Consider the following 141,571-nt stretch of genomic DNA (forward strand, 5'->3'; position numbering starts at 1 on the left):
CAGAAAGGGAGACAGAACATAAAGACTGCTAACTCTGGGAAAGGAACTAGGGGTGATGGAAGGGGAGGAGGGTGGGGGTGGGGGTGAATGGGTGACGGGCACTGAGGGGGGCACTTGACGGGATGAGCACTGGGTGTTATTCTGTATGTTGGTAAATTGAACACCAATAAAAAACAAATTTATTTTTAAAAAAAGTTCCTACATCCAGCAGAAGAAGAGAGTCAATAATTGTCCTCTCTATAGAATCTTGTTTGAAGATGCAAATCCTTTTTTGTAAGTGTTTTAGTGGAAGTCTCTATGTAAGTATATAGGATTCCATATCTATCATCTAGTTACCTATCTCTATCTCTTTATCATCTATCCATATTCACCCTTTTATCTGTCATGTCTATCTCTAACTATCTGTCTATCTATCTACCCCCCTATCATCTTTGTATGTATCTAGTAAGACAAATATCTGGGGAGCTTGAGGCATTCCAGGCCCAGCTGTTTGAATCTATCCAACTGAGACTTGTGAAGAGAGCCTTCAGGATGACCTCAGCCCTAGTCTTTCTGCAAACACCTGAGACTCCAAGTAAGGGCTGCCCCACTGAGTCCAGTCAACCCCAGATTCGTAAGTAAAATAAAAGAGTATCCAATCCTTTGGGTGGTTATTATGCCACATTAAATCACTGGAATAGCCCTCCTTCATTTCAGTGCAGCCAGATGTATAGGACCCAGAAGAGAGTTGCCAACTGTGGGAAACTGGAAGTTATCACCTTTTATTTCCTGTAAGTCATGGGGGTAGCAGTGGGGTTGTGGGTGAGGTCAGAGAAAGGAGTGTTGGTGTCTAAGCAGGGGTGGCCCTTAAAGTCTCATGGATCAGGTCAAAAGGAAGAAGGGAGAGGGCCGACTTTACTGGGCACCTGTTAAGTGCAGGGCCTCCTTCATATCAAGGCTTTGTGCCCCCAGCTTACCTCTCAGTAGAGCAACATTGTGGTTGTAGGCGTAGCCAGCTTTGAAGAGCATGCCAGTGTCTCTTTCCTCATGGTGTATATTCTCCACCCCATGAACAGGGCTGGCCTGGTAATCGGGGGGATACTGTGGACATATCAGAGTGTGACTGTGGCTAATTCATAAGGGACAAAGATGCTTCCACCTTGCCCTATTTGGTCACTTGCTCTGGAAAGCCAGCTGCCATGTTGTGAGGATAGTCACAACCACATACCGTGCACTGGAGATATCCTGCCATGGTTGGTGCTGACCTGCCAGGCCCATAAGTGAGTTACCCTTGAAGTGGGTTCCAGCTCGGTCCAGCATGCAGATTATGGCTTTAAAGACTCTGGTCAGAACTACTCAACCAAGTCACTTCTGAATTCTTCACCAAAAGATTCTGAGATAAAATCATTGATTTATTCCACTCATTTATTTTTTAAATTAATTTATTTTTTTTGTATATTTTTTATTGGAGTTCAATTTGCCAACATATAGTATAACATCCAGTGCTCATCCCATCCAGTGACCTCCTCAGTGTCTGTCACCCAGTTACCCCATCCCCCCGCCCACCCCCCTTCCACCCCTTGTTCATTTTCCAGAGTTAGGAGTCTCTCATGTTCTGTCATCCTCCCTGATTTTTCCCACTCATTTTCTCTCCTTTCCCCTATAATCCTTTTCATTATTTTTTATACTCCCTATATCAGTGAAACCATATGTTTGTCCTTTTCCTATTGACCTACTTCACTCAGCATAATACTCTCCAGTTCCATCCACGTTGAAGCAAATGGCAGGTTATTCGTCCTTTCTAATGGCTGGGTAATATTCCATTGTGTGTGTGTGTGTGTGTGTGTGTATACAATTTATATTTATTTAATATATATTTATATATATTTATTCTGGATTTATATTTATTCTGCTTTCAACATCATTGAAGTCAGCAAGATCATTGTGAATATATTCTGAGCTGTCATTGCACTCATTATACACACACACACACACACACACACACACACCACATGTTTGTTTCAGCGTAATGACTGATACAGAAACAGAGGAATTGGGAACTCTTGGATGCCACAGCAAAGAACTCTGCAGACTGTCCAGGGTTGACTGTCAATTGGGCTTGCTGGGCAGGGACAGAAGTGGTGGTGGTGGTTTGTATGTGTGTGTGTCCAGGTGAGTGTATATGTACAGGTGTGTGTGTGTGTGTATAGGTTTGTGTATCTGTCTACAGGATTGTGTGCATTTGTATGTACAAGATGTGTGTGTACAGGGGAGTGTGTTGTGTGTATGGGTGTGTTTGTGTGTGTGTATATATATGGGGTTTTTGTATATACACATAAAGGGTTAAGGTTAAAGCAGCTATTCTCTTGGGAGGATGAAGATTCCCGCCACCAGTAGACTCTGCTGGTTGAGGGGCAGACTCTTCTTGGATTCATTAGCCAGTTCTGCCAAAAAGAGCTGGAGGATCTAGTTATTCCACCTGGGGAGCCTCAGTTTCCCTATCTGTGATGCAGAGATGATAATAACACCTATTGGGGGAACTTGTGAGGACTGAAGGTATTAATGCAGATGATGCTCTGATGGGATTCCAGGCATGAGGCAAGCTACTAACACTGCTGTCCGTTGTCCCTGAGATTCACATTTCCTGAGCAGGCTCTTGTGAGTTACAGAAGCAAATGAAGTCACCCAGTTTATTTTTTATTTTTATTTTTAAAATTTTATTTATGTATTCATGAGAGACACAGAGAGAAAGAGAGGCAGAGACACAGGCAGAGGGAGACGCAGGCCCCATGCAGGGAGCCCGACGTGGGACTCGATCCTGGGTCTCCAGGATCATGCCCTGGGCTGAAGGCAGCGCTAAACTGCTGAGCTACCTGGGCTGCCCTGAAGTCACCCAGTTTAGCACGGATCAACATTTGCTGAATGACTCAGTCACTGGATTCCTGAGGATAGTTTCTGGTATTTCAGTTCTTCCCCCACCTCTTACCTCTGTGATATGAAGAAGGATATTTCTGTAAACGCACTTTACTATTTTAAATCAGGGCTTATATCCTGCCCTGACACCTAACTAACCCCTGCATTGTCCTTTCTTGGCCCACTCCGCTGCCCCCATTCTGTGGGCATAATTAGTGCTTTGGCAGGCTTTTCCAAAAGGCCACTTTAGTGTTTTCTCCATTTCTGTGGAGTTATGCCTCTATCTCTAACAGAAAAATGAGAGTGATAGAGTATGCTAGATCTTAATGTCTTTCAGTTTCGGTGAATTGGCTCATCTTGAATTAAGAGCCAGAGGGAAGTACTGGCTTGAAGTCATCAACTCTAGGTATCAATGTTGTCAAGGCTGTGGCCACATGGGCCAAAGCTTGACCTTCCCTATTCCAGTGACTTGCAAGGGGATAACATCTTTAAGCCTCATGACCCTTTCTGTTATGCAACCAGAACTGGTACTGATGGTTAATTAGTGGGTCTGTTTACAGAGTATGTGACTTCTGTACTCTCCATTTTACTGATATTTGAAGGTGATTGTGCAAAAAAAGATTATTCCATCTTTTGCCTTTGAAATTACCATGGCAGTTACAGCACTCTTAGGCCCCAAGAATATAGAAATGAGGAAGTTGTGATTCCTACACAGGAGGATCTCATAAATTAATTCGAGAGACTGAAACATAATTACTGTACAACCAGTGAGCCTCATGCCCCCTGCTCTAGCCCACGAGAGAAGAATGGATCAGTTTTAGTTTGTTGGCCTATTGTAAAAAGTACCACCAACTGGGGAGCTCCAAAAATGGAAATTTATTCTGTCACATTTCTGGAGGCTGAAAGTCCAAGATTATGGGTTCAGCAAGTTTGGCTCCTTCCAAAGCCTCTCTCCATGGCTTGCAGATGGCCATCCTCTTCCTGTGTCTTCACATGGTCTGCCCTCTGTGGATGTCTGTGTTCTTATCTCTTCATGTTGGATTAGGGCCCATGCTAGAGATCTCATTTAACTTTGATTTCCTTCTTAAAGGCCACATCTCCAACTGCAGTCACATTTTGAATTGCTGGGAGTTAGACATCAACATACAGATTGGGAGGGGACACAATTCAGCTTACACCAGGATCTATGGGGAGAGTCTGTGAGCCGGTACATGACCACCACAGGAGGACAAAGAGACCTACAGCAGTGATCCTGCACTCTCATCAAAGCTGGGTGGAGGGTGGGGCTGGATCCTGGGTGCCAGTGAGAAGGGCCCAGGTCAGCGGGGGCAACTCCCAGGACTGATAGAACCACGGATATAGTCACAGATCATAAGGACCTTTGTAGAACCAGAGCAGGAAGCAAGTGTCACTGTAAGGCCCAGGGCAGAGAGAGGTTCTGAGGCCCACCTTCCCAGCCAGGAACATCCTGAGCTCATTCTGGGAGGAGCAGGGAAAGGGCAGTGGGGGATAAGATCAGAAAGACTGAACTTGGAAAATCTCATTACCTAAGTGAGACCAAGAAGTTGTTTTATGGGAACAAGAAATCTCCCTCCCCACTGTCACCACAGGAAACATCTCATGGGGACAATAATGTCAAAGATGAAAAGTTAAAAGGTTACATTTTCTTTCAGTATCTGTTTGTTTTCAGAAGCAGTGTGTCTCTCATTTCTGCAGTTGGAACCATAACACACTTGATTGATTAACAAAGATGAAAGAATCAGAGAGCTGGAAAGACTCTCACTATTTGAGTCCAAGGCCTTAATTTTACAGATTTATTATTTAATCCTCCTAACAACCCTCTGAAAAACCTGAGGCATGGAGAAGTTAATGACATGCTCAAGGTAAGAGAATGGGAATGATGGAGCCGTCTGACCTGTGGCCTCACTCACTAGGTTGAGCTGCTTTCAGACAAGCTCATTAGTTCCAATGCTGGGATGGAGCCCGTAGGCCCCCAAAGGATAGGGATGGCTTTGTGACTAATGTTGACCCCACAACTATCCTCGAGGAGACTACACACTGCTGAACTCATAGTTGGCCTTCAGTAAAACATTGTGACTGTTTGTGAAACATATATTGGAAACAGCACATGGACTTCACCAAGTAGCTCTATCATTTTGTCACTTGGGCATTTCCCAATACCGGCTATCTAAAGTTCATCTGAACCTCAAACATGCCTTAGAGGTCACCAGGAAGGTTCTTGCTCCGGCTTTTGTTTAGATCCACAAACATTTTTTACTTAGTGCTCCAGATCAGGTCCAAATGGGCCCTGTTGGTGGGGAAAATTCAGACCCAGGAATAGACAGTTTCAGTATGGTGGAAGGTCAGGCATGATGCTTTGAGAGTACAGAGAAGGAACACTTGTCACCAAAGAGGGTTGAGAGGAGCTGATACCTGGACTGAGGCTAAAAATTTATTTTTAAAAATCAAATGTATAGATGTACATGCTTTAGAGAGTTGTACAGTACTAACTACAGTGGTTATAAAAAAAACTAGTGGTGCCTCACTCTTTCTGATCTCTTTCTGATGTTCTCCCTCATTTTGGCAGAGACTTCCTGTTGTTTTCAGAAGAATGATGCAGAGAAGTAAATTTTTCCTAAGTATGTGCATGTCTGAATATATCTCTGCTCTACTCACTTACTTGATGGATGATTTGAGTATAGACTTTTAGGTGGGCTGGAATTTTCTCTGTGAACTTGAAGACATAGAGACTTGTATCTAGTATCACTGTTGAGAAGATCAGTGCCCTTCTGGTTTCTGATTCTTTGCATGGGACCTGTGTCTTGCTCTCCTCACTCTCTCTGCAAACATTTGGAATCTTCTTTTTGTCCTTGGTGTTCTGAAAGTTCATGAGGTGTGCCTTCGTGTTTCTCCTGTCATGCATTATTCTAGGCAGAGCTATCAAAGAGTTTTTTTTTAATTAATACATTTTTTTTTCAGAGAGAGAAAGAGAGTGAGAAAGAGAATCCCAAGCAAACTCCCTGCTGAGTGCCAGGCTTGACTGAGGGCTCAGTTCCACGACCCTGAGATGGCAACTGAGCCAAAACCAAGAGTCAGAAACTGAATTGACTGAGCCACCCAGGGGCCCACAAGAGGCCTTTCTGCAATGATGCAATGTTCTCTATGTGTCTTATCCAATATGGTTGCCTCCAGCTGCATGAGGCTATGGCACACTTGAAATGTGGCCAGTGTGGTGGAGGAACTGCATTTCTGATTTTATATAGTTTTAACAAATTTATATCTAAATGTAATTTGCCCCATGTGTCCTGGAGCTGTATATTGGACAACGCTGTATATTGACCTTTTTTTCTGGAGACTGTTGCTTGAGTCCAGAGATATTTTCTTGTCTCCTACTTTTAATTTTTGTGTTTTTCTTTCTTTTCTTTCTTTCTTTCTTTCTTTCTTTCTTTCTTTCTTTCGTTCGTTCTTTCTTTCTTTTGTTCGTTCTTTCTTTCCCTTTCTTCTTCTTCTTCTTCTTCTTCTTCTTCTTCTTCTTTCTTTCTTTCTTTCTTTCTTTCTTTCTTTCTCTTCCTTCCTTCTTTTCTTTTCTTTCTTTCTTTCTTTCTTTCTTTCTTTCTTTCTTTCTTTCTTCTTTCCTTTCCTTCCTTCCTCTCTTCTTCTTCTTCTTCTTTCTTTCTTTCTTTCTTTCTTTCTTCTTCCTCTTCATTCCCTTCTTTCTTTCTTTCTTTCTTTCTTTCTTTCTTTCTTTCTTTCTTTCTTTCTTTCTTTCTCTTTTTGAGAGAGAAAGATAGAACATGCATGCAAGCGGTAAGGGGAGGGGCAGAGGGAGGCTGAGAGATAATCCCAAGCAGGGTCCATGCCATCGGGGAGCCAGACATGGGGCTTGATCTCACAACACTGAGATCATGACCTGAGCCAAAATCAAGTCGGACACTAACAGTCAGAGTCACTTAGGCGTCCCGTGTTCTCATTGTTTCTATTCTTTGTCTGGAAACTGCTATTGGTCACTAACTCCTATTGGTGGAACTCCTGGAATTATTCCCTAGGTTTCTCCCTCTCGTTGTTTTTTTGTACTGAAATACTCACATTAAGTTCACCTAGTAAACATGTCTTTATTTAAAATGTTGGTATTTTAACCCTTATTGATTTAATATTGACTTTAAAAATATTGTATTCAAATCAAGTGTATCATATATATGATTAGTTAGATTTTGGCAATTTGGCCCTCAAGTGGAATGCTTCACTCTCCTCTCTTGTCCTGATTCTACCTGGAAGTCCCAACTAAATTTTATAAACACATTGTATTTGTAAGGAAGATATGAGCTCTCCTTACTGCTGCTGTTTGTTTTTTTAGGGTTTTAGCTTTTATTGAACTATAACGCACTCTACTCTACTTAGGGAACCATTTAGAGACAAATTCTTCCCGCCAGAAGGAGGACAAGTGAGTTCTCATCCTATGGTGTTATATCCCATGAGGGTAGAGAGAAGTGAGGTGTGATGGTCCTGTTCCTCTCCCTGTTTACACAGCTGGATAAACACTGCAGGCTCCAATTAGAATCCATGATGAAGTCTCTAAACATATACAACCTCAATACCTCTCATAGACAAGAGGTAAGAACCATTTAAGCACAACCACTAAGAAGGAAAAGAGTAAGCAGTCCACATCCAGCAAACTCTAAACCTTTTATTATGTTTGAACTAAAACTTGAACTCATGTCACCTCTTCCTGCTGAAACAGACTACATTGCATAATTTAGGGTTACTCTATAACCCTTGTCCTCTGTCAGCCATGTGTTGAACTGTTTATGAGTTCATACTGAATGAACATTTCTAAAGGGCCAGTGAGGGTCAGGTATTTGGCTGGACAAAGTCACCAATATAACAAATACCATTACTTTTTTTTTTAAAGATTTTATTTATTTATTCTTGAGAGACAAAGAGAGACAGAGAGAGAGAGAGAGAGAGAGGCAGAGACACAGGCAGAAGGAGAAGCAGGCTCCCTGCAGGGAGCCCAATGTGGGACTTGATCCTGGGTGTCCAGGATCACGCCCCAGGCCGAAGGTGGTGCTAAACTGCTGAGCCACCTGGGCTGCCCACAAATACCATTACTTTATAGCAGGTTTTGATTTATAGCTCAGTAGTTGTGTGGTTATTTGTTTAGTGTCTCTCATCCCTTTAGAGTGTTGGGTTTATTAGACAAGAATTTTGACTTTTTAACATTTAGTGCTGGGCCCATGGATTTACTGCAGCAGATGTAGAGCCCAATCAACATCTAATGACAATGGAGCCCACCTCCTCCAATGCTGGGACTGTCCACAGATCACCACTTCCACACCAAAGTACAGGACCCAGCCACCAAAACTCAGATACCACCTAGGTATCGAAAATTGACAAAGTCAAGTTTGGCCTTACTGGGAAGAATGGGAGCTTGACAGCTTAGGAACAGACACAGAATCTTTCTTTTTTGCACATTTTGCACACTCAAGATTATGATCTGTGCAATTTGAATTTAATGCACAAATCATTCCAGAGCAACACTGGCTCCTGTGCTGTGAGCAGTTCTCTTTTGGTCAGTAGAAATCAGGTCCAGATTCTGAGAAGAGGTGCCGCATGGGCTCAAGATATAAAGGGATGGGAATATTAGATGGCCAGGGCCCTAAGATTTCTCTGAGTGGTATTTGAGATTCAGTTTTGTCCAGTACCTAGGGAAACTGAGAAAGCAGATAAATCCTTCACTGTTAAGGAGGGAGGATAGTTATTTTTCCTTGGCTGTACTATAATTATGTTAGATTCTTCTAATTTCAACCTGAATGATGTCTGGGTCTTAGTTATATGTTTACCCATGAATTTATTATGTTATTTTTTAGAAGATTTTATTAATTTATTCATGAGAGACATAGAGTGAGAGACAGAGCCATAGGCAGAGGGAGATGCAGGCTCCCTGCGAGGAGCCTGATGGGGGACTCGATCTCAAGACCCCGGGATCATGACCTGAGCCAAAGGCAGGTGCTCAACCACTGAGCCACGCAGGTACCCCCTACCCCATGAATTTAGAGCAGAGTATGGAAAGTACATGATGAGAGTATTAGTATAGGAAGGAGTAGATGACAGCCACGGGGTGCGTGGGGTATTCTTCCAACACACAGTGTCTTCCTTCACACATTCTGCAGGGCTCTGAGAATGCAAATATCATCATGTCAGGTGTCCCCTTCTGGAGAAGAATGGGACACAAAGTTCATGCTTCTATTATTTCCCCGTGTAGACAAGGGCATATGCATTGGTTCAGTGCCAGCTGAATTTTAGTCCCCAGCTATGACGAGCATATCACTGCAGGGACAGGTTCCAAGCAGCTAGATCAGAACCAGAGGTAAATAGGGCAGGTGGATGCTCATATTAGGCTTAGTTACAAATCATCATAGTGGAGCATGGGTTTTGGAGCATATTAGTTTCCGCAGAGGTTTGGTTTCCAAGTAAAATAAGAAAGGCTTTGTGCTTATGTGAAGGAATTAAGTTGTCCAGATTATCAGATGACAGGAATCTTCCCTTGTTTGCATGTATTCTGTGTACTCTGCTGGGGAACATAGGGAGGCAGATCCCACCCAACAATACCCTTACTACCATCTTGACTAGCATCTGTCTTTCCTGCTGATGTGAGGCGGAGTCCTTTGTCCTGGAAGACCCACAAGATAGCTGCTGTTCAGGTCACCGTGGAGGTAGGAACAAAAATTTAACCACTTTGCTGTTGCAGCCTGGATCTCACTATTTATGTAGTGACCCTTACCAGGGAAGGGCAAGCATTGAATACTGATGTTTCAGAGCCCAGGAGACTTTCCAGTCTCTCTTCATGTTTGCTTATTTACAATTTGTTCTTGTGATCAATGGGTTGTTGGAAAGCTCATTGCAGTCACTGAGTCTCAGTTGCCACATCTATAAACAGGGAATATCATGACCCTATTGAATGGTGCCCAGTGAAGGCACCAAAAGGGGCAGAAATATTTCAGAATTCCTGGGACTTTCTCTCCTACTTTTCCTGGGTCCCATTGTTACTATTCAAGCTTGCAGCCACTTCTTTCTTAATTATCTATTTGTAGGGCTGTGTTGTCCCAGGGATTCCAGAGTCATGCCACATAATCCACAGTTTCTCAGGCCATGCAGACACAGAACATGGGTCAGAGTGATGATAATGAGCAGGTGCAATTTCCAGATGCTATGTTCTCAGATCTCTCCCATCAGGAATGTGGCCTGGTCACCAATGATCCACATGGAAAGGACACAGGGAACCTAGCAGTTTCACCTCTACCAACTCAACTCTACCAACTTTTCTGGGTAACTTCTGAGCATACAGCACTTTGCAGGTGACTAGGGACATAATGTCGATGAACACCCAGACTGCACCCTTGAGAAGCTCTCTATCTGTAAGGCAAGTAGGTGTGAGACCATAATGGGGCTCAAAGGTAGAAAGGGTAGCAATAGAACTGGGGTTGGGGTAATAGGAATTTCCCAGAGAAGGAAGTGCTTATGTCTGTTCAAGTAAGTTGGTGACGAAGGACTCTAACAGAGGGGATTCCATTGGAACCGGGTGGGAGGATGAGTAGGATCCTTGTAGGGGGCACAGGAGCATTTGTAGGCAGAGGAAAGTACATGGGTAAAGATGTGTAGACCTAGCTTGTTTGAAGGATTTCAAATATTTAGGGGTGCAGGGAACCATGGTGACAAGGACAGGTTAGAGGGTTAAGGACAGTGATTTTTTTTTTTTTTTTTTTTTTAAGGACAGTGATTTTAATGAGTTTCTGTAACCTTTGAGATTACTGATGACACTGAGTTGTTTATTGATTTCCACAGAGTATGAACTCATGGGAGATCAAAATGGAATTGTTTACCTTACTTTGCCAATGCTCATGGCTGGGGGGTTGCCAGCTGGTGGAGCACATGTCACCCTTCTGGTGGCTGTAGCTCCAGCCCTGCCCCCTTTCTGTATATATATATTCCAGTCTCACTGAATCCCCACAAGTGGGAATGAAGCTCTGCACAAAAGGCCAGCAAAGACTAGCACACACCGCTGAGTGAAAGTACAGAGAATTCACAGAGGACGAGTGGTCATGGACTTGATCCCAAGCTTTTCCACAGAAACCTGGCTTCTTCTGGCTATCAGCCTGGTGCTCCTCTATCTGTGAGTAACTTTCCAGGCTCATTGCCTCTGTATCCTTGATTTGGGTTGCTAACTAGCCTCTACCCTGTTTTCCTTTTCTGTTTTGAAGATCAAAAGTGTTAACAAAGGGGATGTAGCTTGTGTTGAATGCTTCATACATACTAGGAACACGTAAGAGGTTGTTATTGGCCTTACCAAATCTGCTGAAAAAGTGCTCCCCACACTGGACTCCAACTTCTGTAACTAGAAGGTAGAGTGATATTTCCTCCTAGGGATGATCTTCTGATTGCCTATATATTGGGACCTGGTTTAATTAAGTAGAATTTGGCTGAGGCACGGTAAAATCAACAGGTCCCTGTGCTCTGGGGTCCTCATCCCTTTTCCAAGCTGTGACGATTCTGGAGGTAGAGGGAGTGACTTAGGTCTTTGTCTTACTATCTTCACCTTCTCCTTTCTGTCTGTTATAAGAGACATTATAGAAGAATTGGGCTTGTGTCACTCATGTGGCTCCTGCTCCCCTCACTCCACCACCAGGCATCATATACACAAGGCACCTGGTGCAACCAGTCTTTGGGGGAGGAGGGCTGAGGATGTCTCATCTTCTTCTTCCCAAAGGTCTCTTCCCTCTTTTCTGCGCTTCTACTTACCATTCCCCACCCCTACCCCCCATAATATACAGTACTCCTTACCCCTAAATGAGCATCTTTACAGCTGAGGAGACTTGGCAGATTTCTTAAAATGTTATTCATTTCAACTTTTCCTTCTAGTCTCTGGGAGGGTTAACATCAGTATAGAGATTTCTTTACCCCCAATATGAAATCTGCCAGTAGCCACAAGAAAGAGCCCTGAAAGCCAATTTGGATTTTAAATATGTTTTTGCCTTTATATTACAATACTGGAGGAGGAATCCAAACATCTAGCATATGAATTCCTTTCAGTGGTGGGATTACCAGCATCATGGAGCAGTTTGGGAAAGACTGAGTTTCACAGTGTGGGTAGGGACGGACCGTCCATGTCACGTTTCACCTCTGTTTCAATTTCACTTTCTTTAACAATAGGAAATCATGAGGACAAGAACATAGAACATGAAAACCTCATTTTCATTTCCTGAGAGAAAGGTTAGGATTCCCTGGTGCTATGGCAACACATTTTTTGTGTGATGACGTTTAAGATTAATTCATGTGGTTTATTTTTTTTAAAAGATTCTATCTATTTATTCATGAGAGACAGACAGACAGACACACACACACACACACACACACACACACACACACAGAGGCTGAGACACAGGCAGGGGGAGAAGCAGGCTCCATGCAGGGGGCCCGATGTGGGACTTGATCCTGGGTCTCCAGGATCAGGCTCTGGGCCGAAAGCGGTGCTAAACTGCTAAGCCACCCGTGCTGCCCAATTCATGTGGTTTAATCTCATTCTATTTAATTATAGATTTTTTCTGACATAAGACGCTTTCCAGCATGTTCTTTCTGAAAGATACAAGAGGGCTATTGGTTCAGCCTTTACTACAAAGGAGTGTAAATAACCTACATCTTCTAGAGTGATGTTGAGGATATGAAATTAGTGTACACACACGTAGTTCTGCGATATAGGTCATATATATTTTTAAATACATGTGACCGGGAGGTTATTTTATTTTATTTTTTTTTAATATTTTTTTAATTTTATTTATTTATGATAGTCACATAGAGAGAGAGAGAGAGAGAGAGAGGCAGAGACACAGGCAGAGGGAGAGGCAGGCTCCATGCACCAGGAGCCCGACGTGGGATTCGATCCCGGGTCTCCAGGATCGCGCCCTGGGCCAAAGGCAGGCGCCAAACCGCTGCGCCACCCAGGGATCCCCGGGAGGTTATTTTAACCTCTCAGCACAGGGGAGTAGCGAGACTGAGCCAGTACTGATGTGAGAGGCATCCAGGTAGGACTGGGGATGGAGCGGGAGAATATTCTTTCCTCAGAGCAGATCTCCCAGAGATTCTTTTTGATCCTGGTCCCACAGGATCGTTGATGTGGTCATCAATGGACCACAGGGTTAGCATCTCATCTGCTTGCAGCCAGTTGTCAGGGTTACCATGTAAGTCATAAGTCACAGTGTGTGTGGTCTGTCTGGCAGTGGGGCTGTCACTGGATACTGTCATCACCAGGTAAACAACACTGTAGACTTAGAAGACACTGGTGTAGCCAAGATTCAGTAGCTGTAGACAGTGCCCTCTGCATGCAATGCAACGTAAAGGCAATAAAAATGAGTGGCTTTATTTTAACCCTTTCATTTGTACCAAAAGCCATATTAATCTACCGAGAAGAGGGAAGCTGGAAAGAATCAGAAAAATTTTCCTGGCCTATCCTCCATGACATATGGTGCCATGTGGGTCTAGACACTAGACAAGATCTTTCCTTGGGACACATCACTCACTAGTTTTGCCTCAATTGGGAGCTCATGTAGGAAACAAAACAGGAACCGATTTGTTGTGGTGGTGATGGCAAGGAAGGAATGGAGGTGAGACTGAGGCTACCCCGTCTCCTGGCAGTTGGTGCTCCTGTGTCCAACTGTTCTGGAGGAAGGATCCAAACACCCAGCTGGGCCCAGCTGAGGTGCCTCTGCTGATCCCTTAATGCAGTTTTGGAGTTTTATTTGATTATATAAGAGTTGCTGGATTTGTACAGAATATCTGGAATTTCTACTGCCTTAAAGGCTAACCTCCAGAAAAGAGAGAAGGTCTTCATTACAATTAAAAATAACATTTTATTAATAGTGAAAGGGAATGAAACTAGACCACTCTCTTTTACCATACACAAAGATAAACTCAAAATGGATGAAAGATCTAAATGTGAGACAAGATTCCATCAAAATCCTAGAGGAGAACACAGGCAACACCCTTTTTGAACTCAGCCACAGTAACTTCTTGCAAGATACATCCACGAAGGCAAAAGAAACAAAAGCAAAAATGCACTATTGGGACTTCATCAAGATAAGAAGCTTTTGCACAGCAAAGGATACAGTCAACAAAACTAAAAGACAACCTACAGAATGGGAGAAGATATTTGCAAAAGACGTATCAGATAAAGGGCTAGTTTCCAAGATCGATAAAGAACTCCTTAAACTCAACACCAAAGAAACAAACAATCCAATCATGAAATGGGCAAAAGACATGAAGAGAAATCTCACAGAGGAAGACATAGACATGGCCAACACGCACATGAGAAAATGCTCCGCATCACTGGCCATCAATCAGGGAAATACAAATCAAAACCACAATGAGATACCACCTCACACCAGTGAGAATGGGGAAAATTAACAAGGCAGGAAACCACAAATGTTGGAGAGGATGCGGAGAAAAGGGAACCCTCTTACACTGTTGGTGGGAATGTGAACTGGTGCAGCCACTCTGGAAAACTGTGTGAAGGTTCCTCAAAGAGTTAAAATTAGACCTGCCCTACAACCCAGCAATTGCACTGTTGGGGATTTACCCCAAAGATTCAGATGCAATGAAACGCCGGGACACCTGCACCCTGATGTTTCTAGCAGCAATGTCCACAATAGCCAAACTGTGGAAGGGGCCTCGGTGTCCATCGAAAGATGAATGGGTAAAGAAGATGTGGTTTATGTATACAATGGAATATTCCTCAGCCATTAGAAATGACAAATACCCACCATTTGTTTCAACGAGGATGGAACTGGAGGGTATTATGCTGAGTGAAGTAAGTCAATCGGAGAAGGACAAACAGTGTATGTTCTCATTCATTTGGGGAATATAAATAATAGTGAAAGGGAATATAAGGGAAGGGAGAAGAAATGTGTGGGAAATATCAGAAAGGGAGACAGAACATAAAGACTCGTAACTCTGGGAAAGGAACTAGGGGTGGTGGAAGGGGAGGAGGGCAGGGGGTGGGGGTGAATGGGTGACGGGCACTGAGAGGGGCACTTGACGGGATGATTCTGTATGTTGGTAAATTGAACACCAATAAAAATAAATTTATTATTAAAAAAATAGTGATAGGGAATAGAAAGGAAGGGAGAAGAAATGTGTGGGAAATATCAGAATGGGAGACAGAACATAAAGACTCCTAACTCTGGGAAATGAACTAGGGGTGGTGGAAGGGGAGGAGGGCGGGGGGTGGGGGTGAATGGGTGACGGGCACTGAGGGGGGCACTTGACGGGATGAGTACTGGGTGTTATTCTATATGTTGGCAAATTGAACACCAATAAAAAATAAATTTATTATAAAAAATGAATAAATAAAATCTTTAAAAAAATAACATTTGTCATTACTAATTTTTGTTGTATAGCATGTATTCTGCTGTCCACTGGAGGTATCAGGACTTTGGAAAACCCTCTTGTAGCTGAAATCACATATAGGCTTGTTGAACCATTTCTACTCCTCATCCTTTCCCACCATACTTTCTTAATTTGCCTTATGGGGTTAGTCTTGTAGGCCTAGCAGGTTAATGGGTAAAATGGTTTCTGGCAATGTCTTCCCTCAGCCTCTCTTCTTCTTCCATGCTGTCATTTCTCAGCAACACCTAATCACATGAAAGATGATTGTAGGCAAACCTGCCATAGGAAGCACCATCCATAATGGGTTTCTGAGATAGTTGACACGCAGATTCAGTAAACTAACTGCTATGTGAGTAACCATCTTGAAAAGAAAATGAGTGTACCTGGGAGTGTGCTGAGCAGGTGAGTATCACAGATTGAAGGACCTGATGCCACGATGGGAAGAATGGTTTGGAAGTGGATTGTTTCCTTACCGATTCTTTTATATGGAATCATTTAGGGCACATATTTGTCAGTCCCCCTTCTCTGTAGCTCAAGAGAACCAGAGTGCCTGACAACAGATACTTGGGTAGAGCTAAAAGTATCTCACTTTTCTATGAGGTCAGTGGAGCCTTGGACACAGTTTTCATTGTATAGAAATGACAAGAGTGTCATTGCTCAAAGTGTCTCAGTGAAGAGATAATTAAGAAGGACCAGATCTCACACAGTGATAGGTCCTACAAGGAAGGAAAATCACAGAAGTCTTTGAGCAAGCTGTATCAACATTTTCACAGTAGGCTCTTATGAACATTCTATCACTGAGTGAATATAATTAAGCAAAATATCATCTTTGGAGCAGAAAGAATTTTTTTCTCTTCCACTCTAGAGAAAGTTATGGAAGAATCATTTATTAAATAAGCATGAGTGAAATTCCTGGAAGAAGTTGGCATAAACCTTTTAGGAACCTTTTCCACACTCAACTGTTGAAACACTTATTAAATCTTCACTTTAGGATTGTGACTATGAAGCTTTCAGCTGCTCTTAGCTAATTATCCTGTTCCATGAGTCTTATAGTGAAGGTGGCAAAGGAGATGATGAATAAGTGTGTTACTGTCATTGAAATTGCTATCATTATTTCTTGCCTGCGTGTTACCTCCCTCCCTTGCCTGTCCCAGTTCTCTGTCAATGACTGGCTAGCTCCAGCATCTATTCCACCATCCCTGTGACCTGGCTTTCTTTTCACTTTGTAGGTATGGGACCTACACACATGGGATTTTTAGGAAGCTGGGAATTCCTGGGCCAACACCTCTGCCTTTTGTGGGAACTGCTCTGGGCTACCGTAATGTAAGTGTTTGATCTCCCTCTTTTTCTTCTTGTGGTTGCAAATCACAGCTTAGTTTCATAATAAAAATGCTCCTCCTCATGAGGAAGTGCTTAGGTTTCAGACTTCCCATAAATGGTGTCAGTGGCTGCACACAGTACATGGCTAGTTCTACCCCAGGGCATTATTGTTTGTTGTTCTGAGCCTCAGGTTTTGCCACAGTGGGCAGCCCAGTTCTCTGGCTAATTCAACACGGAACTTGACATTCGAGCTTGTTAGCATTGTGAAGAGGCTTTTTGTTTCTGGCAGGTACAGATTCCTAGGAGAGCATAATCATACTGTATGAGAAGAAAAGCATCAAGGGGGTCCATGCTAGTGGTCCACTAAGCTGTAGGCCAGAGTGAGACCTTTATGTTCACCGTACAAGCTCTGGGTAGCCTTTTGTTTTCCTGGATAGCTCTGGAACTTCGGATTATTGGGAAGCCCAAGATTCACCTTTGGGGAATTTGCACATCGTTGAATTTTCACAAGAATTGCCAAGCCTCTGCAGTTATTTCCAAGCCCTAACTCTCCTTTTGCTAATGGTGACATCTCTTGGGATTTGAGAGGTTGAACCAGAGATCTCTGCTTTACTTCTCTACCTTCATTGTAGGTAACTTCTGGGTGAGTTGAGGAGGGAGGGAGATTTGGTAAGGGCAGATGGTACTTGTCTTGACCTTGACCCAAAGAATTTAACCTTTGAATGAGTTGTGTGTATATATGTTGTTTTTCATACAAAGGTAGAACCACTTATACAAAATCACCAGAAAAGAAATGCTTTGACAAATTTATTAAGAAGTTAATATACTGAATGGAGTGTACTAGAAGACACACAGACTGATGTTCATAGAGCTGTTGTGGCTAATCCAGCTTTGGTGCCTCATCCAAGGTTCAGGCCCTGCATAGAAGGTTAGGAGCTCACGTCCAGAAGGCCAGCAGGCAGAGTCTCATCTGCAGGCTGCTTTCTGGTGTGGAGTTCTTTTCCCACAGATGTGAGGCTTGTTTCCCAGATCTCAGTTCTCCCTGCTGAGACCCTCGTTGCCCAATTACTGTCTCAGAACTTCCTGGGCTTTTTCTTTCCAAAAAAGCAATAATTTCTTTTCCACTTGCCCTAGATCAATTCCTTAGTACCTATATCCCAAGAGCCACATTTATGGGACCCTGTTTTCATGGTTAAAACATCAAAATCACAGTTGAAACTTAGGGACAGGAAGTGTCTTGTTTTGTTTTAAGTGATAGAAGTGAAAAGTCATATCAAGGGTTTTAGTTTGTTTTGCCCTTTGTTGAGTGGTGGCATTATCCCCTCTTTCCATGTTGAGATGGTGGACCGGAACGGGATTCCACCTTGTCATTCATTCATTCATCTCTCATTTGTTCAGTCAACAATAGTGTTAGAATTTGTACAACTGCTAGATTAAAAGAGGCTGCTGGTGTCTTAATACCCTAAATCCACTGACATCTCATAGGGCTCATATTGATCAATGAACAGAGTGGTAACTGGGTGTTCAGCATGTGGAGGCCATGCTCACTTTCCTCAGCTCCCATTTTCCCATGTGGCTCCGAGGTAGTATTTCAGAGGGTTCTGAGATTTAGAGAAAAGACACACACAAGCCAAACACATCAGACAGACAGGGGTTACACAGTCCTCAGAGACAGGGTAAGATGTCCAGTATCTACAATACTCATAGAGAATTCAAGAGGGACTTGAAATTCTCTCTTCCAGGATCTCTTCTGTTTTCTTTCCTTTCCTGTAAGATGCCTATAAATCAGAGCTTCCCTCTGCCAGTGGGAGGTAGTAAGCCTTATTTCATGCAATCTAAGTCATATTGGTCCCTGTTACACATAGGGCTTAAACATTTAGGTGAGTAATATGTTTTGTTTCTTCTTGCAGGGTTTTTATGTTTTTGACATGAAATGTTTTAGTAAGTATGGAAGAATGTGGGGGTGAGTATTCTGGAACTTTCTATTGGATAGGCTTGTTGTGATGAGGCCCCCGTGGTGTAGATAGTTTGTTGAGAGCCACTAGGAATGAAGCCTGCTGTGGTAAAGCTTCTGAGTCTCCCTTCCTGAAATCCCATGTGTTACCAGGTGTGCGGGTCTAAGTATGAACCAGACCTAGGGAGTATAGTGTGGTGATGTGATGATCACAGCCAGTGTTGTATCACTCTGCACCTCTTTATCTTCTCTGATCACATCCTTAGAAATCGAATGTCTCTGAGTGGCATGGCCCATAGCAACATGATGGAGCTGAAAGAAGATAGATCTCTGAATCACCCTGGTTCAGCTCCACTGCCCCTTCCTATATTCAGTACTTATCAGATCTGGATGGATCCAGTCTTACATCTGTAGCCCCAGTTCTGTCCTTAGTACTTGGTTCTCATCTTGGCTGTGGATAAGACCTCCTAGGAGAGCTTGTTAAAAATGCTCTTGTTTTTTTTACAAGAGTAAAAAAGGATTGTTGAGTCATATTCCATTGCATATATGTACCACATCTTCTTTATCCATACATCTGTCAAAGTACATCGTGACTCTTTCCACAGTTTGGCTATTTTTGACATTGCTGCTATGAACATCAGGGTGCAGGTGTCCCAATGTTTCAGAGACAAATACCCACCATTTGCTTCAATGGATGCTTCCAGTGGATGGAACTGGAGGGTATTGTGCTGAGTGAAATAAGCCAATCGGAGAAGGACAATCATCATATAGTTTTTCTCATACATGGAATATAAGAAATAGTGAAAGGATTATAAGGGAAAGGAGGGAAACTGAGTGGGAAAAATTAGAGAGGGAGACAAACCATGAGAGACTCCTAACTCTGGGAAACAAGTAAAGGGTTGAGGAAGAGGAGGTGGAGGGGGGATGGTGATAGGCAATGAGGAGAGCACTTGTTGGGATGAGTACTGGGTGTTATACTATATGTTGGCAAATTGAATTTAAATTAAAGATTAGAAAATGTAAAAATAAAGATTAAAAAATGTAAAAATAAAGATTAAAAAATGTATAAAGAAATGCAGATTCGTTTCCATCCCCAGGAATGCCAAATCTGAAGGATGTGGGCTGGGTCCCAAGAATCTGAATTTAACTGGTAGTGGAAACAATATTAGGGATGAATATAAAGAGTAACACAAAACCACTGTTCCTTGTCCATCCACATGTTTTGAACGAACATGATGAGACAAGGGGAATCATCCAAGACTTATGATCAGGCTGCTGGAAGAGCTGACATAAGTGCCCCCTCAGTAATTTCTATCACTGCATCAACACTAAATGTTGTCTTCACCCCTGAAACCTTCTGAATTTTAGAATGCCATTTGAGATAGTAGCATTTAGTGTAGCGATCTCATCCATTTTAGATGTGATCACAAAACCATTTGAGATTCCTCTGTGATGTCAAAGAAATAACAGGAGACTTGTGGAAAATCTTTCACTATGTTTCAATAAATGCAAATGATTTAAGTGGAAACAAAAGAAATTTTATTTATGGTGTAACTAAGCTTATAATAACCTCATGCTGGTGACAGATTCCTATTAACAGGTAGATCATACTGACAGACAGGAAGTCAGACAGGATTTGGACAGATCACATACAGTCAGCTTTGTGTGAGACATATCCAAAAGTTGGCTTGCCCTAATGCTATGGGTTGTCACCTACATGAAGCCCAAGGAACTTCCACTTGGAACCCACATATATGAAAAAATATAAGCAATAAAAAAGAAATATATCTAAAATGAGTTATATGTGTTTTTCTGTGTTTTTAAATTCTATTTTTGTATCAAATTTTTCTGATTTAATGCTCTCAAGGACCTCTCTTAAGATTTAAAATAATATTTCCTTTCAAATGTAACTAGGAAGCATATTTTAGAAAATAGGGCAAGGATATAATTTATAATATTGCCATCGCTTTTTGAGCATTCTAAGTCTTTTCATTTGTAGACACATCTTCCATATGTGTGATTAGTGTGTGCACAATCTTCATCTAATATTCTATCACATGCCTTTCATGTGTTTGATATATCTTCAACATTACAATTTTTAGTGACTGGGTAGGTGGATTCTCCTTTTTTTTTTTTTTTTCTGTTCCTAGATGATTTACTTGCCTTCAGTTATTTACCAACCTAACTTCCTCTTTAATAATATTTGATAAATTATTTGAAATGCTTGACATAATTCTAAAATATTTGAGATATTTTAAACATAGAAAAAACCGTGGAGAATGGTCCAGGAACTATCCACGTACGCATGTATACTCAATAAATGTTCTAATGTTATTTCTAACCCTAATCTCAGAGAATGGATTAGGTACCATGAGGATAAAAGTCTGGACTGCTAGGCATGGCTGCAGCTGCAAAAACTAACATGTTACGTATAATCACATCTGTTTTCCCAACACAGGTTTTATGATGGGCGACAGCCTGTGCTGGCTATCACAGATCCGGACATGATCAAAACAGTACTAGTGAAAGAATGTTATTCTGTCTTCACAAACCGGCGGGTAGGCATGGGTTTATTTTAAATTTACATAGTTATTCATAAAACTTTTATTTTGAAATAAGAATAGATTCACAAGAAGTTGTCACAGGATGTCCCATGTAACCTTCAAGCTGTTTCCTCTAAGGTAAGATCCTGCATAACTATAGTACAAGGTCCAAGTCAAAATTGACATTGGTTCCAGCCACAGAGCTTACTCAGTTGTCAACAGTTTTATATGTACTCATTTGTGTATGTGTGTGTGTGTGTGTGTGTGTGTGTGTGTGTGTGTGTGCTGCTCTCTGAACATTTATCTTACATGTAGACTTTTGAATCCACCACTCCAAGGATGTTACAGAGCTGTTCCACCCCTGGAACTCTCCTTCTTCCTATTCTTTAATAGGCATGGTGTGTAACTTGTCTTTTCATTGACTCAGAGTCTTCAGCAGAGCAAACACTTCTTAAATTATTTTGATAAGGCTACTTTATCCTTTCTTTTCCTTTTATGGATTGTGACTTAAGCATCAAGTTTGAAAAATCTTCACCTAGCCATAAGTCTCAAGGATTTTCTCCAAGCAAATGTGTTACATTTAAGTATATAGTTTTACGTTTTATATTTATAGTGTAAACTCATATCTTCTTATGTTTCACATTTAACATTTTGTGTCAATTTTTAGTGTTAATGAGAGATGTGAAGTTTAGGTCAAAGATCTTTGGTTTTGGCCTATGGATGTCTAAGTGCTCCAGCACCATTTGTGAAAAGGCTGTACTTCCTCCATTGAATTGTTTTTCTACCAGTATCAAAACTGAGTTGGGCCTATGTGTGTGTGTACCTATTTTTCATTCTCTTCTGTTCATTGATCTCTGTATCTATCCTTCTACTGGTGCCACCGTCTCTTGATTACCATAGCTATATAGTAAGTCTCAACGTCATGAACAGTGATTCCTCCCATTTTATTTTTGTTGGAATTGTTTTAGGTATTCTAGCTCCTTTGCCTTTCCAAATTTAGAATTAGCCTATCTGTGTTTATATAATATTTGCCAGGATTTTGTAAGACATGATTTAGACCTACCAATCATTTGTGCAAAATCTATGTCTTTACTATGTCATGTCTTTCAATGCACAAACACAATATGTGTTTATTTAGGTTTTCTTTGATTCTTTTCACCAACATTTAGTTCTCAGCACAGGAAAACCATATATATCTTGTTAAATACACATCTCAAGTTCTTTTTCATATTCCTCAAGATTTTCTACATTGACAATTAGGTCACCTGAAATAGGAACACTCCAATTTTTATCTTTCTAATCTGTATGCCTTTTATTTCTTTGTTTTGTCTTATTGCATTAGCTAGGATTCTAGTATGATGTTAAAAATAGGAGTGGTGGAAAAAAAAAATAGGAGTGGTGGGAGTGGACTTTTTTTTTGTTCTGAAACCATTTAAACATTTTAATACGTATTTTTATAATGGAAACTGTATATATTTAAGCATGATGTTTTTATTTATGTATACATTGTAAAGTGATTATGACAAATGAATTAATAGATCAATCACCACTCAGATTTACTTTGTATATGTGTGTCTTGTGTGTGGTAAGAACATGTAAGATCTACTTTTATTTTATTTTTTAAAAACATTTTATTCATTTATTCATGAGAGACACAGAGAGAGACAGAGGCATAGCCAGAGAGAGAAGCAGGCTCCCCATGGGAAACCTGATGTGGGACTCAATCCCAGGACCCTGGGATCATGCCTGAGCCAAAGGCAGACTCTCAACCACTGAGCCACCCTTGTGCCCCTAAGATCTGCTTTTAAAGCAAATTCAAGTATACAGCACATTATTAGTGATTAATATCACCATGCAATATATTCAGTTTCCAGAACTTATCATCTTATAACTAAAAGTTTGTACTGCTTGATTTCTATCTGTCCTTTGCCCTCCTCCCAGTCTGTGATAATTACCATTCTACCCCCTGGTACTGAGCTTGACTTTATTTTTCTAGATTCCACTTATAAGTGAGATCACGGAATACCTGTCCTTCTGTGTCTGGTTTAGTGCTCCTACCCTGTTGTCCATGTTATTCAGGTTCATCCATGTTTGGAAATGGCAAGATTTCCTTCCTTTTTAAGCCTGAGTAATATTTCATTTTCTTTATCCACTCATCTGTCCACTTACATTTAAAGTAGTTATTGGCGAACTAGGGGTGGTAGAAGGGGAGGAGGGCGGGGGGTGGGAGTGAATGGGTGACGGGCACTGGGTGTTATTCTGTATGTTAGTAAATTGAACACCAATAAAAAAAAAAAATAAAGTAGTTATTGGTAGGTAAGTATTTACTATTGTCATTTCATTAATCCAGGTGTTTCATAGATCAATTGTCTCTTCTTTCTATCTTCTCTTGTAATTTCATGGTTTTTTAAAAATAATGACATGCTTTGATTGTTTTCTCTTTATCCTTTCCATATCTACTCTAGATTTTTTGCTTTGCAGTTACCAGGAGGCTTACATAAAACATCTTACATATAACCATCTATTTAAGCTAATAAGAACTTAGCTTTGATTACATTCAAATCTCAATGCTTTTACTCCTTCACCACCAGTTTTATATTTTTGTTGTCATAATTTACATATTTTTATATTGTGCACAAATTATTTTAGCTAGAGTTTTCAAAATTATTTGTCTTTTAACTTTGCACTAGTCATAAGTGATTTGCATATCTTAATACAATATCACTGTGTTCTGAATTTGACTATATATTTACATTTACTAGTGAGATTTATACTTTAATGTGATTTCATGTTACTAGCAAGTGTCCTTTTTTTTTTTTTTTTGCTTGAAGAATTCCCTTTAGTATTTCTCGTAAGGCAGATTTAGTCATGATGAATTATTTTTTTATTTATATATTTTTAAAATATTTTATTTATTTATTCATGGGGGAGAGAGAGAGAGAGAGAGAGAGAGAGAGAACGGCAGAGACGCAGGCACAGGGAGAAGCAGGCTCCATGCAGGGACCCGATGTGGGACTCAATCCCGGGACACCAGGATCATGCCCTGGGTGAAAGGCAGTCACTGAACTGCTGAGCCATCCAGGCATCCCTATGATGAGTTCTTTCTACATTTGTTTGTCTGGAAATATCTCTCAGTTCTGAAAGCTCTGTTTTTCTGGGTAAGGTATTCCTTTTTAAAATTTTTTGTTTAAAGGTAATGTATTCTTGATTGATATTTTTTAAAGTACTTTGAATAAATCACTCACTCTCTTCTGGCTTTCAAGATTTCTGTTGAGGAATCCACGGATAGCCTCCTGGTGTTACCTCGTAGGTGATGAGCTCCTTTCCTCATACTGCTTTCACGATTTTTTCTTAGTCTTTAATTTTTTATTTTAGTTTTATTACAATGTCTTGATGAAGTATTTTTGGGATTAAATCTGATAGGGAACTCTAACCTTCATATCCCAAGATTTCCATATATTTCCCTAGATTTGAGAAGCTTTCAGCCATTGTTCCTTTAAGTCAGCATTCTGCCCACTTCTTTCTTCTATTAGGGTTCCCATAATGTGAATATTGTTTCACTTTATGGTGTCCTATAAGTCCTGTAGGCTTTTCCCCCAAGTTCTTTCCTTCCCTCCACCCCCCCTCTTGGACTGGATAATTTGAAATAATCCAAGAGGTCATGGTTGGTTCAGGATTTGGGGGGGCCATAATATCAGCAACTGCATGATCCTTAACAGCAAGTACAGTGGAGGGTTCTTAGTAGCTGCAGGGCCTTCAGCAACACCACCAGATCCAGGGCCATGGGACCAGGGAAGGAGAAGAGTGGCAAGAGTTGGTGCAATAAGGCAGCCCTGGTGGCTCAATGGTGTAGCGCCGCCCTCAGCCCTGGATGTGATCCTGGAGACCTGGGATCAAGTCCCACGTCGGGCTCCCTGCATGGAGCCTGCTTCTCCCTCTGCCTGTGTCTCTGCCTCTCTCTCTCTCTCCCTCCCTCCCTCTCTCTCCCTCCCTCCCTCTCTCTCTTTGTGTGTGTCTCTCATGAATAAATAAATAAAATCTCTTAAAAAAAGAGTTGATGCAATGCACACACTCAGCTGTGGGGCTGCAAGCAAGCACATACCCCAACAGGGCTGTGGTGAGCAGTGGGGACTGTGACCAACTGTGGGACCCAGGTAACTTTGCGTGCCTGGGCTTTCTGTGTGCACTCATGTTGCTTTATGGTTAGCCACTACTGTATGCTCAGCAGTGAGGGTTCATGACTGGAGTTTGGACTGGCAGTTTGTAGATATAAAATTCAGGGTTTAGCTGTGGTCTCATGCGCCAGTTCAGTGTAGTGACAGGTGTCAGGCATGGCCTCAGGTACCTGAAAGCTAATGGGCCTGGGATGATGTTGTACATATGCCAAGGCTCCCTTGGTGAGATTCTGAGGCTCAGGGTATAGGTGGTGGCACTGCTGAGGTGACTCAAGGGAGAGTAGATGGAACTAAGCAAGAGTCTGGGGCAGCTGGAGTCTGCAAATGTGAAAACCTGTGGGAATATCAGTAACAACATCTTAGAGGGTACACAGTGCTGGGCTGGCTGTTGGTTCTCAAGCAGTTAAGGCTGCTAGGGTCCTCTGCAGTAAAGGACTCAGAGAATCATGGTCACTCATGCCACATGGCTAATGCTGGTAGTCTTGGTCTTCTTTGATCCTAGCCATGTCTAGATGTGTCAACTCTGCCGATCTCTGGAGGTTTGAAACTAAAGCAGGTCATTTGTATCATGTCCTGAAGGGCTGAGTCTAATGTTCTCACCACCTGGTCCTCTGCTGTTCCCCAGGACTGGGAAGTATCTCAGGTCAAGGAGTATCCTCTTGATGCTGAGCAGTGCTGGCCTGGGTCATGGAGTGATGCAGGCAAAATGAAGCTATTTTCTCTACTTTTTTTGTAGTTATCTTCAGGATTTTTTGGTATACTTTTTTAATTGGAGTTCGATTTGTCAACATATTGCATAACACCCAGTGCTCATCCTGTCAAGTGCCCCCTCGGTGCTCATCACCCCATCCCCCTGCCCACCTCCCTTTTCACTACCCCTTGTTCACTTCCCAGAGTTAGGAGTCTCTCATGTTCTGTCACCCTCACTGATATTTCCCACTCATTTTCTCTCCTTTCCCCTTTATTCCCTTTCATTATTTTTTATATTCCCCAAATGAATGAGACCATATAATGTTTGTCCTTCTCCAATTTACTTACTTCACTCAGCGTAATACCCTCCAGTTCTATCCACGTTGAAGCAAGTGGTGGGTATTTGTCATTTCTAATGGCTGAGTAATATTCCATTGTATATATATATATATATATATATATATATATATATATATATACCACATCTTCTTTATCCATTCATCCATCTTTTGATGGACACCGAGGCTCCTTCCACAGTTTGGCTATTGTGGACATGCTGCTATATCTTCAGGATTTTGATCACTGTGCTGTTGAAACTTCTTAAATGGACTCATAGCTCTTAGGCCTATTTTTGCTTGTAGATAGCTGTCTAATTGTTGTTCTTTGTGGAGTGACAGAGGATGAGTGACCTGTCTCATAATCTTGATAATATCACGTCAGTCTTTCATCATTGAGGTGATTTCGTCATTAGGCATAAAATTTTATGATGCTCTTTATTAAGTTGAAGTGTTCCTCTGTTCTTAGTCTATGAGTTTTTATTGTGAAATGATTTTGGAAACATCTGAACCCTCTTGTACTCTTGGTGGGAATGTGAACTGGTATAGCCACTCTGGAAAACTGTGTGGAGATTCCTCAGAGTTAAAAAAAGAACTACCCTACGACTCCTACGACTCAGTAACTGCATTTCTGGGGATTTACCCCAAAGATACAGATGTAGTGAAAAACCGAGACACCCGCACCCCAGTGTTTATAGCAGCAATGTTCACAATAGCCAAACTGTGGAAGGAGCCTCGGTGTCCATCGAAAGATGAATGGATAAATAAAATGTGGTATATATAAATATATATATATATATATATATATATATATATGATGGAATATTACTCAGCCATTAGAAACACAAATACCCACCATTTGCTTCAACGTGGATAAAACTGGAGGGTAATGCTGAGTGAAGTAAGTCATTCGGAGGACAAGTATTATATAGTTTCATTCATTCAGGGAATATAAGAAATAGTGAAAGGGATTATAGGGGAAAGGAGAGAAAATGAGTGGGAAATATCAAAGAAGGTGACAGAACTTGAGAGACCCCTAACTCTGGGAAACAAACAAGGGGTAGTGGAAGGAGAATTGGGCATGGGGGGTTGGGGTGACTGGGTGACAAACACTGAGGGGGCCACTTGATGGGACAAGCACTGGGTGTTATACTATATGTTGGCAAATCGAACTCCAATAAAAAATGTACCAAAAAATTCAACCACTGGACAGATTCAGTTTAAATTAATTTTGTATTTCTCAGTCAAACATTTATTTCAGTAGTACATGACTTTTTCCAAACCATAAATGTCATGTGTCGAATTTGCAAGGTGTCTTACTGAATTTAATGCATCATTTTGTCTTCAAAGAGAAAAGAGTTGATGTTTTTTAAACATCAGAACAGCTTTGCAACTGATATTCTTTTATTATAATTATTTTTTAAAGATTTTATTTATTTACTCGAGAGAGAGAGAGACACAGCAGAGGGAGAAGTAGGCTCCATGCAGGGATCCCACATGCAGGTCGATGTGGGACTCGACCCTGGGTCTCCACGATCACGCCCTGGGCTGAAGGAGGTGCTAAACCACTGAGCCACCCTGGCTGCCCGCAACTGATATTCTAAAGAAATAAAATAGAGTGCTGGACCCAGAAAAAAAAATATGGTTTTGGAAGCTGGAGGAAAGTTTCCAGCTGGTTGGCTTTGTAGGCCAGTCCTAAGCTAAGAAATATAATTATATTTTTTCCTTCTGTCTCTTTGGGGACAATACAGGGGGGAAAGATTTCCATGTAATTGCATCATTTCTTCATAATAGCAAATGGATTCCTAATCTTTTTTAGTGTTAACTACATTTTTTTTCTATAAAACCCACCATATCAAGAAATCTGTTTTTTTGAGATACTCACGCTTTAGATACATGTAAAGACAGAACTGGTAGAAGCAACTTACAGTTGACAAGGCTATCTATCTTCCATCAATCCAATTCCATTCTGCACAGCTTAGGAGAATATAGTAGGTGTTAATCATGTGAATTCCCCTGAAGGAGTGGTTTCCCTACCAAATTTTCCCATACCACATTTACACCGAAAAGGAGATTGGAATATAAGGGCTGGAAATACTACAGGTAGCTAGATGCCGCCTTCAGCCTTGCAGGAAGCACTGCACTGGGAACAAATATGTATCGAGCATCTGGCAAAAGCCCTTCTACTAAGTCAATGGTCACTAAAGATTTGTTTAATAATTTCTTCCCATTTAACAAACTTTCCGCAACCTTTGAGACTTCTAAAACTTATTTAGGGCAAAATGTTTTGCTTTGACTCTAGACTCTTGGTCCAGTGGGATTTATGAAAAGTGCGATCTCTCTGTCTGAGGATGAAGAGTGGAAGAGAATACGAACTTTGCTGTCTCCAACCTTCACCACTGGAAAGCTCAAGGAAGTAAGAAAAGAAGAAGACTTTTAATTAGGAAGTAAAGGAATACACCTGGGAATAAATATAAAATGAGATCATAGTCCATCTGCTGCATTTGGGCTTCCTAAAAATAGTCTTTTATCTTCATCTCCTGGAAGAAATATGATAAAATTTGTTATTAAATGTCCCTTATAGCTACATGCTTGTGAAAGTCATGTCATTCTAGTACTCGGGTTTTGGATTTAACTTCAGGTGGTGTACTTTGTGTGTAGATGTTCCCCATCATTGGCCAGTATGGAGATGTGTTGGTGAACAACCTGAGGAAGGAGGCAGAGAAAGGCAAGGCCATCAACTTGAAAGAGTAAGTAGGAGTGCAGCTTCTGGGATTCCAACTCTGTCACGACACTTTCCAACTGCTGCCACAGAGCCCAATTCCCACTGTTTAGTTACCACAGCTGAAGTAGACGTGTGGCGTTACAACAATGGGTCAGCCAAGGAGAGGTAGGTCACCTAAAAAGGCAGAGCAGCCAGGAGGGAGAGGGTCTTCTTTTGTGCACATGAGGCAGGATTAATTTATCTGCTATAATGTTACCTTGAATACCCTGGAAGACAAAAATATATGCTTGAATAAAGGAAACATGATTGTACCAAATCTTTGAGTGTAGGAGGTATGGAATGGTGGGGGCGGGGGGTGGAGAGCACTTGGTACAGATTGTGGGCACTGGGTGGGGAAGTTTTCATGTGGAATTTGGAACAACTTAAACCCCTTCCTGATTTTGTTGCAGATATTAGCAAAATACTAAATATTAACTCTTAAGATCAATTTTGGTGTGAATTAGTATGTATTTTTAAAGTAATAACATTCCTAGTTCTTCTATTTTCCAGAAGTGAGTGAGTCCCCAGGGCAATCTCGGATCACTGCAGCTGAGACAAAGTGGGTCATTCAGGAGACTTAGCAGGAGTATAGAGAAGGGAGGTGATGTTCCTGGCAGCACAGAACAGGGTGTTGGTGTTCTGTAACATACTATTGAGGAATCAGCTCTGAACATAGAGACTGTGGTAAGAGAGGATCCAGATCAGTTTCAACTTTCTTGACTCCCTGAGGAAGGGTTAATTATTCCACTATTTGTCCTGCTCAGATACTGTGATTATTACCTTCTTTTGCCCATTCTCAAAACACATTACTGTAAATTATCCATCTTTGGATCTCTAGCCCTCCATGACTAGATCTCTAGCCCTCCATCTTTGGGTCTCTAGATCTCCATGGCTGAGATCAAGCTTCTTGATCTCAGAAGTCCGTCTAACTTGCCCTAGAGACCCCATCACCCCCAGGACAAGGTGAGCTGAATCACTGATAACTCGTGAACATCTCATGAATGAATGTGATGGGATATAGACTCTTCAGATGATCCAGCAGGTGGAAGTGTGGCTCTTGTCTTGCCTGGACATTAGAATCTACATGTACTTCTTGCTGCAAATGTTGGATAAGGATAGTAAAGAGGTACTGATTTTAATTATTCGCATCTTTATTTCTCTCACAGTGTCTTTGGAGCCTACAGCATGGATGTGATTACCAGCATATCGTTTGGAGTGAACATTGATTCCCTCAACCACCCACAAGATCCGTTTGTGGAAAATACCAAGAATCTCTTAAAATTTGATTTCCTTGACCCATTTTTCTTCTCCATATGTATGTACAGTATTATTTTTCTTTTTCTCCTCCCTTTCCTTTTTCTTCCCTTCCTTCCTCTCTCACTTCCTATCTTGCTACAACAATCTTATTGAGATATAACTTCATATAACCTATAAGTTCCCCTTTAAAACCTACAATTCAATTTTTATGGTGAGTGTTCACTGACCAAGAAATGGACAAAAAATGTATATACCATGAAATTTTATTCAGTCATAAAAATGGAAGGAAATCCTGTATTTGGACTGCATGGTTGGAATCTGAGGACATTACAATAAGTGAAGAGAGTCAGGCAGGGAAAGACAAATACTGTCTGACCTCAATTACGTGTGGACTGAGAAAAATAGCACAAGAACCAAAGTCATACAAAAAGGAGATCACATTTGTGGCTATCAAAAGCAGGGGTTGGGGGTGGTACTTGAATGAAGGTGACCAAAGTTACAAACTTGCAGTTATAAGATAGTAAATACTGGACAGTTAAAAGCAACATTATACCTATTGTTATTGCTGTTGTATGATGTATTTTGACATATTAAGTTCTAATTCATGATCATTGGATATTTTTCCATTTACATGGGTCTTCTTCATTTCAACAATATTTGTAGTTTTCACAGTATAAGCATTTCTTTTGTTAAAGCTATTCTTAATCATTCTCTTCTTCTTGATGTTATTGTAAAGGACTTATATTCCTAATTTCACTTTTGGATTTTTTTTGCAGTGTATGAAACAGAATTGATTTCATGTGTTGATTTTGTATCCTGAAACCCTGCTAAATATATTTATTAGTTCCAATAGACTTTTATTGCATTCCTTTGGATTTTCTATGTATAACATTATATTGCTGATAATAGAGATGCTTTTACTTCTTTACCTCCTTTATTAATAGCTCTTTCTTTCTTTCTTTCTTTCTTTCTTTCTTTCTTTCTTTCGTCTACTTTTCCTGGCTCAAATTTCTAATACGATGTTGAATAGAAGTGGCAATAGAGACTTCCTTGTTTTTGCTTAATCTGAGGGGAAAATATCCAGTCTATATCTGTTAAGTGCAGTGTTAAGTATGAGTTTTTTGTAGATGCCCTTTATCAGGTTGAGGATATTCCTTTCTGTTCCCAGTTTGTTGAGTGTTTGTATTGCTAAATGGTGTTGGATTTTTGTCAAATAGTTTTTCTTTTGCCTGTATTGAGATGACCGTGTGGTTTTTAAAAAAATTTATTGTTATATTGTATGTATAACCTGGCATTGCTGGGGTTAAACCTCTCTTGGTTGTGGCATATCCTTCTTTGGATATGTTGCTGGGTTCATTTGGCCAGTTATTGTGTTGAGGATTTTGTGATGTCATAAGATGACATGTCATAAGGTACATTGGTTGGTAGTTTTCTTCTTCCTCAATATCTTTGTCTGGTTTTAGTATTGAGTAACACTGGCCTCAAGATTGAGTTGGAAGTATTCCTACCTCTTCTGTTTTTTGGAAGAATTTGTGTAAAATTGGCATTGATTCTACTTTAAATATTTGCTGGAATTCATCTGTGAAACCATCTGGAGCTGAGCTTCTTTTTGTTGGTCCTTTCTTCACTATTAACTCAATCTTTTTTCTCATCTTTCAGATTGCCTATGTGGGTTTTTAAAAAAAATATTTTATTGTTATATATTTGAAAGAGAGAGAGAAAGAGAACATGGGGGGGCAGGGAGGGAGTGAGGGAAAAAGAGAAGCAGACTCTTGTTGAGCAGGGAACCTGACTGAGAGTCAATCTCAGAACCCCGGGATCATGACCTGAGCCAAAGACAGATGCTTAACCAACTGAGTGACTCCGGTGCCCCTGCCTGTGTGTTATTTTTTTAAATGTCATCTTCTACTTTGTGTTGTTCTAGCAATTCTTCCATTTCATCTCAGTTATGTAATTTATTAGCTTACAGTTTTTCATGGTATTCTGTATGTCCTTTTTATTTTTGTAATGTCAGCAGTAATCTCCTCTTTCACTTCTAATAATAATAATTTGAATCTCTTCTCCTTTTTTGCTTGGTCCGTCTATCTATCTAAAGTTCTTTTGAAAGATTCAGCTTTGCTTTCTTTTTTTTTAAATTTATTTTTTATTGGTGTTCAATTTACCAACATACAGAATAACCCCCAGTGCCCGTCACCCATTCACTCCCACCCCACGCCCTCCTCCCCTTCTACCAACCCTAGTTCGTTTCCCAGAGTTAGCAGTCTTTACGTTCTGTCTCCCTTTCTGATACTTCCCACACATTCCTTCTCCCTTCCCTTATATTCCCTTTCACTATTATTTATATTCTCCAAATGAATGAGAACATATAATGTTTGTCCTTCTCTGACTGACTTACTTCACTCAGCATAATACCCTCCAGTTCCATCCATGTTGAAGCAAATGGTGGGTATTTGTCATTTCTAATAGCTGAGTAATATTCCATTGTATACATAAACCACATCTTCTTTATCCATTCATCTTTCAGCTTTGCTTTCATTGAATTTTCTCTTGTTTTTTATTCTCTATTTGATAGGTTTCTGCTATTGTCTGTATTATGTGCTTCCTTCTGCTTGCTTTATTTAGTGTGTTCTTGGTTTCTCAGCATGTTTTTGACAGAGAGGAAGGTAGTTGATTTAAATATTGGTTCTTTTTAGAAGTAGGCATATATAACTATAAATTTCCTTATGGTCACTGCTTTTACTACATCTTGTGAGCTTTGGTATGTGATTTCTTCATTTTTGTAATCTCCAAGTGATTGATTCCTAAGTGGCCTTTCGATTTCTTCTTTGCCCAGTGGCTATATAGGAATGTATTGTGTAATTTCTACAGATTCATGGGTTTCCAAATGTTGTTTGTGTTCTCGATTTCTCATTTTATTCCTTTGTGGTTGAAGGGCATACTCTGTATTATTTACATCCTGGCAACAATTTCTTAAACAGCATGATTAGTTATAATAGCATATTATGGTCTGGTGTTTCCAAAGAGACTCTAGTCCAAAAATAAAAGCCTAAGGGATCAGGAAATTGTTCCTGGGTTCCTTTGGTCACTCCAAAGATGTTCCAGAAGGCACAGATCTGACCTCTCTAGTGGTGGCCTCTATGTGTGACTTGCTCTGGCTCAGCCATTGGCTTGAAAGTTTAAGTAAAAGTCCTAGAAGGACAGACTCCTGGTCTCTTTTATTTTTAAAATTATTTTTAAAAAAGATTTTTTTTAAGTATTCATGAGAGATACAGAGAGGGGCAGAGACATAGGCAGAGGGAGAATCTGGCTCTGCACAGGGAGCCTGGTATGGTACTTGAACCAGGATCCTGCGAGTCAAAGGCAGACGCCCAACTACTGAGTCACCCAAGTGCCTATCCTGGTGTCTTTTAATCTTCTGATTGGTAGACCAAATTATAATTGCTCCAGGTAAATTTTGCATTTTCATTATGCTTTCCATTGTTCTTTTTCCTTACAGTACTGTTTCCATTCCTTACTCCGGTTTTTGAAATATTAAATATCTGGCTATTTCCAAAGAAAGTTACTGATTTTTTCAGAAAATCTGTAGAGAGAATGAAGGAAAGTCGCCTAAAAGATAAACAAAAGGTAAATCTATTGGTGGTTATGTGTAGGTATTCACTTTAAAAACAAAGATTTTATTTAATTTAGAGAGAGTATGTGGATGAACAGGAAGACAGGTAGAGGGAGTGAGAGAGAGAGACTCTGGCAGACTCCACACCAAGTACGGAGTCCAACATGAGGCTTGATCTTACGACTCCAAGATCATGACCTGAGCGGAAATTAAAGTTGGGCACTCAACTGACTGTGCCACCCCGGTGTCCCCAGGTGTTCACTTTTGATAATTTATTGAGCTGCATATACCCAACATCTGCACTTCTATATGTTTTTATGGTAGGTAGAGAACTGTAGGGTTTAAAGCAGGAGACTTCTAACATTTTAGGGAGAATGAAGAAGGTGGAGGTCAGGGAAGGAAATAAGAAGATGAGTCAGACAGACTATGTTTAAAATTTATTATTTTTTTAATAATAAATTTATTTTTTATTGGTGTTCAATTTACCAACATACAGAATAACACCCAGTGCTCATCCCGTCAAGTGCCCCCCTCAGTGCCCGTCACCCATTCACCCCTCCTCCCCTTCCACCACCCCTAGTTCGTTTCCCAGAGTTAGGAGTCTTTATGTTCTGTCTCCCTTTCTGATATTTCCCACACATCTCTTCTCCCTTCCCTTATATTCCCTTTCACTATTATTTATATTCCCCAAATGAATGAGAACATACACTGTTTGTCCTACTCCGATTGACTTACTTCACTCAGCATAATACCCTCCAGTTCCATCCACGTTGAAGCAAATGGTGGGCATTTGTCAAACGACAAATACCCAACATTTGTTTAAAATTTATTAATAAACATGGCAAGTAGTATGTCACTGCATAAACTTCAGTGAGAAAAAACTACCGCTTTCTTTCAATAAATTGTCAAAATGTAAAAATTACTGTGTAAAATCATTTTCCTGGTAGTGTAATTTTGCCAGATCTTACATTGGCAAAGAATCCCTTCAATTCAAAGCCTCTTATCTTACACCTTCTCCAGGGGAAGGTCCTATTAGGCACCTGGTGGAGTATATAGTCTATGTTAAATTTGACCCTGCCATAGTCTGGAATGGGTAGAAATCTTCTCTGGGCACTGAAGCTGCAAGCTGGCTAAGCCAGCTTTGCCTTCATGAGGCCTGATGGCCAGCTGTAGGACATGTGTAGGACAAGGAGACAGGGCTGATATCACTGAATATTGTGCAGAGTTCTGGGAGGGTGAGACATTGGAAGATGCTGACACAGAAGCTGCTCATGGACTCTGCAGAGGTCAGGGATTGGTCTATGTGGCTATTCATTAAGAATTAAGGCTGGAAGAAAGGACTGAAGTCAGGGACTTTCTCCTTAGCTAGTAGATGTGACAGGAGAGGGATCAGGCAACTCTTGGGCCAGGAAGGTATGTTCAAAAGTCAGAGAAGCTGAGGATCAGACAGAGACAGAGCAAGATCCAAAAAGCAATGAGACATAATGGCTGGATTCCTGTCAGGGAAACATCCTGCTCTCCAAGATTTATAGCTGAGCACTTTTGTTCACCGAGGACTCTGGCAACACTACTCTAAATTCGGGATGTAAATGGGCTATAGTCTCAGGATACTTCACGTCTGATTTACTTCTGACTTCACAAGTGATTTTTTGCCATGGAAATTTCTCTTTTTGTTTCTAGCACCGAGTGGACTTTCTTCAGCTGATGATTAACTCCCAGAATTCCAAAGAAATGGACACTCATAAAGGTAAGCGAGAAGAGCTTCAGAGGGCCATTGATGAGGTGGCTCAGAAAGAGGGGGTGGTTCCAAGGTGTGGAGGAAGATTTTTAGCAGATGGAATTTTGGCAAATTGAAGAAAGAAATATGTTCAGATACAAAAGGTAGACAGAGCATTTTCCAGAAAAACCAAGCCATACTACCTGTTCAAAGCTTGAAGGGGAACCATAGACAAAACAATCTGTGGTCTGCCACAGGGGAACTTGTTTCCAATGTCAGTCCTGCAGCCTAATCCAGACCCACCGAATCTGCCTGGAAATTCACATCAAGTCTTCATCACATAAGGAGGTACATGGCCCCAGTGTTGATGACCGTAACTTGAAACACTTGTGGTTATATTTTATTCACTAGCTTAATCTACTTCAAGTGTTTTTTCCCTTTTTGTAATTAAGAAGTAACTGGTGCAGGTATGTGTACACATTGTATTTCTCTTTAAATCATCATCTATTACTTTTATCATCCATGGATGGTCTTTGACTAAAACTATTATTACTATGATGGTTACAAAATGATGACTCTTTACTTGTACCATTTCTTCTATATTTTGAATAATAGTCCATTGTTAGGGTGAGCTTTCTATACGTCATCATTATTGTATTTCTTTCTTTATATATGTCGGTATGATCTCTTATATTACTAAGTGTCTTATATCATTTTTTTCTTAGATCCTTGATTCTTTCAGATTTTTTGTCTGGAAGCCCTTTAAGTGGGCACCTGTGTTTTTGTTTTTCCTTTCTTCTTTTTTATGTTTTCAATAGATTTTGGTTTTTAAAAAGATTTTATTTATTTATTCATGAGACACACGGAGAGAGAGAGGGGGAGAGAGAGAGAGAGAGAGAGAGAGAGAGAGAGAGAGAGAGAGATGCAGAGACACAGGCAGAGGGAGAAGCAGGCTCCATGCAGGGAGCCTGATGTGGGACTCCATCCTGGGACGCCAGGATCACGTGCTAAGCTGAAGGCAGATGCTTAAGTGCTGAGCCACCCAGGTGCCCCAGACTTGATTTTTTATAGCAGTTTAGGTTCACTGCAAAATCGAGTGAAAGACATAGAGATTTATCTCATATTTCCCCTGCCCCACCTACATACAGCATCCCGAATCAAAATCCCTCATGATGTGGTAATTTTTAAATAATCAATATACCTACAACAACACATTATTACCACCCAAAATCCATAGTTTATATTATAGTTCATCCTTGTTGATGTATATGCTATGGGTTTCGACATATATATATAATGATGTATATCCACCATTAAAAAAATAGAGTATTCTGTATCCTTTTCCCATATTATTTTCTGGGCATTACCTTGCATCCTGATGTCAGACATCTCAGATTTCTCTTCTGTTTCTCCTGATGAGCCCTGAACCAGCCATTTCTCCAAGAAACTCTGATTCTTTTTAGTTAAAATGGTATTTAGAAACCAAATCTGGGATCTAGGAGTACTCATTGCTACTAGGGGTTATTTGCTTCTATTTCCTCTCAGTGAGCCAAGTTAACAACATCAAATATATCTACACAGCACTGATCAACACAAATATTTCTTTATCCATAACCCATGATGTAAGTATGCTCTCAGTATTTAAAAGAAAAAAAAAACAGGCTTAATTTATAGTTGTTTCTATGACAGAAATATTTCCATCATGGTTAATTTCAAGCCATCTGTGATTTGACAACAAGCTCACAAAATTGTTGAATATATAACAGTTGATTCTAGAGGAAAAGGATGGGCTTATTCTATCATACCATTTATCTATCTATCTATCTATCTATCTATCTATCTATCTATCATCTATCTATCTATCCATTTATCCATCTCTACCTACCAATCTATCTCTACTTCTATTCTATCTATCTGTCTATCTATCTATCTAGTTCTACTTTTTTCTCTGATGGAGGAAATATTTTATATTTGCTTGGTCCTGTACAGAAACACTGCACACATGTGATTTTTGAGCACTTACCATGTGGCTAGTGTCACTGAGCTCTGAATCTTATATTGTATTTAATATAACTAATTAAAATTTAAATATAAATAGCCGCATCTGCCTACCTTATTGGAGAGTACAGCCCTGAACTTTTATTATCATGGGGTTTGTGGTAATGGAGAGCAAGAATTTTTTTATATATATTTTTTATTGGGGTTCTATTTGCCAACATATAGTATAACACCCAGTGCTCATCCCGTCAAGTGCCAATGTTTATAGCAAAAATGTCCACAATAGCCAAACTGTGGAAGGAGCCTCGGTGTCCATTTAAAGATGAATGGAAAATGTGTATATATATATATATATATATATATATATATACACACATACACACACACACAATGGAATATTTCTCAGTCATTAGAAAGGACGAATATCCACCTTTTGCTTCAATGTGGGTGGAACTGGAGGGTATTATGCTGAGTGAAGTAAGTCACTTGAAAGACAAACATTATATGGTTTCACTACATGGGGAATATAAAAAATAGTGAAAGGGAATAAAGGGGAAAGGAGAGAAAATGAGTGGGAAAAATCAGAGAGGGTGACAGAACATGAGAGACTCCTAACTCTGGGAAATGAACAAGGGGTAGTGGAAGGGGAGGAGGGCGGGGGGATGGAGTGACTGGGTGAAAGGCAAGAATTTGATAGTTGAATTTACCCATAGCAGCTTCACGAAAAGTGTGACTAGGAAATCGGAACTTTGTAGACTTTTCTAGCACTTTTTGCATTGTTTTTAGCTGTGAATTATGGGTTTGTAGTGGGTAGGTGCTCTCAGTATCTAAAGGTCCTAACACAGGTTTTGTCAAATAGATTAGGACATGACCATGCTGAGTTTCTGCCAGGAGCAAATCAAAAGATATTCCAATTTATATTCAGAGTGGGGCCATTCACTAAGGAAGGTGAAATTCAGGCCATGATTGCTAATTCCATTCACTGGATTCAATTCGTCTATATTTCATGCTGGTCAGTACCTTGCCTTGACACATTTTTTTCTTCTGCTTCTTTGGTGGCATTAATTAAGCCAGCTCCATTACCGGTCTTTTTTTTTTTTTTGTATATTTCAGTTTGTATATGTACTATATACATATAGTATAACACCCAGTGCTCATCCCTTCAAGTGCCCTCCTCAGTGCCCATCACCCAGTCACTACATCCCCCCACCTGCATGAACAGATAAATGAATAAAGAAGATGTGGTATATATATACCACATCTGTGTTGTAGTTTCTGTACATATTGGAGATCATGCACTTGCGAAGTTGTGTGCCAGGTCTTCTACTAGCTGAGACCTCTGAAAGGTATAATCCATGCTTCTCAAGCTAGGTTGTTCACACAAATCACCACATCTCATGAAAGCTCAGACTTTGATTCGATAGTTCTAGGGTGAGGTTTGAGATTCTGCATTTCTAATAAACTCCCAGATGCTGCAGATGCTGATGGTCCATGGATCACTCTTTGAGCAACAAGAATTTATCAGTAGACAATATTGTTCTCTTCACTTTCCACAAATATGTTTGGATGAAAGATCATTCATTTTTTCCTGACAATTGAGTCTTAGTATCACAAACTCTCTAAATAAATTTAAGTTCTCTTTTAGCTAGAAGAATATAAATTTTCCTGGGGGAGAATGGTATCCCATGTTACTTACGACTGAAGTACTTTTAGGATCCTCCAAAGGTCATGCTGATAACACCATGTACGTTAGACAGAAATGCCATCTCCTGAAATTACCTATCTGTGTTGGTGCAGAGGGTGGCACTAGCAGGAGCAGATGGCCAAGAATAGTATAGACCATAGGAAGAACCAGATCAAGATAACTTCTGGCTTTTCTGGCTCTGTAAGATAGACATCAGAGTGCAAACCACTCTGAGTTTGATTCTGAATTGCTTTTACATTTTCCCCAAGGGAATTGGGAGTTTCAAATGGACTTCTCATTATCTAAAGTGTGGTTTTTTACATTCACCTGTTATAGCTAATATGTGTTTCTTCTCCTTTTAGCTCTATCTGATTTGGAGCTGGTGGCCCAATCTATTGTCTTTATTTTTGCTGGCTATGAGACCACTAGCAGTTGTCTTTCCTTTCGTATGTATGAATTGGCCACTCACCGTGATGTCCAGCAGAAACTGCAGGAGGAGATTGATGCGACTTTCCCCAATAAGGTGAGTGGGTCATACCTGAAGAAGGGAGTCAGTGTAGGCTTGGTTATGTCTCAGTAATAGATTAGCCCTCAAACCTAGGTAGGTTTTCATAAAAAGGCTTACTCCTATTTCCACATTTGCGTGTCAGATATGGGCCTTAGCAGAAGATGGGAGTGAGTCTCTGCTCCAGACAGTTATTGGTGATACCAGGTAAAGAGGCTCCATTTTCTTATACCTGCATTATCTAGAACCTGGGGACTTATTGTTTGCTGGGTAACAAGGAGCTATGTGTTGCTCACTTGATTTTCAAATGTTTGGCCCTGAACTGACATTTGTCTCATCAGTTCATACCCCATTTGCAAAATGGTTTCCTGTAAATTCATGTGAGCTAGGAAATACGGGGATCTGCATGGATCCTGGATGAGCAGTGAGTTTCTCTACCACATACCCTATGAAGTATCAACTGTATTATCTCCATTTAACAAGTCAGGAAACTGAGCTACAATCTGTAAAATGTTGGCTCTTAAATATAACACCAAGTGATAGACACATAATTTCCCTCATTGTTTTCAGATCTCTGCGCAACCTGGAGTTCCCTGTTTATGAAGACACCTGACCTCTGGGTCTGTAGTGACCTATATGACAAACAGTGAAACTCCAAAGTGACAACTAGGAGACTGTTCCAGCAACAGAGGGTGGGGTTGAGAGTAGGGTTCTGATCCCCTTATTACTTTTCCTAAAAAGAAAATTTATGTCCAGAATTGGTAGCATCCAATTGTAGCCTTCTCTTGCCCTATTTGGTTTGAGATGAACTAGTGTCTCCCCAAATTATACTTTTTCAATATAATGTTCCTCTCCAAATATTGTATATATAATTGAAAAGCTAGGAAGCAGAATATTTCATATGGAGTATTCTTTTTAAGATTATTTATTTATTTATTCATGAGATACACTGAGAGAGAGAGAAAGAGAGAGAGAAGCAGAGGGAGAAGTAGGCTCCATGCAGAGAGCCTGACTTGGGACTTGATCCCGGGTCTCCAGGATCACGCCCTGGGTCAAAGGCAGGTGCTAAACCGCTGAGCCACCCAGGCTGCCCCAACAGAATATTTCTACTAGAAGAGTTTATGTAGAAGAGGGGATATTTTGTGTTGCATGTTCGCCTTTCATGGTGCAGATATGTGGCCCCTGTTTTGAAAGGAATCAGTCACTTCAACATATTCCACTTAAATTAAGGGTCATAGGGAAAGTGAAATAAGACAAAAATAGAGAGGGAGACAAACCATAAGAGAGTCTTAAGTATAGGAAACAAACTGAGTGTTGCTAGAAGTGATGGGTTGAGGGGATGAAGTAACCAGGTGGTGGACATAAGGAGCACTAAATGTAATGAACACTGGGTATTATAAGCAACTGAGGAATCACTAAATTTTATCCCTGAAACTAATATACACTATATGTTAATTGAATGAATTTAAACAAAAAACTTTAAAAAGATCAAGCGTCACACTCTATTAGTCACTTTTGTTCATATGAGGAAGAAAAACCACTATCTGGAAATGGGAAGGGTTTCAGGCCCTGTGTAGGGGATTGTCACAGTGGTCTCCCCTAGTCATTACTATTGCTCACAGCTATTTCTCACAGCTATTGCTCACATGTCAGTGGGCCATTGAGTAGATCAAAGGACATGGTAGACATTCAAATGTCTATAAATACCCTCATCAAAATAAATGATTCTTAGGTGTTCCTAACACTTCAGTAGTAGTACACAGAGTGCTTTGAGCATTGATCCAAATCTCCATTTATCTAAATCTGTTTCTTCCTTCCAGGCAGCACCCACTTATGAGGCCCTTGTACAGATGGAGTATCTGGACATGGTATTGAATGAAACTCTCCGATTATACTCAGTCGCTGGTAGACTTGAGAGGGTCTGTAAGAAAGATGTGGAAATCAGTGGTGTGTTCATTCCCAAAGGGACAGTGGTGATGGTGCCAACCTTTATTCTTCATCGAGACCAGAATCTCTGGCCAGAGCCTGAGGAATTCCGACCTGAAAGGTACAGGGAACCCTGCAAAGGGGAACCCACCCTCATATTGGAGGATATTCTGTATTTTCTTAGTATAGATGACAATCGTGTGGTGGTACAATGATTTATTTGTACATTTTTTTAATTTTTAGAAGTATTTTTCTTGTTACAAAATGAACATTATTGTCCAAATTTTACAAACTCTAGTTGAGAATAAAGAAAATTAACATCATCACCAGTCACAATATATCAGGATTATTAATCTTGTGATGTATGTCCTTGTGGATATTTTTCTATGCATATATAGAAGCTTAAAAGTTAAGATGGCATTATATATTTTTGGTATTCTGTGTTTGTAACCCTGCGCCACTATGTCTGCTAGGTATAGTGTGAGGACAGAGGCTGTGGTGCTGAGAGTTCACATCCCTGGCAGGAGGAGCAGCAGCCTGAGGACAGAGTGTGCTGGAGACCTGATAGGTCCTGTGCTGTCTGTGGTTGCAGTTCTAAGCATCTCCTATCTCTCTAGTATCCGGGATTTATCCAAAGTGAGGTTATCTGTTCTCTAGCCATTTGGACATCCTCCTTGGAGGGGTCTTGAGCTTTCTCTTCTGGGAATTCAGAGCAGAGTCTGGCTTTGAGTAAGCCTGAATTCTGCAAAAGTCCATGTTTTCCTGTTTATTGTATTGGTGGGCAAAATTTGGATGAGTTTTTAGAGACCTAGATGTTTAGCCCTGACTCAAGTCCCCGTTGGCAGAGCCCTTGTCTGGTTGCATGGTGTCCCTAGTGCTAGCAATGCATCTACACATAGTACTTGCTGAAAGAACTTATAATTGACCAAGTCATCTGTTTTCTGGACCAGGAGACCTGATGACTCCCACAAGCTCAGCTGTTCAATCTTCTGTAGCTTCTTGAACAGAAACCAGAGAACACTCCTGGTACTTCTTCATGATTCATTCAGCCATGAGAGGAAGTACTTATTATCTATGTGTGTTAGGGACTGTGCCAGGCAGTGAATCCATGTATTAAAAATGCCAATTATGGATAAGTTTTTTAAAAATATTTTATTTATTTGAGAGAGAGAAGCAAATGAGCATGAGCAGGGTGAGGGGCTAAGGGAGCGGGAGAAGCAGACTCCCTTCTCAGCAGGGAGTCCAACATAAGACTTGATCTGAGGACTCTGAGATCACTATCTGAGCCAAAATCAGACTCTTAACCAACTGAGCCATCCAGTTGCCCCTATTATGGACAATTTTTTTTTCTGTGAAAATTTTTTATTTACTCCAGTCTCAACTCCTTGATGTGTGACAACTAAACAGACAGACAACACAGAACTTTATTACTTTCAATGCTTTACATTACTTGGAAAATAAGTCACCTACTGCTTTGACATTAGCAACGTGACATGATACTCAAACAGCAATAATTGCATGTAAGGCTAGCCTAAAGAAGGGAGGAATGGGACAAAAGTCAATTGACTGGTGTGTAGAATAGGATTTCATTTGTTTCAGGAGGATAGGGAAGCATTTATGGACAATTTTTGACACAGGTACAAATATATTCTATAGACACAAGTGTGTGAAATATTTTTAATGAATCTATATGTGCCCACCACCTGCCAAACAACCACTAACCCATATCAACTGCCCCATCCACACACCATTATAATACCTAGACTGTTTTCCATATTACTTTTTTTAAAAAGATTTTTTATTTATTTATTCATGAGAGACACACACAGAGAGAGACAGAGAGAGAGAGAGAGAGAGAGGCAGAGACACAGGCAGAGGGAGAAGTAGGCTCCATGCCGGGAGCCCGACATGGGACTTGATCCCGGGTCTCCAGGGTCACAGCCTGGGCTGAAGGCAGCACCAAACTTCTGAGCCACCCAGGCTGCCCTGATTTCCATATAACTCGAAGGCATATCATCTATAAACATTCCAGTATGTTCTTCATGATATAAGGAGTTTATTTTTTTATATAAGTAGTTTAAATAATACCTCACTAAATGCCATTATCATTTCCCCAAATTTACATATTTCCTTAATATAAGTATTAAAGAAAGAATTTTGAATAAACTGTAAGTCTAACCCTCAAGGAATTTATAGTCTCTTAGAACAGATAGACAAGCCTCAGTGGTTATAGTGAGTATACATGGACCTGAGTATGATTATAGTGCAGTAGCATCATGTGCCAAATTAACTCATCTGAAAATCTTTTCTGTGTAAGTGGTTGGGAGTGGTCCTAGCAAAGAGTGTAGGGATGTGAAGGGAAAAATAACAAGGTAAATCATAGGAGGCATTTCTCTACTTCCTTTTTCTATGACCATGTGACCAACGTAAATGAGAATGGAGGCTCAAACCTACCTTTCCTTCAGTAAGACTCATTTCCTGCTTGCCTTTCAAAGTGTGGACATCTCACCACCCTCAATATAATTCTAGTGTCTAAGATAAGTCTTTTCAGTGGCATTCATCTCATGTCCTCAGCAAGACTGAATGCTTCATAGAGCAAGGAGTATCCAATGACCTGTAGTTTACAATTGTCACAGCAGAATAAGCATAGCAGGATTAAAGGAACCAGCCTATCAAATTTCCAATATACTCCTGGTTGAGAACCCCAAACAGGTACCTCTTGTGGTTTTTATGATTAACCAACTTGTTTTCCACTTCCATTGTGGAACCAGGTTCAGTAGGAAGAACAAGGACAGCATAAATCCTTATACATACCTGCCTTTTGGAACTGGACCCCGAAACTGCATTGGAATGAGGTTTGCAATCATGAACGTGAAACTTGCCCTTGTCAGGGTCCTGCAGAACTTCTCCTTCAAATCTTGTAAAGAAACACAGGTCAGAGAGATAACTTTCTGCATAAACAGTGTTTTATTCTTGCTTTTTTTAAACTAAGAGATGTGGATAGATGTATGTATGTGTATATTTGGAAATGGGCTCATTTATCCCTAATAATTCCTTCTATCACCAGAGAATCTATTTAGAGTTATTGTGACTTTTAAGGGTCCTTCAGCTCTTGGGTGCCACATCTATGGTTTATGATCACCCAACTAAAAGGGTCATCTGTCAGCGCATTTTGCATGACATGATTATGTGCAGACCTTTGATCTTAAGCAATGTTTTAAATTTCTTTCAAGTCCGCTGAAAGAAAGGGAACATGTTATACATAATCATGATATGCAGTGATAACCATGACATGCCTTTTGAAAGATGCTCTTCTCCATCACAATTTACAGATGCTCTGGTGACTAAGGTTCTCAAATCCTTGCTGTACATTGAAATCAGTGGGTTCATTAAAATACTGATGCCCAGATCATCTCAGATATTCTAACATAATTCACCCAGAGTGTGGCTTTTTTTTTAATTGGAGTTCATTTGCCAACATATAGCATATCACCCAGGGCTCATCCCGTCAAGTGCCCCCCTGAGTGTGGCTTTAAATGTGCCCCCTTTGATTCTCACGTGCAAGCAAGGTTGAGAATCACTGGTGTGAAGCATGTCTGGCAGATATGAAGGAGGCCTGCAGTCCAGGCCATCCTGGCTACTTGGCTCCATCTTCTGTAGACTGGCTCCAGTCAGGCTGTGTTCCCTTTCCATCCCAGTCTGTCATCATGAATGGATGTTTCCATGGGAGAGAATACAGGATGGTTAGCGTTGTAGATGTCCAGACAATAAAATGTGTAATAAACACTCAGGATGACCTTGCAAGTTTCAACATATACAAAATAAACTGTCACTTTTCAAAATTGTTTGCCGTAATGGCTGAAAATCTCTTAAATTTTAAACACTTATCCTTTTTACTTAAAATTCAGATAAAAAAAGAACACAAACCATCAAGGGTCTCCAGCCTGGTACAGAGTAGGTGCTCAAAAGATATATTTGTTGAATGAGTGATGGATGAATGCTTATATGCTCCTGTCTTGACACCTTACAGAATAATTTCAACATATGAGAGATATATGAATCTAAAAGTAGTATTTATATATTTGTAATGCATTTTTGTCCTTCATATATCTTGCCTGCTTTGCTTCTGTTGTTAGCAGGATTTTCATTGATTGTTTCTCATATACTTGTTTAACTGTTGCAGATCTCCCTGAGAATAAATACTCGAGGGATTATTCAACCTGAAAAACCCGTTGTTCTCAAGGTTGAGCCAAGAGATGGGAGTGTAAGTGGAGCCTGACTTTCCTAAGGACTTCCCCTTTGTTCTTTAAGAAGCTGGATCCCAGAATACCAGAGACCTCAATTTTCTTTATGAGTAAAACCCAAAAATGAAGATGGGCTTCACGTACAGCCTGTGATGGATGACTGGGAATTCCATACATTCATTTAGCTTTCTCCGATGTCTATGTCAAGCATTATATATTGTGTAAAGAAGTGACTAATTAAGTGTCAGACATGTAGACTCAGCCTATCCGGTTCACACAGACTACCCCCTGTTTGTACCATCTACTCTCCTGAGAACTGATCAAGAATAAAAATTTCTCAACAATTTTGTCAACGAACTTTAATAGAAACAAGGATTATTATTATCATTATCTTAAAGATTTTATTTATTTATTCATGAGAGACACAGAAAGAGAGAGAGGCAGAGATACAGGCAGAGGGAGAAACAGGCTCCACGCAGGGAGCCCAACGTGGGACTCGATCCCAGGTCTCCAGGATCACACCCTGGGCTGAAGGTGGCGCTAAACCGCTGAGCCACCCAGGCTGCCCAGAAACAAGAATTATTGTGGTGACTGTAGTAATGATGTTTATATAAAATGTCTTATTTTGAACATTTTACATTAAATATCACTCTGAGTGAGTCAATCAACATCTCTTTACAAATGTATTAACTAGTGGCTTCATGCACATTAAGGGGGAATACACAGAACCGATGAGTGAGAGCCAGTGACTGAATATTTTGAACATCACAGTCACTGAGTGGATGGGGCTTGTTCAGAACTCCAACGTGATATGTTAGATAGATGAGTTAATCTACTGTGACTTTGCCCATTGCTCAGAAATTTTTCTTTTTAAAGAATTTATTTATTTATTTATTTATTTATTTATTCATGAGAGACACAGGAAAAGAGGCAGAGACATATGCAGAGGGAGGAGAAGCAGGCTCCATGCAAGGAGCCTGATGTGGGACTCGATCCCAGGAATCCAGGATCATGCCCTGAGTCGAAGGCAGATGCTCAACCACTGAGCCACCCAGATGTCCCCATTGTTCAGAAAGTTTATTCATAGTTTAATTCTACAGGTTTTGGAGCACATTGTTGTGCCCAAGATTATGTTCTGAGAAACCACCAAGGAGCTGACACCGATGCAAGTACACAAGGGTTTATTTACAAGCTCGAGCTTGGGTCCAAGTATACTCCACACAGCAGAGCAGGGGCTTGGACCCCGAAGTGGGTTACAGCTGGGTTTTTTATGGGCTGGTCTAGGGGATTTTCAGAAGGGGTGAAGGAATTTTTTCCATTCCAATATGGGGGACAGGGTGGGGGAGTTTCTTAAGATCTGATATGGGATTCTCTGCCAAGGGCATTTTGAGCTCTGTTGTCTTTCTGATATGGGATTTCCTGCCGAGGGCATTCTGCAGTTTTTCCTGTAAAGTTCAGCTCTTATTCACAGGGGCCTAAAATGGCTGTACTTGTGCTAATGCTAAACTTGAGGCGAAATGGCCTTAATTTACTCAGCCTCCACAACATGTTTTTTTATAATACTCAATTGAGGCACTTAGTATTATATTGTTAGTTTTGAGTTAACATTTTCATCTCTCTACCCTGTGTTCTGGTAGGTGGGAAACATGCTTTGTCTTTATATTCCAGCCTCAGCTGGGGAGGTGGGCGAGGCGGGGGTTTGGGGTGACTGGGTGACGGGTTCTGATGAGAGCACTTGGCGGGATGAGCACTGGGTATTATACTATATGTTGGAAAAATCAAACTCCAATTAAAAATCTACCAAAAAATAGATTCCAAAAAAGAAAAAATAAAGTTATATTAATGGTGAAAAAAACAAAACAAAAAGGAACAGGAGGATGTGGTGGCACATCACCCAACAGGATGTGATGAGAAGAACATTGCATCACCTCTGGGATATTCTTGCCAACAAGAGAAACCTGAAAGTGTGGAGGCTGAGAAAATTAAGGCCATTCCACCCTAAGTTCAGCATTAGCACAAGTATAGCCATCTCAGGCCCCCGTGAATAAGAGCTGAACTTTACCTTACTTCAGTTAAGCCCCATATTAGAATCAGAACAGAGCTCAAGCCAGTGGCAGAAAGTCTCATATCAGAATGAGAACAGAGCTTAATGCCCTTGAAACCCCCATATCAGAATGTAAACAGAACTTGAGAATGTAAACCACCCCTTCTGGAGGTCCCCTAGACCAGCCCATAAAACTAAGCTGGAACCCACCTCGGGGTCCAAGTCCCTGCTCCGCTGTGTCAGGTATACTTGGACCCAAGCTCGAGCTTGTAAATAAACCCTCTTGTGTTTGCATTGGTGTCGGCTCCTTGGTGGTTTCTCGGACACATAATCTTGGGCACAACAAAAGTAGTTCCCAAAAAGATCAGACAAACCCAAGCTGAGGAATATCTACTCCTAATCTGTAACTGGTGTGTAATCTTCTACAAAGTAAAGGTCCTGAAAGCAAAAAAAAGAAAAAAACAAGCCCGAACAGATTCACTTTCCCACCAACCCCACCTCATAGCAATCATAACTAATGACATTTTCACCTGTCCCAGGAAGGTGAACTTTTAAGAGTCCTCCTGAAACTTCCTGATGGGCAGTAGTCAGTCATCTATAGGATAGAAACCCTGTAGGTCCACCCCCCAGAAAGAAGGGATCCTGACCTTAATCCTTTCTTTTCCTTCTATACACTTCTTGCCCCACCCTCCTTCCTATAAAACCTTGCATTTTGTACACCTCCTGGGAGTATCTGTCTACTTGCCAGGTAGGATGTGCCAATTCATGAATCACTTGATAAGGCCGATTAGATCTTCAACTTGTCTTGCTGGATTTTTTTTAAACAAAAGCCAGAGATAGACTAAGGAAGTGTTCCAGATTGAAGTAAAGAGACAACAGAGGGGGACATGTACCTCAGTCTGTAAGCAGGGTTCTTCTGTAATAAGGACATTGTGGGACAGTTGGGGAAATTGAGAGCTCTGATGGTTACATGGCAGTAATGTGTTAGCCTCCCTTTCCTGACATTGATGGAGAATCTCTTTGGAGGAATTGCAGGGGATTATGAAATATCAGGTCGGTATTTTACTCTGAGATGGGTCAGGAACAAAGTTCCTGGAACAGACTCTTCTGGAATATTGTGATTTTTTTGGGGAGAAGTAGGTCACAAAAGCAACTTGGGCCTACGTTGCTCAGCCCCATAGTCTGACTTGTATTGTTACATACAATGAGGCAGTACCACACAGTGATGAGAGATGGGGAGCTCTGAGGCTGGAGTTCCTAGAGTTTGAATCCTAGCTCAGTTCTAGACATTTCAGTGGCTTTGGGTAAATGAGGAAAAGGTGCCCCCTTTGCATAGTTTGGCCTGCAGGACTTGGGCTGCTTTTCAGCACCTTTATGCCCCTTAGTTGAATGCCACTGTGCACATACTAGCTTGGGCTTTGTCATTTTCCAGGTTGGGTCCCTAAAAGCAGAGCCAGAGTTGGGGATTCTGAAGCAAATGGTATCCTGAGACAGTGCTCTCAGGAGAAAGGATTGAGGCGAGCTGAGTAGAGCGGGACAACAAGCTGAGCAAAGCTGTGGTCAGGGGAGCCTGATCTCATGGGGAGCTTTGGAGGCAGAAATGTATTACAGAATCAATATCACTTTGAGGCAGGGGCTGTCATTTTGTACCCCATCAGTGACTGCATTCCCACCCAACAACTCCTAGGTGAAGTGGATTCAATTTGGCCAAGGGTGATTCTCCAGAGAGTAAAGCAGCTATGAGCTAAGAGTGAATACTTCCAGAAGCTTAGGGATGAGTGTGCTGCCCAGTGACAGGAGTCTAGTACCTTGCTCCTCTATAGACACTTACACATGGGACCATGAACTAATTAACACCTTCCTGCCTCGGTACTCAGTGCCTCAGATTGTGTAAAATAGGGGAATAATGGCAGTGACTATCTGATATGACGATGAAAGTAGATGGTGTGTGTGGGAGATATTTAAGACACACAAGCCATGGAGCATGCAGTGAGCACGTAATCAATGTCCCCTATTACTTTCATAACTGTATTATCCTCAGTCCTCAGGGGCCATGTTGGTCTGGACATTTGGGCTCCAACCTAGTCAAGTCCAGCTTCAATCTGCCATTTGAGAAAGTAATTGCATACATCTCTCCCAGAGGTTTAACTTAGAAAGTACTGATGTCTTGGCTGATGTTCTTCAGGAAATTTCAAAGAACAATATAAATCACCATTCCTTTTTTTTAATATATATATTTCTTATTGGAGTTCGATTTACCAACATATAGTATAACACCCAGTGCTCATTCTGTCAAGTGCCCCCCTCAGTGTCTGTCACCCAGTCACCCTCCCTGCCCGCTTCCCCTTCCATCACCCCTTGTTCGTTTCCCAGAGGTAGGAGTCTCTCAGTTAGGATGTTCTGTCATCCTCTCTGATTTTTCCCATTCATTTTCTCTCCTTTCCTCTATAATCCCTTTCACTATTTTTTATATACTCCGTATGAGTGAAACCATATGTTTGTCCTTCTCCGATTGACTTACTTCACTCAGCATAATACTCTCCAGTTCCATTCTTGAAATGTCTTTGTCAATAGAGAATAACGTGTATCACTGATATGGAATGAGGAGTTTTCAGCAGGGGCCACCCTCAACCATTCCACACAGACCCACCAGGAAGAGCTGGATTTGACCTTGCAGGGATTTGTCCTTGTTGTACTTTACTATCCCAGCTGCAGGAAGAAGGGCTCTCCTTGTCACCACAACCCTCCACCCTTTCTCCTCACAAGAGCTCTGCAAATGAGAAGCTGCCACACTTCTAACTCTGGGGTTACTCCAGTGAACTCCAGTTTATAACAGCCTTCCCAGCTTTCCTTTTTCTCCTGAAAAAAAAAAAAAAAAAAGCATACCTGCCTTTTGATCTTCAGATTTGGCTATGGTTTTGCTGCAGCTTGTTTGTCCTGGATTGCAATTCTCATTTATTCTTAAATAACTCCCTTTTGGCTGGTTTAAAACTGGGAGTTTTCAGTTGTATAGTTCACAGTCATCACAACTAGATATGGGCAGTGTTGGAGGCAGAAATGCACTGCAGTGATTGGAGGGAAACACTCCTACCGTGTTCATGTGGGCTCTCTCGGCCCTCTCTTAGAATTGCTTTTCTGGTGACAGAGTTCTGCCCAGTGTATCTGGCCATGTTCAGGCTGTGCAGCGCTCAGGATGCATGAAAAGCTAGCATGAGAGCTGCTTCAATCTTTGGGGGTCAAAGATAAGCAGGGCCAGGGAAATGTCAAGTCAAAATTAGCTAATTCAGGGTTTTCCCTTCTCTCCTGTTACAAGCCTGCTTCTGCAGAGTAGGTGACTGTTCATTGGGCTGGAAGTTCACATCCATGTGTAAACTTCCATATTCACTTCTGTAGGCCAAGAATTTTCCTCACCATAGAATCTTGTTTGAAGATGCAAACCGTTTTTATAAGTGTGGTAGTGGAAGTCTCATGTCATTATATAGGATTCTGTCTATCATCTATTTACCTGCCTCTATCTCTTTATCATCTATCCATATTTACCTACTACTTATCTGTCTTTTCTATCTCTCTATCTCTTTGTTGTATGTATCTTGAAACACAGAAATTTCTGAGGAGCCACGGGTTTCCTGGCCCAGTTGTTCAAGTGTCTCCAACTGAGACTTGTGAAGAGAGTCTTCAGGATGACCTCAGCCCTAATCTGTCTGCAAACACATGAGACTCCAAACAAGGGCTGACCAGCTGAGTCCAGTCCATTCCAGATTCATGGGTAAAATAAAAGATTGTCCAATCCTTTGGGGTGGTTGTTATGCCACATTAAATCATTTGAATATCCCTCTTTCACTTCGGGAGAGTCAGATTTATAGGACCCAGAAGAGAGGTGCCAATTGTGGGAAACTGGAAACTATCAACTTTCATTTCCTGTGAATCCTGGAGGCAGCAGTGGGGGTGTGGGTGAGGTAAGAGAAAGGAATGTTGGTGTCTAAGCAGGGGTGACCCTTAGAGTCCCATGGATCAGGGCCAAAGGAAGAAGTGAAAGGACTGACTATTGAGAACCTGAAAGTGTTGGGTCTCCTTGACACCAAAGCTTTGTGCCCTCAGCATGCCTCTCAGTAGAGCAACATTGTGATTGTAGGGATAGCTAGCTTTGAAGAGCACCCTACTGTCTCCTGGTATGTATTTTCTATCCCATGGATAGAGCTGACCTGGGAAACCAGGAGGATATTGAGGTAATGTCAGCATGTGACTCTGTGGCCAATTCATAAGAGACAAAGATTCTTCCACCTTGCCCCTCTTCGTCACTAGACTGGGGAAAGCCAGCTGCCATGTTGTGAGGGTAGTCAATTGGCCACATGCTACACATCTGAGACCTCCTGCCACAGTTAATATTAACCTGCCAGGCCCACAAGTGTACCACTTCTGATACGTTTCCAGTTCTGTCCAGTATACAGATAATGCAGCCCCAGGCAATAGTTTGGCTGCAGCCTCATGAGAGACTCTGGTCAGAACCACTCAGCCAAGTCACTTCTGAATTCCTTACCCAAAGATTCTGAGATGATAAAATCATTGTTTTATGCTGCTGTGTTCTAGAGTAATTTGTTGCAGGGCAATAATTAATACAGAGATAGAGGAATTGGGTCATCTTGGATGCCACAGCAGAGAACTCAGCAGATTGTCCAGGGGCTTGACTATTGGCTAGACTTCCTGGGCAGGGAGGGAGGTGGTGTGTGAATGTGGTGTCCAGGGGTGTGTGTGTGTTCAAGTGACTGTACAGGTGTGTGTGTGTGTGTGTGTGTGTGTGTGTGTGTGTGTTCTGGTGGCTACACAAGGGTATGTGTTTTTAGGTATATGCTTCTGTGTATAGAATGTGTATACACAGGGGCATGTATACTCAGGAGTTGTATACTGGAATGTGTGTGTGTATGTGTGGGATATGTGTACATAAGCAAAGGAGTGAAGTCCCAGCAGTTGTTCTGTTGGGAGGCTGAAGATTACTGCAGCCACTAGGCTGAGCTGGATCAAGGGCAAACTCTCCCTGGATTTGTTTTAGCCACCTGCGCCAAAAAGAACCAGGGGACCTAGTTATTTAACCCTAAGGACCTCAGTTTCCCCATCTGTGATGCAGGGAGGATAACAATGGGCCTGCACATGCCACATAGGGCTAAAGGACCCACAGCAGTGAACATGCACTCTCTTCAAAGCTGGGTAGAGAGTGAGACTGGGTGGAAGGTACCATTGAGAAGGGCCCATATCAACAGGGTCAACTCCCAGGATTGATAGAATCATGGACACAGCCACAGACCATCAAGGACCCTGTGTTGAACCAGGGCAGGCAGCAGGTGTCACTTGTAAGGTCCAGGACAGAGACAGGATCTGAGGCCCACTTTCTTAGCCCAGAAATCTCACCCACAAACATCCTAAGCTCATTCTGGCTGGCACAGGGAAAGAGAAATGGGGATAGGATCAGAAAAACTGAACTCAGAAAAGCTCTACATAAGTCAGACCAATAAGTTGTAAGTGGTAACAAGAAAATCTCCCTCCCAGGTGTCACCCCAAGAAAGCTCTAATGGGGATGATGATGTGAAAGATGAAAAGCTAAAAGGTGTATATCAGATAAAGGGCTAGTATGCAAGATCTATAAAGAACTTATTAAACTCAACACCTAAGAAACAATCCAATCATGAAATGGGCAGAAGATACAAACAGAAATTTCACTGAGGAAGACATACACATGGCCAACAAGCACATGAGAAAATGCTCTGCATCGCTTGCCATTAGAGAAATACAAATAAAAACCACAATGAGATACCACCTCACACCAGTGAGAATGGTGAAAATTAACAAGACAGAAAACAACAAATGTTGGAGAGGATGTGGGGAAGGAGGAGCCCTCATGCACTGTTGGTGGGAATACAAACTGGTACAGCCACTCTGGAAAACAGTGTGGAGATTCCTCAAAGAGTTAAAAATAGAGCTACCCTACAATCCAACAATTGCACTACAGTATTTACCCCAAAGATACAGATAGCAGCAATGTCCACAATAGCCAAACTGTGGAAAGAGCCATGATGTCCTTCGACAGACGAATGGATAAAGAAGACCTGGTCTATATATGCAATGGAATATTACTCAGCCATGAGAAAGGACAGATACCCACTATTTGCTTCGACATGGGTGGAAGTGGAGGGTATTATGCTGAGTGAAGTAAGCCAGTAGAAGAAGGACAATTATATGGTTTCACTTATACAGGGAATATAAGAAATAGTGAAAGGGATTAGAAGGGAAAGGAGGGGAACTGAGTGGGAAAACTTAGAGAGATGGAGCCCTCTCCAGCACTCACTCACTATCCTGAGCTGCTTTCAGACAAGCTCATTCGTCCCATTGCTAGGCTGGAGCCCATAGGCCTCCATAGGAAAGGAATGGCTTTGTGACTAATGTTGGCCTCACAGCTGTCCTCTCAGAGCCTACACAGAGCTGAGCACACATTAGGCCTTTAGTAAATTATTTGGTGGCTGTTCGTGAAACACAGATTGGAAACAGTACACGGACTCCACCAGTAGGTCTATGGTCTCATCACTTGGGCATTTCCCAACACCCACTATCTAAGGTTCATTTGAACCTCAACCATCCTAGAGGTCAGAAGGAAGGTTCTTAGTCTGGCTTTTGTCTAGATCCACAAACATTTCCTACTTAGTGCTCCAGATCAGGTCCAAATGGGCCCTGTTGGTGGGAAAATTCAGACCCATGAATAGACAGTTTCAATATGGTGGAACGTCAGGCATGGTGCTTTGAGAGCACAGAGAAAGAACACTTGTCACCAAAGGGGGTTGAGAGGGGCTGATACCTGGTCTGAGGCTTCTAAAAATTTATTTTTAAAAATCAAATGTATAGATATACATGCTTTAGAAAGTTGTACAGTAACTACAGTGGATATATATATATATAAACTTAGTGGTGCCTCGCTCTTCCTGATCTCTTTCTGATGTTCTCTCTCATTTTGGCAAAAACCTTCTTCCTGTTGTTTTCAGAAGAATGATGCAGAGGAATAAATTTTTCCTGAGAATGTGCATGACATATTCCTGAGAATATATCTTTGCTCTACCTTCTTACTTGATGGATGATTTGAGCACAGATTTCTAGGTGGGCTGGAATTTTCTCTGTGAACTTGAGGACATAGAGACTTTCATCAAATATCACTGTTGAAAAGATCAGTGCCCTCTGATTCCTTGCATGGACCTGTGTCTTGCTCTCCTCACTCTCTCTGCAAGCATTTGGGATCTTCTTTTTGTCCTTGGTGTTCTGAAAGTTCAAGGCGATGAGCCTTCATGGACATGCTGTCATTCATTATGCTAGGCAGAGCTGTCCAAAAGACTTTGCAATGACGCAAATATTCTCTGTGTTTTCCAATATCGTTGCTTCCAGCCACATGAGGGTATTGTGCGCATTAAATGTGGCCAGTGTAGCTGAAGAACTGCATTTCTGATTTTATCTATTTAAAATAAATGTTTGCTTAAGTGTAACTTCCCACATGTGTCCAAGGGCTGCGTATTGGCCAGTGTATTGGCAGCGTATTGGCCTATCATTCTAGAGACTGTTGCTCTTCAGTCCTGGGAAATTTTCTTGAATTATTTCTATCATTTTGTCTTTTCTTTGCTCAGACACCTATAGTCAGATGAACTGACCATAGGATGGAACTCCTTGAATTATTCTCTAGCTTTCCTATCTTTTGCCTTCCTTCTTTATTTTGGAGTGAATACATAAAATTAACCCTGTGAACATGTCTTTATTTAAATTTGAATGTAGAGGGGAGGGGCAAGATAGCAGAAGAGTAGGGTCCCCAAGTCACCTGTCCCCACCAAATTACCTAGATAACCTTCAAATCATCCTGAAAATCTACGAAATCGGCCTGAGATTTAAAGAGAGAACAGCTGGAATGCTACAGTGAGAAGTGTTCACACTTCTATCAAGGTACGAAGATGGGGGGAAAAGAAATAAAGAAACAAAAGGCATCCAGCGGGGAGGGGCCCGCAAGGACCCGGGCTAAGGCCAGGGCGAGGGCCCCCAGGACAGGAAAGCCCTGTCAATCTTCCCGGGCGGAAAGGCGCTCACAGGGAGTTAGAGCAGGACCCCAGGAGGGCGGGGATGCCCTCAGGCTCCCTGGGACACTAACAAACACCTGAGCCCCGGAAAGAGCGCACAACACCCCGTGGCCGAGCTCCCTAAAGGGCTGCAGAGTGCCCAGCTGGACACGGGAGCAGCTCGGAGGGGCTGAGGCAGCAGCTCCACGGAGAGGGGGAGTGCGAATCCAACAGCGCAGGCCCCGGAGCACTGGGCGCCGGGGACACAGCCCAGGATCCGGCCTCCCCCCGGGACAGGCAGAGGCCAGAAGGGCACAGGACAGCAAGGACGCTCCTGCCGGGAGCTGAGCAGATCAGATGCCCCGCCGCGGAGCATCCAGGCCTCTGCAGACTGAGAGCTCCGGAGTTCCTGCGGGAGCTGACTCCAGGGCTCCAGAGCTGGCCGCCACCACTGTTGCTGTTCCTCCTGGGGCCTCACAGGGTAAACAACCCCCACTGAGCCTCACAGTGGCCTCACCAGATAAACAGGATAAATATCACTCACTGAGCCCTGCACCAGGCAGGAGTCAGAGCAGCTCCCCCAAGTGCTAACACCTGAAAATCAGCACAACAGGCCCCTCTCCAAGAAGACCAACTAGAGGGACAGGGGAAAAACAAATTATTAACCAAGCAGCACTGGAAAGTTCCAGGGGAAGTCAAGTGACTTACGGTATACAGAATCAGAGGATACTCCCCCGTGGTTTTTTGTTTTTTGTTTTTTTTCTGTTTTCTTCCCCCACCGCTTTTGTTCCCTTTCTTTCTTTCTCTTTCTCTTTTGCTTCCTTTTTTTCTTTTTTTCTTCCTTTTTTGTTTTCTTTCCTTCTTTCTCTCCCCTCTTTTTCTCCTTTTCCCAATACAACTTGTTTTTGGCCACTCTGCACTGAGCAAAATGACCTCACCTCAAAAGAAAGAATCAGAAACAGTCCTCTCTCCCACAGAGTTACAAAATCTGGATTACAATTCAATGTCAGAAAGCCAATTCAGAAGCACTATTATACAGCTACTGGTGGCTCTAGAAAAAAGCATAAAGGACTCAAGACACTTTATGACCGCAGAATTTAGATCTAATCAGGCAGAAATTAAAAATCAATTGAATGAGATGCAATCCAAACTAGAACTCAATAACAATAAGGGTTAACGAGGTGGAAGAACCAGTGACATAGAAGAGAAGTTGATGGCAAAGAGGGAAACTGAGAAAAAAGAGACAAACAAAAGACCATGAAGGTAGATTAAGGGAAATAAATGACAGCCTGAGGAAGAAAAACCTACATTTAATTGGGGTTCTTGAGGGCACCGAAAGGGACAGAGGTCCAGAATATGTATTTGAACAAATCCTAGCTGAAAACTTTCCTAATCTGGGAAGGGAAACAGGCATTCAGATCCAGGAAATAGAGAGATCCCCCCCTAAAATGAGTAAAAACCGTTTAACACCTCGACATTTAATAGTGAAGCTTGCAAATTCCAAAGAAAAGAGAAGATCCTTAAAGCAGCAAGAGACAAGAAATCCCTGACTTTAATGGAGAGAAGTATTAGGGTAACAACAGACCTCTCCACAGAGACCTGGCAGGCCAGAAAGGGCTGGCAGGATATATTCAGGGTCCTAAATGAGAAGAACATGCAACCAAGAATACTTTATCCAGCAAGGCTCTCATTCAAAAAAGAAGGAGAGATAAAGAGCTTCCAAGACAGGCAGGAACTGAAAGAATATGTGACCTCCAAACCAGCTCTGCAAGAAAGTTTAAGGGGGACTCTCAAAATTCCCCTTTAAGAAGAAGTCCAATGGAACAATCCACAAAAATAGGGACTGAATAGATATCATGATGACACTAAACTCATATCTCTCAATAGTAACTCTGAACGTGAATGGGCTTAATGACCCCATCAAAATGCGCAGGGTGTCGACTGGATAAAAAAGCAGGACCCATCTATTTGCTGTCTACAAAAGACTCATGTTAGACAGAAGGACACTTACAGCCTGAAAATAAAAGGTTGGAGAACTATTTACCATTCAAATGGTCCTCAAAAGAAAGCAGGGGTAGCCATCCTTATATCAGATAAACTAAAATTTACCCCGAAGACTGTAGTGAGAGATGAAGAGGGACACTATCTCATACTTAAAGGATCTATCCAACAAGAGGACTTAACAATCCTCAATATATATATCCTGAATGTGGGAGCTGCCAAATATATCAATCAATTAATAACCAAAGTTAAGACATACTTAGATAATAATATACTTATACTTGGTGACTTCAATCTAGCACTTTCTACACTCGATAGGTCTTCTAAACACAACATCTCCAAAGAAACGAGAGCTTTAAATGATACACTGGACCAGATGGATTTCACAGATATCTACAGCACTTTACATCCAAACTCAACTGAATACACATTCTTCTCAAGTGCACATGGAACTTTCTCCAGAATAGACCACATACTGGTCAGAAATGGGGTCTGAACTGATAGCAAAAGATTGGGGAATTCTATCAAACGTTTAAAGAAATCATACCTATACTACTAAAGCTGTTTGGAAAGATAGAAAGAGATGGAGTACTTCCAAATTCGTTCTATGAGGCCAGCATCACCTTAATTCCAAAACCAGACAAAGACCCCACCAAAAAGGAGAATTACAGACCAATATCCCTGATGAACATGGATGCAAAAATTCTCAACAAGATACTAGCCTATAGGATCCAACAACACATTAAGAAAATTATTCACCATGACCAAGCAGGATTTATCCCCGGGACACAAGGCTAGTTCAACACTCGTAAAACAATCAATGTGATTCATCATATCAGCAAGAGAAAAAACAAGAACCATATGATCCTCTCATTAGATGCAGAGAAATCATTTAACAAAATACAGCATCCATTCCTGATCAAAACTCTTCAGAGTGTAGGGATAGAGGGAACTTTCCTCGACATCTTAAAAGCCATCTACGAAAAGCCCACAGCAAATATCATTCTCAATGGGGAAGCACTGGGAGCCTTTCCCCTAAGATCAGGAACAAGACAGGGATGTCCACTCTCACCACTGCTGTTCAACATAGTACTGGAAGTCCTAGCCTCAGCAATCAGACAACAAAAAGACATTAAAGGCATTCAAATTGGCAAAGAAGAAGTCAAACTCTCCCTCTTCGCCGATGACATGATACTCTACATAGAAAACCCAAAAGCCTCCACTCCAAGATTGCTAGAACTCATACAGCAATTTGGTACCGTGGCAGGATACAATATCAATGCCCAGAAATCAGTGGCATTTCTATACACTAACAATGAGACTGAAGAAAGAGAAATTAAGGAGTCAATCCCATTTACAATTGCACCCAAAAGCATAAGATACCTAGGAATAAACCTAACCAAAGAGGTAAAGGATCTATACCCTAAAAACTATAGAACACTTCTGAAAGAAATTGAGGAAGACACAAAGAGATGGAAAAATATTCGTGCTCATGGATTGGCAGAATTAATATTGTGAAAATGTCAATGTTACCCAGGGCAATGTACACATTTAATGCAATCCCTATCAAAATACCCTGGACTTTCTTCAGAAAGTTAGAACAAATTATTTTAAGATTTGTGTGGAATCAGAAAAGATCCCGAATAGCCAGGGGAATTTTAAAAAAGAAAACCATATCTGGGGCCATCACAATGCCAGATTTCAGGTTGTACTACAAAGTTGTGGTCATCAAGACAGTGTGGTACTGGCACAAAAACAGACACATAGATCAATGGAACAGAATAGAGAACCCAGAAGAGGACCCTGAACTTTATGGTCAATATTCGATAAAGGAGGAAAGACTATCCATTGGAAGAAAGACAGTCTCTTCAATAAATGGTGCTGGGAAAATTGGACATCCACATGCAGAAGAATGAAACTAGACCACTCTCTTTCACCATACACAAAGATAAACTCAAAATGGATGAAAGATCTAAATGTGAGACAAGATTCCATCAAAATCCTAGAGGAGAACACAGGCAACACCCTTTTGGAACTTGGCCACAGTAACTTCATGCAAAATACATCCATGAAGGCAAAAGAAACAAAAGCAAAAATGAACTATTGGGACTTCATCAAGATAAGAAGCTTTTGCACAGCAAAGGATACAGTCAACAAAACTAAAAGACAACCTACAGAATGGGAGAAGATATTTGCAAAAGACGTATCAGATAAAGGGCTAGTTTCCAAGATCTATAAAGAACTCCTTAAACTCAACACCAAAGAAACAAACAATCCAATCATGAAATGGGAAAAAGACATGAAGAGAAATCTCACAGAGGAAGACATAGACATGGCCAACATGCACATGAGAAAATGCTCTGCATCACTTGCCATCAGGGAAATACAAATCAAAACCACAATGAGATACTACCTCACACCAGTCAGAATGGGGAAAATTAACAAGGCAGGAAACCACAAATGTTGGAGAGGATGCGGAGAAAAGGGAACCCTCTTACACTGTTGGTGGGAATGTGAAATGGTGCAGCCACTCTGGAAAACTGAGTGGAAGTTCCTCAAAGATTTAAAAATAGACCTTCCCTATGACCAGCAATTGCACTGTTGGGGATTTACCCCAAAGATTCAGATGCAATGAAATGCCAGGACACCTGCACCCCGATGTTTATAGCAGCAATGTCCACAATAGCCAAACTGTGGAAGGAGCCTCGGTGCCCATCGAAAGATGAATGGATAAAGAAGATGTGGTTTATGTATACAATGGAATATTCCTCAGCCATTAGAAATGACAGATACCCACCATTTGCTTCAAAGTGGATGGAACTGGAGGGTATTATGCTGAGTGAAGTAAGTCAGTCGGAGAAGGACAAACATTATATGTTCTCATTCATTTGGGGAATATAAATAATAGTGAAAGGGAATATAAGGTAAGGGAGAAGAAATGTGTGGGAAATATAGAAAGGGAGACAGAACATAAAGACTCCTAACTCTGGGAAACGAACTAGGGGTGGTGGAAGGGGAGGAGGGCGGGGGGTGAGGGTGAATGGGTGACGGGCACTGAGGGGGGCACTTGAGGGGATGAGCACTGGGTGCTATTCTGTATGTTGGCAAATTGAACAGCAATAAAAAATAAATTTATTATAAAAAATAAAATAAAATAAATGTATGCCTAAATGTAACTTCCCACATGTGTCAAGGGCTGCGTATTGGCCAGTGTATAACTGATGTGCAGCATATTGGCCTATCATTCTAGAGACTGTTGCTCTTCAGTCCTGGGAAATTTTCTTGAATTATTTCTATCATTATGTCTCTTCTTTGTTCAGACACCTATAGTCACATGAACTGACCATAGGATGGAACTCCTTGAATTATTCTCTATCTTTCCTATCTTTTCCCTACCTTTTTCTTTTTTTTTTTTTTTTTGGTGTGAATACATGAAATTAACCCTATGAACATGTCTTTATTTAAATTTGTATGTATTTTCCCTCATTGATTTCTTGCATAATATTGAGTTTTTAAAATATTGTATGCAAATAAAGTGTATAATTTATATGATTACTGAGAATTGGCAATTTTGCCCGTAAGTGGAATGCCTCACTCGCCTCTCTGGTATCAGCAGGCCTGCTTGGAAGTCCCAACTAAATTTTTTAAAACGTTGTGTTGGTAAGACAAAATGTGCTCTCCTTACTCCTACTGTTTGTTTCATTTTGGGATTTAACTTTTCTTGACCTACAAGATATCTTTCTACTTGGGGACTGTTTTGAGACCTATTTTCCCCACTAGGGGAAGGAAGACAAGTGGGTTCTCATCCTGGTGTTTCTTTAGATCCTACAGGGCTGGGAAAAACTGAGGTGTGTGGTCCTTCTCTCTACCTTGTGTTTACACAGCTGGATAGACACTTCAGACTTCAGTTAGAATCCAGGAAATGGGGACATCCAGGTGATTCAGTGGTTGAGAGTCTGCCTGTGGCTCAGAGTGTGATACTGAGGTCCTGGGATGAGTCCCCCATCAGGCTTCCTGCATGGAGCCCGCTTCTCCCTCTACCTACGTCTCTGCCTCTCTCACTCTCTCTCTCTTTCTCTCTTTGTGTGTGTGTGGATAAATAAATAAAATAAGTAAATAAATAAAATCTTAAAAAAATATAATCCAGGAAATTAAGTCTCTAAACATTTATGAGCTCAGTGTCTCCTCACAGAGCATGTGGTAAAAAGAGCCATTTACACATAATCCATAAAAAGAAAAAGGTCAGTAGTCCAACTTCAGCAAACTCCCAACTTTTTGATTATGTATCAGTTAAAACTTGGACTCACATCTCCTCCTTCTGCTGAAAGAGACTACATTGCATAATTTGGAGTTACTCTATAACTCTTGTCCTCTCTTGCCATTAGTTGAACTGTTTATGAGTTCATACTGAATGAACATTTCTAAAGGGCCCGTGAGGGTCAGGTATCTGGTTGGGCAAAGTCATCAGATATAACAGATACCATTACTTTATAGCAGGTGTTGATTTATAACCCAATAGTCGTGTGGTTATTTGTTTAGTGTCTCTCATCCCTTTAGAGTATCAGGTTCATTAGGCAGATATTTTGACCTTTTAATATTAGTGCTAGGCCCATGGACAAAATGCAGCAGGTGTAGAGCCCAACCAACATGTATGGAAATGGGAGAAGGACCCGACTCCTCCAGTTTTTGGAATGTCCATGAATCAGTTAGTTACTTCACCACTCCCACACCAACCACAGGACCCAATCACCAAAACCTAGATACCACCAGGTAATCCAAAATTGACAAACTCAATATGGCCTTACTGAGAAGAATGAGGGCTTGACAGCTTAGGAACTGACAGGGAATCTTGGTTTCATTTTTATAACCTTAGATTGGGACCTGTGAAATTTGGATATAATGCACAAATATTTCCATTCCAGAGAGACACTGACTCCCCAACTGTGAGCAGTTCTCTCTTGGCCAGTAAAAAATCAGGCCCAGCTTCTGAGAAGAGGTGCCACAAGGGCTCAGGATATAAAGGGATGGGAATATTAGATGGCCCAGACTCCTTTCCTCTCTGAGTTTCTGACAGCCTGTCCACCAACACTAGTATCTGAGCCTAAGACTTCCCTAAGCATATCTGAGGTTCAATATACTATAGCGAAGGAAACTGAAAAGCATATAAATCCTTCCCTGTGCAGGAAGATGCATAGTTACTTTTCCTTGGCTATACTATAATTATCTGTTAGATTCCTCTATCTTCAACCTGAATGATGTCTGAGTCTTAGCTGTATTTTTACCCCCACAAAATTAGAGTTTGGAAAGTACATGATGAGCATATTTGTACAGGAAGGAGTAGATCAGAGCCACAGAGCATGCGGGGTAGTCCCCGATGCTCACTGTCTTCCTTAACACATTCTGCACAGCTCTGAGAATGGGAATCTTGTTATGTCAGGTGTCCCCTGCCGGGGAAGGATGGGGCACAAAGCTCAGGCTTCTATTATTTTCCCCTACAGACAAGACCATCTGCATTGGTCTGGTGCTGGCTACATTTTGGTCCCCAGCAATGGCTAGGATATCACTGTTGGGACAGAATCCAAGCAGTTAGAGCAGGGCCTGAGGTGAATAGGGCAGGTGGATACTCATATTAAGCTTAGTTAGGAAATTGTCGTAGTGGAGCATGGGTTTTGGAGGAGGATGAAGGCGTGTTAGTTTCCACAGAGATTTGATTTCCAAGTAAAATAAGAAAGGCTTTGTGTTTACGTGAGAGGCATAAGTGGTTCCTGTTATCCAATGACAGGAATCTGTCCTTGTTTGCATGTATTCTGTGTACCTCACTGCTGGGGAACTTGGGGAGGCAGATCCCATCCAAAAATATTCTTACTATCTCCTCTATTGGCAATGTGCCTTCACTGCTGAGATGAGGCAGAGTTCTTTGTTGTGGGAGACCCACAAGGAAACCCCTGTCCAGGTCACAATGAAGGTCTGAACAGAAACTTAACCAGTTTGCTGTTGTAGTCTTGGGTCTCAATTTCCTATTGTGGCCCTTATCACGGTAGGGCTCTGATTTTGCAGAGTGCAGAAGACTCTTCAGTCTCTCTTCATGTTCACTTATTTGCAATAGGTTCTTGTGATCAATGGCTGATGGAAAGCCCATTGCAGTCACTAAGTCTCAGTCTTTACATCTATAAACACAGAATAGCATGACCCTATTGAATGGTGGCCAGTGAATACCTAAAAGGGGGCAGAAGTATTTCAGAATTCCTGGGAGTTGTTCCCCTACTTTTCCTAGGATTGTCTTCCAGCTTCTTATGTCTATGCATTGTTGGTACTAAAGATGAGGCACTACTCTGGGATACCTCCATTGTCCCAGAGATTCCAGAGGTATGCCACATAATCCATGGTTTCTCGGGCCATACAGACACAGAACATGGGTCTGATAGATGATAATGAGCAGGTGTAATTTCCAGATGCTATGTTCTCAGATCTCTCCCATCAGGTATGTGGGCTGGTCACCAAAACCTGCCCAGAAGGGACCTACAGCCCAGTCATTGCACCTCTACCAACTCAACTCCACCAACCTTTCTGAATGCTTGCTGAGTATGTAGTCCTTTGCTGGGAACTAGGGCCATAATGTTGACAGGTGCTCAGACTGTGCCTTTCTGAGCTCTCTATCTGTAAGGCAAATAGATGTGCAGACCAATAATAGGGCTGGAGGGTAGAGAGGACAATAATAGAACTGGGGCAGTGGGAATAGAAGTCTCCTAGAGGACAGAGCTCTAATCTGTGTTCCTGGAGGTTGCTGAAGAAAGACTCCAATAGAGGGGAATATGTCAGAGCTGGATTTGAAGGATGGGTAAGAGCTTTCTAGGGAGCCCAGTGGCATTTGTAGTCAGAGGAACCCACATGGGTAGAGATGTGCAGACTTAGCTTGCTTGAAGGATTTCATGTATTTAAAAATAAAGGAAGCCATGGTGACAAGGGCAAGTGAGGGATTTAAGTACGGTGACTTTACCTGAGTTTTTGTAACCTTTGAGATTACCGATAACACTGATTGAGTTGTTTATTGATTTTGGACAGAATATGATCTCAAAGGTCAATCTGGGAGTGTGTCCATGATGCTTTGCCAACACTCATGGCTGGGGGAAAGGGCCCTGCTACTGGCTCCAGCTCCAGTCCTGCCCCATTTTCAGTATACACATTCCAGCCTCACGGAATCATTGCTATGGGAAGGGAAGCTGCACACACGCAGGTCATCAAAGACTAGCCCACACTGCTGAACAAAAGTAGAGGAGACTCACAGAGAGAAAGTGGCCATGGACCTGATCCCAAGCTTTTCCACAGAAACCTGGCTTCTTCTGGCCACCAGCCTGGTGCTGTTCTACCTGTAAGTAACTACCCAGGTTCATCATCCCCGGAACCTTCAATTTGTGTTGCTAATCAGCATCCACTCCCTTTTCCTTGTCTGTTTTGAGGATCAAGGAATTGAGAAAGAAGTTGCTTAAGTGTTGAGTACTTCAAACATGCTGTGAACACCTAAAAGATTATTATTGACCTCACCAGATCTACTGAAGTATACCTACCACACCGCAACTCCAATTCCTGTAGCCAGGAGGGTTTGAGTGACAGTAGTTGCTTCTGGGGGCGATCTTCTGATGGACCACCAGTTGGGACCTAGACTAATTAAGCAGAATTCAAGAGAGGCAGAATAAAATCAACAGGCCCCAATACCCTGGGGTCCTCATCCCTTTCTAAGCTATGGGGATTCTGGAGGCCGAGGGAGTGGCTTGAGTCATTGGCTCATTACCTTCACCTTCTGGTCTGTGCCTTCCACAGGATATGTATTGGATTGGGCCTGTATCACTAGGTGGCTCCTGCTCCCCCCCCTCTCTACCGCCAGGCATTATGAATACAAGGCACTTGATGCACCCTGACAACCGAGGGGGTGCTAGAGATGCTTTTTTCCCCTCTTCTGACTGAGCTCTTCCCTCTTTCCTGCACCCCTCTACTGGCCATCCCTCACCCTGTACTGTGCAGAACTCCTTACCCCTAAATCAACATCCTTAGAGCTGAGGAGACGTGGTAGAAATCTTTCAAAATTTATTCATTTCACCTTTTCCTTCCACTCTCTGGAATGGTTAGCATCAGGATAGAGATTTTTTCCCTCTACCCCTCAATATGAATCTGCCAGCAGCCAAGAGGCAGAGCCCTGAAAGCCAATTTGGCTTTAAACTATGCTTTTGCCTTTATATTACAGTACTGGAGGAGGAATTGAAACATCTGGCAGAGGAATTCCTTTCAGTGATGGGATTCCCACCATCGTGGAGCAGTTTGGGAAAGGATTCAGTTTTACAACATGGATAGGGACAGACCCTCCATGTCATATTTGACCTCTGCCTCAATTTCACTTTCTTTAAGAGGAGGAAATCATGAGATATGAACATAGAACATGGAACATAGAACATTTTCATTTTCTAAGAGAAAGGTTAGAATGCTAGGTAGTGTGGCAAGACATTTTCTGTTTGATGACATTTAAATTGAATAGGTAGTGTTTAATTTCACTCTACTTAAAATAGGGTTGGGTTTTTTTTTTTTTTTTTTTGCTGGGATAAAAGTCTTTCCTGTATGCTTTTTCCTACCAATAAAAGAGGGCTGTTGGTTCAGCCTTTGTGACTATAAAGGTGCATAAATAGCTTATGTCTTCTAGAGTAATATGAATTTAGTGTACACATGCATACTTCCATGATATAGGTTGTATGTGTCTCAAATGCATGTGCCCACTTGTTGTTTTAAGGATCTCACTACTCACTACAGATGAGTAGTGAGACAGAGCCTGAACTGATGTGAGAGGCATCCAGGTAGAACTGGGGATGGAGCGGGAGAATATTCCTCCCTCAGAACAGACCTCCCAGAAATACTCCTCTGTCCTGGTCCCACAGGAGATCATCATGGGACCATAAGGTTAGCATCTTGTCTGCTTGAAGCGAGGGAACAAGAACACACCATGTAAGTTCCAGTGTGTCATCTGGCAGTGGGGCTGTCACTGGATACTGTCACCACCAGGCAAACACTGTAGACTAAGACACTGGTGTAACCAAGACTCAGTAGCTGTAGACAGTGCCCTCTGCAGGCATGGAATGCAAAAACTTTTTTTTTTTTTTTTTTTGGTAAATTTATTTTTTATTGGTGTTCAATTTGCCGACATATAGAGTAACACCCAGTGCTCATCCCATCAAGTGCCCCCCTCAGTGCCCGTCACCCAGTCACCCCCACCACCCGCCCTCCTCCCCTTCCACCACCCCTAGTTCGTTTCCCAGAGTTAGCAGTCTCTCATCAAAAACAATTTTTAAAATGGCTTCATTGTTAGGCCCTTCATTTGTACCAGCAGCTGCATGACTCTACCAAGAAGAGGGAAGCTGGAAAGAATCAGAAAAATTCACTCAGCCCCCTGCCTGCCTTCTTATGGAGCCATGTGGCTTTAGACAGTACACAAGATCTTTCCTTGGGACCAGTGTTCCTGACTATCCCTCACTTGCTTGGCCTCACTTGGGAGTTCATGGAGCACAGTGAATGTTCAGAAACAGGACTTGATTTAGAGTGGTGGTGATGAAAAGAAGAGAATGGAGGTGGGACCAACTAAGACTACCCTGGCTTCTACAATTGGTGCTGATGAGTCCAGCTGTACTAGAGGAAGGATCCAAACACTCAGTCGGGCACAGCTGAGGTACATCCACTGGTCCCTCAAATACTGGTCATTTTGTGCAATTTTGTGAGTTTGTTTACATTTTATATGATTTGCTGGTTTTGTAGGGACTATTTTGAACATTTACTGTCTTAAGGTTAGTCCCCAGAGATGAGGAGACAGGGTCTTCATTCCAATCTATGGAACATTTTATCATTACTCATTTTTGTTGCATAACATGTATTCTGCTGTCAACTGGAGGTGTCTGGACTTTGGAAGGTCTCATATCAGATAGCACCTGCAGGGCATGTACCATCTCTACCCAACATCATTTCCCACTGTACTTTCCTTATTTGCCTCTTCTGGGTTAACCTTGTAGGCCTAGCAGGTTCGTGGGTAAAATGGTTTCTGGCAGCTCCTATCCTCAGCCTTTCTTCTTCCTCCGCCCTGCCATCCCTCAGCAAACCTAAGTGGAAGGGTTCTAAGTATCTAGAACCCCCAGTTGTGGGATTCTACACATGACACATGAAAGATGATTGTAGGCAAGCCTGTCATAGGGAGCATCAACCGTAATGGGTTTCTCAGACAGTGGAAGCACAGAGCCAGTAAACTAACTGCTTTGTGAGTAACCATCTTGAAGAGAAAATGAGTGTACCTTGCAGTGTGCTGAGCAGGTGAGTATCACAGGTTGAAGGACCAGATGCCACAATGGGAAGAATGGTCTGGAAGTGGATTGTTTTCTTACTGATTCTTGTATATGGAGTCATTTGGGGCACATATAGGCCAGTCTGTCTTCTCTGCAGCTCAAGAGAACCAGACTGCTCCACAACAGAGACTTGGGTGGAGCTGAGATTTCACTGTTAGCAAAGCTGTCTTTTTTCTATGGGACAGTGGAGTTTGGACATAATTTTTATTATACAAACATAAGAGCACTGTAGTTGCTCAAGGCCTCTCTCTCTGAAGATAGATTTAAGAAGACCCATATTCAGAACCATCACAGAGCCTATAGTGAAGGAAAAACACAAAGATCTCTGAGCAAACTGTATGAGTATTTTCATGGTCCGCTCTCAGAACCTCTCAGCTCTTGAGTAGATGCAATTAAGCAAAATCTCATCACTTAGAGTAGAGAATCACATTTCCTCTTTCCACCTAGAATGAGAATCTCCAAAATCATGGAAGAGTCATTTATTAAATAGGCATAACTGAATTTCCTGGAAGAAATCAGCATGAATCTTTCAGGAACACTCAAGGGTGGAATATTTATCAAATATTCATTCTAGGTTTGAGACCACGACATTTTCAGCTACTCTTAGCTAATCATTATTACGTTTTGACAGTCTCACATTATTACGGTTTGAGAGTCTCGTTTTGACAGACTGGAAAGGAGATGATCAACATCATCATCAGATGATGATGAGCAAATGCAATTATTGCTGTTGGAATTGTTGTTATCATTTCTTGCCGATTGTTACCTCCTCCCTCCCTTGACTATTCCACTTCTGTGTCATTGACTGGCCAGCCCCAGCACCTATTCCACCATCCCTGTGACCTGGCTTTCTCTTTGGCTTTATAGCTATGGGACCTACACGCATGGACTTTTTAAGAAGCTGGGAATTCCTGGGCCAACACCTCTGCCTTTTTTGGGAACTGTTCTTGGCTACCGTAATGTGAGTATTGTTTGAGCTATGACTTTTGCTTCTGTCAGTAGCAAATCCCACTTTAATTCCATAATAAAAATGCTCCTTCTCACGAGGAAATCTTCGATTTCTGACTTTCCAGAAATGGTGTCAAGTCTACCCCAGAGCTCTATTGTCTGTTATTACGAGCCTCAGGGTTTGCCTCAGTGGGCAGCCCAGCTCTCTGACTAATTCAGCATGGAACTTGATACTTTAGCTTATGAGCATTATGAAGAGGCTTTTGTTTTGTTTTTGGAAGGTGTGGATTCCCAGGAAGGCATCATCATATTGGTATTAGGAGAAGAGAACCAAGGGTGTCCGTGCTAGTGGTCCAGTGAGCTATGTATGCTAGAATCAGACTTTTTTGTTCTTGCACAAGCCCTGGATAGCCCTTTCCATTTCCTGGATGGTTCTCGAACTTCAGATTATTGGGCAGCCCAAGATTCACCACTGGGGAATTTGCACATACTTGAATTCTCTCACGAACTGACCAACCCCCTGCAGCTATTTGCATGCATCTAATTCTCCCTTTGCTAACAGTGAAATCTCAGCTTTACTTCTCTACCTTCAAAAGAGACACCCTATGTGTGAGTTTGCAGGGAGGGAGTTTAACTGAGGTGAGATGCTGTTTCTCTATTGACTTCAGGTTTTAACCTTTAAAGGTCTTGTGTGTTTTCCTACAAAGCAAGAACCACCCATATATCCCTAGAAAAAAGATACTTTGACAAAATTATTAAGAAATTAATGTAACTGGTTAGGCCTGGGTGGGTGACTCAGTTGGTTAAGCATCAGACCTTTGATTTCAGCTCAGGTCATGATCTCAGGGTCATGAGATGGAGCCCAGCATCTGAGTCTGCTTCAGATTCTCTCTCTTCCTCTCCCTTTGCTTCTTCCCTGCACCCCCCACCCTGCTTGTGCTCTCTCTCTTTCTTTTTTGAAATAAATCAATAAAATCTTTAAGAAAAAAGAAATTAATGTAATTGAATGGAATATACTAGTGACACACAGACTGATGTTGGTAGAGTGGTTGTGGGTAATCCAGCTTTGATGCCTTGTCTGAAGCCTAGCCTCTGGACAGGGGTTAGAAGATCACATAGAGGAAGTTGGCAGTCTCACCTGCAAGCTGCTCTCTGCTGTGGAGTTCCTTTCCCACAGATCTGAGGCTTGTTTCTCTGATTCCACTTTGTTGCGCGCTCTGTGGCAACACGATTAGGGTCCTGGGGGTAAGGAGATGAGGAAAATAAAAGTAAAGAGATGGGGACAGGAGGGACACAGTGGATGATGTCCAAGCAGTGTCAGCTTTATTCAAGGTTCTTACAGTATTATATAGCACAAGCAGAACAAAGATAAAGGAATACCTACATGCATGACAGACCCTACTGACACAGGAGGGTCCTAGTTAATAGATAAACATGCTATTCTAGGTGCATACGCTTTCAAAAGGACAATAGATATGATTGACAGACAAGTAAGAATAGCACAGACCCCTATTTAACTTTACCACCAGGCTAGAACACATTATATCAATTGTATTATGTGGGTGATCACATAAAAGCGATCTCCGGAAACCATTGCTCAAGTCCCTTCTCAAGCGTCAACCAACCATTTACCCTTTGGGCTCCTGAGCCTTATGAGTAAATGAGGGATGCAAGTCCGAGATTGGTTTGGTTTAGTAACTCTAGCTAGTCTGTGGCCGTCCACATTTCCCCCTTTTTTGTTTTAAGATTAAGGAAATGTAATTGAGCATCCGTATTGAATCTGTGCCGTCTTGCCTTGGCCTGAATCACACACCATGCAAAAAGTAGATCATAATAGTAAATATGATTATAAACATCCAGAATGAATATTTTAATAGGTTGTCTGGATTAAATCCGTGCAGGCCATCCAAGATATGAGCCACCATTTTAGCTGGGTTTGTCATACTTATCTGAGAATAACTGGTAATGGAGATTTCCCTTTGCAACGCCAACAAATCAAGACTTATATTACTATGAAACCATATTCGTTGTAGATGTTTTTTAACTTCTCCCCATGTTACATTAGTGGCTTTCATAGGGGTGACACATATATGCTGAAACCCGCCATGGCAAACCAGAGACATCTGGGTTTTCAACAGGGATAGTTGATTTCCCAGAAATTCCACTGCTTCTTTGAGCCCATCAAGACGACTGAGAATTTTTTTATCTATACGCTCCTGAGTAGACAGCGCATAAGAGACGTTTTTTGCTAAGTTGTTAACGTATTGTGCTGTCTGTACACCCTGGGGTAAGGCCACAGAGGCTGCAGCTGCAGTAGCTATAAGAGCAACCAATGCAGCAATATGGGCTAGCAATAGCCCAAGGAAGCGTTTCAATCTTTTCAATTGTAGCTGCATTCCCACAGCAAACTGATAACCATAATTAGCATACCAAGGGCCTTCAGTCTCAACAGGCAATAGTAAATAAGGAGGTTGCATAGTCAAAAAGATAGTGACAGGACCTGTTTGAGGTGAGGGCAAGTGCACAGGCAAACAATTGGTTAATACACAATTTTTACATCCTAGTTCAAATAATATATCAGTTCCATTATTTTGTATAAAGGAAAAATTTGCCGTCCCATATCCTACCACCAACAGGAAAGGCTTAGGGACAGAGGCCCGTATAGTAAGTTTGAAGTCCTTTGTGTTCGTGTAGCCACTCTTAGCTGTCTGCATCTTGGCTGGTCCCATGGCGGCTACCAATTTCCAGGGTTCTGTGTGGTACATTTCTCCGACGGTAGAAAAAAACCCTCCGGTTATAGTCACATTATGCATTGGTCGACCAGATGGATATGCAATATAGTGCAGAGGCTCCTTTCTTGTCATTCTTGACCAGTCCGTGATAGAAAATTCAGGGATGCCATGAGGAGAGATGACCAAAGGTGTCTTCTGAAGGCACTCCATCCAAATAGGACCTGGAATAGCATGGGTTAAGTTTTGAGGACAATTGGGATACCTGGGAGGGCACATAGCTTGTTGGGGGTCACTGGGAGGGGTGTCACCAGTGACCTTATAGACTGTCCACCTTTCTAACATTATGTTAATTCGGGATGGAGGGTTTTCTTTTTTTTTTTTTCCCATTTTTGAAAGATATGTCACTATGTGAGGCTGAACTATGTCACTATGTGAGGCTGAACTACCAAGCAACCATTAACTGGTTCTTGGTCATATAGTGGTAATTAAAAGCACATGGGTACCTGAGCTGCCAGGACCGTCCAATTAATAGAATGATTTGCTACTTCCATGCCATCAGAACTACTTCCTCCAAAATATTCTGTCATATTGGTGTGTATTTGGGGAGTAGGATCATCCCAAGTAACTGGCCTTATAGTAGGTGGGTCAGGTAGATAGGCCCAATATACAGCCGTGTCACCAACAGGAGGGGTTGTAATAGCTAATACAATAAGAAGGATAGTAAGTAAGGACTCATTAGGCTGTGTCTGTTCAGCCAGACTTATCGCTTGATTGATCAGTTCCCTTATCCAGGCCCAACGGTACGACGGGAGACGTCTCCTTCTTTTTTGTTGGCGAGTTATGGTCAGGTTGGCTAGTCTCCGGCGTAGGGGTGAGGAGTCGACACCATCGTTCCAGGAGCCATTGCGGGGTGTCCTCATCCTGGGGAAAAATACAGATAAACCCACACCCCTTGCGAAGGACAGGGTCGGGGCCCTTCCAAATGCCAGTCAGTGGATCTTTCCACCTATCGTAAGGGAGAGGAGAAAAATCTGGATGCCAAAATCGTTCAGCTGCTGTTCGTCCTATATCATCAACATTCAAAAAATTTAAAACATAAAGAGTTAGAGTTAAATGCATATGGGGAGAGTATTTCACTGTAGTATCTCCCCCTCTTTTAATTTTTTAAGGTAAGATTTGAGAGTGCTGTTAGCTCTTTTAACTATGACTTGACCTTGTGAGTTGTAGGGAATTCCTGTAGAGTGCTTAATTTGAAAGGTAGCACAAAGGTTCTGGAAGGCTTTGGAGCTATAAGCTGAGCCATTATCAGTTTTTATGGCCTTAGGGGTTCCCATTTGGGAGAAGGCTGAAAATAAATGATTTTAAACATCAGTAAAGGCTTCTCCAGAATGTGCAGTAGTGTGGATATACCCAGAAAAAGTATCAGTAGAGACATGTATATATTTTAAGCGGCCGAAAGCAGGAAAGAGGGTAACATCCATTTGCCAAAGATGATTAGGCATCAATCCCCTGGGATTAACTGAATAAGTAAGAACAGGATGGTGTATTGGACAGGCCGGACAGTTCTTTACTATCTGGTGGGCCTCTTCTTAGTGATGCAAAACTGCCGACAAAGAGCTGAGGCATTTTGATGAAAATTAGCATGACTCTGTGTGGCCAATTGTTTGTTGTTTATGTTTGTTATATAAGTGTGAGTAATGGTGTAAGCAATGTGGTTGCCTTGAGAGGGGACCAGGCAGATTAGTATGGGCCCGTATATAGGATATAAAAATAGGAACTTTCCTGGCCCTTAATAATTGCTGAATACTAGAGAATAAGTGATATAATTCCTCATCATTTGTGAGTATATAAGCACGTGGCAAGGCTGGTACAGCTCGAGCCACATAGTGACTGTCAGTAAATAGATTGCATGGTTCAGGAAACATTTGCAAAGCCAGTTGGACAGCCTTTAGTTCAGCTCTTTGTACTTACTTAGTGGGATAATGACTTTGATAAGTTGTTTTAGCCTTAGAGGATTCCTTGTAGATTGTCTTATAGGATTCCTTGTAGATTCCAATGTGCCCTGTTTTATCAGCATCAACAAATATAGTGACGGCGTTAGCCAGAGGTTCTGTTGCTATAATAGCAGAACTGAGGACAGACGTGGTAGAAAGAAATTGCAAAAGTCTGTCTGCGGGAAGATGATATTTAAGTTGTCCTGGATAACAGGACAAGGCTATTTGCCAATTTAAATTCACACTAAATAAAGCTTGTACCTTATCTGTGGTTAATCAGTTTTGCCCATTGAGCCGCCATTGGGCTGTCAATGGCTCTGCCCAGATGGTCTCCATTTCTGTGGTTACAGCTGCCCCCGCATACCTGACTCTTTTTTGGACAAAACTGCTGCTCTTATCAAGAGCAGACCAACACACTTGACGGGATGAGCACTGGGTGTTATTCTGTATGTTGGCAAATTGAACACCAATAAAAAATTAATTTATTATTAAAAAAAAAGAGCAGACCAACATATCAAGGAAACTTTTGAACAGAAAGCAGACTTTTAATCTTATACTCTTGTACTTTAAAATTCATTTACTTTGATATTAGTTTGTCCTGACCACATCTAAAATTTCTTTTTAAGGATTTTTCTTTATAACACTTTTACATCCTTTTTTGCATTTAGAATTTGTCCTAAGACATTTCTTTTCAGTCAGTCTCATTTGGGACAAAATTACTTTTTTTTTCCCTTGAACAAAAATATATTTCCATTCCTTACATTTTTCTTACATATCTCCTTTTTTACATACAGGGTTGCTTTTCTTTTTTTAAAATATTTTATTTATTCATAGAGACACACAGAGAGAGAGAGAGAGAGAGAAAGGCAGAGAGAGAAGCAGGCTCCATGCAGGGAGCCCAACGTGGGACTTGATCCCAGGTCTCCAGGATCACACCCCGGGCTGCAGGCAGTGCTAAACCACTGCGCCACCAGAGCTGCCCCCAGAGTTGCTTTTCTTGTCAGTCATCAGTCTTATTTTAGCAGAGTTTTTTCATTTTTAGGAACCTTAGTGTCCAGTGAAAACTAAGGAGTAACCGATTTTTGAACACCAGAATTCTTTAGACGGCAAATTTATGAAACAGTTAAGTACAAAGCATGTCCACCAACAGATTCAAATCAACGTTTTAGCACTTTTTCTGTTTGGAAAAGACCTAGATGTCCGATGAATTTAATTCCATTTATCATCAACTTGTGACTAAGGTTTCAGGTTACCAAGGACTTTGAAAGGTATCTTAACAATTACTTATGAAAACTTGGAAACAATTAACCATCAATTTAATCAATTTTTTTTTACTAACAGATTGCAAAAAGATAACAGAGCTTATGTGACCTTCAGTAAACCTCAATAGAATAGAAGTTTTAGGTTTAGTAGTGATAATTTTCAAGACCTGTTTACTATGTTCCATCTGGATCCACTTAAAGTCAATCAATTTGCTCCCCATCCTCAATTTTTATCTGAGACACTGGTGGGGGAATCTGGAGGGGGCAGTATTAAGTAATTGGTGGTCTTTTTGCTATCCGTCTTCTAAACTCAGGACAAGCACCTGAATTGGGTGCCCCTCCTTGTTTAGGATTTTTGCTCCTTCGGAGTGGAAGCGAATTTGTGCCCCCATCTTGGTGAGCAAATCCCGACCTCCTGGTAGTGATGGTGACTCAATCATCAAATTATTATTCTCCTTTTGTTCCTCTGAAGAGGTCTGAACATCATTTTCAGGGAGGGATTCATGAGAGGCTATAGAGATTAATTCGAAAGTGTGTTGTGGATCTAAAGCCTCTCTTATTTCTTCCCAAATTTGCATGGTGCCTGGAGGACAGGCCATAGGACCATGTTTTTTAAGTTGATTTTTAATTTCTTGTCCTACCTTTGCCAGGCTTCCAAACTGACAGTCCCTTCTTTTGGAAACGAGGGACACAAGTCTGATACAGTACAAAAGAATTGCGTCAAGGCCTTTTTAGAGACCTTGGACACTTCTCGATTCATAAGGGCCTGCAAAGTGGTCATAAAAAAAAAAAAAAAAACTGTTCCATAGGCTGTGACTGCTCCATTATTTTTTACTCCTGTTGTGACTCTAAGTAACCAGGCTCCCCTTACCTGATTGTCAGCGACTACTCACCTATATGTGCACCTTCTCTTGCATGTGCTCAGGTCCCTGTTCGGGCACCACTTGTTGCGTGCTCTGCGGCAACACGATCAGGGTCCCAAGGGTAAGGGGATGAGGTAAATAAAAGAAAAGAGATGGGGACAGGAGGGACACAGTGGATGATGTCCAAGCAGTGTCAACTTTATTCAAGGTTCTTACAGTATTATATAGCACAAGCAGAACAAAGATAAAGGAATACCTACATGCATGGCAGACCCTACTGACACAGGAGGGTCCTAGTTAATAGATAAACATGCTATTCTAGGTGCATACGCTTTCAAAAGGACAATAGATATGATTAACAGACCAGTAAGAATAGCACAGACCCCTATTTAACTTTACCACCAGGCTAGAACACATTATATCAATTGTATTATGTGGGCGATCACGTAAAAGCGATCTCCGGAAACCATTGCTCAAGTCCTTTCTCAAGCAGCCTTATGAGTAAATGAGGGACGCAAGTCCGAGCTTGGTTTGGTTTAGTAACTCTAGCTAGTCTGTGGCCGTCCACACCGCTTTTCCCTCCTGAGACTCTCAGTGCCCAATTATCGTCTAAGAACTTCTGGACTTTCCCTCTGAAGAAACAATAATTTCCTTTCCACTTTTTCCCAGATCAATTTCTTAGTACATACACCCAAGACCACATTTCCGGGATCCTGATTTGTATTGTTAAAACATCAAAATCACAGTTGAAATGTAGGCACTAGAAGTCTTGTTGTTGTTCTTTTAGTGATAGAAATGAAAACTCTTATCAAGTATTTTAATTGTTTCTGATATTTGTGGGATGAGGGCATTATCCCCTCTCTGTGTTGTGATGGAGAACTGGAAAGCGAGTCCACTCTGTCATTCACATTCCTCACTTTCTCACTAAACAAGCATGTTTAGACTCATGTAAAACTGCTAGAGTAAAAGAGGTCACTGGTGCCTTAATATCCTAAATCATCTGGGGCACCCCCCAGGTGGCTCAGTGGTTGATTATCTGCCTTTGGCTCAGTCATGATCAGAGTCCTGGGATCGAGTCCCGCATCAGGCTCCCCGGAGGGAGCTTACTTCTCCTTCTGCCTATGTGTCTGCCTATCTCTGTGTGTCTCTCACGAATAAATAAATACAAATCTTTTTTTAAAAAATTAAAAAATAAAGAGTTAAAAATTAACATAAAATAAAACAAATATCCTAAATCCACTGGAATCTAGTAGGGCTCATGAGATCAACAAACAGAATGCTAGCTGACATTCAGAATATGCAGCCATGCTGCCTTTCCCTCAGCTCCAGTTTTCTACATGGCCCTGAGGTAATGATTCAGAGGGTTCTGAGATTTAGATATAATGCACAAGCCAAACACATCAGACACACAGAGACTACCCAGTCCTCCCAGACAGGGTAAGATGTTCAGTATCTCCAACACTTGGAAATAGTGCAAGAGGGACATGAAATTCTCCATTTCCATATATCCTCTGTTTTCTCTCATTTCTGATAGTCCCCTGTGATTAACAGCTTCCCTCTATCTGCTAGTGAGAGGCTGTAAGGCACATTTCATGCGATCTAAGTCATTTTGTTCCCCATTACCCATAGGGCTCAGTACATTTAGACTAATAATATGTTTTGATTTCTCTTGCAGGGTTTTTGTGATTTTGATGAGAAATGTTTTAGAAAGTATGGAAGAATGTGGGGGTGAGTATTCTGGACATTTCCATTGACTAGGCCTGTTGTGATGAGGAGGACCCTGTGGTGTGGACAGTCTTAGTCGAGAGCCCCTTGTGATGAAGCCTGCTGTAGTAAAGCTTCTGGAGGCTCTCCTTCCCAAGATCCCATATGTCACCACGTGTGCAGCTCTAAGTGTAAATCGGACCTGGAGTGTATCCTTTATTTATAGTCTGGATTAAATATATCCTTTGAAAGAAGGGTTTGGATAAACAGAATGGAAAACCATTTCTACTCACCTTTTCTTTTTTTATGTATATTTTTTATTGGAATTTGATTTGCCAACTTATAACACCCCATGCTCATTCTGTCAAGTGCCCCTCCTCAGTGCCTGTCACCCAGTCACCCCATGCCCCCGCCCACCTCCCCTTCCACTATCCCTTGTTTGTTTCCCAATATTAGGAGTCTCTCATGTTTTGTCACCCTCTCTAATTTTTTCCACTCATTTTCTCTGCTTTCCCCTATAATCCCTTTCACTATTTTTTATATTCCCTGTATGAGTGAATTTACATAATGATTGTCCTTCTCCGATTGACTTGCTACTCACCTTTTTCTTACTTTTTTGTAAGTGTGGAGTTTGTTTTGTGTTTTTCTATTAGGCCCAGATTTTTCTTTCAACAGAAGTGTCAATAGATAAATGTTTCTTTATTCTATGGACTTGAAGAGATGTAAGAGAATTTTAAGCCACAGTATTGCTGGTGAGCTGATGGACTTGGTGATTTTGTAGTATGATCTTGGCTTCTTGCCCTGGATGCTCCTGTTCAGAGCTGCCAGAGGTTTGGTGAAGCTGAGGGAGAGATATGATGTGGTTCTGGGATGCTCACAGCCAGGAGTGTACCTCCTCTTACCTCTTTATCTTCTCTGATCACATCCTCAGAGACCGTGGGGCTCTGAGTGGCAAGGCCCATAAGCAGCATGATGGAATAGAAAGAAGACAGATCTCTGGATGGACACTGGTTTAGCCCCACTGTCCCTGCCCACCTTCAGCACTGGTCAACTCTGAATGGAGTCAGAATTACATCATGTGCCCCGGTTCTGTCTTTACTGTGTGGCTCTCGAGCCTGGCTGTGGACAAGAACCACCTGGGAGAGCTTGTTCAAAAGGCAGATTCTTGGGCCCCATGTCAAATTTACTCACCTAAGTTTCTTCTGGATGATATATATAAACATTATTTGAAATGTCTAAAATACATCAAAAATATTTGAAACATTCTAAACATGCAGAAAACTGTAGAGAATGGAACTATCCATGTACACATCACCTAGAGTTAACAAATGTTCTACTGTTATTTCTAATCATGATGTCAGAGTTTAGATTATATAATGTCAGGATAAAAGTTGAGACTTCCAGGTGTGGCTGCAGCTGCAGAAACTGTCATGTTAATATAATCAGTTCTGTTTTCCCGACACAGGTTTTATGATGGGCGACAGCCCGTGTTGGCTATCATGGATCCAGACATGATCAAAACAGTGCTAGTTAAAGAATGTTATTCTGTCTTCACAAACCGACAGGTAGGCATAGAGTTATTTTAATTTTACTTACTTACTTACTTATTTATTTATTCATTCATAAAACTTTCGTTTGGCACAATGACAGACTCACAGGAAGTTGTCGTAGGAGGTCCCATGTTGTATGGTCTTCAAGCCCTTTCTCCTAAGGTAATATCCTGCATAATAATAGTACAATATGGAAGCAGAAATAGCCATTGGTTCTAGCCATTGAACTTATTCAGATTTCAGTGATTTTAGGCACACTCAAATGTACCTTGTGCATGTGTGATTGCTCCTGAACACTGATCTTACATGTAGACTTGTGTATCCTCCACCCCATTCATGTTATAGAGCTGTTCCATCATCAGCCTCCTGCTTACTTTCTTTTGTAGGCATGGTATGTGGCTTGTCTTTTTGTTGTATGAGAGTCTTCTGCAGAGCAAGCATTTCTTATCTTGATAAGGCCAATTTAACATTCTTTTCCTTTGATGGGCTGTGACTTTGGCATCAAGTTTGAAAACTCTTTATCTAGCCCTAAGTCCCAAGGATTTTCTCAAAGTAGTTCATTTTATAGTTTACATTTAAGTATATACTTTTATGTTTTATATTTGTAATATGAATCATGCATAGTTTTGTGTTTCACATTTAATTCTGTGATCCATTTTGTGTTAATTTTTAGTGTTAATTGTGAGCTGTGACACTTAGGTCAAAAATCCTTATTTCTGGCCTATGGTTGTGTAAGCACTCCAGCATCACTTGTGGAAAGGCTGTACTTCCTGCATTGAATGGCTTTTGTACCAGTATCAAAATGAGTCGGGCCTATGTGTTTGTATCTATTGGTCAATCTCTGTTCTGTTCATTGATCTCTGTATCTATCCCTCTACCGGTGCCACCGTGTCTTGATTACTGTAACTATATAGTAAGTCTCAATATCATGAACAGTGATTCCTCCCATTTTATTTTTGTTGGAATTGTTTTAGGTATTCTAGCTCCTTTGCCTTTCCATACAAATTTAGAATTAGCTTATCTATGTTTGCATAATATTTGCCAGGATTTTGTAAGACATGATTTAGACCTACCAATCATTTGTGCAAAATCTAGATCTTTATTATGTCATGTCTTTCAAAGCATGAACACAATATGTGTTTATTTAGGCTTTCTTTGAGTCTTTTCACCAGCATTTCATTCTCAATAGGAAAACCATACATGTTTTGTTCAATACACATCTCAAGTATTTCACCTTCTTTGTGTGATTATAGTTGTTATTGTGTTCTTAATGTGTTTTAACATATTCATTATCTAGAAATGTGGTTGATTTTTGGTGTTGATCTTATTTCCTACATCCTAGCTTAACTCATTTATTAGATGCAGAGATGTTCTTTTTTATATCACCCAAGATTTTCTACATCGCCAATTATGTCACCTGACATAGGGACACTTCCATTTTTTTATTTTAGAAAAGTATTTTATTTTATTTTAGTTCAATTTGGCAACATATAGCATAACACTCAGTGCTCATCCCGTCAAGTGCCCCCTCAGTGCCCATCACCCAGTCACTCCAACCCCTGCCCACCTCCCTTTCCACCACCCCTTGTTCATTTACCAGAGTTAGGAGTCTCTCATGTTCTGTCACCTTCACTGATATTTCTCACTCATTTTCTCTCCTTTCCCCTTTATTCCTTTTCCCTATTTTTTATATTCCCCAAATGAATGAAACCATATAATGTTTGTCCTTCTCTGATTGACTTACTCCACTTAGCATAATACCCTCCATTTCCAACCACATCGAAGCAAATGGTGGGTATTTTTCCTTTCTAATAGCTGAGTAATGTTCCATTGTATACATATACCACATCTTCTTTATCCATTCATCTTTCGATAGACACCGAGGCTCCTTCCACAGTTTGGCTATTGTGGACATTGCTGCAATAATCATTGGGATGCAGGTGAGGGACACTCCTATTTTTATCTTTCTAATCTGCATGCCTTTTATTTCTTTGTTTTGTCTTATTGCACTAGCTAGGATTTCTAGTATGGTTTTGGATAAGAGTGGTGACAGTGAACATTTTTGCCTTGTTTCTGATGTTAGGGGTAAACATTCAGCTTTTCACCATTTAACTATTTATACATGTATCTTTACGATGAAAACTATATATTTAAATGTGATGTTTTGATTTATAAAGTGATCATCACAAATGAAACACATTAACATATCTATCACCACCCAGAGTTACTTTGTGTGTGTGTGTGTGTGTGTGTGTGTGTGTGTGTGTGTGGTAAGACCGTGTAAGATCTACTTTTTAAACAAATATCAAATATATGGTAGTGTATTTTGATTATAATCACCATGCAGTATATTCGGTCTACAGAACTTATTTTTCTCAACACTGAAAGTTTGCACCCTGTGATTACTATTTGCCCTTCTCCCTCCTCCCCAGCCTCTATTGGTACCATTCTACTCTGTTATTGAGCTTGACTTTATTTTTATAGATTTCACTAATAATTGAGATCATGTGTTACCTGTCCTTCAGTGTATGGTTAATTCCCTTAGCATGTGGTCATGTTGTCCACGTTCAACCATGCTGTTGGAAATGGCAGGATTGGGCAGCCCTGGTGGCGAAGTGGTTAAGTGCCGCCTGTAGCCCGGGGTGTGACCCTGGAGACCCGGGATTGAGTCCCATGTCAGGCTCCCTGCATGGAGCCTGCTTCTCCCTCAGCCTGTGTCTCTGCCTCTCTCTCTGAATAAATAAATAAGTAAATCTTTAAAAAAAAAAAAAAGGAAATGGCAGGATTTCCTTCTTTTTTAAGGTTGAGCAATATTCAATTTTCTTTATCCATTCATCCTTCCATTTAAATTTATGTATGTATACATGTATGTATTTGTATTTAAAATCTAGTTAGTTAACATACAATGCAATATTGGTTTCAGGAGTAGAATTTAGTGATTCATTCCTTATATACAATACCCAGTGCTCATCACGGGTGCCCTCCTTAATGCTCATCACTCTTCTAGCCCTTCCACCATCCACCTCCCTCCATTGACCCTCAGTTTGTTCTCTATCATTGTCTCTTGTGATTTGTTTCCCTCTCTCCTTTTTCTCCCCTCACTTCGCATATGTTCATCTGTTTTGTTTCTTAAATTTGACTTAAGAGTGAAACCGTATCACATTTATCTTTCCCTGACTGACTTATTTCACGTAGCATAATACTCTCTTGCTCCATCCACATTGCTGCAATTGGCAAGATTTCGTTTATTTGATGGCAGAGTGATATTCCATTGTGTGTGTGTGTGTGTGTGTGTGTGTGTGTGTGTATACCACATCTTTATCCATTCAAAAGTTGATGGACATTTGAGCTCTCTCCATAGTTTGCCTATTGTTGATAATGCTGCTATAAATATGGAGCATGGATGCCTTTGAATCTCTATTTTTGCATGCATTGGGTAAATACCCAGTAGTGCAATTGCTGGATTGTAGCATAGTTCTATTTTCAACTTTTTGAGGAAATTCCATACTCTTTTCCAGAGTGGCTGCACAAATGTGCGTTCCCACCAACAATGCAAGAGTGTTTCCCTTTTTCCAGATCCTCACAATATCTGTTGTTCCCAGAGTTGTTAATTGTAGCCATTCTGACAGGTGTGAGCTGGTATCTCACTGTGGATTTGATTTGTGTTTCTCTGATGATGAGTGATGTTGAGCATTTTTTCATGTGTCTGTGAGCCTTCTGGATGTCTTCTTCCAAATAGCGTCTTTTCATGCCTTCTTCCCATTTATTAACCAGATTATTTGTTTTTTGGGTGTTGAGTTTCATAAATTCTTTATAGGTTTTGGATCCCAATCCTTTATCAGATATATAATTTGCAAATGTCTTCTCCCATTCTAAAGGTTGGCTTTTAGTTTTGTTGATTGTTTCCTTCACTATGCAGGAGCTTTTCATCTTGATGAAGTCCCAATAATATGTTTTTGTTTTTGTTTCCCTTGCCTCCAGTGATGTGTCTAGTAAAAGTTGCTAAGGCTGAAGTGAAAGAGGTTTCTGCCTTTTATGTGATGTGCCCCTTGTTTCTTGCTCCTGTCAAGATTTTTTCTTTGTCTCTAATTTTTTTGTCTTCAATTTTTGACAATTTTATTATCATGTGTCTTGGTGAAATCTTTTTTTGAATTCAATCTGATTGAGAACTACATATTCCAAGATTTCTGTGCATTTCCCTCAGTTTGGGAAGTTTTCGGCCATTGTTTCTTTAGGTAAGCATTCTGTCCACTTCTCTCTTCCTCTACTGGGATCCCCATAATGTGCACATTCTTTTACCTGATGCTGTCCTATAAATCCTGTAGGATTTTTTCCCTAGGTTTTTTTTTTCATTTTCCTTTACCCCACTCTGACTGGATAATCTGAAATAAGCCAGGAGGGGATGGTTGTCTCAGGTATTTGAGGGCCACAATCCATCAGCAATTGCATGATCCTTGACAGGAAGCACAGTGGAGGGTTCTTGTGGATGCAGTGGCTATTGGGGTCCTCAGTAGCATCACCAGATCCAGTGCCAGGGGACTAGGGCAAGCAGAATGGTGGCCAGAGTTGGTGCTACACACACACTCATCTTTGGGGGCTAAAACCAGGCACATGCTCCCAACAGAGCTGGGCTCAGTGATGGGCACATGGGTACTTTGAATGTCTGGGTTGTCTGTGTACACTCATGTGGCTGCAGGAATAGTCACTACTGCTTTTGACTGGAGTTCAGGCTGGCAGCGTGTAGATGTGAAGTTTCAGGGATTAGCTGTGGTCCCATGTGGCAGTGCGTTCAGTGATGGGAGTCAAGCCTGGCCTCAGGGACCCGAAAGCTGCTGGGGCCTGGGCTGGTGTGGTATGTGTGCCCAGTCACAGGGGCCATGGCTGGTTGTGGGTGCAGATTCTGAGGCTCAGGGTGTAGGTGGTGGCACTGGCTGAGGCAACTCATGAGAGGGCAGATGGGGCAGAGCAGGACTCAGGCAGCTGGAGTCAGCAAATATGAAAGCCTGTGGGTCTATCAGCAGCAAAATCTTAGAGGGTGCACTGTGCTGTGTCAGCTGTTGATTCAGCAGCTGCTAAGGCTGCTAGGGTCCTCTGCAGAGCAGGACACAAGGAACCATGGTTACTCCTGCCACTTTGCTGATACTGATAGTCCTGCCTTTCTTTGTTCCTTGCTCTGTCTAGATGTCTCAGCTATGCCAGTCTCTGGAGGTTTGAAGCCAAAACAGGTCATTTGTGCTGTGCCCTGAAGGGCTGGGGCTAATGACCTTTAGTCCTTTTCCCAGCAAGAGGAATTCTCTGAGGCTGGCGGGTGTCCTCTTGGTGCTGAGTAGTACTGGCCTGACTCCTGGTATGATGCAGACAAAATGAAGCTCTTCTCCTTACTTTTCTAATGCACTTATTCTCAGGAGCTTTGCTCCACTGTGTTGTTGAAGCTTCTTAAATGGACTCCTAAGCTCATAGGTCTATTTTGTTTGTGGATAGCTGTCTACCTGTTGTTCTTTGTGGGTTAACAGAGGCTGATGTGTCCTGTCTCATGATCTTGGTGATATCACATCAATCCTTCCTCACCGAGTTGATGTGTGCTATAAGGTTTTTTGATAATCTTTGTTAAGTTGAAGTAGAGTTCTTCTGTTTCTAGTTCTTTTGTGAATTTTAAAAAAGATTTTATTTATTTATTCATGACAGACACACACACACACACACAGAGGCAGAGACACAGACAGAGGGAGAAGCAGGCTCCACACAGGGAGCTCGACGCAGGACTCGATCCTGGGCTTCCAGGATCACACCCTGGGCTGAAGGCAGCACTAAACCGCTGGGTCACCAGGGCTGCGCTCTTTTGTGAATTTTTATCATGAAATGGTTTTGGAGATACCCACATTAAAACAAAATATACTTTTGAAAAATGGTAGAAAGAGTCAAGGTTGTTGGCTTGATAGGCCAGTCCCAATATGAGAAACAGAATTATCTCTCTCTTTTCGCTAGGTCCCTTTGGGGAAAACACAGGGGAAAAGATTTCCATGTAACTGTATCATTTCTTGAGAATAGCAAATAGATTACTATCTTTTTAGGGTAAACTACTATTTAAAAAAAAAACAACACCATATTACGCATCTGTTTTTTTAGTTTCTCATGCTACGGCTATATGTGAAGGCAGAACTGCTCTGAAGCAACACACAGTTTGCCAGGCCATCTGGCTATCTTCCAATGCACTTCTACACTGCACACCTTGGGAGAATGTATTAGGTATTAACAGTTTATTCTCCTGGAGGAGTAGTTTCCATGCCAAATTTTCCATATCATATTTACACTGAAAAGGAGATTGGAATATAAAGCTGGAAGCACTACAGGTAGTGTAGTGCTGCCTCCTTCAGCCTCACAGGAAACTAAGCATTTCAGATAAATATCTATTGAGTAGCATAGGGACCGCTACTAAGGAGACACTCACTAAATATTTGGTGAGTAATAGATGCCCGTTTAACAAATTTTCCGAACTGTGGAGACCTAAAACACTTATGTAGGGCAAAATGTGTTTTGCTTTGACTCTAGTCTTTTGGACCAGTGGGATTTATGAAGAGTGCCATCACTGTGTCTGAGGATGAAGAATGGAAGAGAATACGAACATTGCTGTCTCCAACTTTCACCAGCGGAAAGCTCAAGGAGGTAAGAAAAGAAGAGGTCTTGTCATTAGGAAGTAATGAATGCACCTGGGGATAATTAGAAACTAAGATTATAGTCCACCTGTAAGTACTCTGCTGTATTTGGGCTTCCTAAATATGGTCTTTTATCCTCATGTCCTAGAGGAGACATGATAAAACTTGTTATTAAATGTCCTTTCCTGATCCATATTTGTGAAAGCCATGTCATTCTAGGACTTCATTCTGGATTTAACTTCAGGTGGTGTTGTATTTTGTGTGTAGATGTTTCCCATCATTGGCCAGTATGGAGATGTGTTGGTGAGGAACCTGAGGAAGGAGGCAGAGAAAGATAAAGCCATCAGCTTGAAAGAGTAAGTAGTAGTGGGGCTGCTGGAATTCCAACTCTGTCATGACATTTTCCAGCTGCTGCCACAGAGCCCAATTCCCACTGTTGAATTACCCCAGCAAAGAAGCTGACTGAAGTAGACGTGTAGTGTTACAACCCCAATGGGCCAGCCAAGGAGAGGTAGCTTGCCTAAAAGGCAGAGCAGCCAGGAGGGAGAGGGTCTTCTTTTTGTACACGGGGCAGGATTAATTCATCTGCTTGATTGTCTCCTTGGATATTGGGGAAGACAAAAATATGTGCTTGAAAAAAAGGAAACACGATTTTTCCAAATCTTTGAGTGTAGAGAGTAATGAATGGTGGTGGTGGGGACCACTTGATACATATTTTTGGGCACTGGATGGAGCAAGAAAGTTTTCATGTGGAACTTGGGACAACTTAAATCCCTTCCTGATTTTGTTGAGGATATAAGCAAAACACTAAATATTAACTTTTATGACCACTTGTCCATCTTTCAAACACAAAAGGGAGAAGGCCTTGCACATGGGATGGGTAGGGTGAAAAAGTAGCCTAAATTGAGATATTAGCCTAAATTGAGATATATTTTATTTTTACAAAACGTTTCACTTATTTATTTGAGAGAAAGAGAGAGAGAGCAAGCCCATGCAGGGGGCAGGAGCAGAGGGAGTAGCAGACTGCCACGCTGAGCAGGAAGCCCAAAGTGGGGCTTGATCCCAGGACCAAGAGATAATGACTGGGAAGAAGGTGGAAGGTAGCCAGTCAACTGACTGAGCCACCTGGGTGCCACGGGATATATTTTAATATTGCAGGATGAACGGATGCATATTAGGACTGTCCTGGCAAAACTAGTAGCATATGATCACTTAGCTATGGCATCCCCTAAGTCAGTTTTGGTGTGATTTAATATATATTTTTTAACTAGGAACATTCTCAGTTCTTACTTTTTCCAGAAATGGGTGAGTCCTCAGGTCAATCTCAGATCAATGGAGATGAGACAAAGTGGGTCTTTCAGGAGACTTAGCAGAGGTGGAGAAAAAAGGGATGGTATTCCTGGCATTACAGAACAGGTGTTGGTGTTCTGTAATGTGCTAAAGAGGACTCAGCTCCGAGAGCACAGAGACTGTGGTGAGAGAAGATCCAGATCAGTTTCACCTTTCCTGACTCCCTGAGGAAGCGTTAGTTATTCCACCATTTGTCCTGCTCAGACACAGTGATTATCCACCTTCTACTGCCCTTACTCAAAACACACTTGTGTAATTTGCCTAATTTGGGGTCTCTATCCCTCCAAGATTAAGCTCCTTGAGCTCAGAGGTCTCTCTAACTTGCCCTGGTATCCCCATCACCCATAGCACAAGGCCAGCTGTGTCACTGGCACCTCACGAGCACCTCATCAGTGAGTGTGATGGCATACAGACTCTTTAGATGATCCATCAGGTGGTTCTCAAAGTGTGGTTCTTGTCTTGCCTGGACATTGGAATCTACAGGCACTTCTTGCTGCAAGCATTGGATAAGGATAGTAAAGAGGTGCTGATTTTAAGTATTCGTGTCTTTGTTTCTCTCCCAGCATCTTTGGAGCCTACAGCATGGATGTGATCACCAGCACATCGTTTGGAGTGAACATTGATTCCCTCAACAACCCACAAGATCCGTTTGTGGAAAATGCCAAGAAGCTCTTAAAATTTGATTTCCCTGATCCATTTTTACTCTCCATAAGTATGTACATTAATGTATTTTCTTTTTTTCCTCTCTTCCTTTTTCCTTCCCTTCCTTCCTTTCTCCCTTGTTGCTTACCTCCCATTTTTCTACAACAATTTCATTGCTTATACAATGTCACATGTATGTGTACATTGAGCCCCCCTTTTAAAATGTACAATTCAACTTACGGTCTCAGTGTTCATCAACAAAATTGTTAATGTTTTTAATGTAAAATGTATGTATTTTTCCTTTTCTTTCTGTGCTTTTGGTGTCAGATCTTAAATTCGCAGAGAAATCTGAGATCATGAAGATTTATCCCTTGGTTTTCTCCTACGGATTATACAGTTTTAACTTTTATATTTGGGCCTTTGATCTATTTTGAATTTATTTTATTTTTATATGTTATAGGAGGTAAGAATTAAACTTCTTTTTCTTCTTTTTTTCTTTTGTTTTGGGTTTTGTTTGTTGGTTTGTTTGCATGAGACTGTTCTCTTGTTGAGCACATTCATTGAAAATACTATTTTTTTCTTAATTGAATGGTCTTAGAAACCTTGTCAAGATCAGCTGCCCATGAACAGAAGGGTATAATTTTGTTTTTTTTTTATGATTTTATTTATTTATTCATAGACACACACACACAGAGAGAGAGAGAGACAGAGACAGAGACAGAGACACAGGCAGAGGGAGAAGCAGGCCCCATGCAGGGAGTCTGACATGGGTCTCAATCCCGGGCCTCCAGGACCACGCCCCGGACCAAAGGCGGCGCCAAACCGCTGAGCCACCCGGGCTGTCCAGAAGGGTATATAATTTTGGACACTTAATTTGATTCCAGGGGTTCCTGCGTGGCTCAGTTGGTTAAGCATCTGCCTTTGATTTCAGGTCATGATCTTGGAATCCTGGGATGGAGCCCCACAATGGGCTCTTGCTCAGCCATTGGCTTGAAATTCAAGTACAGATCTAGAGGGACTGACTCCGGGTTTCAAAGAATCCTGGTGTCTTTTAATCCTCTGATTGGTAGACCAAGTTATAATTGCTCCAGGTAAAATTTGCATTTTCACTGTGCTTTCCATTGTTCTTTTGCATTACAGTATTGTTTCCATTCCTTACTCCACTATATGAAATGTTAAATATCTGGCTATTTCCAAAGAAAATTACTGATTTTTTCACAAAGTCTGTAAAAAGGATGAAGGAAAGTCGCCTCAAAGATAAACAAAAGGTAATCCGGTGGTAGTTACATGTGAGTGTTCACTTTTGATGTTTTATTGAAGTGTGTACATCCTAAGTGTGGTCATTTAAGTAAGTGTGGTCATTTAAGTATGTTTTTAGGTAGGTAGAGAACTGGAGGGTTTAGAGCAGGAGACCTCTAACATTTTAAGGAGAATGAAGAAGATGGAGATCAGGGAAGGAGGAAAGAGAATGAGTCAGAGAGTCAACGTTTAAAATTTAATAATAAGCATGGTACCTACTATGCCAGGCAATAAAATTTGATGAGAGAAAAAAACTACCTCTTCTCTTCAAAAAATTGTCAAAGGGTACAACTTCCTGTGTAAAAATAATTTTCTGATATTAAAATTTCCCCAGATGTTAGAGTGGCAAAGAATTCCTTCAATTCCAAGCTTCTTATCTCACACCTTCTCCAGGGGAAGGTTCCACCAGGCACCTGGTAGAGTAGAGTGTGTGTTAAATTTGAGCCTGCCATAGTTTGGAGTGGTCAGGAGTCTCTCTGGGCACTGAGGCTGCAAGCTGGCCAAGCCAGATTTGCCTTCCTGAGGCCTGATGATCAGCGCTAGAGTGTGTGTAGGAGGGAGAGGCAGCGCTGGGTACCCCAGAATGTCACTGAAGATGAGTTCCAGAGGGTGGGTCATTAGAAGATGATGACACAGAAGCTGTCCCTGGACTCTACAAAAGTCAGGCTATTGGTCTGTGGCCATTTGTTAAGAAATGAGTCTGGGGGGCGGGGGGAAGGACTGAAGTCAGGAACTTTCTCCTAAGTTAGCAAGCATGACAAGAGAGAGAGCATGCTACTCTTTGGCCAGGAAGCTGTGTTGAAAATCCAGAGAAGCTCAGGATCAAGGGAGCAAGAACCAAGAAACAGTGGGACACTATAGCTGGATTCCTGTCAGGGAAGCATCCTGCTCTCCAAGATTTTGCAGCTGGATGTTTTTGTTCACTAATGACTTGGGTAACACAAGCCAGACTTCTGGACTTAAAGGGGCCATAATCTCAGGAAAGAAATTAAATCCTGCATCCCTAATTTATTTCTTTTTTTTTTTTTTAATTTTTATTTATTTATGATAGTCACACAGAGAGAGAGAGAGGCAGAGACACAGGCAGAGGGAGAAGCAGGCTCCATGCGCCGGGAGCCTGACGTGGGATTCGATCCTGGGTCTCCAGGATCGCGCCCTGGGCCAAAGGCAGGCGCTAAACCGCTGCGCCACCCAGGGATCCCCCTAATTTATTTCTGACTTCACAAGTGATGTTCTGTTGTTGAAAGTTCTCTTTCTGCTTGCAGCACCGAGTCGATTTTCTGCAACTGATGATTAACTCCCAGAATTCTAAAGAAATGAATACCCACAAAGGCAAGTAAGGACAGCTTAGAGGGCCAGTGATGGGAAGTCTCTGATGCAGGGGGTGGTTCTGAGGTGTGGAGGACGATTTTTAGCAGATGTAATTATACAAATCAAAGAGAGACACGTGTTCAGATACAAATGGTAATGGAAGCACGTTCCAGAAGCACACAGCCATAAGTTGGTTCAAAGCTTGAAGGGCAACCATGGACAAGGCAGTCAGTGGTTCATGGATCACCTATTTCATAACCTCTGGGGAGCTTGTTTCCCGTGTCAGTTCTCTGAGCCTATACCTGGAAGTTCACATCAACGCTTCGCCATATCAGAAGGCATATGGCCCCGGTATTGGTGACCTGGAACACTTGGTTAAAGTTGTGTTCATTGGCTTAATGTACTGTAAAGTTTTTTTTTCATTTTGTAATTAAGAAGTGACTGGTGAAAGATGCCTTTGTGACAGTGTAAATGCTGGCCACTTTCACCTACTACTTTCACCTACTCCTTCTATCATCCATGGATGCTGTTTGACTGAGACCATTATTACTAAGATGGTTCCAAAATGTTGGCTTTCTAATTCCATCATTTCTTCTATGTTGATGAGTGATCGTCCACTGTTAGGGAGCTTTTCATTCTCTCTCTATAACATTTAATTTATTTATGTCAGTATGATTTCTTATATTACTAAGTTAGTCTCCTAGCTCCTTCTTTATTTAGATCCTCAGTTGTCTCCAGTTTGTCCTCTGGAAGCCATTTCAAGTGGGTTCTTGTGTTATTTTTTGTGTCATTTTTTTCTTTCTTTTTCTGTTTTTATGTTTTCAACAGACTTTATGTTTTGTACAATATTAGGTTCACTGCAATGGTTAGTGACACAGAGATTTCCCATATTCCCCCCCATGCCCACCTACACACAGCATCCCCCACTATCAAAATACCTCACCATTTGGTGTATTTGTTACAATGTCCCTCAATGACACATCACTACCACTCCAAATCCATATTTACATTACAGTTCACTCTTGGTGTTATACATTCCATGGAGGTTGACAAAGGTATAATGATGTTTATCCACCATTACAGTACATAGAGTATTCTGTACCTTTTCCCATATTATTTTCTGAGCATTTGCTTGCATTCTAGTGTGAGACATTCCAGGTTTCTCTGCTGTTTCCCCTGATGAGACCTGGAATCAGCCATTTCTTCAGATGCTGTGTTTCCTTTTAGTGAGCAATGATATTTAGAAACCAAAATCTGGGATCAAGGAGAGATCACTACTATAAAGCTTCTTTGCTTTTATTTCCTCTCCGTGGGCCGAGTTAAGAAATTCAAATACATTTACACAAGACTGATGAACATAAACATTTGTATGTCTACTCATCCAGTGATGTAATTATGGTCTCTGTGTCTGAAAGAAAAAAAAAGAGCCTTGATTTATAGTTTGTTCCTATGACAGAAACAGTCCCATCATGGTTAAGTTCAGGCTATCTATGGTTTCACAACCATCTCCCAAAATTCTTGAATATTTAACAATTTATTCTAGGGACTACAGATGGGCTTACTCCATCACACCGCTAAAATATATGTATACCTATATATACATTTCTTTCTTTCTTTCTTTCTTTCTTTCTTTCTTTCTTTCTTTCTTTCTAGCTAGCTCTTCTATTTTCTAGGTTGAAGAAAATATTCTCTATATGTCCAGTTCAATACAGAACCACTACACACATATGGTTAATTGAACACTTGACATGTGGTTAGTGTCACTGAAGAACTAAATCTTATATTGGTTTAAATTTAAGTGACATTTAAATATAAATAGGCACATCTGGAGAGTGACTACCATACTGGACAGCAGAGTTGTGAAATTTGATTTTATCATGGGCTTCATAGCAATTGGGGGAAAGAATTTGATAGTTGAATTTATCCACACCAGATTCACAGAAAGTATGACCAAGAAATCAGAATTCTGTAGACCTTTCTTACACTCACTTTGTATTATTTTTAGTTTTGAATTTTATGTCTGTGGCAAGTACCATGTTAATTTCAGTCAAATAGATTAGAGCATGACTGTGCCTAGTTTCTACTACAAGAAAATCAAAAAGGAGGCCAATATATATTCAGGGTGCATCCATTTGATGAGGAAGGTGACATTCAAGCCATGATTAAATAAACATTTCTAATTCCACTCAGTGGATTCTGTTTGTGTATAATTCATGCTGGTCAATGTCTTTTTATTGATCATTGTTTCTTTTGCTGTTTCAATGCAGTTGATTAGACTAACGTCATTCACCACTCTTCTAGCATTTTGTCTCTGTCACAGTTTTATATGTATCTGAGATCATCCATGTAAAGAATATACCCCGGGTCTTCACTTAACCGAAACCTCTCAAAGGTATAATCCATGCTTCTCAAGCTTGGTTGTGCACTCAAGTCACCACATCTCCTGAAAGCTCAGATTTTGATTTCATAGATCTAGGGTGAGGTTTGAGATTCTGCATTTCTAATAAGATCCCAGGTGCTGCAGATGCTGCTGGTCCATGGACTACACTTTGAGTAACAAGACTTTATCTGTAGCCCAACCTTGTCCAGTTAAGTTCCCACGGATATGTTTACATAAAAGATAATTCAATTTTCCTGACAGTTAAGCCTTAGCATTAGAAACTGTTTAAAAAATTTAAGCTGATATTTCCCACTCACTATTTCTCCCTTCCCCTTCATTCTCTTTCACTATTTTTTATATTCCCCAAATGAATGAGACCATATAATGTTTGTCCTTCTCCGATTGACTTATTTCACTCAGCATAATACCTTCCAGTTCCAGTGAAAGGGAATAAAGGGGAAAGGAGAAAAAATGTGGGAAATATCAGAAAGGGAGACAGAACATAAGAGACTCCTAACTCTGGGAAATGAACTAGGGGTGGTGGAAGGGGAGGTGGGCGGGGGGTGGAGGTGACTGGGTGACGGGCACTGAGGGAGGCACTTGATGGGATGAGCACAGGTTGTTATTCTATATGTTGGCAAATTGAACACCAATAAAAATAAATTTATTAAAATATTTAAGTTGGATGAATTTATATTTTTCCTTGGGGAGGGTACTAGTCCATGTTTCTTAGGGCAGAAGTACTTTTATGATTCTCCGAAGGACTTATTGATAACTCTGTGTATATTAGACAGAAAAACCGTCCCTTGGGGCAGCCCGGGTGGCTCAGCGGTTTAGCGCCACCTTCGGTCCAGGGCGAGATCCTGGAGTCCTGGGATTGAGTTCCATGTCAGGCTCCCTGCATGGAGCCTGCCTGTGTCTCTGCCTGTGTCTCTGTCTCTGTCTCTGTCTCTCTCTCTCATAAATAAATAAATAAATAAATAAATAAATAAATAAATAAATAAAATCTTTTAAAAAATACCATCCCTTGAGATTACCTCCCTTGTTGGTGGTGTGTATGTGTGTGGCATAAGCAGTAACAGGTGTCCAAGAAGAGTAGAGACTATAGGAATAATCACATCAAGACAACTTGTGCCTCTTTCCGGCTCTGTAAGATAAACATCAGAGTAAAACTGCTCCCAGTTTGATTCTGAATTGCTTTTACATTTCTCACCAGGGATTTGGGAGTTTCAAATGGATTTGTCATCATTGAAGCTGCCATGTTTTACATTCACCTGCTCTAGCTAAAATGCCTTTTCTCTCCTTTTAGCTCTGTCTGATCTGGAGCTTGTTGCTCAATCTATTATCTTTGTTGTTGCTGGCTATGAGACCACTAGTACTTCTCTCTGCCTCCTTATGTATGAATTGGCCACTCACCCTGATGTCCAGCAGAAACTGCAGAAGGAGATTGATGCGACTTTCCCCAATAAGGTGAGTGGGTCATACCTGAAGAGGGAGTCAGAATAGGCTTGGTTATGCCTCAGTAACAGATTAGCCCTCAAATCTAGTGGGGGGTTTCATAGCAAAGGTTTGTTTTTTTATTTGAAGTTCGATTTGCTAATATATAGCCTAACACCCAGTGTTCATCCCATCAAGTGCCCTCTTCAACACATCACCCAGTTACCCCATCCCCCCGCCCGCCTCCCTTTCCACTACCCCTTGTTTGTTTCCCAGAGTTAGGAGTCTCTCATGTTCTGTCTACCTCTCTAATTCTTCCAAATCTTTTCCCCTCATTTCCCTTATAGTCCCTTTCACTATTTCTTATATTCCCTGTATGAGTGAAACCATATGATGATTTTCCTTCTCTGAGTGATTTACTTCACTCAGCATAATAACCTCCAGTTCCATCCATGTCAAAGCAAATGGTAGGTATTCGTCCTTTCTAATGGCTGAATAGTATTCCACTGTAACATATATACCACATCTTCTTTATCCATTCATCTGTCAAAGTATATCCAGGCTCCTCCCACAGTTTGGCTATTGTGGACATTGCTGCTGTGAGCATTGGGGTGCAGGTATCCCGGCATTTCACTACATCTGTATCTTTGGGATAAATCCCCAGTAGTGCAATTGCCGGGTCGTAGGGTATCTCTATTTTTAACTCTTTGAGGACCCTCAACAGTGTTTTCCAAAGTGGCTGTACCACACTTTGCATTCCCACCAACAGTGCAAGAGGGTTTCCACTTCCCCACATCCTCTCCAACATTTGTTCTTTCCTGTCTTGTTATTTTTTACCATTCTCACTGGTGTGAGGTGGTATCTCATTGTGTTTTGATTTGTATTTCCCTGATGGCAACTGATGCAGAGCATTTTCTCATGTGCTTGTTGGCCATGTCTATGTCTTCTTTGGTGAATTTTCTGTTCATGTCTTTTGCCCATTTCATGATTGGATTGTTTGTTTCTTGGGTGTTGAGTTTAATAAGTTCTTTATAGATCTTGGATACTAGCCCTTTATCTGATATGCCATTGCAAATATCTTCTCCCATTCTGTAGATTGTCTTTTAGTTTTGTTGACCATTTCTTTTGCTGTGAAGAAGCTTTTTATCTTGATGAAGTCCCAATAGTTCATTTTTGCTTTTGTTTCCTTTGCCTTCATAGATGTATCTTGCAAGAAGTTACTGTGGCCAAGTCAAAAAGGGTGTTGCTCATGTTCTCCCCTAGGATTTTGATGGATTCCTGTCTCACATTTAGATCTTTCCACCATTTTGAGTTTATCTTTGTGTATGGTGTAAGAGAAATGTCTACTTTCATTCTTCTGCATGTGGCTTTCCAATTTTCCCAACACCATTTATTGAAGAGACTGTCCTTTTTCCAGTGGATATTTTTTTCTGCTTTGTTGAAGACGAGTTGACCATAGAGTTGAGGGTCCATTTCCGAGTTCTCTATTCTGTTCCATTGAACTATGTATCTGTTTTTGTGCCAGTACCACACTGTCTTGATGATCACAGCTTTTAATACATCTCAAAGTCAAGCATTGTCATGCTGCCAGCTTTGATTTTCTTTTTCAACATTCTTATGCCTATTTGAGGTCTTTTCTGGTTCCATACTAATCTTAAGATTATTTGTTCCAACTCTCTGAAGAAATTCCATGGTATTTTGAAGGGATTGCATTGAACGTGTAAATTGCTCTGGGTAGCATAGACTTTTTCACAGTATTTATTTTTCCAATCCATGAGCATGGAATTTTTTTTCATCTCTTTACATCTTCCTCAACTTCTTTCAGAGGTGTTCTGTAGTTTTTAGGGTAAGATCCTTTACCTCTTAGGTTAGGTTTATTCCTAGGTATCTTATGCTTTTGGGTGCAATTGTAAATGGAATTGATTCCTTAATTTCTCTTTCTTCAGTCTCATTGTTAGTGTATAGAAATGAAACTGATTTCTGTGCATTGATTGTATATCCTGCCACATTGCTGAACTGCTGTGTGAATTCTAGCAATCTTGGGGTGGAGTCTTTTGGGCTTTCTTTCTTTAAAAAAAAAACATTTTATTTATTCATTCATGAGAGACACAGAGAGAGACAGAGACATGTTAGCAAATTGAATTTAAATTTTATTTTAGTTTATTTTAAAGATTTTATTTATTTATTCATCAGAGAGGGGGTGGGCGGCAGAGACACAGGCATAAGGAGAAGCAGGCTCCATGCAGGGAGCCCGAGGTGGGACTCGATCCCAGGTCTCCGGGATCAGGCCCTGGGCCAAAGGCGGCACTAAACCGCTGAGCCACCCTGACTGCCCTCTTTTGGGTCTTCTATATACAGTACCATGTCGTCTGAGAAGAGGGAGAGTTTGACTTCTTCTTTGCCAATATGAATGCCTTTTATTTCTTTTTGTTGTCTGATTGCTGAGGCTAAGACTTCTAGTACTATGTTGAATAGCAGTGGTGAGAGTGAACATCCCTGTCTTGTTCCTGATCTTAGGGGAAAGGCTCTCAGTTCTTCCCCATTGAGAATGATATTCACTGTGGGCTTTTCATAAATAGCTTTTATGATATTGAGGAATGTCCCCTGTATCCCTACGCTTTGAAGAGTTTTAATCAGGATGCTGTATTTTGTCAAATGCTTTCTCTGCATCTCTTGAGAGGATCATATGGTTCTTGTTTTTTCTCTTGTTGATGTGATCTATCACGTTGATTGTTTTACGAGTGTTGAACCACCCTTGCATCCTGGAGATAAATCCCACTTGGTCATGGTGAATAATCCTCTTAATGTACTATTGGGTCCCATTGGCTAGTATCTTGGTGAGTTTTTTGCATCCCTGTTCATCAGGGATATTGGTCTATATTCTGCTTTTTCGGTGGAGTCATTGGTTTTGGGATCAAGGTAATGTTGGCCATATAGAACGAGTTTGGAAGTATTCCCTCCCTTCCTCTCCTTTGAAACAGCTGTAGTAGAATAGGTATCTCTTCTTTAAATGTTTGGTAGAATTGCCCTGGGAAGCCATATGCCCCTGGATTTTTGTTTCTTGGGAGATTTTTGATGACTACTTCAATTTCCTCGCTGGTTATTAGCCTGTTCCGGTTTTCTATTTCTTCCTGTTCCAGTTTTAGTAATTTTCAGGTTTCCAGAAATGCATCCGTTTCTTCTAAATTGCCCAATTTGTTGGCATATAGCTGCTCATTATACGTTTTTAAAATCATTTGTATTTCCTTGGAATTGGTTGTGATCTCTCCTTTTTCATTCGTGATTTTATTTGAGTCTTTTTTCTTTTTAATGAGGCTGGCTAGGGGTTTATCTATCTTATTAATTATTTCAAAGTACGAACTCCTGGTTTTGTTTATCTGTTCTACAGTTCTTCTGATCTCTATTTCATTGATTTCTGCTTTAACCTTTATAATCTCTCTTCTTCTGCATGGTGTAGGCTTTATTTACTATTCTTTCTCCAATTCTCTTAGGTGCATGGTTAGCTTTGTATTTGAGTTTTTCCAATTTTTTGAGGGAAGTTTGTTCCCTCTTAGGACTGCTTTTGCTGTATCCCAAAGATTTTGAATGGTTTCATCTTCATCTTCATTAGTTTACATGAATTTTTTATAGTCAATGATGTATTTTTTTACTTTTTAAAATTTAAATTCAGGACAGCCCTGGTGGCTCCGTGGTTTAGCGCTGCCTTCAGCCCAGGGTGTGATCCTGGAGACCTGGAATCGAGTCCCACGTCAGGCTTCTGGCATGGAGCCTGTTTCTCCTTATGCCTGTGTCTCTGCCTCTCTCTCTCTCTCTCTCTCTCTCTGATGAATAAATAAATAAAATCTTTAAAATAAAATAAAATAAAATTTAAATTCAATTTGCTAACATATAGTGTAACACTCAGTGTTCATCCCATCAAGTGCCCTCCTCAGTGCCCATCATGCAGTCACCCCATCCCCCACCCACCTCCTCATCTGTTACCCTTTGTTTCCCAGAGTTAGAAGTCTCTCATCGTTTGTCTCCCTTTCTAATTTTTCCCACTCAGTTCCCTTCCTTTCCCTTATAATCCCTCTCACTATTTCTTATATTCCATGTAGCAGTGAAACCATATGATGATTGTCCTTCTCTGATTGAGTTATTTCACTCAGCATAATACCCTCCAGTTCCATCCATGTCGAAGCAAATGGTGGGTATTTGTCTCTTCTGATGGCTGAGTCATAAATGGATGAATGGATAAAGATGATGTGATATATATATATATATATATATATATATGATGTGTGTATATATATGATGTATATATATGATGTATATATATGATGTATATATATGTGGTATATATATACATATATATGTATATGTGTGTGTATGTGTGTGTGTGTGTGTATATATATATATATATATATATATATACACCAACACCATGGAATATTACTCATCCATGTATCTTTTTAATCCTTCTCTAATTTCCTGGTTGACCCATTCATCTTTTAGTAGGATGCTCTTTAACCCCAAGTGTTTGAGTGTCTTCCAAATTTCTTCTTCTGATTGAATTCTAGTTTCAAAGCATTTTGATCTGAAAATATGCAGGCAATAATCCCAATCTTTTGGTATTGATTAAGACCTGATTTGTTACCCAGTATGTGGTCTATTTTGGAGAAAGCTCCATGTGCACTCGAGAAGAATGTGTATTCAGTTGCATTAGGATGGAATGTTCTGTATATATCTGTGAAATCCATTTGGTCAAGTGTATCATTCAAGACCCTTGTTTCTTTGGTGATGTTCTTCTTAGAATATCTATCTTTTGCTGAGAGTGCTGTGTTGAAGTCTCTTACTATTTTTGTATTATTATCTATGTATCTCTTCACTTTCATTATTAATTGATTGATATACTTGGTTGCTCCCACATTAGAGGCATAAATATTCATAATTGTTAGGTTTTCTTATTGGATAGACCCTTTAAGTATGATATAGTGTCCTTCTTTATCTCTTATTAGAGTCTTTGGTAAAAACTGTAATTTATCTGATATGAGGATTGCTACCCCAGCTTTCTTTTGAGGACCATTTGAATGGTAAATGGTTCTCTGCCCCCTCATTTTCAGGCTGGAGGCATCCTTAGGTCTAAAATGAGTCTCTTGTAGACAGCAAATAGATTGGTCTTGCTTTTTTTATCCAGTCTGATATCCTGTGTCTTTTGATGGAATTTTTTAGCCATTCACATTCAGGGTAACTATTGAAAGATATGAATTTAGTGTCATAGTAATATCTATACAGTCCCTGTTTTGTGGATTGTTTCTTTGGGCTCCATCTTCTCTTAAAGGGTGCCCCTTAATATTTCTTGCAGAGCCAGTTTGGTGGTCACATATTCTTTCAGTATTCTGGAAGCTCTTTATCTCTCTTTCTATTCTGAATGACAGCCTTGCTGGATAAAGTATTCTTGGCTGCATGTTTTTCTCATTTAGTACCCTGAATATTTCATGCCAGCCCTTTCTGGCCTGCCATGTCTCTGTGGATAGATGTGCTGTTAATATGATATTTCTCCCCATATAAGTTAAGAATCTCTTGTCTCTTGCTACTTAGGATTTTTATCTCTTTTATCTCTTTATCTTTAAAATTTTCAAGTTTCACTATTTTGTGTCAGGGTGTTGATCGGTTTTTGTGGATCTTAGAGGGTCCTCTCTATCTCTTGGATCTAAATGCCTGTTTCCTTCCCCAGATTTGGGAAGTTCTCACCTATGATATGTTCAAATATACTTTGTGGTCCTCTTTCTCTCAGCCTCTTCTGGAATTCCAATAAGACGAATACTCTTCCTTCTCAAACTATCATTTATTTCCCAAAGCCTTTACTCATAAGTTCTTGACTGTGTTTCTCTTTTCCTCAGCTTCCTTCCTTTCCATCTACTTGTCTTCTATGTCACTCACTTTCACTAATCCTAGCCATTAGAGCATCCTGTTTAGAATGCATGTCAGTTAAAGTATTTTTAATTTTGACCTGATTCTATCTTAATTCTGCAGTAATAGAATCTCTAGAGTCTTTTGTGATTTTTTCCCAAAGCCACCAGGAATTTTGTAATTGGACTTCTGAATTATATCTCTGACATGTTACTTAAATACATATGTACTAGATCTATGGCAGAGAATATTTCTTCCAGTTCCTTCTTTTGTGGTGAATTCTTCCTTCTAGTCATTTTGTCCAGTGCAGAGTGGCTTGATAGAAGTGATCGATTTTCTCTCTGTAGCATTTCAGCTGTTCTCTCTTTATATCTCAGGTTGGATTCATAGGTGTTCAGGTTTTTTTGAAAGTTATCGGGGTAAGTTTGGGGGACCAGATGAATCAAGGACTCTCACTCTTCCACCATCTTGTCTCCTCTCCCAAGGTTCTGCTTTCTTACATCTGCATTATCTGCAACTTGGGGACTTCATGTTGACTGGGTAACAAGTGCTAGAGTGTTGCTCACTTGCTTTTTAAGTGTTTGGCATGAACACATACATCTCCTCAGTTCACAGCTCATTTGCAAGTGATTTCCCCTAGGTTCACATGGGCTGGGAAATATGGTGGTCTACATGGGTATTGGGTGAACAGAGTGTTCTGAAACACACCCTATGAAGTATCAGGTTTTTTTTTAAGTATCAGTTCTAATTATCTTCATATAACAAGTCAGGAAACTGGGCTACAGAGAGACGACATAACATTCTTAAACTATCATATAACTAATGGTGAAGAAGCCAAGGTAGGAGACAGGTTGCCTGGATCCTGATCTACCTCTAACTTCTGCAATGTTGGCTCTTAAATATAACACCAAGTGATAGAGACATATTGCATACACTGTTTTCAGATCCCTGCCCAATCTGGAGTTCCCTACTTATGAAGGGAACCAGCTTCTGAGGCTGGAGGGGCTTATTTGGCAAACAGTGAAACCCTAAGGCAACAACTAGGAGACTTTTCCAACCACATAGGGTGGGGCTGAGAATAGGATTCTGATCCCCTTAACAGTGTTCCATTAGAACTGAAATTGTGTTCCTACAATTGGTAGCATCCAACCCTACCATTTTATGCCCTGTTTGGGTTGAAAGGAAACTGTGGCGCCCTGAAATATTTCTATTTTTGTATAAGATAATATTTATCTTCAAATATTGTATAGATAATTGAAGGGCTAGGAAGCAAGATATTTCAACTAAAAGAGTTTATGTGGATATAGGATATTTTCTGTTGTACATTCTCCTTCCTTGGTACAGATGTAAGTAAGGCCCCTCTTTTGAAAGGAAGGTGACTTCAGCATATTTCACTTAGAATAAGGGTCATGGTATATTAGTCACTTTATTCATATGAGGAAGAAACACCACTACCTAGTAGTGGGAAGGATTTCAGGCCGTTTATGGGATTGTCCCAGGTGTCTCCCCTAATTGTTACTATTGTACACGTGTCAGTGGGCCACTGAGCGGATCAAAGGACATGGTAGACAGTCAAATGATTATAAATGCCCTTTATCAAAACAAATGTTTCTTAGAGGTTTCTTTCTAACAGGTCAGCAGTAATGCTGATAAGGAGTTGAAATTTATCCCCCAAATCAATTTATCTACATCTGTTTCTTTCCTTCCAGGCAGCACCTACTTATGATACTCTTGTACAGATGGAGTATCTTGACATGGTGTTGAATGAAAGTCTCAGATTATACCCAATCACTGGTAGACTTGTAAGGGTCTGTAAGAAAGATGTGGAAATCAGTGGTGTGTTCATTCCTAAAGGGACAGTGGTGATGGTGCCAACCTTTACTCTTCACCAAGATCCGGATATCTGGCCAGAGCCTGAGAAGTTCCAACCTGAAAGGTACAGGGAATCCTGGAAAGGGGAACCCACCTTCATATTGGAGGATATTTTGAAATGTTCTTAGTATAGATGACAATCGTGTGGTTGTACAATGATTTATTTGTACATCTTTTTTTTCTTATAAGTATTTTTCTTGTTATGAAATGATGATTGTTGTCAAAATTTTATAAACTGTACACCCTAAAAGAGAATATTAAAGTCAATGTCAGTCCCAATACATCAAGATTATGAATAATGATACATATGTCCTTTGTGGACATTTAGAGAAATGCATAGAGGTGCATATATTGATTATTAAAAATTAAGATGGCATTATATTTTTTGAATGACTTACTTTTTATTTTTTTATTTTTTAAATTTTTATTTATTTATGATAGTCACAGAGAGAGAGAGAGGCAGAGACACAGGCAGAGGGAGAAGCAGGCTCCATGCACCGGGAGCCCGACGTGAGATTCAATCTCGGGTCTCCAGGATCGCGCCCTGGGCCAAAGGCAGGCGCCAAACTGCTGCGCCACCCAGGGATCCCAAATGACTTGCTTTTTAAAAGATTTTATTTATTTATTCATGAGAGACACAAAGAGAGAGACGGAGACACAGGCAGAGGGAGAAGCAGGCTCCATGAAGGGAGCCGGGTGGGGAACTTGATCTCGGGATCACACCTCGGGCCAAAGGCAGATGCCCAACTGCTGAGCCATCCAGGTGTCTCTTGAATTACTTAATGTAACATTAAACTATAACAACATCTATATTTGGTTTGTGATCATATGCATGTAATTTTCTTAACTACAACCTTATTGAAGGAAATAGGTCTTTTTCTTTTCCTTTAATTTTTTTAGTCCTCTTTACTATGAATTCACCTCCCATGTCCCCACATTCCATGTTTGCAAACCTTGGCCACCATTCTGCTAGCCTAAATGGGAGAGCAGAGTCTGTGGCTCGAGAGTTTACATCCCTAGCAGGAGAAGCAGCCTCATGAGGACAGAGAGGCACACAGGTCCTATGCTGTCTGTGGCTGCAATCCTGTGCAGCTCCCATGTTTGTTTGTTGTGGTTCGTCCAAAGCAAAGTCATCTGAAAAATCTGCTCTCTAGCTGTCTGAGGAGCCTTCTTGAAGGGGTCTTGAGCTTCCTCTTCTGGGAATTCAGAGCAGAGTCTGGCTTTGGGCACAACTTAAATTCTGCAAAAGTTGGTACTTTCCTGTTTATTATATTGGTGAGGAAATTTTGGAGTGAACTTTTTAGGGATCTAGACTTTTAGCTCCTGACTCTAAGCTCCCTGATGGCAGAGGCATTGTCCTGTTGCATGGTGTCCCTAGTGCTACCATCACATCTACATGTAATACTTCCTAAAAGAAGTCAGAATTGACCAATTGAGCTGTTTCTTGGATCAGAAGCCCTGGTGGTTCCCATTCCTGGTCACTCAGCAGTCCCCATTCCTGCCACTTCTCAAACAGAAACCAGAAGACCACTCCTGGTGCTTCTCTCTGATTCATTAAATCATGAGAGGAAGTGCTTACTTATATGTATTAGGGACTATGCCAGGCAGTGCAAGATTCATGTATTAAAAATGGCTGTTATGGAGAATTTTTGACACATACAAAGGGATATTCTAGAAAAACACGTCTAAGAAACACTTTTAATGCATATGTGCCCATCACCTGCCCAACAACCACTAACCATGTCAGCTGCCCCATCCACAAACCTTCGCAATTCCTTGTCTGATTCCCATATTACATTAAGGCTCATCATCTATAAACACACTCCAGTATGTTCCTCATAATATATGGAGTTTAAAAAAAAATACCTACTGAGAATGCCATTATTACCTTCACCAAACCCACATTTTTCCTTAATATAAATATTGAGGAATGAGTTTTTAATAAAATATAAGTCTAACCTTCAAGGAATTTATAGCCTCATGGAACAGATAGGCAAGATTTCAGTTATTTCACTCGTTATACATAACCGTGAGTATGAGCATAGTAGAGTAGCAACATTTGCCCATGCATATCATCTAACATGCTATTATTTGGAAGAGGGGTACTGCTGGGGAAGAGGGGGAAGTGAAGGGAAAAATAACAATACAAATCATGGGTGACATTTTTCCTGCTTCTTTTGTCCATGGATATGTGACTAACATAAGTCAGTGGGGGCAGGATCCTAACTTTCCTTCAATCAGTCATATTTTCTGCTCACCTTTCAGAGTGTGAACAACTCACCACCCTGAATGTAATCCCAGTGTTCAAGACAAATCTTGTTTTCAACAGCATTCATCTCATCTCCTAAACAGTACCGAATGCTCCCATAAGGAAGGGGTATCCAATTATCTATAGCTAAAATTGTCGCTACAGAATAAACACGGCAGGATTTCAGTAACCAGTCCATCAAAGTTTCCTATATACTCCTGGTTGAAAACTCCTAACATGTACCTCTTGTGGTTTTTATGTTTCACTAACTTGTTTCCAACTTGTATTGTGGAACCAGGTTCAGTAAGAAGAACAAGGACAGCATAAATCCTTATACATACCTGCCCTTTGGAACTGGACCCCGAAACTGCCTTGGAATGAGATTCGCAATCATGAACATGAAACTTGCCCTCATCAAAGTCCTGCAGAACTTCTCCTTCAAACCTTGTAAAGAAACACAGGTCAGAAAGAGAACTTTCTGCATAAATAGTATTTTATTGTTTTTTTTTTAACTAAGGGATATCAAATGGATGTGGGGGGGGCTCATTTATCCTTAATAATTTGTCCTATTTCCTGGAGAATCTATTTGGAGTCATTTGTGGCCTTTTAAGTGTCCTTCAGCTCCTGAGTGCATGTCTGTGTCTTATGACCACACAACCATAAGGATCATCTATCTATTCAGTGCAGTTCACAAGATATGATTATGCACAGACCTTTAACTTCAGCAATGTTTTAAATTTCTTTCAAGTCCACTGAAAGGAAGGGAACAAGCTGTGTACAGTCATGACATGCAGTGTTTACTGCGACATGACTTTTGAAGGATGCTCTTCCCCACCACAACTTACAGATGCTATCAAGACCGTGATTCTCAACCCATGGTTCTATATTGGAATCAGTGGGTTCATTAAAAATCCTGGTGTCCAGGTCATCTCAGAAATTCTAACATAATTCACACAGTGTCTGGCTTTAAAAGTACCTTCATTGATTCTCAAGTGTAAGCAAGGTTGAGATTCACTGGTTTGAAGCATTTCTGCCAGATGTGATAGACTACCATGGTCCAGGCCATCCTGGCCACTTGGCCCCACCTTCCATGAACCCCACTGACAGGAGGTTCTCCCTTTCTAACCCAAACTGCCATCATGAATGGATGTTTCCACTGGGAGAAGTGACAGGATCATTAGCAGGGAGGATGGCCATAGAATAAAATACATAATACCCACTCAGGATGACCTTCCAAACTTCAACATACACAAGTTAACTCTGTATTGCTTTTCAAAATTGTGTGCCATAATGGCTAAAAATCTGTCCTAAATTTTAAACACTCATCCTTTTTACTTAAAATCTAAATCAAAAAAGAACACAAACCAACATGAGTTTGTCTCCAGCCTGGTACAGAGTGAGTACTCAATAGATAATCTGTTGAATGTTCCATGCTCCAGTCTTGACAGCTTACCGAGTAAGATAAAGAATAAGAGATATAGGATGCTAAACCGAGAGTACTTACATATTTGTAACACATTAGTGTCCTTCATGTATCTTGCTTACTTTGCATCTGTCATTGGCAGGGCTTCATTCCTGGCTCTCATTTGCTGGTTTAACTGTTGCAGATTCCCCTGAAATTAAGTTCTCAAGGGTTAATTCGACCAGAAGAACCCATTATTCTCAACGTTGAGCCAAGAGATGGGAGTGTGCGTGGAGCCTGAATTTCCCTAAGGACTTCCCTTTTGTTCTTCGAGAAGCTATATCCCAGAACACCACAGACCTCAATTTCCTATGTGAGTAAAACCCAGAAATGAAGATGGGCTTCATTTACTGCCCATGACGGATGACTAGAGATTCTGTACATGCCTTCAGCTTTGTCTGGTGTCTGTGTGGAGCATTATATATTGTGGAGAGTAAACTAGACATGTAGATGCAGTCTATCTGGTTCACACAGACTACCCCCAGTTTGTGCCATCTACTCCCCTGAGCACTGATCAAGAATAAAATTTTCTCAACTGTTTTATCAACAAAATTTGATGGAAACAATGGTCACTGTGATAGTGACATTTATATCATGTCTTATTTTATATTACATATTAAATATCATACTGAGGATGTCAGTCAATATCCTCTTACCAAAATATTAACTTATGCCTTCATGAACATTAAGGGGGGAATCCATAGAACTGATGAGTGAGAGCCAGTGGCTGAATATTTGACCATCACAGTCATTGGGTAGTTGGGCCTTGTTCAGAACTCCAACGTGATCTCTTAAGGTAGATGAGAGTCAATCCACTATGACTTTGCTCATTGCTCAGCAAGTATATTCACAGTTTAATTCTACAGATTTTGGAGCACATGTGTTATTTTTATTACACTTAGTTGAAGTCCTTATTATTCTATCATTAGTTTTTATTTCATGTTTTCATCTCATCTGCCTTGATGTTCTAGTAGACCGGGCACATGCTTTGTCTTTGTGTTCCATCCTCAGCTCCTAACTGTCCTGACACAATGAGCATTGAATAAGAGATTGTGATTGGCCAGATGATACCAAGTGAAAGGCTTTTAGCTCTTAGCCCTTCAGTTGGTATCAGAAGCTGTACAGGAGTCTTCCTATTTTTCCCTCCACTCCTGCCTCTTCTTTTCTCTTCTCCTCTCCTCTTCCTTTTTTTCCCTCCCTAGATAAGTCAGTCCTAAAGTCAATAGGTGGAGCACAGGCAGGTGAGCAGCCCCACATTGAGGGCCAGGGGCAGACAAGAGATCACAGAGACTCCCAAGTTATAGATTCAGTAGGGTGGGATGGTGTCCACATGGAGGAGCTGCCTGTCATAGGTGTGGGAGCTCAAGCTAGGTGAGAAGGGTACTCACACAGAGAGTGGCCTGTTGAGAGCCCCCAGAGTCTAAATACAGAGTAGAGAACCCAAGTAGCATGAAGGTGACATCCATGAGTGTTAAGCAATGGAGTAGGGATTAGTTACATAAAGAGGGATTGATCAGAGAAATAAAGATTTTATCTTATTATTTTATTTTTTTAGAAGCTTTAAAGCAAAAGGGTTTCAGGAGTTTCTCACTGTTGGAGAACTGTGTCACTTATTTGGAAAAGGAGAGAGCCAAATGAATCTGTGTATTCAGAGATTGGAAGTCCGTCAATATAAAGTCAGGCTTTTTGATACATAGATGATAAACTGATAGAGAGCAATTAAAATATGTATATTTACCTTTCTGTGTGTAAAAAACACATTTTCTCTACCTCTTCTACAAACAGTTTTTAGAAACAGTGACATTGTAAGACTATAAGCACATCTTCTGCCCAGATCTTGCCTTATAAATGTCATTTTCCTGAAAAGAACTAGGACCTTTCAGAAAAAATGGCTGATTCCAGGCTGGCAGAGCACATGATGAGCCTGGAGCATGTTTTGCCTACACAGTGACGAGGACATGTCCACAGAACACAGAGCCAGCCTGAAGGGCTTCATCCACCCATCAGAAGCAATTTGGGCTCATGATAACTGACAATATGAAAGGATATGACTTGTTTAATAAAATAGGAATACAAAAATACACACAGATGTAGATAATAACAGAGGTAGATTACAGTTGATGAGGACACTCACACAGTTTCAAAGTATCACCACTCAAACACCCATGAGTAACTGAAGAAAGAGAGGTTCACAGAGCAGAGATTTGGCAGACAAGTGAAGGTCATCAGGAACAGGAGGAATTGATGGGGCATCACCTAATAGGATGGCATAAGAAGATCTCAATATCACCTCTGAGATATTCTTGCCAGGGATGCAAACCTGAAAGAAATCCTGAAAAAAATAAGACAAATCCAAATAAAGAAATATCTATGCCTAATCTGTAACTTGTGTGTAATCGTCTAAAAAGTCAGGGTCATGGAAGTAATAAAAGAGAAAAAACAAGCCCAAATTGGAGACACTTGGCCCCCAACCCTACCTCATAGCAAACCATGACTAATGACAGTTTCCACCTATCCCAGGAAGGTAAACTTTTAAGTTTCCTAATGGGCACTAGTGAGTTATCTTCAGGATAGAAACCCCAGAAATAAAGGATCCTGGCCTGAAACAACCCTTTCTTTTCCTTCTACGCACTTCTTGCCCCACCCTCCTTCCTAGAAAACCCTGCATTTTGTACACCTCCTGAGAGAATTTGTCTATTTGCCAGGTGGGATGTGCCAATTCACCAATCACTTAATAAAGCTGATTATATCTTCAACTTGTTTTGCTGGAATTTTGTTTTTTAATGAAAGCCAGAGACAAACTAAGGAAGTGTTCCAAACTGAACTAAAGTGACTATAGAGGGTGACATGTAACCTCAGCATGTGAGCAGGGTCCTTCTGCTATAAAGGATATTGTGGAGACAGTTGGGAATTGAGGGCTCTGATGGTTACATGGCAGTAATGTGTCAGCCTCCCCTTTCTGACTCTGATGGAGAATCTCTTTGTAGGAATTACAGGGGATTATGAAACATCAGGTCAGTAATTTACTCTGAGATGTGTTGGGAACATAATTCTTAAAATAGATTCTTCTGGAAGGTTGTGATTGTTTTGGGGAGTAGGTCACAAAAGCACTTTGAGCCTAATACAGCTCTCCCCAGCTCCTGCCTTAGTCTGACTTGTATTATTTGATAAAAACAAGGCAGCACCACACAGTGATGAGAGATGGGGAGCTCTAAGGCTGGTGCTCCTGGGCTTAAATCCCAGCTCAGTCCAGAACTGAGCCTAAACTAATCGCTTTGGGTAAATGAGGAAAGATGCCCGCTTTACATAGCTGGGCCTACAGGGCTTGGGCCACACTCCACTACAGATATTTATACCTGAGACCTTGAACAAATTACCTAGTACCTTACTGTTCAGTATTTAGTGCCCCAGATTCCTAAAATAGGGGCATAATGCCAGTGCCTATCTGACATGACAGTGAAACCAGATGATGTAGTGAGTTATTTAGGACACAGCACAGAGCATGCAGTGAGCACATAATCAGTGTCAGCTATGACTTTCATAGCTGTATTATCCTCAGTCCTCAGGAGGCCAGGTTGGTTTGATCTTTGGGCTCCAACCTAGTCAAGTCCATCTTCAAATCTGCCATTTGGGAAAGTATTTGCATACATCTTTCGAGAGGTTTAATTTAACTACAAGCTATTGATGTCTCAGCTGATGTTGTTCGGGAATTTTCTTTAAAAAAAAAAACGATTTTATTTATTTTTTCATGAGAGACACAGAGAGAAAGGCAGACACATAGGCAGAGGGAGAAACATGTCCCTCTGGGAGCCTGATGCGGGACTTGATCCCAGGACCTGAGGATCACACACTGAGTCAAAGGCAGACGCTCAACCATTGAGCTATCCAGGCATCCCACAGTCAGGAAATTTCTAAAGAACAATATAAACAGCCCCATTCTAGAAAAGCCTTTGTCAAGAGAGAATAATGTACATCACTGAGATGGAGTGGGACAGTTTCAACAGGGGGCGCCCTCACCCCTACACAGATCCAAAGGAAGAGATGGACTTGACCTTGCAAGGACTTGTCCTTGCTGTACTTTAGTATCCCAACTGCAGGAATAAGGGATCTCCTTGTCACCACAACTCCCCACTCCTCCCCACAAGAGCTCTGCAAATGAGAAGCTGCCACACTTCTAACTCCGGGGTTACTCCAATGAACTCCAGTTTATAACAGCCTTCCCAGCTTCCCCTTTTCTCCTGATAGAAACATAGTGTGGAGTCCACTTTTTGGCAAACAGGCTTCAGGCAATGGATTATTGGAAGGGCCCACAGTGAACCCCCGGCTGAATAGCAACACGCCCATCAGAGGATATACCTCCAAATATCCATAAGGCCCTAACTTACCCATGGGCTACTTACAAGCAGGCACAGTTACCAAAAAAGGGAAATTGCCCTAAGTCCCCATACTTCCCCAGCTTCCCTCTTTAAAACCAACCCCTACAGGCACTTGACAGGATGAGCACTGGGTGATATGCTATATGTTGGCAAGTTGAACTCCAATAAAACATAATTAATTAATTAGTTAATTAATTAAAACAACCCCCACCCACTGCCTCCTTGCAGACAGCCTCTGGTTTGCTGTCCTGCCCGCTGCTCCCTGGGGGTGTACCCAATAAACTTCTTTTGTGTCCTTTGCTCTGCTTCATGTGAATTCTTTCCTGACTTGTGTCCCGGCTTCCACACAATCCTCACCCCACATTTGGGGGCCCCCATGCCCCCAGGACAGATACCCCGATTATATACCACCTTTGGGGGCTGCACACGGGGAGTCTGTGCACCCCCCATTTGGAGGAGGGAACCCTCACACAAGGAGCCTTTGCCAGTCTGAGACTCTCCCCGTATTCTTCAGGAATTTCTCCAGACTTTTCATCATGGACACACTCTAGTCCTCAGGGGGCTGATGACCTCTGGTGGAGGTGACTCCTCGGGTCCGAGGGGGAAGGAGCCCCAACGCCGCTGCCCAGAAAGGTGAGGGATTTCCCCTCCTGCTCTTCGGAGGGACACTTTCTGCCTCTCCTATTTGGGATCCTTCCTCAGTCTAACTCTAGTACTTCTCACACAAGGGAAGGTGTCTGGCTGCGGATGGCTCTCAGGTGTGGTCTGAGAGCTGAGGGCCAACAGGTGAGACTGCCCGCCATCCAGGGCGAAGCACTCCTTCCCTCTGCTTTCCTGCTCTGCCTGCAGTTCTACTCCCAGAGGCCTGAGCAACTGTCCACTGGCCCCTGGCAAATCCGTGCACCTTACAAACTCAGCTGGGAGCCTTTCCTGAGGCTGGCGACTCTCAGCCACCTGGTTTCCTTGGTCTCCACCGGAAGTCCAGCTGCAGTCCTGATCTGCGGGCAAAGCTGTTCCTGGTGTGAGTGGTGAGCCTTCGCGCTCCTCTTCCCAGCGGGTCTGGCCACACTGGTGTCTGGCTCTCCTTGTTGCCAGAGGATGTCCCCAGGGAGTGCTGTGGGGTTCCCGTGACCCTCTCTGTGGTCATGATGTAGTTTTGGAGTGTAGGTGAGGTTTGGCAGAGTGAGATCTGGAGCCCACAACCAAGAAAGAATTCTTGAGATGTCTTTGATGCAAAATGGTGGTTTTATTAAGGCAGGGGTACAGGACCTGTGGGCAGAAGGAGCTGCTGCCCCACGGTTGTGAGGGGTGGCTGATTATATACTTGGGAGTTGGGGGAGGTAAGGAAAAGGAAGGTTTTCAAAAGAATTTTTGTATGCTAAAGAGGACCTAAAAAATATTAGAAACCTTGCCATTGTCAAGTTAAGATTGTCTTTCCCTTTAATAAAGCATTAAGATAGTTGGGAGTTTCCTTCTGGAAGTTAGGTTATTGATAAGAATGTTTTTTGTCTTATAAATCACTAAGACATTTTGTAAACTGAGGGAAACTCATGTGTATAGGATTATAATCTCTATAAATTAACTATTTGTTTTTTCTTCCCCTTAGCTTTAGGGTAGCCAGGAGTGCCTGAGGAATGTCACACATATTCCAATGGGTGGGGGGGAGTGTTGTTTGTGGGGTGTCAGCTTGTGCTTTGTCCTCAGCTAGGCTTCTGTTCCTTCATCAATGACATGCCACCAGAAGTCGGTTGCCAGGTATAGGACTGGTCTTTTTCCAGGTCAGGCAGGTCACTCTGTGAAATGTTGACCTCAAACCAGAGTTCCATTCCCTTTTGTGATGTTCCCAGTGGGAATCGGCAACCTGTTTCTCCCACAATGGGAATCTTTGAGCTGTGTTCTTAAAGGCTGGAAGAAATCTGAGGTGTCTGGGTGGTTCAGTCAGTTGAGCATCGGACTCTTGGTTTTGGCTCAGGTCTTGATCTCAGGGTGTGAAATTGAGCCCCACATTGGGGGGATGAATGAATCTCAGCAGGGAGTCTGCTTGAGATTCTCTCCCACCGCTCCTCTCCCTCCTTCTCTCTCATATGTATATACTTTTTTTTTAAGCTGGAAGAAATCTGACCCCCAGGGACTGAAGAAAAATATCTCATCTTTTTATGACTCCTGCCCTCAGTACAAACTCCCAGATCAAGACTATGGCTTTCCACAGAACTCTCTTTTAAGATTCTGTTTTCTATAAGTCAATCGGAGAAGGACAAACATTATATGGTCTCATTCATTTGGGGAATATAAAAAATAGTGAAAGGGAATAAAGGGAAAGGGGAAAAATGAGTGGGAAATATCATAAAGGGAGACAGAACATGAGAGACTCCTAACTCTGGGAAATGAACAAGGGGTGATGGAAAGGGAGGTGGGCGGGGGGTGGGGGTGACTAGGTGACGGGCACTGACAGAGGCACTTGATGGGATGAGCACTGGGTGTTATTCTATATGTTGGCAAGTTGAACACCAAAAAAAAAAAAAGATTCTGTTTTCTAGCTTGATCTCCTATGCTGGAACTCCTCCCAGGGGTCACAAGTCCTATACATGCCTTGCTCAGTGTCCTAGCCCTAAACCAGGACCCTGATCTAAGAACCTCTTGCAGAACATCTTTGGTCTCTAACCAGGCTAACCAGCTGCCTTCCAGAACTGACTAAAAAGCTCCATTCAAATTAGTAAGATGGAACTAAATGAATTGAAGATTATTATACTGCTGTGACTCTTGTTTGAAATGTAGCTGGTTCTCTAATGTTTGCTCTTCCAGATTAAGGAAACTTTCTCCTAAGATATCTATGGCTTATAGAAATGTGAACAAATGGAAGCATCTAACTTTTCTCTCCAAAAAGTCTCAGAGAGTATTCTTTCTTTCATGGCAGTCATAATCGTTTCCATAAATTCAATAAGCATCTGTTCTCCTTGTAACAGGACACCAATGGAAACTTTGGTTATTTTAGCAAGACTTTGACTGGAATGTCATAGTTGAGAGACACACATAGACTCAGATATGAACAGACAGCTTTAAGGAACTGAAGTTGACTTTATGGATCCAATAAAGCCCCTTGGAAATGTTGGCCTGATACTTTGCTTCCAGGGTTTCCAGCAGCCTTACCAGGTGAGTAAAGAATGTCACTTTCTGGGGGGGATCCCTGGGTGGCTTAATGGTTTAGTGCCTACCTTTGGCCCAGGGCATGATCCTGGAGTCCCAGGATTGAGTCCCACATCAGGCTCCCTGCATGAAACCTGCTTCTCCCTCTGCCTGTGTCTGCCTCTCCGTGTGTGTCTCTCATGATTAAATAAATAAAATATTTTTTTAAAAAAAGAATGTCACTTTTTGGCAGGTGCAGGAGCCTCAGGATATGTTGGGACCTCAAGAAGAGGAATTTGTCCAAATATATAGGTATTGAAGGCATGTCTGATGGTAATTATTTGGCTTGGCTTCTGGCCTAGAAAGGCCTGAAAGTTCAATCAAGATTCCTTATGAAAAATTCCATCAGGGCACTTTGGTGGCTCAGTGGTTGAGCATCTGCCTTCAGTGATCCCGAGGTCCTGGGATTGAGTCCCACATTGGACTCCCTGCAGGGAGCCTACTTCTCCCTCTGACTGTGTCTCTGCCTTTCTCTGTGTGTCTCTCATGAATAAATAATTAAAATATTTTTAAAACATGCTTCAGACAAACAAAAACAAACAAAAATAGAAAGCTTTAACAAAGAAATAAAAAGCTTCAGCAATGAATGAATATCAATGTTAATATTCTGGTTGTGATATTGTACTCTAGTTTCATTCAGTGTTACCATTGGAGAAAGCTAAAGGGCACCCAAGATCTCCTTGTGTTATTTCTCACAACTACATGTTAATCTACAGTTATCTCAAAATTTAAAAATTATTTCTAAAGACTGTATTTATTTGAGAGACAGATAATGAGAGAGAGAGCATGAGCAGGGGGAGAGGGAGAAGCGGGCTTCCCCTCTGATCAAGGAGCCCCATGCAGAGCTTGATCCCAGAACCCAGGTGCCCCTCAAAATTTGAAAATTAATTTAAAAACTACACAGCTCAGATTTAGGAAGGCAGATGGAAACAGAATTTTTAGTGTCAATTAACACCTAGAAACTTGTGCTTACTGAAAATGAATGTGTCACTATTTTGTCTTATCTCATTGTTGGTGATACAGTCATCCATTCAACAAATAACTGTATTTGGGGACACCTGGGTGGCTCAGCAGTTGAGTGTCTGCCTTCAGCTCAGGGCATGATCCCACGGTACTGAGATCAAGTCCTGCATTGGGCTCCCTGCATGGAGCCTGCTTCTCCCTCTGCCTCTGTCTCTGTCTCTCTCTGTGTCTCTCATGAGTAAATAAATAAAATGTTTTTAAAAATTAAATAACTGTATTTGTATTCAACAATATGTGGATTCAACAAATATATATTGAGTGCCTATTAGGTGTGATATACTTATATAATATACATATATAATATACAATGTACCTATATAAGAGGAAGTAGTGTTAATTACAAATAACATTTATTAGGGCAATGTTACAGGTACATACACATGTACTCTTCTTTTTTCCATAAAAAAAGCCTATGGGGTTTGGTGTTATCATCATTACCATTTTATTTATTTTTTAATAATAAATTTATTTTTTATTGGTGTTCAATTTGCCAACATACAGAATAACACCCAGTGCTCATCCCCTCAAGTGCCCCCCTCAGTGCCCATCACCCATTCACCCCCACCCCCTGCCCTCCTCCTCTTCCACCACCTCTAGTTCATTTCCCAGAGTTAGGAGTCTCTATGTTCTGTCTCCCTTTCTGATATTTCCCACACATTTCTTCTCCCTTCCCTTATATTCCCTTTCACTATTATTTATATTCCCCAAATGAATGAGAACATACACTGTTTGTCCTTCTCCGATTGACTTACTTCACTCAGCATAATACCCTCCAGCTCCATCCACTTTGAAGCAAATGGTGGGTATTTGTCGTTTCTAATGGCTGAGGAATATTCCATTGTATACATCAACCACATCTTCTTTATCCATTCATCTTTCAATGGACACCGAGGCTCCTTCCACAGTTTGGCTATTGTGGACATTGCTGCTAGAAACATTGGGGTGCAGGTGTCCCGGCGTTTCATTGCATCTGAATCTTTGGGGTAAATCCCCAACAGGGCAATTGCTGGGTGGTAGGGCAGGTCTATTTTTAGCTCTTTGAGGAACCTCCACACAGTTTTCCAGAGTGGCTGCACCAGTTCACATTCCCACCAACAGTGTAAGAGGGTTCCCTTTTCTCCACATCCTCTCCAACATTTGTGGTTTCCTGCCTTGTTAATTTTCCCCATTCTCACTGGTGTGAGGTGGTATCTCATTGTGGTTTTGATTTGTATTTCCCTGATGGCAAGTGATGCAGAGCATTTTCTCATGTGCATGTTGGCCATGTCTACGTCTTCCTCTGTGAGATTTCTCTTCACATCATTACCATTTTACTGTGAGTATAAGTTTTTATAAGTTAAGCACACGACTTTCAAAAATGTGGAGTCAACAGGTGTCAAAGATTTTATTCAACTGTTAAGTAATATGGAGATCATAAGAGAAAACTGCTTCCAAGGGCTTTTGTAAAACAGAAGTTTGTAGAGTTCATCAGTAAAGGCATTTTTGACAATACATCAAGAAAAGAATGTGAGAATAAGATTTCTAGGTCAGAAAAATGAGTAATGTCCTACAGGGCAATAAAACCCATAATCTTTGGGTTTGTCTTTTTCTCAGACATAAATCAGGCTAACAGTGCGCAATGGGGTCTAGTTAAATAGTAAATCACAAAGTCAAACAGAAACATTCTGAGAGATAAATAAATAAGCCATGGGTTGGTTTGCTAAACAATGCTGCAGTATGCCATTGAAAGGGTATTCCGCCATCCTCTTAGGTTATTCCCAAGTTTTGAATAATTGTTTATTAACAAAATTGATAGTAGGAGGGAGGGGCAAGATGGCGGAAGAGTAGGGGTCCTCAACTCACCTGGCCCCACAAACTTACCTAGATAACTTTCAAAACTTCCTGAACATCTATGAATTCGACCTGAGATTTAAAGAGAGAACAGTTGGAATACTACAGGGAGAAAAGTTTTCACTTCTAACAAAGTAAGAAGGCAAAAATAAAAATAATAAAGTGGGGGAGGGGAACCGCGACTAGCAGGGCTAAAGCAGAGCACCAAAAGCCTCCAGGGCAGGAAAGCCCAGCCCTGAAGAAGCAGGAACTTTAAAAATTTGTGCCAGGGTTTTCCCCGACAGAAGAGTGCTCATCAGGGAAATCAGGCAAAATTGAAAGACGGGCAGCTAAGCCTCAAGATTCCTGGAGTCACTATAAGAGGAGGGGTGCCCCGGGGAAAGCTCACTGCAAACCACAGTCTGATATTGGTAAAGGGCTGGAGTGCTGCAGCCTCTGGGGCATTTGGGAGAAGCCAATCAGTTAGGCCAGCCGGCTCCAGAGCTGCCTTTACCCTAGAGGCTGGCAACAGGAGGTGGCTATGTCCCATTCCCTTCAGGAGAGGTGGGCCCTGGGAGTGCAGGTCCAGCAGCACAGAGCCCCAGATCCTGGGCACCCAAGCTGACAAAGCCGGCAATCCTCTGTTCCCCCTGGGACAGGTGGAAGTGGGGAGGGCACAGGAAAGAAAGAATTCTCCTGCTGCTGGGTGCCCCACAAGCTGTGCAGATCAGTGCAGCTGCGCCTGCCCCCAGGAGCATCTAGGCCAGTGCAGACTGGGAGACTGTGGTTAGTTACTCTGGAGGAGCTCAGCTCCAGAACTGGAAATCTGGCCACTGCCATTTTTGTTTTTCCTCTTTGTTTCACTGTGTGCCTGGGAGAGGTGGGGCCTCAAGGGAACAAAGGCCTCACAGAATAAACAGCTCATACTGAGCCCAGCACCTGGCAAGGGGCAGGGCATCTCCGCCCAGCCACAGACACCTGAGAATCATCACAGTAGACCTCCCCCAGAAGAACTCCTGGAAGAACAAGGGAAGAACAAATTTATTGGCCAAATAAACAGTACTGGAAAGCGCCAGGACTGAGGGAAAATAGTATATAGAACTAGAGGGTCCTTTTTTTTTTTTTTCATTCTTTTTCCATTACCACTCGTTTTTATATCAGACTAAAAATTTCTGATATTTTTTCTTTTTCCACCTTAACTACAGTATTTTACTGGCTCTTCATTTTTCAGGTTTTTCTTTTTTGACATATTTCATATTTCTATAATTACATGTCTTAGATATATTGTTCACTTCTGAATTTCCTTCAACATATTCAATTTAATTTTGCTATATATGCAAGATATGGGTATTTGTTTTTAGTCTTTTATTTTTTCTGCCTCGTTTTGTTTTACAATGGTGGAAATTAGTACCTTATAAAACATGACCAACATACACCCAGAACCAAGTGGAATTCAGTGTTGGTTCATTCTCTGAGATTATATTCTCTCTTCCTTCCCATTCTGCCCTCCCCTTTTATCTTATGTTTTTGTGGTCAGTGTTGGGGGTTTATGTAAGTATTGCTGGTTTATATAAATTTGGGATTGAGCATCTTCTAACATAAAGAACAAAATACACTCAGAACCAAGAGGATCACCCTCTAGGACCCCTGAGGTAGACTACATTCTCTCTCCATTACCAGTTCCTCACCACCACCATCTCCCCCCTCTTTTTTTCTTTTTCCTCTTTTCTATTTTTTTTCCTTTTTTCTTCTTTGTTTTTGGTTTTTTATTTTTAGTACTTTGTTTTAAATTTTGTTTTTCACTTTAGTGGTCCTTTTATTTTGTTCTGTTCTTTTTCTTCTATTTTCCGGTCTCTGACCTCTTTGGAAGCATCTAGAGTGTATTTTACATGTAAAGGTCATGGTTGATATTTTTGACTCAGCCTGCTCATACAGCCACTTTGCACTGGATAAAATGACTGGAAGGAAGAATTCACCACAAAAGAAAGAACTGGAAACAATACTCTGCTACAGAATTACAGAATTTGGATTTAAATATGATGTCAGAAATTCAATTCAGAAGTACAATTATAAAGCTACTGGTGGCTCTGGAAAAAGTGTAAAGGACTCTAGAGATTTCATTATTTCTGAGATCTAATCAGGCTGAAATTAAAAATCAATTAAATGAGATGCAATCCAAACTGGATGTTCTAACTACTAGGGTTAATGAGGTGGAAGAAATAGTGACATAGAGGACAAGTTGATGGTAAGGAAGGAAGCTGAGAAAAAAAGAAAAAAAATTAAGAACCCATGAGGAAAGTCTTAGGGAAATAAATGATACATTGAGAAGGAAGGATATACTTCTAATTGGGATTCCAGAAGAGGCTGAGAGAGAGAGAGAGAGGACCACAAAGTATATTTGAACAAATCATAGCTGAGAATTTCCCAAATTTGGGGAAGGTAACAGTTATTCAGATCCAAGAGATAAAGAGGACCACCCCCCAAAAAATCAATAAAACTGTTCAACACCTTGACATTTAATAGTGAAACTTGCAAACTTCAAAGATAAAAATAAAAGTTTTAAGTAGCAAGAGACAAGAGATTCTTAACTTATATGAGGAGAAATAGATTATTAGCAGACCTCTCCACAGAGACCTGGTAGGCCAGAAAGGGCTGGCATGATATATTCAGGATACTGAGAAAAACCTACAGCCAAGAATACTTTATCCAGCAAGGCTGTCATTCAGAATAGAAGGAGAGATAAAGAGCTTCCAGGATAGACAGCAACTGAAAGAATATGAGGACACCAAACTGGCTCTGCAAGAAATATTAAGGGGGATCCCATAAAAGAAGGAAGGAGCCCAAAGAAACAATCCAAAAAACAGGGACTGCATAGGTATTACTATGACACTATATTCATATCTTTCAATAGTTACCCTGAATGTGAATGGCTAAATAATTCCATCAAAAGACACAGGGTAAAAAAAAAAAAAAAAAAAAAAAAAAAAAAAAAAACAAAAGACACAGGGTATCAGACTGGATAAAAAAGCAAGACCCATCTATATGCTGTCTACAAGAGACTCATTTTAGACCTAAGGACGCCTCCAGCCTGAAAATGAGGGGGTGGATACCATTTACCATTCAAATGATCCTCAAAAGAAAGCTGGGGTAGCAATCCTCATATTGAATAAATTAAGTTTATACCAAAGTCTCTAATAAGAGATAAAGAGGAACACTATAACATATTTAAAGAGTCCATCCAACAAGAAGACCAATTATGAATATTTATGCCCCTAATGTGGGAGCAGACAAGTATATCAATCAATTAATAACCAAAGTAAAGAGATACTTAGATAATAATATATTAAGAGTAGGAGACTTCAACATTGCACTTTCAGCAAATGACAGATGTGCTTAGAATAAGCACAACATCACCGAAGAAACAAGGGCCTTAAATGATACACTGGACAGAATAGATTTGACAAATATATACAAAACTTTCCATCCAAATGCAACTGAATGCACATTCTTCTCAAGTGCACATGGAACTTTCTTCAAAATAGACCACATATTGGGTCACAAATCAGGTCTCAACCAATACCAAAAGATTGGGATTGTCCCGGCATATTTTCAGACCACAGTGCTCTGAAACTAGAACTCAATCACAAGAAGAAACTCAAACACATGGAGGTTAAAGAGCATCCTACTAAAAGATGAATGGGTCCACCAGGAAATTAGAGAAGAATTAAAAAGATTCATGGAAACTAATGAGAATGAAGATACAACCATTCAAAATCTTTGGGATACAGCAAAAGCAGTCCTAAGAGGGAAATACATCGCAACACAAGCCTTCCTAAAAAAATTGGAAAAAACTCAAATACACAAGCTAATCTTGCACCTAAAGGAATTGGAGAAAGAATAGCAAATAAAGTGACACCACGCAGAAGAAGAGAGATAATAAAGGTTCAAGCAGAACTCAATGAAATAGAGATCGAAAAAACTGGAACAGTTCAGCAAAACCAGGAGCTGGTTCTTTGAAATAATTAATAAGATAGATAAACACCTAGCCAGCCTCATTAAAAAGAAAAGACTCAAATTAATAAAGTCACAAATGAAAGAGGAGAGATCACAACCAATACCAAGGAAATACAAACGATTTTAAAGACGTCTTATGAGCAGCTTTATGCCAACAAATTAGGCAATTTAGAAGAAATGGATGCATTTCCGGAAACCTGCAAATTACCAAAACTGGAACAGGAAGAAATAGAAAACCGGAACAGGCCAATAACCAGCGAGGAAATTGAAGCAGTCATCAAAAATCTCCCAAGAGGAGGGGCAAGATGACGGAAGAGTAGGGTCCCCAAATCACCTGTCCCCACCAGATTGCCTAGATAACCTTCAAATTATCCTGAAAATCTATGAATTCGGCCTGAGATTTAAAGAGAGAACAGCTGGAATGCTACAGTGAGAAGAGTTCACGCTTCTATCAAGGTAGGAAGATGGGGGAAAAAAGAAATAAAGGAACAAAAGGCATCCAAGGGGGAGGGGCCCTGCGAGGAGCCGGGCTGAGGCCGGGGCGAGTATCCCCAGGACAGGAAAGCCCCGTCCCGGAGAAGCAGGAGCTGCACCAACCTTCCCGGTCGGAAAGGGGCTCGCAGGGAGTTAGAGCAGGACCCCAGGAGGGCGGGGATGCCCTCAGGCTCCCTGGGACTCTAACAGACACCTGCGCCCCAGGAGAGTGCGCCGAGCTCCCTAAGGGCTGCAGCGCGCACGGCGGGACCCGGAGCAGCTCGAGGGGCTCGGGCGGCGGCTCCGCGGAGGGGGCTGCGCGGCCGGGAGCACAAATCCAACAGCACAGCCCAGGATCCGGCCTCCCCCCGGGAGGGGCAGAGGCCGGGAGGGCCCAGGACAGCAAGGACGCTCCTGCCCCGAGCTGAGCAGATCTGCGGCCCGCCCCGGAGCCTCCAGGCCCTGCAGACAGAGAGCTCCGGAGTTCCTGCGGGGACTGAATCCAGGGCTCCAGGGCTCCAGAGCTGCCATAGCCACTGGGGTTGTTCCTCCTGGGGCCTCACGGGGTAAACAACCCCCACTGAGCCCTGCACCAGGCAGGGGGCAGAGTAGCTCCCCCAAGTGCTAACACCTGAAAATCAGCACAACAGGCCCCTCCCCCAGAAAACCAGCTAGACGGACATGTTCCAGGGGAAGTCAAGGGACTTAAAGCATACAGAATCAGAAGATACTCACCCGTGTCTTTTTCTTTTCTTTTTGATTTCTGATTGCTTCCCCCACCCTTTTTTTTTCACCTTTCTTTCTTTTTCTTCTTTTTTCCTTTTTTTCTTCCTTTTTTCTTTTTTCTTTTTCTCTTTTCTTTCCTTCTCTCTCTCTTTTTCTCCTATTCCCAATACAACTTGTTTTGGCCACTCTGCACTGAGCAAAATGACTAGAAGGAAAACCTCACCTCAAAGGGAAGAATCAGAAACAGTCCTCTCTCCCACAGAGTTACAAAATCTGGATTACAATTCAATGTCAGAAAGCCAATTCAGAAGCACTATTATACAGCTACTGCTGGCTCTAGAAAAAAGCATAAAGGACTCAAGAGACTTCATGACTGCAGAATTTAGATCCAATCAGGCAGAAATTAAAAATCAATTGAATGAGATGCAATCCAAACTAGAAGTCCTAACGACGAGGGTTAACGAGGTGGAAGAACGAGTGAGTGACATAGAAGACAAGTTGATGGCAAAGAGGGAAACTGAGGAAAAAAGAGACAGACAATTAAAAGACCATGAAGACAGATTAAGGGAAATAAACGACAGCCTGAGGAAGAAAAACCTACGTTTAATTGGGGTTCCCGAGGGCGCCGAAAGGGACAGAGGGCCAGAATATGAATTTGAACAAATCATAGCTGAAAACTTTCCTAGTCTGGGAAGGGAAAGAGGCACTTAGATCCAGGAAATAGAGCGATCCCCCCCTAAAATCAATAAAAACCGTTCAACACCTCGACATCTAAGAGTTAAGCTTGCAAATTCCAAAGATAAAGAGAAGATCCTTAAAGCAGCAAGAGACAAGAAAGCCCTGACTTTTATGGGGAGGAATATTAGGGTAACAGCAGACCTCTCCACAGAGACCTGGCAGGCCAGAAAGGGCTGGCAGGATATATTCAGGGTCCTCAATGAGAAGAACATGCAACCAAGAATACTTTATCCAGCAAGGCGCTCATTCAAAATGGAAGGAGAGATAAAAAGCTTTCAAGACAGGCAGGAACTGAAAGAATATGTGACCCCCAAACCAGCTCTGCAAGAAATTTTAAGGGGGACTCTTAAGTCCCCTTTAAAAGAAGAAGAAGAAGAAGAAGAAGAAGAAGAAGAAGAAGAAGAAGAAGAAGAAGAAGAAGAAAGAAAGAAGAAGAAGAAGAAGAAGAAGAAGAAGAAGAAGAAGAAGAAGAAGAAGAAGAAGAAGAAGTAGTAGTAGTAGTAGTTGTTCAGTGGAACAATCCACAAAAACAAGGACTGAATAGATATCATGATGACACTAAACTCATATCTTTCGATAGTAACTCTGAACGTGAACTGGCTTAATGAACCCATCAAAAGGCACAGGGTTTCAGACTGGATAAAAAAGCAGAACCCATCCATTTGCCGTCTACAAGAGACTCATTTTAGACAGAAGGACACCTACAACCTGAAAATAAAAGGTTGGAGAACCATTTACCATTCGAATGGTCCTCAAAAGAAAGCAGGGGTAGCCATCCTTATGTCAGATAAACTAAAATTTACCCCGAAGACTGTAGTGAGTGATGAAGAGGGACACTATCTCATACTTAAAGGATCTATCCAACAAGAGGACTTAACAATCCTCAATATATATATGCCCCGAATATGGAGCTGCCAAATACTTAAACCAATTAATAACCAAAGTGAAGAAATACTTAGATAATAATACACTTATACTTAGTGACTTCAATCTAGCGCTTTCTACCCTCGATAGGTCTTCTAAGCACAACATCTCCAAAGAAACGAGAGCTTTAAATGATACACTGGACCAGATGGATTTCACAGATATCTACAGAACTTTACATCCAAACTCAACTGAATACACATTCTTCTCAAGTGCACATGGAACTTTCTCCAGAATAGACAACATACTGGGTCACAAATCGGGTCTGAACCAATACCAAAAGATTGGGATCATCCCCTGCATATTCTCAGACCATAATGCCTTGAAATTAGAACTAAATCACAACAAGAAGTTTGGAAGGACCTCAAACACGTGGAGGTTAAGGACCATCCTGCTAAAAGATGAAAGGGTCAATCAGGAAATTAAGGAAGAATTAAAAAGATTCATGGAAACTAATGAGAATGAAGATACAGCCGTTCAAAATCTTTGGGATGCAGCAAAAGCAGTCCTGAGGGGGAAATACATCGCAATACAAGAATCCATTCAAAAACTGGAAAGAACTCAAATACAAAAGCTAACCTTACACATAAAGGAGCTAGAGAAAAAACAGCAGATTGACCCCACCCCCAGCAGAAGAAGAGAGTTAATTAAAATTCGAGCAGAACTCAATGTAATCGAGACCAGAAGAACTGTGGAACAGATCAACAGAACCAGGAGTTGGTTCTTTGAAAGAATTAATAAGATAGATAAACCATTAGCCAACCTTATTAAAAAGAAGAGAGAGGAGACTCAAATTAATAAAATCATGAATGAGAAAGGAGAGATCACTACCAACACTAAGGAAATACAAACGATTTTAAAAACATATTATGAACAGCTATACGCCAATAAATTAGGCAATCTAGAAGAAATGGACGTATTCCTGGAACGCCACAAACTACCAAAACTGGAACAGGAAGAAATAGAAAACCTGAACAGGCCAATAACCAGGGAGGAAATTGAAGCAGTCATCAAAAACCTCCCAAGACACAAAAGTCCAGGGCCAGATGGCTTCCCAGGGGAATTCTATCAAACGTTTAAAGAAGAAATCATACCTATTCTACTAAAGCTGTTTGGAAAGATAGAAAGGGATGGAGTGCTTCCAAATTCGTTCTATGAGGCCAGCATCACCTTAATTCCAAAACCAGACAAAGACCCCACCAAAAAGGAGAATTACAGACCAATATCCCTTATGAACATGGATGCAAAAATTCTCAACAAGATACTAGCCAATAGGATCCAACAGCACATTAAGAAAATTATTCACCACGACCAAGTAGGATTTATCCCCGGGACACAAGGCTGGTTCAACACTCGTAAAACAATCAATGTGATTCATCATATCAGCAAGAGAAAAACCAAGAACCATATGATCCTCTCATTAGATGCAGAGAAAGCATTTGACAAAATACAGCATCCATTCCTGATCAAAACTCTTTAGAGTGTAGGGATAGAGGGAACTTTCCTCGACATCTTAAAAGCCATCTATGAAAAGCCCACAGCAAATATCATTCTCAATGGGGAAGCACTGGGAGCCTTTCCCCTAAGATCAGGAACAAGACAGGGATGCCCACTCTCACCACTGCTATTCAACATAGTATTGGAAGTCCTAGCCTCAGCAATCAGGCAACAAAAGACATTAAAGGCATTCAAATTGGCAAAGAAGAAGTCAAACTCTCCCTCTTCGCCGATGACATGATACTCTACATAGAAAACCCAAAAGCTTCCACCCCTAGATTGCTAGAACTCATACAGCAATTTGGTCCCGTGGCAGGGTACAAAATCAATGCCCAGAAATCAATGGCTTTTCTATACACTAACAATGAGACTGAAGAAAGAGAAATTAAGGAGTCAATCCCATTTACAATTGCACCTAAAAGCATAGGATACCTAGGAATAAACCTCACCAAAGAGGTAAAGGATCTATACCCTAAAAACTATAGAACACTTCTGAAAGAAATTGAGGAAGACACAAAGAGATGGAAAAATATTCCATGCTCATGGATTGGCAGAATTAATATTGTGAAAATGTCAATGTTACCCAGGGCAATTTACACGTTTAATGCAATCCCTATCAAAATACCATGGACTTGGGATCCCTGGGTGGCGCAAAGGTTTGGCGCCTGACTTTGGCCCAGGGCACAATCCTGGAGACCCAGGATCAAATCCCACGTCGGGCTCCCGGTGCATGGAGCCTGCTTCTCCCTCTGCCTGTGTCTCTGCCTCTCTCTCTCTCTCTCTCTCTCTCTCTCTCTCTGTGTGTGTGTGTGTGTGTGTGTGTGTGACTATCATAAATAATAAATAAAAATTTTTAAAAAATACCATGGACTTTCTTCAGAGAGTTAGAACAAATTATTTTAAGATTTGTGTGGAATCAGAAAAGACCCTGAATAGCCAGGGGAATTTTACAAAAGAAAACCATATCTGGGGGCATCACAATGCCAGATTTCAGGTTGTACTACAAAGCTGTGGTCATCGAGACAGTGTGGTACTGGCACAAAAACAGACACATAGATCAATGGAACAGAATAGAGAACCCAGAAGTGGACCCTGAACTTTATGGCCAACTAATATTTGATAAAGGAGGAAAGACTATCCATTGGAAGAAAGACAGTCTCTTCAATAAATGGTGCTGGGAAAATTGGACATCCACATGCAGAAGAATGAAACTAGACCACTCTCTTTCCCATACACAAAGATAAATTCAAAATGGATGGAAGATCTAAATGTGAGACAAGATTCCATCAAAATCCTAGAGGAGAACCCAGGCAACACCCTTTTTGAACTCGGCCACAGTAACTTCTTGCAAGATACATCCACGAAGGCAAAAGAAACAAAAGCAAAAATGAACTATTGGGACTTCATCAAGATAAGAAGCTTTTGCACAGCAAAGGATACAGTCAACAAAACTAAAAGACAACCTACAGAATGGGAGAAGATATTTGCAAATGACCTATCAGATAAAGGGCTAGTTTCCAAGATCTATAAAGAACTTCTTAAACTCAACACCAAAGAAACAAACAATCCAATCATGAAATGGGCAAAAGACATGAAGAGAAATCTCACAGAGGAAGACATAGACATGGCCAACATGCACATGAGAAAATGCTCTGCATCACTTGCCATCAGGGAAATACAAATCAAAACCACAATGAGATACCACCTCACACCAGTGAGAATGGGGAAAATTAACAAGGCAGGAAACCACAAATGTTGGAGAGGATGTGGAGAAAAGGGAACCCTCTTACACTGTTGGTGGGAATGTGAACTGGTGCAGCCACTCTGGAAAACTGTGTGGAGGTTCCTCAAAGAGCTAAAAATAGACCTGCCCTACCACCCAGCAATTGCCCTGTTGGGGATTTACCCCAAAGATTCAGATGCAATGAAACGCCAGGACACCTGCACCCCGATGTTTCTAGCAGCAATGTCCACAATAGCCAAACTGTGGAAGGAGCCTCAGTGTCCATCGAAAGATGAGTGGATAAAGAAGATGTGGTTTATGTGTGGTTATGTGGTTTACTCAGCCATTAGAAATGACAAATACCCACCATTTTCTTCAAAGTGGATGGAACTGGAGGGTATTATGCTGAGTGAAGTAAGTCAATCGGAGAAGGACAAACAGTGTATGTTCTCATTCATTTGGGGAATATAAATAATAGTGAAAGGGAATATAAGGGAAGGGAGAAGAAATGTGTGGGAAATATCAGAAAGGGAGACAGAACATAAAGACTCCTAACTCTGGGAAACAAACTGGAGGTGGTGGAAGGGGAGGAGGGCGGGGGGTGGGGGTGAGTGGGTGACGGGCACTGAGGGGGACACTTGACGGGATGAGCACTGGGTGTTATTCTGTATGTTGGTAAATTGAACACCAATAAAAATTATTTTATTAAAAAAAATCTCCCAAGAGACTTCATCAAGATAAGAAGCTTTTGCACAGCAAAGGATACAGTCAACAAAACTAAAAGACAACCTACAGAATGGGAGAAGATATTTGCAAATGACCTATCAGATAAAGGGCTAGTATCCAAGATCTATAAAGAACTTATTAAACGCAACAGCAAAGAAACAAACAATCCAATCATGAAATGGGCAAAAGACATGAACAGAAATCTCACAGAGGAAGACATTGACATGGCCAATAAGCACATGAGAAAATGCTCTGCATCATTGGGCATCAGGGAAATACAAATCAAAACCACAATGAGATACCACCTGAGATACCATACCAGTGAGAATGGGGAAAATTAACAAGGCAGGAAACAACAAATGTTGGGGAGGATGTGGAGAAAGGGGAACCCTCTTGCACTTTTGGTGGGAATGTCAACTGGTGCAGCCACTCTGGAAAACTGTGTGGAGGTTCCTCAAAGAGTTAAAAATAGATCTTCCCTACGACCCAGCAATTGCACTGCTAGGGATTTACCCCAAAGATACAGATGCAGTGAAACACTGGGACACCTGCGCCCCAATGTTTACAGCAGCAATATCCACAGTAGCCAAACTGTGGAAGGAGTCTCGGTGCCCATTGAAATATGAATGGATAAAGAAGATGTGGCATATATATATATATATATATATATATATATATATATATACACAATGGGATATTATTGAGCCATTAGAAAACAACAAATACCCACCATTTGCTTCGACGTGGATGGAAGTGGAGGGTATTATGCTGAGTGAAATAATTGGAGAAGGACAAACACTATATGGTCTCATTCATTTGGGGAATATAAAAAATAGTGAAAGGGAATAAAGGGGAAAGGAGAGAAAATGAGTGAGAAATATCAGAGAGGAAGACAGAACATGAGAGACTCCTAACTCTGGGAAACGAGCAAGGAGTGGTGGAAGGGAGGTGGGCGGGGGGGGGGAGGTGACTGGGTGATGGGCACTGAGGGGGGCAGTTGATGGGATGAGCACTGGGTGTTACGCTATACGTTGGCAAATTGAACTCCAATTTTAAAAATAATCTCCCAAGAAACAAATTCCAGGGGCAGATGGCTTCCCAGGGCAATTCTACCAAACATTTATTTTATTTTTTTTTTAAATTTTTATTTATTTATGATAGTTACACACAGAGAGAGAGAGAGAGAGAGAGAGAGAGAGGCGCAGAGACATAGGCAGAGGGAGAAGCAGGCTCCATGCACCGGGAGCCCGACGTGGGATTCGATCCTGGGTCTCCAGGATCGCGCCCTGAGCCAAAGGCAGGCGCCAAACCACTGCGCCACCCAGGGATCCCTCTACCAAACATTTAAAGAAGAAATACCTATTCTAGTACAGCTGTTTCAAAGGAGAGGAAGGGAGGGAATACTTCCAAATTCGTTCTATATGGCCAACATTACCTTGATCCCAAAACCAGACAATGACTCCACCGAAAAAGCAGAATTATAGACCAATATCCCTGATGAACAGGGATGCAAAAAAACTCACCACGATACTAGCCATTAGGACCCAACAGTACATTAAGAGGATTATTCACCATGACCAAGTGGGATTTATCTCCAGGATGCAGGGGTGGTTCAACACTCGTAAAACAATCAACGTGATAGATCACATCAACAAGAGAAAAAACAAGAACCATATGATCCTCTCAATAGATGCAGAGAAAGCATTTGACAAAATACAGCATCCTGATTAAAACTCTTCAAAGCATAGGGATACAGGGGACATTCCTCAATATCATAAAAGCTATTTATGAAAAGCCCACAGTGAATATCATTCTCAATGGGGAAGAACTGAGAGCCTTTCCCCTAAGATCAGGAACAAGACAGGGATGTTCACTCTCACCACTGCTATTCAACATAGTACTAGAAGTCCTAGCCTCAGCAATCAGACAACAAAAAGAAATAAAAGGCATTCATATTGGCAAAGAAGAAGTCAAACTCTCTCTCTCTTCCCAGATGACATGGTACTGTATATAGAAGATCCAAAAGAGGAAAAAAAAAAAAAAAAAAAAAAGAAGATCCAAAAGAGGGCAGTCAGGGTGGCTCAGTGGTTTAGTGTTGCCTTCGGCCCAGGGCCTGATCCTGGAGACCTGGGATTGAGTCCCACCTCGGGCTCCCTGCGTGGAGCCTGCTTCTCCCTCTGCTTGTGTCTCTGCCTCTCTCTGTCTCTCTCTGTGTCTCTCATGAATGAATAAATAAAATATTTTTTAAAAAGAAAGAAAGCCCAATAGACTCCACCCCAAGATTGCTAGAACTCATACAGCAGTTCAGCAATGTGGCAGGATATAAAATCAATGCACAGAAATCAGTTGCATTTCTACACACTAACAATGTGTGTAACACTTTGAGATTCCTCAAAGTGTTAAAAACAGAGCTACCCTATGACCCAGCAATTGCACTACTGGGTATTTATCTCAAAGACACAGATGCAGTGAAATGCTGGGACACCTGCACCCCAGGGTTCACAGCAGCAATGTCCACAGTAGCCAAACTGTGTTAGGAGCCTGGATATACTTCGACATTTGAATGGATAAAGAAGATGTGGTATATATACACAATGGAGTATTCCTCAGCCATTAGAAAGGACGAATACTCACCATTTTCTTCGATGTGGATGGAACTGGAGGGTATTATGCTGAGTTAAGTAAATCAATTGGAGAAGGACAATCATATGGTTTCACTCATACGGGAAATATAAGAAATAGTGAAAGGGATTATAAGAGAAAGGAGGGGAACTGAGTGGGAAAAATTAGTGAGGGAGACAAACTGTAAGAGACTCCTAACTCTGGGAAACAGAGGGTTCGGGAAGGGGAGGTGGGGAGGGGATTGCGGTAACTGCATGATGGACACTGAGAAGGGCACTTGATGGGATGAGCACTGGGTGTTATACTATATGTTGGCAAATTAAACTTAAATAAAAACGAATGTAAAAAATATATACCAGAAAAGTTGTCATAAAATACTTCTTGAGAAAGACACCATAATTCGCTGGAAAAAAACACACAAAATTTTTTTCTCTTATATTCATTAATTTACTAAAATTGCTTATTCCTAGTCAATTATATTTTTTAAAAAACCTCTTAACAGTTAATGTGTGGCATAAAAATAATTCTGAGTTATTTTCACATACTAGATTATGTTAGCAGTCAACAAACCTAGTTTGCCAATTGAAACATGTAAGATTCATAGTGACTGGATTAAAAACCAAAAATGTTTACATCCTTTTTTGTCCAGTCAATGGAAAGGAGGGTGGTAACATTTAATGATACAGACCTTAAAAATTAATTGCCTCAAAGTTCAAGGATAAAATTTTTAAAAGGACTTAAGTCTTCATTCTTTTTACATTATACCTAGTTTATTTCAGCTTATAAATCAAAGTGTAAAGTTTCCTTTTTGAAAAAGAAACATGCTAACAAGTTCAAAAAAATAGTAAAATACTAATTTCTCTTTAAGGTAGATAGGATTTAAACCCAAACTCATTTAGTAACAATCAATAATATGCACATTAGGTTCCCATTAAGAGAAATTAACTTGATTCATTGCAAACAAATGTAGAACTATGCCTTTAATACACTACAATCTGGTACTAAAGGTCTTACTTTTTTTTCAATCCCGCTGAAGAATTGGAACATAGTTATATTGGCTGGAGGTTTGGACATTCCTAGAGCAATACATATGCCTTTCATCTATTGAAAGACCTCACTACTGCCTCTTTCTTGGGCTTTTTTTGGAGGAGTATTCACACAGAGCATTCTGGCAGCTTCTAGTTCTGAGAAGAGGTATGTGAGCAAAAGGAGGCAGTTCTGAACGAGAAGGCGCTTGGTCACATCCCCAGATGTCAGTGACAGATATGGACAGTTCATCTCCCCTAGTAGCCCACTCACCTCAAGCTGGAATTCTTCGGCTTCACTCGGGCTGTTAGTTGCTTGCACATTTCCTCTAGTTTACAGACACTCTTAATTCAGACACCAGCCAAGCAGAGTTTGGTAAACTCGGGGGAACTGGCTCCAGCAGAGACTGCCTGAGACAGAGCACCATCTTCCAACAGTGGACCCTTGTAACCTAGCTCTTCCAACGACTCCAAGATGTCATCTCCATGAGGTCACACTCCATGCTACTGTGGTATTCAAATTTCTGAGTCTCAGGCTCCCCTCTTCGCCGGCAACGCCCACACAAAATTAATAGTAAGATCAGACCCTTAGTAAATAGACAAGCCCAATTTTGAATACTGTTTTAACTCCAAATCTTGTTTTTTCCTAAGAAGCCACACTGCCATTGAATGTCTCCAGCCTAGTGATATAAGCAGGCAAGTAAAGTACAATAAGGTATAAAAACGTAATTATAGAAATATAAAAAGGAGGGGAGAGGTGTCTGGCTCGCTCAGCTGGAGAGGTATGTGACGCTTGACCTTGAGGTAGGGAGTTTGAACCCGGCAATGGTGCACAGATTATTAAAATAAATAAATAAACTTCAGGCACCTCAGTGGCTCAGTGGTTGAGCGTCTGCCTTTGGTTCGGGGTCCCAGGGTCCTAGGATTGAGTCCTGCAGCAAGCTCCCTCCAGGGAGCCTGCTTCTCCCTCTGCCTATGTCTCTGCCTCTCTCTGTGTGTCTCTCATGAACAAACAAATAAAATCTTTTAAAATACTAACAATAAAATTAATTAATTAATTAATCAATTAATTAATAAACTTTTAAAAAGAAACATAAACAGGATGTCTTGAGGAAATATGGAGTCAATTATCCTTTAATGGGCACGCTTCTCTGGTGGGATTATTCAAGTTCATTTAGAGACAGGTGTTTATAATCAGTCAGTCATGTATACAAGGGAAGAAATGGTGTCCCAGGAAGAAGAAAAAGCAAGTGTTATATGCACAGGTGTGAGGATAACGGAACATTTTGAGATTAAAGATAGATTTATTTTAAGATTTTGATATAGTGTTGAAAGAAACAAACTAAACTATAGAGAACTGATGGTTCCCAGAGGGGAGGCTGGGAAGGGGGGGAGTAGGTGACGAGGATTAAGGAGGTCACTCCTTGTGATGAGCACAGGGAGATATATGGAAGTGTTGAATCACTACATTGTACACCTGAAACTAATATAATACTGCATATAGCTATATTGGAATCAAAATTAAAAACTTTAAAAAAAGATATCAGAGGGGTACCCACCCCCAAATGCACTAGGTTCAGACAGGTTCCCGTGGGAAATCCACCAAACCTCCAGGAAATGGATGATTTTCACTCAATTTGAACTATACCATGAAATTAAAGAGAAAGGAAACTTCAGGAATTTTGTTGTTTTTATTTATTATAATTTAATATGAAATTGATAACAGGGCACCTGGCTGGCTCAGTTGGAAGAGCATACAACTCTTGATCTTGGGATCATGAGTTCAAGCCCCACACTGTATATAGAGATTACTAAAAAAATAAATAAATAAACTTTAAAAAAAAAACCCACTGTTCTAAAAATAAATAAAAAATAAAATTGATGCCAATATTTTAACTACTTTGAATTCACTACTGCCTAACTCTAAGTTATATATTATTTCAAGTTCTTGCATTTGAAAACATTTAAAAAGCCCCAATTGACTGCAGTGTGCTAAATTTTGTTAACGAACTTGATGAGATTGTCTAATATATTATTTTAAATTAATTTATTAGCATTTTATAAATGAATTTTCCCTGCAGTTTCTTTTTAATGATAAATTTATGAAATTGAATCTTGATAAATTCCTATTGAGAAAAAAATACAGAAACTTCTCTAAGCCCTCTAATTCTAAGAGAATCATGGCTTTTTAAGAGAAAGGGTTGTAGTAAGTATTAAAGTTAACAAAAGGTGTGCATTGGAAAAATGACAGACTTTGGAGTCAGATAGTTCTGAATAGGGCCAGGAATAGGGTAAGATGAAGTGCCTGGGGTACAAAATTTAAGCAAGTGCTGACTCTCTCTGGGCCCTGCAAGGCCATGGGTGGCCTCTGAAAAGTGAGTGCTTAAATTTTGCCCCACCCCCACCCCCACCCCAGCATCTCATTTGCTTCATCCTAGTCCAGCCCCCTGGTCTTGTGTCTGGCTGGATCTTAGCCTTGCCTTCACTACCTCCAAGATCTTAGGTGAATTATTTGAGCTCTTCAAGTCTCAATTGTTTCTGCAAAATGGTTGGATACTGTTTACCTCCTGCCTCACAAGATTGTGTGAGAAATGAGATATATGATATATCAAGCAGAGTGCCTGGAATATCACAGGCGTACATTCAATTTAGTTTCCTTTTTTTGTATATTTTTTATTGGAGTTCGATTTGCCAACATATAACACCCAGTGCTTAAATCGAACTCCAATAATAAAAAAAGAAACCTCCCAGTGCTCATCCCATCAAGGGCCCCCCTCAGTGGCCATCACCCAGTCACCCCATTCCCCTGCCCACCTCCCTTTCCACTACCCCTTGTTCGTTTCCCAGAGTTAGGAGTCTCTCATGTTCTGTCACCCTCTCTGATATTTCCCACTCATTTTCCCTCCTTTCCCCTATAATGCCTTTCACTATTTTTTATATTCCCTGTATAGTGAAACCATATAATGATTGTCCTCTCCAATTGACTTACTTCACTCAGCATAATACCCTCCAGTTCCATCCATGTTGCAGCAAATGGTGGGTATTCGTTGTTTCTAATGGCTCAGTAATATTCCATTGTGTATATAGACCACATCTTCTTTATCCATTCATCTTTCAGTGGGCACCGAGGCTCCTTCCACAGTTTGGCTATTGTGGACATTGCTGCTATAAACATTGGGGTGCAGGTGTCTCAGTCTTTCACTGCATCTGTATCTTTGGGGTAAATCCCCAGTAGTGCAATTGCTGGGTCGTAGGATAGTTCTATTTTTAACTCTTAAAAAAAAAAAAGATTTTATTTATTTATTCGTGAGAGACAGAGAGAGAGAGAGAGAGGCAGAGACACAAGCAGAGGGAGAAGCAAGCTCCATGCAGGGAGCCTGACATGGGACTGGATCCTGGGACTCCAGGAACACGCCCTGGGCCAAAGGCAGGACTAAACCGCTGAGCCACCTGGGCTGCCCTTTATTTTTAACTTTGAGGAACCTCCACACAGTTTTCCAGAGTGGCTGTATCAGTTCACATTCCCACCAACAATGCAAGAGGGTTTCCTTTTCTCCTCATCCTCTCCAACATTTGTTGTTTCCCGTCTTGTTAATCTTCACCATTCTCTGGTGTGAGGTGGTATCTCATTATGGTTTTGATTTGTATTTCCCTGATGGCAAGTGATGCAGAGCATTTTCTCATGTGCTTTTTGGCCATGTCTTTGTCTTTGGTGAATTTTCTGTTCATGTCTTCTACTCATTTCATGATTGGATTTTTTGTTTCTTGGGTGTTGAGTTTAAGAAGTTCTTTATAGATCTTGGAAACTAGCCCTTTATCTGATATGCCATTTGCAAATATCTTCTCTCATTCTGTAGGTTGTCTTTTAGTTTTGTTGACTGTATCCTTTGCTGTGCAAAAGCTTCTTATCTTGATGAAGTCCCAATAGTTCATTTTTGCTTTTGTTTCCTTTGCCTTCATAGATGTATCTTGCAAGAAGTTACTGTGGCCAAGTCAAAAAGGGTGTTGCTCATGTTCTCCCCTAGGATTTTGATGGATTCCTGTCTCACATTTAGATCTTTCTACCATTTTGAGTTTATCTTTGTGTGTGGTGTAAGAGAATGGTCTAGTTTCATCCTTTTGCATGTGGCTGTCCAATTTTCCCAGCACCATTTATTGAAGACACTGTCCTTTTTCTAGTGGATAGTCTTTCCTACTTTGTTGAAGAGGAGTTGACCATAGAGTTGAGGGTCCACTTCTGGGTTCTTTATTCTGTTCCATTGAACTATGTATCTGTTTTTGTGCCAGTATCACACTGTCTTGATGATCACAGCTTTGTAGTACAACCTGAAATCCGGCATTGTGATGTCTCCGGCTCTGGTTTTCTTTTTCAATATTCCCCTGGCTATTCGGGGTCTTTTGGAAGAATTAATATTGTGAAAATGTCTATGCTACCCAGGGAAATTTACACATTCAATGCAATCCCTTTCAAAATGCCATGGACTTTCTTTAGAGAGTTGGAACAAATAATCTTAAGATTTGTGTGGATTTAATCTAGTTTCTTTATCCTTTCTAGCTTACTGCCTCAAAAAAGGCACTACAAGGGAAGTAGGCAGAACCTGGATAATAATGAACCTTTTATGTTTTGCTAGCAGTTTAGACTTTATCTAGAACAGTGGCTCTCAAACTTATGCCAACAGCATCAATATCGCTTGGGAATTTATTAGAAATGTACATTTCAGGGGCACCTGGGTGGCTCAATCAGTTAAGCATCTGCCTTCAGCTCAGGTCATGATCCTGGAGACCTGGAATACAGTCCCACATCAGGCTCCCTGCTCAGCTGGGAGTCTGCTCCTCCCTCTGCCCCTTACCTCACTCCTACTCACCCGCTCGCTCACTCTCTCACTCACTCTCACACACACACACTCTCTCTCTCTCAAATAAATAAAATCTTAAGAAAAAAGGAAACAGCAATAGGTGTGATTGAATGAATGAGAGATGAGAAATATTCAAGACTGAAGACAGTGAGTCTCATTTAGGGAGTTATTTTGTTAAAAAAGAAGTTACTCAAATCTGAACAAATTAGTGGAAGTGATAATGAATAGGAGATAGGCTTGCAATTACTCAGCAGAAATAATGTAACTTTGAAGCTTCTTAAGTGAGAGTTTTTGTCTTGCCATCTCTATCTGCAGAACTTGGGATATTATCTGTGTTGTTGCAGGTAATCAATAAATGCTCGCTTTTAAGTGACTGAATCCAGGATATGTCCTACTCTACCTATATTTAAGTGATATGATTGGGTATAATTTTTGTTTATAAGAAAAAACTTATTTCCTTGCATATGGAAGATGAGCAAAACAAGTGATTCAGGGCTGCTTGGCCCTTGATATACCAAGAAAAAATAGATAACTTGGATTTTTCTCTCTGTAACATTCCTTTATTTGGTGTCTAATTTTAGCAATTTGGCCAAATGTGAGTATTTGGGGAGCTCATAAGATTCACTGAATCCAAGATAATGGCCCTTTGTTTTTATTGCCAAATATGAAGCAATGTATGAAGTGTCCAGACAATCAATACCCAAATAGTGATCTGGTCATTGTCTCTTAAAGGTTGTGATTTTCTTGGGCCCTGAAGATCTTTGGGGTTGGTGCTTGCTTGTGCAGCCCTTACAACTCTGGTTCTTGGGATTTTTGTGAAATATAGGGAAATTCCCATGTCAAAGCTAATAACCAATCTCTCAGTTACATCCTGTTCATTTACCTCATCCTGTGCTCCCTCTGCTCCTTACTCTTCCTTGGCCATCCCATTACTGCCACCTGCATCCTCCAACAAATGACACTTGGAGTCCTGTTCACTGTGGCTATTTCCACCATTTTGGCAAAAAAGAAAAATCTCTGTAGTTCTGGCTTTCAAGATCACAACACCAGGGAGAAAGGTGAGGCAGTGGTTACTATTAGGGGCAACCAAGTCTGCCATTCCCATCTACTCACTGATTCCTTGTGTGCAGTAAGAGCTCTGTCATTATGTTCTACCATTCCTTAGGATATTCGGGTCCCTTGGCCCTTGCAAGCTTCACCTTGGCTTTCCTGGCCAGGAGCCTCCCTGACACTTCCACTGAAACCAAGTTCCTGACATTCAGCATACTGATGTTCTCTAGTGCCTGAATCACATTCCTCCCTGTGTATAATAGCACCAAAGGGAAGGTCACGGCAGCTGTAGATATCTTTTCTATCTGGGCTTCCAGTGCTGGGTTACTAGGAACCATCTTTGCTTCAAAGTGCTGGAATATTCTCCCAAAGCCAACTAAGAAAAACTTGCCAAGATTAAGTGGTAAAACAAATTCTAGGAGAGGGGCACCTGGGTGGCTCAGTCAGTTAAACTCACTCTTGATTTGGCTCAGGATCATGAGATCAAGCCCCACATGGGGCTCAGTGTGAAATTCACTTGAGATTCTCTCTCCGTCTCCTTCTGCCCCTCCCTCCACTTGCACACACACTCTCTCTAAAATAAATAAATAAATAAATAAATAAATAAATAAATAAATAAATCTTATTAAAACAACTCTAGAAGAAAATATTTTAAGGCTCTATTTCGTGATTCCATAAAATATTTAAAAAGGCTGAAAATTAAGCAGTATTTGATCATTCTCTCCCCACATCTTGACATGGATATATACATGCTCTATATCATTTTCCCCCTGGTTTGAAATGTCATTACTATAAACTAAATTCTTATATATAAATTTGTGTTCTGAATTCACTATTCTTTCATTGATTCTTTCCTTGAATGAATTTCCTGGATTTCATAGCATGTTCTGACAGCTGATAGTACCTGTTCTTCATGGTTGCTCTTTTTCAGTTATTTTGTGCTTATTCTTACAGATTTTCTCTGTGATTTGACTTTTTGAATTGTCTTGGTAGATTCCATAATACATACTAAGAGATTTGAACTATAATCATTTTGAATTTAAAGATTAAGTTGTGGAAGGGAATGTGCTTTATCTCCATTTTCATTTTCACTTGATTTATTAATGTTTTGTTATATTTTCTGATTGGTTATTTGAGTTGAGTAGTGCATTGTTTCTTGTACATTTCTTGAGCTTACTTGTTGGTTCCAGTTAATTATAAGTTGATTCTCTTGGACATCTAATATATGTAAACTAATATAATAAAATGTTTCTGCTCAAGTTTTATCCTTCTAATTATATTGGCAAAATCATAAAATGCTTAATAGTAGTAGAAACTGTGGGCTTTGTATTTTTCTTGGCTTTTGTGGGAATGTTTTTGGTATTTTTTCCATTAAAATTTATGTTATAGTAGGCTTTGGGATCATACCTTTTTTTAAAACTAAATGAATATTTCATTAATGATGAAAGTGGGGATCCCTGGGTGGCGCAGCGGTTTAGCGCCTGCCTTTGGCCCAGGGCACGATCCTGGAGACCCGGGATTGAATCCCACGTCAGGCTCCCGGTGCATGGAGCCTGCTTCTCCCTCTGCCTATGTCTCTGCCTCTCTCTGTGTGACTATCATAAATAAATAAAAAAAAAATTTTTTTTAAATTAAAAAAAAATTATGAAAGTGCTTTGTGTTCAACCCAACCTAATTTTTTTACATAAATTTTTAAAATTATTATGAAATGCACATAACAAAATTTACTATTAACTATTTTTAAGTGTTCGGTTCACACTCATACATGGAATATAAGAAATAGTGAAAGTAATTATAAGGGAAAGGAGGGGAACTGAAGGGGAAAAGTTAGAGAGGGAGACAAACCATGAGAGACTCCTAACTCTGGGAAACAAAGGGTTGTGGAAAGGGAGGTGGGTGGGGGAATGAGGTAGCTGGGTGATGGGCACTGAGGGGGGCACTTGATGGGATGAGCACTGGGTGTTATACTATATGTTGGCAAATTGAATTTAAATTTTTAAAAAAGTGTTCAATAGTGTTAAGTAGCTTCACATTGTGGGCAACCAATCGCCATAATGAATAGACAGAATGATATCCAGGTCCATCCATATTGCTGTAAATGGCAGGATTTCCTTCCTTTTATGGCTAAATTAAATTCCTCTGTGTATATATGTGTGTGTGTGTGTGTGTGTGTGTGTGTACACGTGCATTTTTCTTTACCCAGTAATCAATCCATAGATGGATGTTGGACATTTAGATCATTTCCATGTCTTGGCTATTATAAATAATGCTGCAATAAACCTGGGGTGATAGTAATTTCACTTCCTTTGGATATACACCCAGAACTAGAATTGCTGGATCATATGGTAGTTCTATTTTTAATTTTTTGAGGAACCTCTATACTGTTTTCAGTAGTAGCTGTACTGCTTTACACTCCTACCAACAGTGCACAAGGGTTCTCTTTGCTCCTTTTCTCCACATCCTTGCCAGCACTTATATATTTTTGGTAATAGCCATTCAAACAGGTGTGGGGGAGTATTTCATCGTGGTTTTTGTTTTGTTTTTCTTTTTTTGTATATTTTTTATTGGCGTTCGATTTGCCAACATATAGCATAACACCCAGTGCTCATCCCATCAACTGCCCCCCTCAGTGCCCATCACCCAGTCACCCCCAACCCCCTGCCCACCTCTGTCTGTTTCCACCACCCCTTATTTGTTTCCCAGAGTTAGGAATCTCTCATGTTCTGTCTCCCTTACTGATATTTCCCACTCATTTTCTCTCCTTTCCCCTTTATTCCCTTTCACTATTTTTTATATTCCCCAAATGAATGAGATCATATAATGTTTGTCCTTCTCCGATTGACTTACTCCACTTAGCATACTACCCTCCATTTCCATCCATGTTGAAGCAAATGGTGGGTATTTGTCATTTCTAATGGCTGAGTAATATTCCATTGTATGCATAGACCACATCTTCTTTATCCATTTATCTTTAGATGGACATCGAGGCTCCTTCCACAGTTTGGCTATTGTGGACATTGCTGTATAAACATTGGGTGCAGGTGTCCTGCCATTTCACTGCATCTGTATCTTTGGGGTAAATCCCCAGCAGTGTAATTGCTGGGTCGTAGGGCAGCTCTATTTTTAACTCTTTGAGGAACTTCCACACAGTTTTCCAGAGTGGCTGTACCAGTTCACATTTCCACCAACAGTGCAAGAGGGTTCTCCTTTCTTCATTGTGGTTTTGATTTGCATTTCCTTTATTTTTAAGGATGTTGAGCATCTTTTTATATGCCTGTTAGCCATTTGCATGTCTTCTTTGGAAACTATTTAGTTCCTCTGACCATTTTTAAATCAGATTTTTTTTTTTTTGCTATTGAGTTAGATGAGTTCCTTATACATTTTGGATCATTAACCCCTTATCAGATATATGATTTCCAAATATTTTCTCCTATTCTGTAGGTTGCCTTTTCATTTTGCTAATATTTTCTTTGTGCAGAAGTTTTATGGTTTGATATAGTTCCATTTTTTTGTCTTTGTTTTTGTTGCCTTGGCTTTTGGTATCAAATCCAAAAACTCATTGCCAAGACTGATGTCAAGGAGACTACCCCCTACATTTTCTTCTAGTAGTTTTATGGTTTCAGGTCTTACTTTCAAGTTTTTAATCCAATTTGAGCTGATTTTTTTTCCTAATCATATCCCTAACAATTCGTGATACTGAGCATCTTTTCATGTGCTTGTTGGCCATTGGTATGACTTGTTTGGAGAAATGTCTGTTCAAGCCTTTTGGTCATTTATTAAAAAGATTTTATTCATTCATTCATGAGACAGAGAGAGAGAGAGAGAGAGGCAGAGGCATAGGCAGAGGGAGAAGCAGGCTCCACACAGGGAGCCTGATGTGGGACTCGATCCCGGGACTCCAGGATCATGCCCTGGGCTGAAAGCAGGTGCTAAACCACTGAGCCACCCAGGCATCCCCCTTTTGGTCATTTTTAAATCTGGTTATTTCATTGTTGCTCTCTCACAAACAAATAAATAAATCTGTAAAAAACAAACAAACAACCTTCCATTTATCAAAGGACACAATCAACAGAATGAAAAGGCAATCTATGGAATGAGAGAAAAGATTTCTAAACCATATATCTGATAAGGGATTAATATCTAGACTATATAAAGAATGATTATAATACTGAGATATAGTGTTATATCTCTTCTCAAGGGAAGCCCATACAACACTGTATTATTTACTTTTGGCAGATGCTAGTATTACATGAATAACCATCCATAAATTTGGCTTATACTGTTTCATTTTCAAATAATCTTAAAGCATTCCTGACACGGTCATACTTGTATGTGTAGAAAGAGAGGTAGCAGTGGAACCACTTCTATCTACTTGGGACTGTGAGCTCACTGTTTGTGCAAAGCCCTTGCACCTTTGGAAACAACACAGGCACAGTTTCTATAAAAGTCCATTCTACTTGATACTGGAGTATTACTTGGCAAATCTAACCTTAGAGCTACATGGGTAAGATGGCACCCAACTAGTGGCTCATCTTATAGAATACCAGAAAGCTGTTTCTCAAAAGGAAAATGCTTTCTTGTGGAAAACGGCATAACTTGGCTCTCAAACTTAAAGTGTGATTCATCTGAAGAAGGTCCCAGAGATTCATGAGTTTTTTAACTCAGAG

At 41.0% G+C, this 141,571-nt stretch overlaps 2 protein-coding genes across 5 annotated transcripts; both read left to right on the top strand.

Moving 5' to 3' along the window:
• The first annotated feature begins 10,811 nt into the window (after nucleotides 1-10,811).
• On the top strand, nucleotides 10,812-46,406 carry LOC140638922 (cytochrome P450 3A12-like). Its single transcript, XM_072837027.1, has 13 exons — nucleotides 10,812-11,062; nucleotides 16,557-16,650; nucleotides 18,558-18,610; nucleotides 21,060-21,159; nucleotides 28,647-28,760; nucleotides 29,006-29,094; nucleotides 30,275-30,423; nucleotides 33,862-33,989; nucleotides 35,656-35,722; nucleotides 39,737-39,897; nucleotides 41,700-41,926; nucleotides 44,577-44,739; nucleotides 45,989-46,406. The coding sequence occupies exons 1-13, from the start codon at nucleotides 10,992-10,994 to the stop codon at nucleotides 46,082-46,084; spliced, it is 1,512 nt and encodes a 503-aa protein (XP_072693128.1). The 5' UTR covers nucleotides 10,812-10,991; the 3' UTR covers nucleotides 46,085-46,406.
• Nucleotides 46,407-65,271: 18,865 nt separating this feature from the next.
• Nucleotides 65,272-108,523, top strand: LOC140638923 (cytochrome P450 3A12-like). Of its 4 annotated transcripts, none has more exons than XM_072837029.1 (13): nucleotides 65,272-65,538; nucleotides 69,407-69,500; nucleotides 78,014-78,066; nucleotides 79,508-79,607; nucleotides 86,142-86,255; nucleotides 86,513-86,601; nucleotides 88,159-88,307; nucleotides 89,378-89,505; nucleotides 90,802-90,868; nucleotides 94,537-94,697; nucleotides 102,266-102,492; nucleotides 104,975-105,137; nucleotides 106,284-108,523. In XM_072837029.1, the coding sequence occupies exons 1-13, from the start codon at nucleotides 65,468-65,470 to the stop codon at nucleotides 106,377-106,379; spliced, it is 1,512 nt and encodes a 503-aa protein (XP_072693130.1). In that variant the 5' UTR covers nucleotides 65,272-65,467; the 3' UTR covers nucleotides 106,380-108,523. The 4 variants fall into 4 exon arrangements, with proteins under 4 accessions (XP_072693130.1, XP_072693129.1, XP_072693131.1 ...); XM_072837028.1 differs by lacking the exon at nucleotides 65,272-65,538 and adding an exon at nucleotides 67,547-67,875; XM_072837030.1 differs by lacking the exons at nucleotides 65,272-65,538; nucleotides 69,407-69,500 and adding an exon at nucleotides 77,755-77,775.
• The last annotated feature ends 33,048 nt before the right edge of the window (nucleotides 108,524-141,571 follow it).

Source organism: Canis lupus, chromosome 8 (genome assembly GCF_048164855.1).
Source record: "Canis lupus baileyi chromosome 8, mCanLup2.hap1, whole genome shotgun sequence".
In the NCBI taxonomy this organism is placed as follows: domain Eukaryota; kingdom Metazoa; phylum Chordata; class Mammalia; order Carnivora; family Canidae; genus Canis; species Canis lupus.

Excerpts from the sequence above, each read along its gene's own strand:
- LOC140638922 (XM_072837027.1), top strand. The coding sequence starts at position 10,992 with ATGGACTTGATCCCAAGCTTTTCCACAGAAACCTGGCTTCTTCTGGCT. Across the intron at positions 18,611-21,059 it reads AAGTATGGAAGAATGTGGGG|GTTTTATGATGGGCGACAGC; the intron begins GTGAGTATTCTG and ends TTCCCAACACAG. Across the intron at positions 35,723-39,736 it reads AGAAATGGACACTCATAAAG|CTCTATCTGATTTGGAGCTG; the intron begins GTAAGCGAGAAG and ends TTCTCCTTTTAG.
- LOC140638923 (XM_072837028.1), top strand. The coding sequence starts at position 67,772 with ATGGAGGTGGGACCAACTAAGACTACCCTGGCTTCTACAATTGGTGCT. Across the intron at positions 90,869-94,536 it reads AGAAATGAATACCCACAAAG|CTCTGTCTGATCTGGAGCTT; the intron begins GCAAGTAAGGAC and ends CTCTCCTTTTAG. Across the intron at positions 105,138-106,283 it reads AACCTTGTAAAGAAACACAG|ATTCCCCTGAAATTAAGTTC; the intron begins GTCAGAAAGAGA and ends TAACTGTTGCAG.